At 34.7% G+C, this 144,179-nt stretch overlaps 2 protein-coding genes across 3 annotated transcripts; both read right to left on the bottom strand.

Moving 5' to 3' along the window:
* Positions 1 to 28,920: 28,920 nt before the first annotated feature.
* On the bottom strand, positions 28,921 to 94,238 carry CYLD (CYLD lysine 63 deubiquitinase). Its single transcript, XM_051979828.1, has 18 exons — positions 94,144 to 94,238; positions 93,180 to 93,258; positions 77,948 to 78,458; positions 76,169 to 76,471; positions 74,931 to 75,036; positions 68,656 to 68,754; positions 66,818 to 66,934; positions 64,628 to 65,007; positions 59,275 to 59,440; positions 58,033 to 58,174; positions 55,610 to 55,732; positions 52,126 to 52,217; positions 51,176 to 51,242; positions 45,831 to 45,963; positions 44,883 to 44,991; positions 44,587 to 44,705; positions 43,963 to 44,179; positions 28,921 to 33,892 (listed from the first exon to the last, which is right to left on the bottom strand). Exons 3-18 carry the CDS (start codon positions 78,449 to 78,451, stop codon positions 33,708 to 33,710), a joined length of 2,862 nt encoding a protein of 953 aa, XP_051835788.1. The 5' UTR covers positions 78,452 to 78,458; positions 93,180 to 93,258; positions 94,144 to 94,238; the 3' UTR covers positions 28,921 to 33,707.
* Positions 94,239 to 99,783: 5,545 nt separating this feature from the next.
* On the bottom strand, positions 99,784 to 142,248 carry NOD2 (nucleotide binding oligomerization domain containing 2). 2 transcript variants are annotated; one of them, XM_051979826.1, is made up of 12 exons: positions 142,195 to 142,248; positions 133,938 to 134,404; positions 130,770 to 130,875; positions 126,626 to 128,450; positions 123,942 to 124,025; positions 123,701 to 123,784; positions 121,463 to 121,546; positions 120,532 to 120,615; positions 120,306 to 120,389; positions 106,868 to 106,951; positions 104,148 to 104,231; positions 99,784 to 102,377 (listed from the first exon to the last, which is right to left on the bottom strand). In XM_051979826.1, the coding sequence occupies exons 2-12, from the start codon at positions 134,394 to 134,396 to the stop codon at positions 102,305 to 102,307; spliced, it is 3,051 nt and encodes a 1,016-aa protein (XP_051835786.1). In that variant the 5' UTR covers positions 134,397 to 134,404; positions 142,195 to 142,248; the 3' UTR covers positions 99,784 to 102,304. The 2 variants fall into 2 exon arrangements, with proteins under 2 accessions (XP_051835786.1, XP_051835787.1); XM_051979827.1 differs by lacking the exons at positions 133,938 to 134,404; positions 142,195 to 142,248 and having other exon boundaries at positions 126,626 to 128,436; positions 130,770 to 130,868.
* Positions 142,249 to 144,179: the final 1,931 nt, after the last annotated feature.

Genomic DNA, 144,179 nt, shown 5'->3' with positions numbered 1-144,179 from the left:
AGATGTCTAAATTTGTGCATTTCGCATTTCTTTTGAGCTATGGCAATTCTGCTTTGCTCATTAAATGTAGCATTTTTTTTTTTGATGCAAGCATGGCATGCTGAATAATCCTATGCCAGTGTCTCCCATGTCTCACAATTATTACCAAAGTTCTTTAACGAGAACTTTAGAGTATCCTTGTGTTCTTTTGACCTTCTTGGAAGTGTTTGCCTTATGGAAAATGGTCATTTAAGCAAATGTATGTTTGGCCTTCAAACAACATAGCCAAACCATCGGAGCAGTGCTTTCTGTGGTAGAATAAGAATGCTTAGCAGTTCAGCTTGAGAAGGACCTCAGCTTCTGTCTCCTAAGGTGATCCTAAAACAATTCAAATGGAAATGATTCAGTATATTTAGGAAACAATTCCTAACAATTAGAGCTTTCCAAAAGTGGAGTGAGGACCTTGGTTCTGCAGTCAGGAAGAAGTGCATTCATTGTCCTGCTTCTCATAATTACTAGCTGTGTTACTATGGGCTAGTATGTGTTACTATGGGCTTGATCTCTCTGAACCTTTTTCCTCATATGTACAATAAGGGGGTTGCTGGTATGGTACAGTAAAAATAAGAGTGGCTCTAGAGGTATTCTTAGGCAGAATCAGAGGATGTGAGTTCAAATCCCACTTTAACTACCTTGGGCTTCTATTTCTTGATGTGAAATAAGAGGTTTAGACAAGATGTATCAGAGTTAAGAGACCTTCCAATTCTATATTCATGATTTTATGACCTTAAAAAAATAGTGAATTCCCCGCCCCTTCTTCAATAATAATGAGAGAGATAGAAGATTTTTAAGCAGACATGACCATTGAGCCAAGACTGTTGGAGAAAATTTTGTTCAAGTATGGATTAGAGGTAATAACATTAATATTATTCAAATATGTCAACAGCATTATTATCTCCATTTTGCAAATGAGGAAACATTTAGAAAGACTATGACTTGCCCATGATCTCACAGAAAGTAAATGACTAAGAAAGGATTGGAATCCCAATCTTTTCTGGTTCAAGATTCAATATTCATCCTAGAAGATGAGATTACTTCCAGACAGTCTCTAAGGTCTCCAATTCTAAAACTTTGATTCTCCGGGTGTTCTGAAAAGTACTTTGGATATATTGGGAGGGAGAGCACCAAATTAAAAAATTAAAACATCGCCTTTGTGCAAAGCATTGAGATCAACAAGAGACAAAAAGCCTATAAAACAGATTCCTGCCTTCACAAAAATTTAGTAATGGGTCAAGATACAAAGAGATCATATCTAATACTTATAACAGTCCTCAAGGTTTGGCAGAGTAGTAAGGCATGGTAGATAGAGATCTGGCCTTAGAGTCAGGAAAACCTGATTAGGTTCGGTCTGTAATATATACTGCCTGTGTCAATCCAGGCAAATTATTCAATCTCTCAGCATCTGTAGTCACAAAGTAGAGTGAACTTTCAAAATTACAAGGAATTCTAGTCATCTTGAAATCAAGAATCTTGATCCAGAAAGAGGTTTGTATAATACATATAAATTATATATATATATATATATATATATATATATATATATATATATATATATTATATATATATATATAATATATAAGCTCAGAGGGGATATCAAAGTATTATGTTTGGTCTGAAAAGAAACTATAACCTTCATGACTTCATAACATTCATGATTTCATGAATGAAAAAATGTGAATTACACTTTAAAGAATAGTAAACATTCAAAAGGCTGAAAAGGAAGGAAAAACATTCAAGGCAAATGGAAGAGAGGCAGCTATAGTGGAGGGTAAGGGGAAAAGAATAGTCCAGTATGACTGGAACACAGAATATGAGGACAAGATTAATATGAGAAACCTCAAAAGGTAAGGTGGCACTAAGTTATCTCAATAACCAGATCTTGATACCAAGCAAAGATGGTTAAAATTTGGTAGGCATGAGAAGAACCTGGGGAGATGGTGGAGTGGGTCAAAAAATTCCAAGCTCTCCAAATCTCCCCAACAAGCAAGCCTTAAGGGTAAATGGAGAATAGTAAAAATAAACAAGAGTTGGGCAGAATAGTGGTCCTCCTGAGAGAAGATCTGAAAAAAACACCCCAGAATGGAGGTTTGGCCAGTGTGAATTATAAACCCCTCTAGGATAGTTCCTTTGAAACAGAAAGGAATGAGTCTTGGGTCTAGCTGATTTGGGACTCAGCCACAGGAACTTTCACCTCCAGGAGTTAGGCATCTAGGTAGGGGAAGATTGAGGCAACCTCTGCTAATAAGGGACTCCAGGACCAGATATGCTGCCCAGACACAAGCCTTGGCAAGGAGGAATCACCACATATCCCCCAAAAGTAGAAGTGGTGGGACAGGGGCACTGCTGGCTATGGGTACTTACAATAAAGCCTGGTAGTTCCAGGCCAAACAGGAGAACTAAAGGAGGACCGGGGCACCATTTCCCCCATCCCAGTATGAGAGGTGATTTGTACTATTAAGTTGTTATACAACCTAGCTGTACCAGATCTAAAATTATACTATAAAGCAGCAGTTACCAGAACCATCTGGTACTGGCTAAGAAATAACTAGTTGATCAATGGAATAGGTTAGGTTCAAAGGACCAAACAGCCAAAAACTTTAATAATCTAGTGTTTGACAAATCCAAAGACCCCAGTTTTGGGGATAAGAATCCATTATTTGACAAAAATTGCTGGGAAAATTGGAAATTAGTATGGCAGAAACTAGGCATTGACCCACACTTAACACCGTACACCAAGATACGGCCAAAATGGGTTCATGACCTAGGCATAAAGAATGAGATTATAAATAAATTGGAAGGGCATAGGATAGTTTGCCTCTCAGACCTGTGGAAGAGGAAGGAATTTATGACCAAAGAAGAACTAGAGATCATTATTAATTACAAAATAGAAAATTTTGATTATATCAAATTGAAAAATTTTTATACAAACAAAACTAATGCAGACAAGATTAGAAGGGAAACAATAAACTGGGAAAACATTTTTATAGTCAAAGGTTCTGATAAAGGCCTCATTTCCAAAATATATAGAGAATTGACTCTAATTTATAAGAAATCAAGCCATTCTCCAATTGATAAATGGTCAAAGGATATGAACAGACAATTCTCAGATGAAGAAATTGAAACTATTTATAGACATATGAAAATATGCTCCAAGTCATTATTAATCAGAGAAATGCAAATTAAGACAACTCTGAGATACCACTACACACCTGTCAGACTGGCTAGAATGACAAGGAAAGACAATGTGGAATGTTGGAGGAGATGTGGGAAAACAGGGACACTGATACATTGTTGGTGGAATTGTGAATACATCCAGCCATTCTGGAGAGCAATTTGGAACTATGCTCAAAAAGTTATCAAACTGTGCATACCCTTTGATCCAGCAGTATTTCTACTGGGCTTATACCCCAAAGAGATCTTAAAGAAGGGAAAGGGACCTGTATGTGCCAAAATGTTTGTGGCAGCCCTGTTTGTAGTGGCCAGAAACTGGAAAATGAATGGATGCCCATCAATTGGAGAATGGTTGGGTAAATTGTAGTATATGAATGTTATGGAATATTATTGTTCTGTAAGGAATGATCAGCAGGATGAATACAGAGAGGACTGGCGAGACTTACATGAACTGATGCTAAGTGAAATGAGCAGAACCAGGAGATCATTATATACCTCAACAATGATACTGTTTGAGGATGTATTCGGATGGAAGTGGATCTCTTCAACAAAGAGATCTAACTCAGTTTCAATTGATCAAGGATGACAGAAGCAGCTACACCCAAAGAAAGAACACTGGGAAATGAATGTAAACTGTTTGCATTTTTGTTTTTCTTCCCAGGTTATTTTTTATCTTCTGAATCCAATTCTTCCTTTGCAACAAGAGAACTTTGGTTCTGCATACATATATTGTATCTAGGACATACAGTGACATATTCAACATGTATAGGACTGCTTACTATCTGAGGAAGGGGGTGAAGGGAGGAAGGGGAAAAGTCGGAATAGAAGTGAGTGCAAAGGGTAATGTTGTAAAAAAAAAATTACCCAGGCATGGGTTCTGTCAATAAAAAGTTATAATAAAAAAAAGTTATTCTACAAAAAAATATGAGCAGGAAAAGAAGTTAACCATAGAAAGTTACTATGGAAAAGAGAAGATTAGAGTTAAAGAAGCAAAAAAAAAACAAAAAAAAAAAACCTCTTCTTCTACCCCAAAGAGTAACATCAAATGGTCACTTGGCCAAAAAGAATTCATAGAACTCAAAAAAGACTTCCAAAATCAAATGAAAGATATTGAGGGAAAAAATGTTCTTAAAAACTTAGAACAATCCAAGAAGATTATAAAAAGAAAATCAATCAACCAGACAAGGAGATCTGGAATCTTAAGGAAGAAAATTATTCCTTGAAAATTAGAACTGGGCAAGGGGAAGTCAGCAAAATTATAAGAGACCAAGAAATAATAAAAACCAAATATAAATAATGACAAAATAGAAGAGAATGTGAAACATCTCATAATAAAAATAACTAATCTGGAGAATAATTCAAGAGGAAGAAACAAAAGAATAATCAAACTACCTGAAAGCTATGATGAAAAAAATCTTAATACAAGAAATAATTAAATAAAATTGTTCTGAAGTGATAGAATACAAGGGAAAAGTAGAAATAGAAAAAAAAAATTCACCAATCAACCATCTGAAAGAGATCCTATGAGGAAAACCTATGGAACATCATAGTCAAATTCCAAAACCTCCAGATCGAGAAGAAAATATTATAAGCAACAAGAAATAAATGATTTAAATCGACAGAGCTATAATTGGAATCACACAAGACCTACCAGTGACTACACTAAAAGACTGCAGGTCTTGGAATACTATATATCAAAGAGCAAAAGAACTGGACTTGCAGCCAAAAGTATCTTACCAAGCAAAGTTAAAAATAATACTAAATAAAGAACAATGGATATTCAATGAATTTCCAGAATACCAGGATTTTGTTGCAAAAAGGCCTGAACTTAATAGAAAATTTGATATATGAGATTCAAAAGAAATGGAAGGAAAACATCAATATTAATTACAAGGGATTTAGTAAAGAGAAACTTTCATGCATGGAAATGTGAACCATTTATCTAAGACTGTCAATAATTGAGTAGCTTGAAAGAAAGATTGGGATAGAGCTCAGTATGATGTGATTCTTAAAAACAAAACTATGGAAAAAAGGCAAAAAGAATATTATTATACAAATGAAGTTTGAGAGGAAGAAGTGACAGAGGAATTGGGTGGGGGAAGAGAGCAGGTAATTCTAGAACCCAACTCTCTTTGCAAATGGGTTAAAGAGGGAATAAAATATACATACATACATACATACACACATATACATATATATGTATAAAGTCTTCTAAATTCAAAAAGAATAAGAGGGCAAGGGATTAGGGAAGGGGAGAAGAGCATAAGGGCTCTCATTTTTTTTAGAGGGATTTTTTAGATTTTTAGAGGGAATCCTACTCATATTGGATATGGTTAAAAAGAGAACAACATATATATTTGGAAAGGAATAAAAGTCTAAAAGTCTTTTAAACTTATAAAGAAATAAGGTAATGAGGTAATAGGATGGGAATGATATAAAAAGAATGCGGGGAGGATAAGGGAAGGATTCTTAGAAGGGAGTAGATTAATAGGAGGGTAGGTGAGCCAATAGAAGTAAAGTAGAGAAGACCGGAGGGACAGGAAATAAGAGATATATATACACGACCATAAAATAAAGATCAGAAGAATTTATTTTGTAAAAAAAAAAAAAAAAAAGGCAAGGTAGTAATTATGACCTCAGAGTTAAAGCTGAAATAATAGTTTTAATCAAAAGAGAAAAATAGCGAAACTATACTATATGTCAGCCATATTAATCAATATTGTTTTTAGACTATTTAAAATAACTAGACAGTATAAGATGGGGATATTAATGTGGTGTAGGAAATCATGAGCTGGTGAAGTTAGAAAAAATATGGAAAGACTTGAACTTATGAAGGAAGATAGCTACCTTCAGAGAAACAGAGAACTAACAAGCACAGTACAGTCTTATATAAATGCAAATGAATGTATATGTATATACATGTGTGATTATAAATACCTATGTATATGTATGTGCATACATGTTTGTGTGCACATGTGTGTGTATATATGCTATGTGTGTGTTCAAACTTAATTGTAGTTTTTTTGGATAATGGGGAGGAAGGGATGGGGGGAAAGAACAAATTAAAAAGTTCACAGCAGAGAACAAAAGAAAGCTTACGAGGTAACAAAGAAAATATGAACAGCAATAAATACAATGTATATTTATTATGTAGTCTTTCCTAAAATGGAAATAAATTGCTTTTTATTTTAAATCCTCTTTTATGTTCTGTTATACACATGGCAATGTTTTCATATTTTCTATTTAAGTTTGAATAAAATAAGTTTGTTTGTTGTTTGTTTTTTTTTAATAACTTTTTATTGATAGAACTCATGCCAGGGTAATTTTTTACAACATTATCCCTTGCATTCACTTCTGTTCCGATTTTTCCCCTCCCTCTCTCCACCCCCTCCCCCAGATGGCAAGCAATCCTTTACATGTTGAATAAGTTACAGCATATCCTGGATACAACATACGTGTGCAGAACCGAACAGTTTTCTTGTTGCACAGGGAGAATTGAATTCAGAAGGTATAAATGATCCGGGAAGAAAAACAAAAATGCAAACAGTTTATATTCATCTCCCAGTGTTCTTTCTTTGGGTGGAGCTGCTTCTGCCCATCTTTGATCAATTGAAACTGAATTAACTCTCTTTATCGAAGAGATCCACTTCCATAAGAATACATCCTCATACAGTATCGTTGTTGAGGTATATAATGATCTCCTGGTTCTGTTCATTTCACTTAGCATCAGTTCATGTAAGTCTCCAAGCCTCTCTGTATTCATCCTGCTGGTCATTCCTTACAGAACAATAACATTCCATAACGTTCATATGACACAATTTACTCAACCATTCTCCAATTGATGGGCATCCATTCATTTTCCAGCTTCTGGCCACTACAAAAAGGGCTGCCACAAACATTTTGGCACATACAGGTCCCTTTCCCTTCTTTAGTATCTCTTTGGGGTATAAGCCCAGTAGAAACACTACTGGATCAAAGGGTATGCACAGTTTGATAACTTTTTGAGCATAGTTCCAAATTGCTCTCCAGAATGGCTGGATGTGTTCACAATTCCACCAACAATGTATCAGTGTCCCTGTTTTCCCATATCTCCTCCAACATTCCACATTATCTTTCCCTGTCACTCTAGCCAATCTAACAGGTGTGTAGTGGTATCTCAGAGTTGTCTTAATTTGCATTTCTCTGATTAATAATGATTTGGAGCATATTTTCATATGTCTATAAATAGTTTCAATTTCTTCATCTGAGAATTGTCTGTTCATATCCTTTGACCATTTATCAATTGGAGAATGGCTTGATTTCTTATAAATTAGAGTCAATTCTCTATATATTTTGGAAATGAGGCCTTTATCAGAACCTTTGACTATAAAAATGTTTTCCCAGTTTATTGTTTCCCTTCTAATCTTGTCTGCATTAGTTTTGTTTGTATAAAAACTTTTCAATTTGATATAATCAAAATTTTCTATTTTGTGGTCAATAGTGATCTCTAGTTCTTCTTTGGTCATAAATTCCTTCCTCTTCCACAGGTCTGAGAGGTAAGCTATCCTATGCTCTTCCAATTTATTTATAATCTCATTCTTTATGCCTAGGTCATGAATCTATTTTGACCTTATCTTGGTATACGGTGTTAAGTGTGGGTCAATGCCTAGTTTCTGCCATACTAATTTCCAATTTTCCCAGCAATTTTTGTCAAATAGTGCATTCTTATCCCAGAAACTGGGGTCTTTGGGTTTGTCAAACACTATATTATTAAAGTTATTGGCTGTTTTGTCCTTTGAACCTAACCTATTCCATTGATCAACTAGTCTATTTCTTAGCCAATACCAGATGGTTTTAGTAACCGCTGCTTTATAATATAATTTTAGATCTGGTACAGCTAGGCCTCCTTCATTTAATTTTTTTTTCATTAATTCCCTTGAAATTCTTGACCTTTTGTTTTTCCATATGAACTTTGTTGTTATTTTTTCTAGTTCATCAAAGTAGTTTTTTGGGAGTCTGATTGGTATAGCACTAAATAAATATATTAATTTAGGTAGTATTGTCATCTTTATTATATTTGCTCGCCCAATCCAAGAGCATTTAATATTTTTCCAGTTGGTTAGATCAGACTTAATTTGTGTGGAAAGTGTTTTGTAGTTTTGCTCATAAAGTTTCTGATTTTCTCTTGGCAGATAGATTCCTAAATATTTTATACAATCAGTAGTTACTTTAAATGGAATTTCTTTTTGTAACTCTAACTGTTGTGTTTTGTTAGTGATATATAAGAATGCTGATGACTTATGTGGGTTTATTTTATACCCTGCAACTTTGCTGAAGATGTGGATTGTTTCTAATAACTTTTTAGTAGAGTCTCTGGTGTTCTCTAAGTATACCATCATATCATCAGCAAAGAGTGATAATTTGGTTTCCTCATTGCCTATTCTTATTCCTTTAATCTCTTTCTCAACTCTTATTGCCAAAGCTAGCATTTCAAATACAATATTAAATAGTAACGGTGATAGTGGGCAGCCTTGTTTCACTCCTGATCTTATTGGGAATGGTTGTAGTTTGTCCCCGTTACATATGATGCTTACTGCTGGTTTTAAATAGATGCTACTGATTATTTTATGGAAAAGTCCATTTATTCCTATACTCTCAAGAGTTTTTAATAAAATAAGTTTGAAAAAAATTAGTAGGTTTTAAGAAACCAGTGAAATTTTTGAGCAAAGGAAAAGATGATCAAAACTATTTTTGTTGTTTTTGTTGTTCATATCATTCAGTAATGTCTGATTCTTTATGACCCGCATCATCACACCTCATGTTCATTGATATGACACTATCTGTCTCATTTTTAGCTGTCCTCTTCTTTTGCCTCCAAACTTTGCCAACAAAAGAGTCTTTTTCAATGAATTCTGTAGTTTAAATATGTGGCCAACGTGTTAAGTAGGGTTTATGTTTCCATATATGAAACAGTTTGTCCCTGTTGAGTCCCTTGAAATTAATCTTTGATGATGGCTTTTATATGTTAAATTTTCTATTGAGTTCAGGTATAGTTGAGGCAAAATCCTGAAAATCTACAAGTTTGTTGAATATCCATGTGTTTTCATACAATATTATGCTTAGTTTTGCTGGATATGATATTTTTGGCCACAAGCCTAGTTCTTTTTATTGTCAATATACAATATTGTAATACCTGAGGTCTTTTATTATAGCTCCTCATAAATCCTATACAATTCTAATCATAGCTCTAGCATATTTGAATTGTTCTTTGTTTCTTACAGTTTTCTCTTTGATCTGAGGATTTAAAATTTTAGCAATCACCTTCCTATGTGTTTTCCGAAGAAGGATCTCTTTGAGGTGATGATCAATGGATTTTTTTTTCTATTGCTATTTTTCCTTCATCTTCTATCACGTCCATACAATTTTTTTTCATAGCTTTCAGGTAGTTCTTATGTTTTCTCTTCTTGATCTGTTGTTTTTCTTATGTTTCATATTTCTCTCTATGCTTTCACTCTATGTTTTGTTTTATTTCTTGATCTCATAGTCTCATTGACTTCCTCTTGCCCAATTCCAATTTTCAAAAAATTATTTTCTTCTTTAAGAATCAGGAGCTCCTTTTCTAATTGATTGGCTTATTTTCATAATCTTGTTTTTTTGTGAATTTTTTTTTAGTCTTTCCTCAATCTCTTCCATTTAGTTTTTAAAGGTTTTTTGTTTGTTTGTTTGTTTGTTTTTTGGAGTTCTCCTATAAATTCTTCCTGGGCACATAGTCTTCCTCTAAATATGAATCCCAAGTCTTCCCTATTCTTATAGTAAAATATACTATATGTTTCTGTGGTTGGGTTCTTTCTCCTTTTCTGCTTTTTTAAAAAATGAAAACTTATTAGTGTAAATACCTCTAAACCTGGGGGGAGGGGAGGAATGGTCCTCTAACTTCATTTCATCTCTTCTCCCTGACCTGGAACCCCAAACCAAGACCTGCATCCTTTTACACCTGCCCACAGCCAGCAGCATCCTTATGCCACTACTCTGCACTCACAAGTGGGCTGGTTCTTGCCCAGCCAAGTTTCTGCAACACAGCTGGTGTTGGCATTCTTTCTCAGGAAAAGTTCCCTCAGTCTTCCTGGAGCTAGACCTTTGACACCCCAAGATATCTAGAAGGTGAAAGTTCCTGTAGTTTGGGCTAAGGTTACCTCTAAACCCAGGTAGCCCCAGGGCTCTCTACTTGCTGTTTCTGTAGAGCTAATCTAGATGCATTTGTATTTCACTATGGTTAAAACTCTTTCCTGGGATCTTCTTGAGTTGTCCCAGGAGGATTCCTGTTTTGTCCCAAGTCTTGTTTTTACTAGACTATGTTCTTCCCTAAGGGAAATCTGGAAAGCTTGGAATTTTCTGACCTTCTCTGCCATCTTGCCAAAATCTTCTGGGTTTTGATTTTTTTCTTTTAAGTTTTACTCAAGCCAACTTTTACATTCTCCTTTTATTTTCTCCCACTCTTTTTTTCACCCTCAATAAAAGGCTCCCTTATTATTCTTCCCTTTTTGCCATCAGAATGTTATTGCCTGCATATCTGAGATATTTGATATTTCTCCCAGCAACCTTAATTCTGACTTTTGATTCATCTAGCCAGAAATTTCAAATGAGGGTGCTGTACTCTACATATAAATTGAATACAGCCTTGTAATTCTCCTTTCCCAATCTTAAACCATTTAGTTATCCCAGGATTTGTTCTATTATTTTTTTACCTACATATAGGTTCCTCAAGAGACAAGTGAGATGATCTCATACTTCCATCTCTTTGAAGATTCTCCACATTTTGCTGTGATCTACACAATCACAGTCGTCCTCAAATTTTTGTTCTCAATATCTTTATCCTATTAAAAATGATTGAGGATCTGTCCAACGAGTTTTTGTTGATGTGGTTTATAGTTATAGATATTGATCACATTAAAAATAACAACTAATTATGAATTTGTAGACTTTCTGAAAGAATTTCAGAGATTCCCAGGATGCTCTGGATCAGACTTTGAGAACCACTAGATTCGAGGATCTTAGTGTAGCCAATGAGAAGTAGATGGCTTTTTTTTTTTTCTAGAATTCCCTTGCTTTCCAGAAATGTTGGCAATTTGGTCTCCAGTTCTCCCTACTTTTCAAAAACCAATCTGCTCTTCTGGTAATTCTTTGTTTACATATGTTGAAACCTAATTTGCAGAGTCTTAAGCATAACCTTGCTTGTATGTAAAATGATTGCAGTTGTTCAGCAATTTGAACATTCTTTGGCATTGTCCTTGTTTAGGATTGGAATATAAACTGATCTTTTACAACTCAGTGACCTTTGTGCATTCCAAATTTGCTGGTTTATTGGGTGCAGCACTTTAACAGCATCAGCTTTTAGGGTTTTAAATAGCTCAATTGGAGAATGAAATCAGTGGGCCTTAGAAGGCATTGCTAATAATAACACTAATGGAGGTGACAGAATTCCAACAAACCATATTTAAGGAAGATTATTCTGGCTGTAATGAAAAGATGGGACTAGAAAGCAGCCAAAGTGGAAGGTGTTAAAAGGCTATTGCAATAATACAAATAGGTAGTAATGAGAGCAGTATCACTTTTTTGCTACTTAAGGACTTTACATTGCTGATCTATAAGAAATGTTTAGACATGAACCCAATACTGTAGCTTCTCCAACAAACTTGATCAAAATATGCAGCAACTGAAGTGCAACTAGGACCATTTCTAAACAAAACCCTTTTTCATATTTGCTGAGATAATTGCCCAAAGTAATGCACAAAAACAGAAAAAAGAAATCTCTATGCAGGACATCCCTTAAAGTATCGAGTTGCTTCTAAAATCAATACAAAACAAAATAAACTCAAAAATGGTGGACCAGTGTCTTCATGATACAGAACAAGGCTTTGAAAATTATTCATTTGACTGCCTTCAGCAATATATCTCTCATTCAGAGCTTCAGAAAACAGGCAAAATGAAAAAATAAGATAAAGTAAAAAAAATATATACCATTTACTACAAGGCTTGGCACTTCTTTTTTTCCCAAAGGTTCTCCTCTTTTAAGGCCTCAGCATAATTTGAAAATTATTTTGGAAAAGATAAATTTTACTAATATATGATACTATAAGGAATTTACTATGTAAAATAGTGAAATATTCATGAATTTTTGGAATGTAGCTCAGTCAAAATGTAAGACAAAACTTTAAAATATCTGTTTAAAAGCCTCAAAGTTGAATGTAAATAATAAATAGTACATTGCCCCATTTTATTTTTCCCCTTTTCTCTTTTTTCCCTTTTAAATAATAGCTTTTCATTTTCAAAATACATACAAATACAGCTTTCAACACTTAAGCCTACAAAACCCTATACTCCAAATTCTTCTCCCTCCCTTCCTTCACCTCCTTCTCCAGACAACAAGAAATGCAATACATGCCAAACACATACAACTTCTTTACACATACCTCCATATATATCATGTTGCACAAGAAAAACAAAAGGGGAAAAAAATGAGAAAAAAAACCAAGCAAGCAAACAACAAAAAAAGGCAAAAAACATGTGATTCACACTTATTCCTCACAGTCCTTCTCTTGAATGCAGATGGCTCTCTCCACTACAAGTCCACCAGAACTGGCCTGCATCACCTCATTGTTGAGAAGAACCATGTCCATCAGAATTGAATCATCATATAATCTTGTTGTTGCTATGTGCAATGATCTCTTGGTTCTACTCACTTCATTTAACATCAGTAAGTCTTTCCAGACCTTTCTGAAATCATCGTTTCTTATAGAATAATATAACATTTATATATCACAACTTATTCAGCTATTCTCCAGTTGATGGGCATCCATTCAGTTTCCAGTTTCTGGCCACTACAAAGAGGGCTGTCACAAATATTCTTGCATATAGAGGTCCCTTACCCTTCTTTAAAATCTCTTTGGGATATAAGCCCAGTAGAAGGATATGCACACTTTGATAACTTTTTGAGCATTGTTCCAAATCATTCTCCAGAATGGCTGGATGTATTCACAGTTCCACCAACAATTATCAGTGTGCCAGTTTTCCTACATCCCCTCCAACATTCCACATTATCTTTCCCTGTCATTTTAGCCAATCTGATAGGTGTGTAGTAGTATCTCAGAATTGTCTTAATTTGCATTTCTCTGATTAATAATGACTTGTAGCATCTTTTCATATGGCTAGAAATAGTTTCAATTCATCTGAGAATTGTCTGTTCATATCCTTTGACCATTTATCAATTGGAGAATGGCTTGATTTCTTATAGATTCAGTTCTCTATATATTTTGGAAATGAGGCCTTTATCAGACCCTTTGACTGTAAAAATGTTTTCTCAGTGTATTGCTTCCCTTCTAATCTTGTCTGCATTAGTTTTGTTTGTACAAAAACTTTTCAATTTGATATAATCAAAATTTTCTATTTTGTGGTCAATAGTGATCTCTAGTTCCTCTTTGATCATAAATTCCTTTTTTTTTAAATTTTTATTTAATAATTACTTTATATTGACACTCGTTTCTGTTCCGATTTTTTTTCCCCTCCCTCCCTCCACCCCCTCCCCTAGATGGCAAGCAGTCCTTTATATGTTGGATATGTTGCAGTATATCCTAGATACAATATATGTTTGCAGAACCGAACAGTTCTCTTGTTGCATAGGGAGAATTGGATTCAGAAGGTATAAATAACCCGGGAAGAAAAACAAAAATGCAGATAGTTCACATTCATTTCCCAGTGTTCTTTCTTTGGGTGTAGCTGCTTTTGTCCGTCATTTATCAATTGAAACTCAGGTCTCTTTGTCAAAGAAATCCCCTTCCATCAAAATATGTCCTCATACAATATCGTTGTCGAAGTGTATAATGATCTCCTGGTTCTGCTCATTTCACTTAGCATCAGTTCATGTAAGTCTCGCCAGTCCTCTCTGTATTCATCCTGCTGGTCATTTCTTACAGAACAATAATATTCCATAACATTCATATACCATAATTTACCCAGCCATTCTCCAATGGATGGGCATCCATTCATTTTCCAGTTTCTAGCCACTACAAACAGGGCTGCTACAAACATTTTGGCACATACAGGTCCCTTTCCCTTCTTTAGTATTTCTTTGGGATATAAGCCCAACAGAAACACTGCTGGATCAAAGGATATGCACAATTTGATAATTTTTTGGGCATAATTCCAGATTGCTCTCCAGAATGGTTGGATTCATTCACAACTCCACCAACAATGCAATAGTGTCCCAGTTTTCCCGCATCCCCTCCAACATTCATCATTATTTTTTCCTGTCATCTTAGCCAATCTGACAGGTGTGTAGTGGTATCTCAGAGTTGTCTTAATTTGCATTTCTCTGATCAATAATGATTTGGAACACTCTTTCATATGAGTGGTAATAGTTTCAATTTCATCCTCTGAAAATTGTCTGTTCATATCCTTTGACCATTTATCAATTGGAGAATGGCTTGATTTCTTATAAATTTGAGTCAGTTCTCTATATATTTTGGAAATGAGGCCTTTATCAGAACCTTTAACTGTGAAGATGTTTTCCCAGTTTGTTGCTTCCCTTCTAATCTTGTTTGCATTAGTTTTATTTGTACAAAGGCTTTTTAATTTGATGTAATCGAAATTTTCTATTTTGTGATCAGTAATGGTCTCTAGTTCATCTTTGGTCACAAATTTCTTTCTCCTCCACAAGTCTGAGAGATAAACTATTCTATGTTCCTCTAATTTATTTATAATCTCGTTCTTTATGCCTAGGTCATAGACCCATTTTGATCTTATCTTGGTATATGGTGTTAAGTGTGGGTCCATGCCTAATTTCTGCCATACTAATTTCCAATTATCCCAGCAGTTTTTATCAAATAATGAATTCTTTTCCAGAAGTTAGGGGCTTTGGGTTTGTCAAACACTAGATTGCTATAATTGACTATTCTATCTTGTGAACCTAGCCTTTTCCACTGATCCACTAATCTATTTCTTAGCCAATACCAAATGGTTTTGGTGACTGCTGCTTTATAATATAATTTTAGATCAGGTACAGCTAGGCCACCTTCATTTGATTTTTTTTTTCATTAATTCCCTTGAGATTCTCGACTTTTTATTGTTCCATATGAATTTTATTGTTATTTTTTCTAGATCAATAAAATATTTTCTTGGAAGTCTGATTGGTATAGCACTAAATAAATAGATTAGTTTAGAGAGTATTGTCATCTTTATTATGTTCGCTCGGCCGATCCAAGAGCACTTAATATTTTTCCAATTATTTAAGTCTGACTTTATTTGTGTGGAGACTTTTTTATAATTTTGCTCATATAATTCCTGACTTTCCTTTGGTAGATAGATTCCCAAATATTTTATGGTATCAACAGTTATTCTGAATGGAATTTCTCTTTGTATCTCTTGCTGTTGGGTTTTGTTGGTGATGTATAAAAATGCTGAGGATTTATGGGGATTTATTTTGTAGCCAGCTACTTTGCTAAAATTATGAATTATTTTCAATAGCTTTTTAGTAGAATCTCTGGGGTTCTCTAGGTATATCATCATATCATCTGCAAAGAGTGATAGTTTGGTTTCCTCATTGCCTACTCTAATTCCTTTAATTTCTTTCTCGACTCTTATTGCCGAGGCTAGTGTTTCTAATACGATATTAAATAATAATGGTGATAGTGGGCAACCTTGCTTCACTCCAGATCTTATTGGGAAAGGTTCCAGTTTTTCCCCATTGCATATGATGCTTACTGATGGTTTTAAATATATGCTCCTGACTATTTTAAGGAAAAGTCCATTTATTCCTATGCTCTCAAGTGTTTTTATTAGGAATGGATGTTGGATTTTATCAAATGCTTTTTCTGCATCTATTGAGATGATCATATGGTTTTTGTTTGTTTGGTTATTGATATAGTCAATTATGCTAATAGTTTTCCTAATATTGAACCAGCCCTGCATTCCTGGTATAAATCCTACTTGATCATAATGTATTATCCTGGGGATGATTTTCTGTAATCTTTTTGCTAATATTTTATTTAAGATTTTAGCATCAATATTCATTAGGGAAATTGGTCTATAATTTTCTTTCTCTGTTTTCAGCCTACCTGGTTTAGGTATCAGTACCATGTCTGTGTCATAAAAGGAGTTTGGTAGGACTCCTTCAATCCCTATTTTTTCAAATAGTTTATATAACATTGGAGTTAATTGTTCTTTAAATGTTTGGTAGAATTCACATGTAAATCCATCTGGTCCTGGGGATTTTTTCTTAGGGAGTTGATTGATAGTTTGTTCTATTTCTTTTTCTGAGATGGGACTGTTTAGGATATTTACTTCTTCCTCTGTTAGTTTGGGCAAGCTATATTTTTGGAGGTATTTTTCTATTTCATTTAAGTTGTCGAATTTATTGGCATAAAGTTGGGCAAAGTAACTCCTAATTATTGCTCTAATTTCCTCTTCGTTAGTGGCGAGTTCTCCCTTTTCATTTTTAAGACTAACAATTTGATTTTCCTCTTTCCTTTTTTTAATCAGATTTACTAAGGGTTTGTCTATTTTGTTGGTTTTTTCATAGAACCAACTCTTAGTTTTATTAATCAATTCAATAGTTTTTTTACTTTCAATTTTATTGATCTCACCTTTTATTTTTAGAATTTCAAGTTTAGTGTTTGACTGGGGGTTTTTAATTTGTTCCTTTTCTAGCATTTTTAATTGCAAACCCAATTCATTGATCTTCTCTTTCTCTATTTTATACAAATAGCCTCTAGAGATATGAAATTTCCCCTTATTACCGCTTTGGCTGCATCCCATACATTTTGGTATGATGTCTCATTATTATCGTTTTCTTGGGTGAAGTTATTAATTATGTCTATGATTTGCTGTTTCACCCAATCATTCTTTAGTATGAGATTATTTAGTTTCCAATTATTTTTTGGTCTACTTCCCCCTGGTTTTTTGTTGAATGTAATTTTCATTGCATCGTGGTCTGAAAAGGATGCATTTACTATTTCTGCCTTACTGCATTTGAGTTTGAGGTTTTTATGTCCTAATATATGGTCAATTTTTGTATAGGTTCCATGAACTGCTGAAAAGAAAGTGTATTCCTTTCTGTCTCCATTACATTTTCTCCAGAGATCTATCATATCTAACTTTTCTAGTATTCTATTTACCTCTTTGACTTCTTTCTTATTTATTTTGTGGTTTGATTTATCTAATTCTGAGGGTGCAAGGTTGAGATCTCCCACTATTATAGTTTTACTGTCTATTTCTTCTTGCAGCTCTCTTAGTTTCTCTTTTAAGAATTTAGATGCTACCCCACTTGGTGCACATATGTTTAATATAGATAGTGCTTCATTATCCATGCTACCCTTTAGCAAGATATAGTGTCCTTCCTTATCTCTTTTAATTAGGTCAATTTTTGCTTTAGTTTGATCTGAGATCAGGATGGCTACCCCTGCTTTTTTGACTTCACCTGAAGCATAGTAGATTTTGCTCCAACCTTTTACCTTTAACCTGCATGTATCTCCCCGCTTCAGGTGTGTTTCCTGTAAACAACATATTGTAGGATTCTGGCTTTTAATCCATTCTGCTAACCGCTTCCTCTTTATGGGGGAGTTTACCCCATTCACATTTATAGTTAGAATGACCAATTCTGTATTACTTGCCATCTTGTTAACCCCGGTTTATGCTTTTCTCCCTTCTTTCCCCTTCCCCCCCTTCCCAGTATTAAGCTTGTGAGCACCACTTGCTTCTCACAGCCCTCCCTTTTTAGTATCCCTCCCCCCGCCTTAGAGTTCCTCCCCCTATCTTACCCCTTTCCCTCCCAGTTCCCGTATTCCCTTCCGCTTAGCTTATTCCTTCCCTTTTCACTTTTCCCTTCTCACTTTTCAATGAGGTGGGAGAAGTTTCACCATAGATTGAATATGTCTTAAGATTTTTCACTTAAAGCCAATTCTGAAGGTAGTAAGATACCCACTATATTCATCCCCCTCCATTCTTTCTCTCAGATATAATAGGTTTCCTATGCCTCTTCATGAGATGTACTACCCCCACTTTACCCTTTTTCTGATACAATGTCCTTTCCACATCAATTTCTAGAACAAGGTATACATGTATTCTTTATACATCTATATAGTCAAAATATAGTTCCCAAGATTAATCTTTACCTTTTTAGATTTCTCTTGAGTTCTATATTTGTAGATCAAACTTTTTGTTAAGTTCTGGTTTTTTCATCAGAAATAGATGAAATTCGCTTACTTCGTTGAATGTCCATCTTCTTCCCTGGAAAAAGATGCTCATTCTCGCTGGGTAAGTTATTTTTGGTTGCATACCAAGTTCCTTAGCTTTTCGGAATATCATATTCCAGGCCCTTCGATCTTTTAATGTGGATGTTGCCAGATCCTGGGTGATCCTTATTGTGGCTCCTTGATACTTGAATTGGGTTTTTCTGGCTGCTTGCAATATTTTTTCCTTCATCTGAGGGTTCTGGCATTTGGCCACTATATTCCTTGGTGTTTTGATTTTAGGATCCCTTTCAGTGGGTGATCGATGAATCCTTTCAATGTTTATTTTTTCCTCTGTTCCTATGACTTCTGGGCAGTTCTCTTTGATAATTTCCTGGAAAATAGTGTCCAGGCTCTTTTTTTCATCATGTTTTTCTGGAAGTCCAATGATTCTCAGATTGTCTCTCCTGGATCTGTTTTCCAGGTCTGTTGTCTTCCCCAGAAGGTATTTCACATTTTTCTCCATTGTTTGATTTTTTTGGATTTGCTTGACTGATTCTTCTTGTCTCCTCGAGTCATTCAATTCCACTTGTTCAAGTCTGATTTTCAGTGAAGTATTCTCTTCACTCACTTTTTTAAAATCTTTTTCTAATTGTCCAATTGAGTTCTTTTGTTCTGTGGAATTTTTTTCCATTTCGCCAATTTTGTTTTCCAGTTCACCAATCCTGTTTTTCAAGGATTTTACTTCTTTATCCACTCTCTCTTAAACTTTCTCCAGGCTCTTTTGCCAAGCCTCCCTCTCCTTTTCCCAAGCTTCCCTCTCCTTTTGCCAAGCCTCACTCTGCTTTCCCCATTTTTCTTCTAGCTCCCTTGTGAGAGCCTTTTTAATCACTTCTATGAGGTTCATCTGTGCTGAGGAACAGATGATCTCCTCCTTTGGGGATTCACCTGGAGACAGTCTGTTTTTAGTCTCCTCAGGATTTAGAGTCTGCTCTCTATCTGTGTAGAAGCTGTCAAGGGTTAAAGTCCTCTTCAGCTTCTTGCTCATTCTGTCTATTAATCAGAGACAAACTACCAAAGAAAAACAGAAAAAACTGGAGTCTTTCTTTGGGGGAGGGGTTGGGTATGTTATCGAGCTTCCTCTACAGACTGCAGGGGGCAGCAGTGAGGCACTAGCAGGACTGTGTGCGCCTGAGCCCAGAGCGTGCTGAGTCACTGTGGGGGAGGAAGGGGGAGACGGCCAGGTCCCGAGAGACTCCAGCTGTTTGGGGTTGTATTCTTCAGCCCCGGTGTTTTTAGCTTCTCTGCTGGGCTGCTGACTTGCTGCTGGAGCAAAGTATCCAAACCTGTAGCGAAGCTCTCCCCGCAGAGACAGCTGCGATCACTCCCCACCCCCTCTCCAGTCTGCTCCCGTGCTCTCTCTGCCGCTGCCCTCAGCCTGCGACCGATCTAAAACCGCCCCAGCCCTCCAGTAAAGACAGACCTTTCTTGGCGAATCTCAAGGATGGCTTCTCTTGGTAACTCTTTGTGGGTTTTTTTCAGTCAAGCATTGATTCAGAGGCTTGTAATGAAGTGGATAGTGAGAGAAAGCGCGGAGCTTATGCAGCTGTGAGCCTCCTCTCCACCATCTTAACCGGAAGTCCATCATAAATTCCTTCCTCTTCCATAGGTCTGAGAGACAGACTATCCTATGTTCTTCTATTTATAATCTCATTCTTTATGCCTAGGTCATGAACCCATTTTGACCTTATCTTGGTATATGATGTTAAGTGTGAGTCAATGCCTAGTTTCTGCCATATTAATTTCCAATTTTCCCAGCAATTTCTGTCAGTAAGTTCTTATCCCAAAAGCTGGGGTCTTTGGGTTTGTCGAACACTAAATTATTAAAGTTATTGACTGTTTTGTCCTTTGAATCTAATCTATCCCACCGATCAACTACTCTATTTCTTAGCCAATACCAAATAGTTTGGGTAACCACTATTTTATAATATAATTTTAGATCTGGTACAGCTAGGCCACCTTCGTTTGATCTTTTTTCATTAATTCCCTTGAGATTCTTGACCTTTTGTTTTTCCATATGAACTTTGTTATTTTTTCTAGATCATTAAAATATTGGTCTGATTGGCATAGCGCTAAATAAATAGATTAGTTTAAGTAGTATTGTCATCTTTATTATATTTGCTCGCCCTATCCATGAGCATTTAATATTTTTCCAATTGATTAGATCTGACTTTATTTGTGTGGAAAGTGTTTTGCAGTTTTGCTCATATTGTTGCTGATTTTCCCTTGGCAGATAGATTCCTAAATATTTTATACTATTGGTATTTACTTTAAATGGAATTTCTCTTTGTAACTGTTGGATTTTGTTAGTGATATATAAGAATGCTAATAATTTATGTGGGTTTATTTTGTATCTTGCAACTTTGCTAAAGGGGTTGATTATTTATATAGCTTTTTAGTAGAATCTCTGGGGTTCTCTAAGTATACCATCATGTCATCAGCAAAGAGTAATAATTTGGTTTTCTCATTACCTACTCTAATTTCTTTAATCTCTTTCTCAATTCTTATTGCCAAAGCTAGCATTTCTAATACAATATTGAATAGTAACAGTGATAGTGGGCAACCTTATTTCACTCCTGATCTTATTGGTAATGGTTGCAGTTTATCCCCATTACATATGATGCTTACTAATGGTTTTAAATAGATGCTACTAATTATTTTAAGGAAAAGTCCATTTATTCCTATATTCTCAAGTGTTTTTAATAGGAATGGATGTTGGATTTTATCAAATGCTTTTTCTGCATCTATTGAGATGATCATATGCTTTTTGTTAATTTGGTTATTAATATGGCCAATTATACTAATAGTTTTCCTAATATTGAACCATCCCTGCAATCCTACTTGATCATAGTGTATTATCCTGGGGATGATTTTCTGTAGTCTTTTTGCTAATATCTTATTTAAGATTTTAGCATTGATATTTATTAGGGAGATTGGTCTATAATTTTCTTTTTCTGTTTTCAACCTACTTGGTTTAGGTGTCAGTACCATGTCTGTGTCATAAAAGGAATTTGGTAGGCCTCCTTCATTCCCTATTTTTTTCAAATAGATTATATAGCAGTGGGGCTAATTGTTCTTTAAATGTTTGATAGAATTCACATGTAAATTCATCTGGTCCTGGAGATTTTTTTCTTAGGGAGTCAATTAATAGCTTGTTTAATTTCTTTTTCTGAAATGGGACTATTTAAGCAATTTACTTTCTCCTCTGTTAATCTGGGAAGCCTATATTTTTGGAGATAGTCATGCATTTCATTTAGGTTACCAAATTTATTGGCATAAAGTTGAGCAAATTAACTCCTTATTATTGTTCTAATTTGTTCTTCATTGGTGGAAAATTCTCCCTTTTCATTTTTAAGACTAACAATTTGATTTTCCTCTTTCCTTTTTGTAATCAGATTTACCAAAGGTTTATCTATTTTATTGGTTTTTTCATAAAACCAACTCTGTTTTATTAATTCAATAGATTTTTTTTTACTTTCAATATTATTAATTTCTCCTTTTAATTTTAGAATTTCAAGTTTAGTAATTGATTGGGGGGGGGGGTTATTTAGTCTTTTTCTAGCTTTTTATGTTGCAAGCCCAATTCATTGATCTTCTCTTTCTCGATTTTATTCAAGTAAGCCTCTAAAGATATAAAATTTCCCCTTATTACTGCTTTGGCTGCATCCCAAAAATTTTGGTATGATGTCTCATCGTTGTCATTATCGTGAGTGAAATTATTGTGTCTATAATTTGCTGTTTCACCCAATCATTCTTTAAGATGAGATTATTTAATTTCCAATTATTTTTTTGGTCTATTTACCCCTAACTTTTTGTTGAATGTAGTTTTTATTGCATCATGATCTGAAAAGAAAGCAGTTACTATTTCTGCCTTCCTGAATTTAATTTTGAGGTTTTTATGTACTAATACATGGTCAATTTTTGTATAGGTTCCATGAACTGCTGAGAACAAAGTATACTCCTTTCTGTCACCATTCAGTTTTCTCCAAAGATCTATCATACTTAATTTTTCTAATATTCTATTTACCTCCTTAATTTCTTATTTGTTTTGTGATTTGATTTATCTAATTCTGAGAGTGCAAGGTTGAGATCTCCCACTATTATAGTTTTGCTGTCTATTTCTTATTGCAACTCTTAACTTCTCCTTAAGAAAGCTAGATGCTATATCACTTGGTGCATATATGTTTAGTATTGATATTGCTTCATTGTCTATACTACCCTTTAGCAAGATATGCTTTCCTTCCTTATATTTTTTAATTAGATCAATTTTTTCTTTTTTTTTTGATCTGAGATAAGATTGGCTACCCCTGCTTTTTTGACTTCACCTGAAGCATAATAGATTCTGCTCAAGCCTTTTTCCTTTACTCTGTATGTATTTCCCTGCTTTAAATGTGTTTCCTGTAGACAACTTTTGATCCAGTCTCCTATCTACCTCCGCTTTATGGGAGAGTTTATCCCATTCACATTTATGGTTAAAATTACTAATTCTGTATTTCCTGCCATCTTATTATCCCCAGATTATGCTTTTTCTTTTCTTCTTACCCCCCTCCCCAGTATTAAATTTATGGGTCCTACTTGCATTGTGCAGCTCTCCCTCTTTGGGATCCCTTTCTCCTCCCTTTGAAACCTTTCCCCTTTCTTGTACCCTTCCCTTATTATTCTTTTCCATTTCCCTTTTCCTCTCCCACTTTTTAATGGCGTGAGAGAAGTTTCTCTGTAAAACAAATACGTCAATTATTTTATCTTTGAGCCAACTCTGTTGAGAGTAAGAATCACACAATGTTCCTCCCCTTCTCTAAGTTCCCTCAGATATGATAGGTTTTCTTTGCCTCTTCATGGGATGTAGTTTCCCTCTTTTTATCTCCCCTGTTTCCTTTTTTTGACACTATCCCCTTTCCATTTCTACTTCCCTTTTTTATGTTATATCAGTAAAATCAAATTATACATGTATTCTTTGTGTATACCCACAAAAGAAATACAGTTCTCAAGAGTTCTTTTTACCTTTTTCTGCTTCACTTGAATCCTATGGATGAAGGTCAAATTTTTTGTTTAGATCTGGTTTTTTCTAAGAAACAAATGGAATTCATCTATTTCATTAAATGTCCATCTTCTTCCATGGAAAAAAATGCTCAGCTTAGCTGGATAGTTTATTCATGGCTGCATTCCAAGCTCTTTTGCCTTTCGGAATATCAAATTCCAAGGTCTTTCAATTCTTTAATGTGGAAGCAGCCAAATCTTTAGTCATCCTTAAAGTGGCACCTTGGTATTTGAATTGTTTTTTTTTTTTGTTTGGTTGGTTTTTTTTGTTTGTTTTTTTCTGGCTATTTGTAATATTTCTTCCTTAGTTTGATAGTTCTGAAATTTTGCCACAATATTCCTTGGAGTTTTTATTTTAGAATCTTTTTCAGAAGGTGTTCAATGAATTCTTTCAGTGACTATTTTACCTTCTGATTCTATTATGTCTGGCAGTTCTCTTTGATGATTTCCTATAAAGTAGTATCTAGGCTCTTTTTTTCATCATAATTTTCGGGGAGTCCAATGATCCTCATATTATCTCTCCTAGATCTATTTTCCAGGTCTGTTGTTTTTCCAAGTTGATATTTAACATTTTTTCCTAGTTTTTCATTTTTTTGGTTTTGCTTGACTGATTCTTAATGTCTCAAGGAATCATTCATTTCTATTTGTTCAGTTCTGATTTTTAATGAGTTATTTTCTTCATTAGCTTTTTTTTACTTCTTTTTGTATATGTCCAATTGAGTATTTAAATGAGTTGTTTTGCTTTGTGGAGTTTTTTCCATTTCACTATTTTTTTTTAAACCAAGTTATTTTCTTTTTCCAATTCACAAATCCTACTCTCTTGGGAGTTCTTTATCTTTTCCAATTCATAAATTCTACTTTCTTGGGAATTCTTTATCTTTTCCAATTCATAAATCCTACTTTCCTGGGATTTCTTTACCTTTTCCAATTCACAAATTCTGTTTCCCTGCCCTTCCTGGGAATTCTTTACCTTTTCTAATTCACATTTCAGGAAGTTGTTGCTCTCTTGCACAGCTTCTCTTTCCTTTTCCCATTTTTCTTCTAGATCTCTTTTAAGATTTTTTTATAGTTTCTATTACCACTCATATGAGTGTTCCAAATCATTATTGATTAGAGAAATGCAAATTAAGACAACTCTGAGATACCACTACACACCTGTCAGATTGGCTAAGATGACAGGAAAAAATAAGGATGAATGTTAGAGGGGATGCGGGAAAACTGGGACACTAATGCATTGTTGGTGGAGTTGTGAACGAATCCAACCATTCTGGAGAGCAATCTGGAATTATGCCCCAAAAATTATCAAATTGTGCATACCCTTTGATCCAGCAGTGTTTCTATTGGGCTTATATCCCAAAGAAATACTAAAGAAGGGAAAGGGACCTGTATGTGCCAAAATGTTTGTAGCAGCCCTATTTGTAGTGGCTAGAAACTGGAAAATGAATGGATGCCCATCAATTGGAGAATGGCTGGGTAAATTGTGGTATATGAATGTTATGGAATATTATTGTTCTGTAAGAAATGACCAGCAGGATAAATACAGAGAGGACTGGCGAGACTTACATGAACTGATGCTAAGTGAAATGAGCAGAACCAGGAGATCATTATACACTTTGACAACGATATTGTATGAGGACATATTTTGATGGAAGTGGATTTCTTTGACAGAGACCTGAGTTTCAATTGATAAATGATGGACAAAAGCAGCTACACCCAAAGAAAGAACACTGGGAAACGAATGTGAACTATCTGCATTTTTGTTTTTCTTCCCGGGTTATTTATACCTTCTGAATCCAATTCTCCCTATGCAACAAGAGAACTGTTCGGTTCTGCAAACATATATTGTATCTAGGATATACTGCAACATATCCAACATATAAAGGACTGCTTGCCATCTAGGGGAGGGAGGGGAAAAAAATTGGAACAGAAACGAGTGCAAAGGATAATGTTGTAAAAAAAAAAAAAAAATTACCCTGGCATGGATTCTGTCAATATAAAGTAATTATTAAATAAAAATTAAAAAAAAAATTTTAAAAAGATTTTTTTATAGTTTCTTCTAGGAGAACTTTTTAGGTTGGGGACCAGGTTACATCCCCATTTGGGGTATTGCCTGGAGACTGTCTGCTATTAGTCTTCTCCCAGTTGAAAACCTGTTCTCTTTCTATATAGAAGCTATCAATAGTCCTTTAGATTTTTTTTTACTTATTTTTTAAAAAGTCTTTAGGGTCTGCTTTCATGGCAAGGAGGTTATCAGCTTCCTCTGCAGAGCAGGGAATAGGTATATGGACAGTAGCTGTCCTGCAAACAGGCTACAAAGAGCGGCACAATTGCGGGGATGCTCTGAGAAGAGTTCCACACCAGAAGTGAGAGGGCTGGGTATCACGGCAGAGGTGTGGAAGTTCCCAGCAAGGAGCTCCACTGTGGGATTAGCGACGGCCCTGGGGCTAGAGGCTGAGGAGAAAAGTATCACTGCCCCCCACAAAAGTCCGCTTTGAATATTAGCAGTTGCCCTATCCCTCACAGTACCAGAAGTGTTTCTGCCTGGGGAGCACAGTCATCTGCATAAATTCTATTGCCCCAGGCTGAATCCCTCACTATGCAAATTAGAGGCTGCCTTGGGCAAAAGTCCTGGGCTGCAGAATCCTGCTGCAGAACAGTGTTATGGTCTATGCTGAATCACTTCCTGTCCTGGGTGGGCACAGCTAGATCCTGGTAGGTTCTAGTGCCCTTCACAGTACCCTCTACCCTAAGCTCTAATTTCTCTGCTGGTCTACTACTCCACAACCAAAGCAAAGCAGTTAGCCTAGGGCACAAAGCTCTCTGTAAACCTTCTAACCATGGAGGCCACTGCTGGTTTCTATCCCTGCCTGTGCTGGTCTGTTCCCGCCCCTCAGGACAAATTTTTTCTAGCGTTCTTCCAGATTATCTTCGGCTGGCAAGTTATACTTCCAGTCTTTGTGATTTTTACCAGTCAAGCGCTATTTTTGAGGCTGCTTTTAAAAATTGGAAATGAGGGTATGAGAAGAGCTTAGAAAATCATGTGTGCCTTCTCTGCCATCTTCACATTTTTTTCTTTTTACATTTATAAGTATTCTTCTTAAATCACTGCCTCCGGATCTGGGAAAACTGGGACACTGATGCATTGTTGGTGGAGTTGTGAACGAATCCAACTGTTCTGGAGAGCAATCGGGAATTATGCCCAAAAAGTTATCAAACTGTGCATACTCTTTGATCCAACAGTGCTACTACTGGGCTTATACCCCAAAGAGATACGAAAGAAGGGAAAGAGATTTGTATGTGCTAAAATGTTTGTAGTGACCAGAAACTGGAAAATGAATGGATGCCCATCAATTGGAGAATGGTTGGGTAAATTGTGGTATATGAATGTTATGGAATATTATTGTTCTGTAAGAAATGACCAGCAGGATGAATACAGAGAGGCTTGGAGAGACTTACATGAACTAATGCTAAGTGAAATGAGCAGAACCAGGAGATCATTATACACTTCAACAACAATACTGTATGAGGATGTATTCTGATGGAAGTGGATTTCTTCAACAAAGAGATCTTAACTCAAGTTTCAATTGATGGACAGAAGCAGTTACACCCAAAGAAAAAACACTGGGAAATGAATATAAACTGTTTGCATTTTTGTTTTTCTTCTCAGGTTATTTTTACCTTCTGAATCCAATTCTTCCTGTGCAACAACAGAACTGTTCAGTTCTGCACACATATATTGTATCTAGGATATACTGTGACATATTTAACATGTAAAAAAAAAATCACTGCCTCCAACATAAACTAAAAAGCATTTTGTTCTATGCAACATGTAAATTGCTGGAATTAATGGAGAAGTGAAAATATACACAGTTGATCATTAGCAATCCACAGGTTCTCCAATATGGAGAAAAAATTTCAGAATTCCAGTTATCACCCAGAGTAATTCTATTACATAATGCATAGGTTAGGCCTTTGCACTCCCTCTTGCTATATAGGACATACTAACAAGTGTTTATAGAAATCTGTTTTTACACAATATTCTCAGTGTTTCTGAGTCAATCTATCTCTTCCCCAGGTTGAGATTCAAAAGTTTTTATCATATCCTTTATATAGCTTGAATATTGAGGGTGAAAGTAATGGTGAGATTCAAGCCCAATTAATTATATTTTATTGAACATATTTGGTGTTCGGCTCTTTGAAGAGAAAATATACAACTGGGCAAAACAATGATTTTTAACTGTAATTTTAAAATTACAAAACATTATGCCACTTATTGAACACAAAGATACATTTAAAGGATAATAGATATAAGGGATGACAGTATACATAGATATCAAAGAACTTCTCAAACTCTTCATTTTTTAAGCCAGACCTGTGTATGGTCTATAACATTTAAGAACTAGAGTATTTTTAAATACTGGGGTAAAAAGGAAAAGCTTTTTTGATACTCTCCATTACTCCAAAGAATGGAAATTATTCCTCCCCCAAGTTGCTTGCACTTGTTAGTATTGGAAAAGAAAATTCATAAAGGATATCCACAAAGTAATATGAATAACCACTATGTGGTACTTAAATGTCTAATAATGTCTACTGATTCTTCATTCTAGTGAATAATTTCCTACATCTATTGGACTTGGAATTCAAAAAACCTAGGTTCAAATCCTGCCTCAAATTTTTAATAGTTGTATGATCCTATGCAAACTGCTTAATTATTCCCAGATTCAGTTTCACTATTTATAAAATGGAGTGAGGATCAAATGAGATCACATATATAAAATACTGTGCAAAGTTTTAAATGGTACATAACATATCAATAATTATTTCCCCTGGGTAAATCACAGTTTAGGGGATCTAGTTAATATTGAACAATGCAACTCATCTTTACACAGATTAATTTTACTCACTTATCCAGGATAAGTATAAAGACAGGCAAGATAACCTCCTGCCATCCCAACCACATCTAATGATTCAGAAGCATGGGAGAGACCTTTTAAATATTGTACTTAATTAGGCTAAGAACCTAGAATGAAATGGTATTTTCTGTAAAAGCTGAATAGAGAGTTTTAAGTATATGGAGATGTAAATAGTATTTATAATAACCATGGAATCTGTGACAAGATTGTAGTTTGACAAGTAGTTTAACACGAATGCCGTTTTCCTCAGATATATTCAAATTTTACAAAGGGACTAGCTTAATTAATTTCAAAAAGAGGAATGTGGATGATATTGTGGCTAAACCTGAAATATTTACATTCACATTCTGTAAAATCAAATAATTATAATTGAGAACAACCATTGAACATAATTCTCTTCTAGTATCACAGCAACAGCATACGAAGGAATTAGACCAGTTAATATAAATTTCTATTACCCATAATACCCCAAGAACCATCCCCAAAGAAATGAAATATAAGGGAACCATAAAAATTTAATTTTAATGATACAGAAATAGTATATAGTACATTCCTTTCCACAGCAGCACTTCATTCATCTCTAAAAAATTTAACAAAATTAAGGCTAAATCAGAGCAACCTGATAATAATGGGATATCCAATGATTTTTTTTAAAAGAATGTTTTCATAAATAAACCATATTCTTCAAGAAAAAAACAACAATAATATATCAAGAATGGAAAGTACACAATAAAGCATGTTTCTTTACACCAAATTAACAATAAACAAACCCCAAACAATTTGAAAATTACAAATGGAACTAAATCCTCCAACATCACAATGTAAAGGCTTTCAGGACTTGGAATTATACAGTATTAGGCCATTTTGTATAACAAAGCCAAATGTCACCAGCGACACCTATGTCTTCATGATAATCCTTTAGGAATTAAAAAAAAAGTGCTTTAAAGACATGTATGTATGCATATATCTATATCTATATGTATCTATATATGAAAATATGTGTGTATGAATATATATAGATACTTATAGATATAGATATATATCAAATTCAAGTTAACTATTTAAATTAGTGGATATTTGTTTTCTGAAACTCTGGTTACTGAAGTTTAGATCTCCAGCACTAATCTTCTTTTCCTTACCTTATCCAGGCAAAAAGAAAGAATTTATGCCTCAAGTACTGCAAAGGAAAAGGTGTCTCCCTGCTAGATACAGGAAAACAAGAAATAAAATCCTTTCTCCTCCTCTCAAAGTAATATATGGTTTCTGTTCATTTTCCATTTAAAAATATTTGCACTCTGGATCAAGTTTATTTTCTAATCTTTTAATCTTGTTTAAAGCCACAAAAATAGGCCTTTAACAAATCTACCAAATCTTTCCCTTTGTTCACCTGACAGGTGACAATTTTGGAAAGTCTTCACTTGTTCCTATAAAATTTTCCCCCTTCTTTTCCTCAGAATAATATTCATATTTTTTTAAGTATAAAAGAAAATACTGTTAATTTTCAGTAGCATGATTTGCTTTCTGAAATCCTTTGCTCTGAATAGATAAGAGCAATATCTATCTATGACTAATATGAGCCCTTGTTTACATTTAGTACCTCTTAGGTTTTCAAGAGTTTGTCCGCTATTTTATTAGCAAATGTTGGTTTCCATTTTGTATTTTTTGTCTCAGTTTTGGGAATTTCATCATTTTTTTCATCAACAGAAAAATATAGCTGTTTTGTCAATGTTACCATTCCCTAGAAAAACATATCCTATTTCACCTGACAAAAAACATTCAACTATTTATTATCTCAGTTTCCAAGCATGATTATACATTTTCATCTAGCAAGTAGCTGATAGCGTTATCTCCAACTCTATGATGACTTATCTCCTTATTTCTTTGGTCTTTAGAAGCTATATTTTTCTAGAGAGTTCAAATAATGAGGGAGAAGTCCAGATAACACAATAAAAACTCATCTTAAAATATGGGAAGAATAGTTTGCATTTGGAACGACACAGCCATAGTACCTTTTTTCTCCAATGACCATAACTATCTGAGGGAAAGCCAGTTAAAATAGATGAAATTTTTACTTGATGTAGCCTTGCATTCAAATCACATATTTGATACTATAGTTAAATCTTACTTATTCACATTAATACCAGGGACCATTAACAAAATAATATAAGATAACCCAATGTCACAATTATGGTGTAAGTTTCCTAAGAATAGGAATTATATTATACTTCTCCTGAATTCTCTACAGAGCTTAATAGCACAGTTAAGCAAATAATAATGGGTACTTAAAACTTATTTGATGATAACCACTAAGACTCAGCTAATGTCTGCTGTTTCATATTAGTGAATACTTAGAACAACTTTTCCCACAACTATCTAAAAGCACAGAATCATATAGCTAAGCAGTGAATGCCAATATAAAGATGAGTAGACAATAATGCCTGTATATAAACTATATTCATTTAAATAATAAGATAATATAACTCAATATAGAAAATGTTTCATGTCCAAACAATTATTATGGGATGAACATAACCTGGGGGGAGGGAAAAGGTGAAGCAGGTCAAAAAAATTTGGAATAGAAAGGAACTAGAGAATCTGCCAATTAAATAATTAATAATTTGGGAGAAAAGATCTTATATGCCTGTTGTATTAATTGTTTAATAGCTATCATTTAGTGGACCTAAAATAAAACATTTTTTAATCCACATCTGTGTGTAATGCAATGATTATGCCACAACAGGATTTTCCTCTATTATCTTTTCTCTTGATTATAGATAAAACAGTCAGGGAAGAAAGCATTTCCAAGCATTTGAAAAACTTTTTAAAGGTTGAAGAATTGAATTTGACATTTAAAGAAAAGAGGGACAAGGGAAGTACAGAGGATGCAACACCATCTAAGTAAGACTACATCACCACTGTCTTCTCTCTCCCTATCTTATCCATTTGACAGTTCAGACACATTGGGTGGGGGGAAAAAAAAAGGGAAAAGAGAAAAATGAAAACCAAAAAAGAAAAGAGGGAAACAAGATAGGTACTTCTGGTCTATTTAAAATTTTAAGCCATCAAAAAAGAACCATAGTACTGTGCTCTTTCATTCCCTCTAGGACTATTTTTATTTTCAGTGTTGTTGACAAAGGAAAACAGTAAATTAAAATCCCAATATAACAAAAATAAATAAGTTATGACTAAGGAACTTTGTAGAGAAAAAATGTACCACATTTCAATAGGAAAGCATTAAATCATCAGTTCTTTAACAACTAAAAATCTTTCCTCACAGACAGGTTTTTCTCAAGTTAGATATTTAAAAAAAAAAGAAAAGAATTATCTACTAATTTCTTATCATCACATGTCCAACTGATGTTAAATATCAAGTTATGTCAAAAGATAGAAACTAAAAGACAATGCAGATAAAAGATCAATTTGAATCCTGACCTGTCCTCGAGAATAATATATTTTAAAATTACATTAATGACTTTAGTTGAAAAAGTATTATATAAATTAAGGAATATGAAATCTGGAAAGGACTTTACAGGTCACCTTACTCCACTCCCTAATATTGCAGATTAAGAAACTGAGGCCATAAGAAATTAGTGACTTATCTAGGCCCAAATAAATGGTTAAAAAAAGAAAATCCAGGACTAGAAGAGAGATCTCCCAAGTCCTAGTACAGTGAGCTTTTTGTGGCACTTCCCCAAGATATTACTGAACAAATCTTAGCTCATGAATTCCAACAATTTAAGAGAATAATTTTTTGTACACTGTTGTAGTTTTTAAATTAATAAATGTTTTTAAAGGAATGATGCAACTAAAGAAAATGTTAAACTTTTTAAAAAAGCTTTTAATTTATAAAGATTTTAGCCATTTGGGCATTTTTATAATACTAAACACTTATACAGTCATATGCTATAAGCACATGACTCAATCTTGTCTTTCTGCATGGTTAAGAAGTTAGCTCAGAGACACCAAAAGTATAAAATAATTTGAGATTACACATTCCACAACAATGAAATTCGTATCTATAAATAGAATCTACAACATCCAATTGCGGTATATACACGCAACAGATATTAACTAAGAAAACATCAGGCTTTTTTTCATAGTTTCCATAGAAGTCAGGATGAAACCAGTTGACAGTATGTTTTCACAGAATACAAAAAGATTCATAAGAAGCATTATCTCAGATGAAATTAATCTGAACTTTGATTCCTAGCTATGATCCTGTATGTTAAATGTTTTAGTCCTAGGCATTTAGATTTAAATCTACTAAAAGGTTATGGGACTTAATATCTTTTTTTAAAAAAAATTACCATATGACTTCCCATACCAAAAATTTAAATTTTTTGGACTACACTTATGTAGGACTGGCTACTAAAAGCTAGTATTTGGTTCAACTTAACATCTGAACACTTTTAGAAATTTACTGTTCTCCATTCCACAAAAAAAGTTTATAAAGAAGTCTGAAAAAATAGATCAGTCAGCTGATATCTACTACTATATATGAATAGCTTTTTTTGTCAAATATTACTGACCCAATCCCCCAAGACCATTACATCACAAAAAAACATTTTGTCTTTTGTTTGGGTTTTTTTTGTTTGTTTGTTTGTTATTTAGAAAATAGTTCCACGCATCTATCGGGGGAAAAAAGGCAGAACAAACAGAAATCAACAATACTGGAGAGAAAGGGTAGGCATTTTCTGACAACAACCGTAGAAACAAATTCAGGATTCCTGACATGCAAAAACTTGAACTAGATAGGAAAGAGTTAAAACAAATTCAGCAAAACAACTCTATTAACTGTGTTGAAATCAAACCTCTTAATAAAACCAAATTATTTCTTCCTCAAGGCAACCATTAGCTACAAAGGAAAAATTATTTGGTATCCTTGGTCCACTGTAATTCTCCAAGCACAGGGTTATGTGCTTTTCCAAGAATTTGACATTCTCAATGGACTAAGGAGGTTTTTAAAACTGTTACAAATCAATTTCTATGCCTCCAAAAATATTATATGATCAATGCACTTAACTTAAAGCTTCAGGTTTTAATAACTTCATTAGATTTCTTAAAAAACCAACACAAACATACTTTCTAGAGTGCAAAATGCTTCTTATTTAAATATTCAATAACATAAATGCAATTTGTTTTTCAATACATTAATCCTTTTCTTAAGGATCATCACTCAGAGGCATCCAATGCCGGCAATGGATGCTAATCAGGACAGCCAACTCAAATAAAATGCAACAATAAAAATTTTCATACAGTTTCTTCTCCTTTTCCAGTTGATCATCATTATTTACTTATACAAACTCATTGTTGGACTCTGATACATGCACATATATGCATCACAAAGAAGTCTTCGTGCACAGCCTTGGATTCTCCTGGAGTCCAGGGAATGCAGTTCTTCTAGAGACATTTTCAAGTACTCCCCAACTTCTGGACATGGGGTAACTTGAGGAATGTTAAAGCCATTCTGACCACCTATGAAAAATAGAAATATTTCTTTTCAGAGCTCATCCAGCAAAAGTAAAAATCTTCAATTCTAACTGCTGCCGTGTCAAACAAATCCAACTTGAGAGTTAAGATTAAAAGAACCTTTTTTGATTTTTTAATTCTAATTTTAGGAGTCTCATTTTGAAATCTAAGTAAAATTTTACTATGTAGAAAACAGAATGATGAAAGCTCAGATAAATACTCTATTGTGAATTAAATTCCTAAATTAAAAAATATTTTAAAATAACAGTTACCCTTGATGATATCAGAAAAATCTGGGAAGAATTATATGAACTGATACAAAGTGAAAAAAACAGAATCAGGAGAACAACTTACATAGCAACAGCAATACTGATAATTATTTATGAAAGACTCAGTAACTCTGATCAACACAATGTACCCCCACAATTTCCAACGATTCATGATGATACTCTCTACCTTCAGATAGACAACTGATGGATTTAGATGGTAGCTGAAGTATATATGTATTTTTCCCTTTCATTTTTCTTACTTTTTTTAAAAGAACATCGCTAATGCAGAGCTATGTTTAAAATGACTTCACAGGTATAACAGATATTCCATTTTTTTTCCTTCTCTAATTTTAGGGAACTCACAAAAATAAACTCTTCTGATTGTCTGACTGAAAATGAAGCTGCAAACAAGGTTTGTCCTCCTTCTGCTCCTATACTAATTCTTAATTCTCAAATAGGCATTTTACAATCCCATGGTTTGGTAAAAATTTACTATAAAGAGTTTTGAAAGCTTATGATTTAACTTTTGACAACTCTATCAAGCAAGTGAAACTTGTTGCTACTTTAAAAATGCTCTACTTACTTAGTTTCCAAAAACATCTTTTGGCCTAATAGTGAAACTGAAACGGGAGGGGAAGGAACAAAGTAACAGAAAATCCTTGATTTTCTTCAAGATTAAGTGTAAGCACCCACCTCTTTCTATGAAGCTTTTCCTGAACCTCTCAGTTACTAGTATATTCTTTCCTCAAACTACCTTGTGAATAATTTTATATATATTATACAAATACTTAAAAGAGATATACATGTGCAGTCCCGCTATTAAAATGAAAACTCTTCTAGGAGTTACAAAAGGAACTTTCTCACTTTTGTCTTTGTATCCCTGATGTATATAGCAAAATGCCCTCAAAAGAGAAGAGCTTGATAAATGCTTGGTAATTGATCATCAGATTCCACAAGGGGAAACAAAAAGATTTTATCTATAGTGCATATTTCCATAGCATACTCCTAAATCACTCTAAAGAGTGCCAGATTAGAACATACTAAGTAATGTGAATATATTTCTGCTAAATATAAAGATTTTTTGCTTGTTTTATGTGCCACTTAGGCAGAATTGATCTTAAATGTGTCTATATAGAGTAGGAGGATACCCATGAAGCATGATTTGAAGGGCTATGAGAAAAAGCCCTTTAATCCCTAAATACTCTTCTCTCCCTCACTGGCTTTGCTAATGTGTATAAAATCCCCACACTGCCTATGAGTTGACACTTAAATGCAATTATATCTGGAAAAAAATAATATCATTATCATCTTCTTTAACTCCTATTATTATCATTAGTTATGGAGAATAACGTGTGCTGATGAAAATCAACTTGAGACTTGCAAATTTTGATGCTGTGGGAAAGAAAGAGGACTGTTCTCAGTAGGAAAAATACAATAGCAAATCCTGGGGAACTAGAAGGTAGCATAAGGAACAACGAGGGACTCCCCTAATTATGGAACTCTATTCAAAAAGTTTTGCCACTCTTCTCCCCATTAACTCTCATGGGGTTAACCTAGAATTTAATGAGGTAGAGAGGGGCACATAAGGAACTGGCCTCCGAATCAGTAAGAGCTAGCTCCAAGTCTCCTCTAATATAAATATAGGTTAGCTATTTCACTATGGACAATTCATTCAACCTCTTAGTGCCCTAAACCAGAAATGTCAAATATATGGTCTGCACAATACTCTCCAATACAGCCTGAACCAGATTAAAATAAAGTTCCTATCTGATTTTAAAGCATTAATGAATTAATAAAAAAGAAATATATAACCATGTGGTTTTCTAAGTCAATAAGGTTCCTTATGTATGGTTTAATGGTCTCTGTTTCTATTTGAGCTTGACACCAATATTCTAGGCAACCCTCTAAGATGACAATTATAGAGAAGATGCGAATCTGCACAAGTAGAAATATTCTTACCTAGAAGTTCCTATGCCAATAAAATCACAGTTCCAATCTATCCCTAGTATTTAGTAAGGGCTCATTTTTTAAGGCTTAATAGCACTTTATTTTACTTTTGGTAGTTGCGAAGTTGAATGTATTAAGGGAACAGTAGAAGATGGAGACAGGAATAGAATCTGGAGATAGAATAGAAAAGGACAGCAGTAGAAGATGGAGATATAAAGAATGTCAAAAGGGAGAAATGAAGTAAAGAAAAGGAGAGATAAGACTAATGAATACAAAAGTGAAATACTTCACTTTATCCTAGATCTGTTTGTTCCTGATCTTACAATCTTATATATCTTATATTCTGGAAGGTGGTATAGAAGCAAGTAGAAAAAAATTATTTTACATAAGGGATGGGAAATTTTATAGTTTGGGGGGCTTTTTAATGCTATTTTTAAATCTATATATTGAAGAATGAGATGGGAGGTAGAAGAAACAAGTGATAGAACCAATAGTCACAAGTGTTTAGGATTGTATCTACTTAATAATACATGAACATCTTAAATTGTCAAATATCACTGCCCCAATTCCCAAGACCAATATCACAGGACTACAAATCCAGAGGACTTCAAACAAGTAAAAAACCTCTAACATATGGATTTCTAATCTATTAGAAATAAACGTCTTATTTCTAGTCTATAGGTTAGAGGTTACCTAATTTTGAAATAGACACATGATAAAATTTCACACATAAAATTACTGATTTTAATATATTAGATTACTAATGTATTTCAAGATTCAGTCATGTCCCTAAAATGATGACATATCTATTGTGTATAGCATTGTCTAAAACAGGGGTCCTCAAACTTTTTAAATAGGGGGCCTGTTCACGGTTCCTCAGACTGTTGGAGGGCTGGACTATAGTAAAAACAAAAACTTTATTTTGTGGACCTTTAAAAAAAGAAAATTCATAGCCCTGGGTGAGGGGGATAAACGTCCTCAGCTGCTGCATCTAGCCTGCGGCCGTAGTTTGAGGACCCCTGGCTCTAAAAGGATCTCTTTATTCCAGTTCTTAACTTTAGAGTTCATTAACTTGTTGGAGTTTTTATAATCAATATAATATAATATAATATAATTTATAATTCAATATAATCGATTTCTTTTATAACTTTACATATTTCACTTGCTGCATTTGAAAAACATTCTGAGAAGGGGCCCAGAGGCTGATTCAGACTGGCAAAGGGTTACATAACAAATAAAAAAGATTACAAATCTATTCTCTCTCAATGATCTTATTATTTCCCAATGGTTTTATCCCTTGTAGTGTCTCCCTCTGATTAGGTTAATTCTTCTCATAGCCTCGAACTTAAGAATATCCAGGCTAAAACCATGCATTCATTCCTCTCTGGGCCATATTTTTGACTCTCCAAAGGAATTTTTCCTACCATGCCATCAAATTTCTTTACCCCAGAAGTTTATTCTACTGCTGAAGACTCCTTCTCATATGGTCTCTCCCTAACCTCATGGCCATTCTCTCTATTTGGGCAGTTCCTCCTAGAACTTCTAGTCTAAGAAGGATGGCCCAGATCAACTGTGCCTTCAGTCCTCTGCAGACTAGACTCTGAACTCCACAGACAGTGTCTATCATCCCCTGATGCCAGATCCTTTCATGTCTTCCCTTTTGTGTGTTGTCATTCCCCCAATAGAATGTAAACTCCTTGAGGTGCAAGGATTATCTGTTTCCTTCTATTTTATATTTCTAGCACTTAGCTTCTCAAAGTGCCTCCCACATACTTGTTGACTTGATTTGACTTCAACTATCTCTACAAAGATAACTCCTAAATCTACTTCTATTGCAGTCGCTCAGATTACACAATCTCAGAGCCATCTTTGATGACAACTTTTCTCCCAGAAAAAATTTTTCATATCCAACCTGTTCTCTCCACTCACATGGTCATCATTCTTCTGAAATAGTCTCTTAATAAATCTCCTTATTTCTTCTGTCTCTTCTCTGATCCATGTCCACAGAACTACCAAAATAACTTGTGTATAAAATTTGACTCTGTAGCTCTAACAATTCAAGAATCTTCAACACTTTCCTATTGCTTCTAGGATAAAATACAAACTCCTCAGTTTGGCTCCTTTCTACCTTTCTAATGCCCAACACAAAATACATGCTTAGTAAAAACTGAGTTTTCCAGATTTATTTCACATAATTCCCTCCATTTACCCTATATTCCAGGTAAATTAAACTATTTTTAAAATTTGTTTAATATTCTATTGTGTCAACATAGGATTCCATCCCCTACTTTCATCAATTTATCAATAAGCATTCTGTGTGTTACAAAGCATGCAAGATCTTAGAGATACAAAGACAAAAAGAGCCAATTTTTGCCTTCAAAGAAATGCCATTCTAATGGCAGATATGGGTATATAAAAAATAAATATAAGCAGATGTAAAACGGCAGACTAAAGGCAGCAACTCATCCAAACTTTCCCAACATTCTCCTCCAAATAATAATAATGTGTCAAATTAAATTTGGGACGAGCATACACAATAAAAGGTTGGAGTGAAATATTTTTCCAATCTTAATTAAACAACTTAGGATGTTGGCAGAAGAGGTCTATGACTTGAAATGCATACGGTGACAACACCATTATTGGGCTTTGGAGGTGGCTACAGCAATAGATGCAACTTTAGGAGTTCTCAGTCCAGACCCTGGATTGACATTGAGAGCAGGACCAGCAACTATTTGGCAACTTCATTACCCATGTATAGTTTTAAATCACAGTTCTATGGCAGAGAGGAACATTTGGAGTCAGTCACAAGGGAAGAGAAGCACTAACACTTGTGGCTACAAGGGAGTAAAAACCAAAGCACAAACCAGAAGTGCAGTGACTATATCTCTCCTAGGATAATACAACTTTAAAAGCACCAAAAACTTGCTGACTTTTAGAACTAGCTCTGAAAAAAGCAGAGCAAAAAGGCCTGAAGCAAGGAATAGTGCTTTCCAACTTTTAACATAAAGTTCAAAGTAAAAAAAAAAAAATAGGTTGGAAAAAAAGCTAACATATGGCAGATAAAATCAAGACATAAACTCAGAAGAAAATAATAAAGTGATAAGAGTTACAAGCAAAACCTCAAAGAAAAAATGTAAACTGAACAAAACCCCAACATGAATTTCTAGAAGCCTTAAAAAAAAAAAAAGGTAAGTGACAGAAGAAATTTGGAAAAGAAATGAGTGATGCAAGAAAATTATAAATTAACACATTGACAAAAGAGGTGCAAAAAACCTCCCAAAAAACATCCTAAAAAATGAATTATCTGAATAGTAAGGAGGCATAAAGATTTACTATATAATAAAACAACTCTTTAAAAAGCAAAAAAAAAAAAAAAAAGGTCATATAGGAAAGGATTACCAAAAGCTTGCTGAAGAAAATAATTTTTTAAAAATTAGAATTATGCAAGTAGAAGCTAAGTCAAAAATTTTTTTAAAATGTGAAATGTCTTACTGGAAAAATAACTGCCTAGGAAACAGATCAAAAAAAGATGATTTAAGAATTACTAGAGTATCTGAAAGCCATGATCAAAAAAAGGCACAGGAGAGATTTAGAATCTTATTTGAAGAAATTATAAAAGCAAACTGCTCCAATATTAATATAGTATGATCCAGAGAATAAAAAACAAATTTAAAGAATGTACTAAACATTTTCTGAAAGAGATACTCAAATTCATTGAACACCTTCTAAAAGAGATCTCAAAATAAAAACTCCCAAGAATAGTATAGTCAAACACCAGAGTTCCCAGGTCAAGGACAAAATATTGAAAGCAAAAAAAAAAAAAGAAATCATTCAAATATTGTAAAGTCACAATCAGGATCATATAAGATTTAGCAGTTTCCACATTAAAGGATCAGAGGGCTTGAAGTATGATATTCTGGAAGACAAAGAAGCTACAATCTCAACCAAGAATAACCTACACAGCAAAACTGAATATAATCTTTCAGAGGAAGAAGGGGGAAGAAATAGGGAGCGGGGAATGGATATGCAATGAAATAGAGGGCTTTCAAGCATTTCTGATGAAAAGACCAGAGCTAAATAGAAAATATGACATTCAAACAAAAGAATCAAAAGATGCGTAAAACAATAAACAAGAAAGATAATTCATAAGGGACTTAAGATTAAACTACTGACATTCCTTTATGGGAAGATGATAACATGTAACTTCTCAGAACTTTATCATTATTAGAGTAGTAAGAAGAAGTCTATATAGACAAAGGGCATGGGTATGAATCAATAAAAAAAATGAAGGGGTGAGAAAGAAGGATATACTGGGAGAAAGGAGAAGGGAGAGGAAGACTAGGAGAAGTTATCTTACACAAAAGAGACATACAAAGTATAGAAAGAAATTTATCTTATGTAACATGAAAGTAGTAGAAGAAGGGGAAAAGGAAAGGGGACAGGGGGGAGAAAAAGCTAGTGTTAAAAAGGGCAAGTGGATTAGGGAGGCAGTGGTCAGCAGCAAAACAGATGAGGAGAGATAGGATAAATAGAGAAAAAGATAAATAGAAGAAAATAGGAGGGAGAAAAATACAGAATTAGTAATCATAACTATGAATGTGAATGGAATGAACTCACTTGTAAAATGGAAGCAGAGAGCAGAATGGATTCGAAACCATAATCTAACAATACGCTGTTTACAGAGCACACACACACACAGAGTTAAAATAAGGGGCTAGAGAGAATCTATTATGCTTCAGTTGATGTAAAGTAAGTAGGGGTAGCAAGCATGATTTTGAGACAAAACAAAAGCAAAAACCAACCTAATTAAAAGAAATAACCAGAGAAATTATATTTTATTTAAAAGTACCATAAACAATGAATATCAAAAATTTTTATAGCAAGTTTCTTTAATAAAAGCTTTATTTCTCATATATAGAGAGAACCGAGTCAAAAATAAGAGTCCTTTCCCAGATGATAACAGAGGTTTTCAGAAAAAAAAAAATCAAAGCTATCCATAGCAATATGAAAAAATGCTCTAAATCAGTATTGATTAGAGAAATATAAATTAAAACAACTCTGAGGTATCAACTCACACCTAATCATATTGGCTCACATGATCAAAAAAAAAAAAAAGAAAGAAAAGAAAAGAAAAGACAAATGCCATATGGATATGGAAAAATTGGGACACTAATGCATTTGTAAGTGGGGCTGTGAACTACTCCAACCATTCTGGAGAACAATTTGAAACTGTGTCTAAAGGTCTATAAAACTGTCCATACTCTTTGACTTAGCAATACTACTACTAGGTCTGATATCCCAAAGATTTCAAAGAGAAAGGGAAAAGATCTATATATACAAAAATACTTATAGCAACTTTTTTTGTGTGTGTGTGCTGGCAAAGAATGGGAAATCATGAAGATGTTCATCTTGGGGAATGTTTGAACAAATTGTGGTATATTATTACAGAACACTATTGTGTTAAAAGAAACAAAGAGGGAAAATCTATATGAACTAATGCAGAAGGAAGTGAACATAACCAGTAGAACTATACACAGTAACAGTAAAATTACAGCAAGGATCAACTATGAAAGACTTAGTTTTTCTGATCAATGATCCAAGAAAATTCTGATGAAAATGCTATCTACATACAGAGACAGAATTGATGAATTCTGAGCGCAAAATGATGTATATTTTTTTACTTTCTTTTTCTTTGACATGATTAATATGGAAAATACATTTTTCTTGAGTTCATATGCATAATTTATATTATATTGCTTGCCTTCTCAATGAGTTGGGGAGGGGCTAGAAGGAAGCAGAGAATTCGGAACTCAATTTTTTTTTAATGTTAAAAATAAATAACAAATTTTAAAATAAATAAATGCAAGGGTACTTGAGGAATGACATAATACATAATAAAGCTGGAAAGGTAGTCTTGTGCCAGGTTGTAAAAAGCATAAATATAAAAGAGAAATATGTATATGTGATCCTAAAACTGTTATGTAGCACTAGTAAAATTTACTGAGTTGGAAGGTCCTATTGTAAGACATATATTTTAGGAAAATCACATTGGCAGCTATATATAGGATACAGTGGAGAAAAGAAAAATCTGAAGTAGGAACCAATGTAGAAGGCTACTTGTAATTACTGTAAAATGTAATAGTCTAATATGTAATTATTATAATAGCCTAGGAAAGAGATGATGAAAGTCTGAACTAGAGTGGCTGCCCTGTGAATACAAGTGAGAACAGATAAGAAAGAGGGTATGGAAGAAGAAATGTTAAGATTTGGTAATCGCATAATGTTAGGTATGTTTCTCCTTCTCTGAGAATTGCCATGTATGCCATGTCAGCTGGTAGAGCTGGCCCAGGAGATAAAAAGAGACTTAGCCTCTGAGGCAGGAGGTTGTGTCTTGTACATGTTAAAGGAACCGCTAATAGGTTCCTTGAGATGGCAGGCGGTGTGCCCTCTTGCTCTATCTCCATCTAGGATGCAGCACTAACTCCAGGTGTCTCCCTTCTGTAGATCCACCTATGCAGTGGGTTAGGTACAGGGTAATCCCAGAGGAGAGCAAATATAAATAATCAGCTTTGAGCCTATACAGGGAGATGCAGAGAGAGAAAGACACAGGCATACACACAAAAACTTGCTCTTGTACTCTCTTGCTCCTTTCCTGCAAATCCCAGCTGAGATTACCAATAAAGAAAGGCTATTTTGCACCTTAAGATCAGCTTATCTTCGTGTGTATCTGGGGGTATCCCGAAGACTGGCATGTATGGCCCTGGCAGTCTAAAATAATGTATACAGATGGTCTAGTACAGCGTAGATTGATAGGTAAGAAAGATTAAGGATTAAAATATAATACTGAGTTCCACTTGTGCAGTGATGAAGAGAGTCATCTTCATCCATGTGAACAGTGTGGAACACAATTTAGCATTCTCACTCTCTCTGTTGTTATTTGCTTACATTGAAGTTATTTGCTTCCTTTGCAGTTTTTCTTTTTCATCCTTCTTGATCTGATTTTTCTTGCGCAACAAAATAACAGTATAAATATGTATATATATATTGGATCTAATATATATTTCAATACATTTAACATGTATTGGACTACCTGCCAGCTAGGGGAGGGGGTGGGGGGAAGCAGGGGAAAATTTTTGCAACAAAAGGTTATGCAAAGGTCAATGTTGGGAAAAATTACCCATGCATATGCTTTGTAAATAAAAAAGCTTTAATAAAAATTTTTTAAAAAAGACTATAATACTGAGGTTGTGAAATGGATTATCTTAAGCTTTTTAACATAAATAAAAAAGTTGAAGAACAGGTTTGTAGGACAAAAATAATGAGTTGTTTACATGCTGAATTTGAGATAGTTACGGGACACCCAGTTAGAAATATCCAGAAGGTAATGTAAGTCTGGAGCTCAAAATGGAGACTAGAGCTAGGAGTCATCTGCATAAAGAGAATTAAACTCACAGAAAACTGATGAAGTCACCAAGTGAAATGGTGAAGAGAAAGAAGGCAGGCTAAAACTTTGCATAGGCTATTCCTCTGTGCATTAGTTCTACAATAAATCTTTCATGATTCCCACAGTAATTAGTGCTATTCTTGTATGCCAAAGAAGAACATAAGTTCTTAAAGGGCAGATTATTATTAATATTTTTTTTTTTTGCTGTTGGTGTTGTTTCCTTATAATACCTGTACACAGGAAGCACTGAGTGTTTACTGAATTAAACCTGAATTCATTAAAGGATTTTTAAGTATGAGCAATATATTGCCACAGAACAGAATTTTTCAAAAGAACTGTAATAATATGGTTTGCAAAATGAAAAATGAAACACTATTTTATTGCCTTAAACTTAGAAGAAAGTTGTTTTTAAATACCATCACGGTCCGCCATGCTGTCAAAGAAGAGCCAAGCAGAGTCATCTCGCCCATACTTTACAAATGCAACATAATGGCTTGTTTCAATGCAGAGAACAGCAAACAATTCCATCTTTTGACAAGGTATGCAGCCATGTCTCCAATCCCAGTCAGGTAAGTCTTTGGGAAGTGACACTGGGTTGTATTTATGATTTAACCTCTTGGGATGAAGGTGAACCTAAAATGAATCATTTAAGAGGAATGAGTGAATAACTTTGCTTTTTACTGTAATAGATACTCTCACATTGTTCATTATGAATCCCATTTACCATAATGCTAAATTCAGTATTTTAGGTCAATGTAGTTTATTAACCCTTAATTTTTAGTGGCCTTAAGTATTTCATAAAAGCTTAACAACATAGTATCTGGAAAATAGTATTTTTTTATAATGAAAATAAAATAAATTTTAAAATGAATATAAATTTTAAAAAATTATTGTTTGAAATATAGTCATTAAAACCTGAACTTTCCTTTTAATTAGAATATTTTTCCCCTTGTCAATGAAGAAATAAAATATAAAACATCATCATATAAGTACATTGTTATTTACTATATAAATTCTATATCAACTAAAGCCAAACTCACTTGTGTATTGCAGGTTTTACAAAATTGCTTGATTTTTCCAGCAGAAATGTCAGAATCATCATAACATTCTCTGCATTCATACATGGCAAGTCCTCCACATATACGGCACTGTCTAGGAGCTAAATTTTGGTAACAAATAATACATCCCTCCATTAGAAAGCAAAAATGTCACATTTTGAAAGAAACAATATTTATGTCATCCTTAAGAATTCCCATCCCCATATGTTTAATTTAGATCTTCTTAAATTTCTGTTATCATATGCAAAAAAAAAAAAAAAATCGATCTCTATACTTACTATCTTCAAGTAAATCTGTTATATTTAACTCCAATGAAGGAAAAATTTTTTTGAAGAGTTTGAAGTCTTTTCCAAATCGAGGCATCTGAATAATCAGACATGATGGTGCCTTAAAAATATATACATATATATTAAGATCAAAATCCCCAAAAAGAATTTTCTCTATAAAACTATAAATATTACTAGTGTGTAGGGCACATTTGATCAAAATATTTTCAAAGTATTTTATGATGATGTCCTTATTTAAATCATATAAGCAGTTTCAATAAGTACACAAGTTTAATCACGTGTTGACATGTTGTTCACAATGTTATATACCAAATATAAAGACTAAATGGTATTTATGGCCCACTGACCTTGGGCATAAAATACAGAATTCTTTTTTGCAAGAATGGTACAAAACAGCCATTCATTTCTTTATTTCAACAAATAAAAACACTTGTCAATGTTAAATATCCTTTCAAAAATCATTCTAATATTAAAAACCTTCTAATAGAAACTAATCAAGAGATTTTAAACTTTTACTCAACTTTTTTTTACTTTCACTGAAGAAAGGAGAAAAAGTAAAAATACTCCTCTGAGATATCTAAGTGGAAAAAATTTCTACTTGGAAAAAATGATAAATATTTTAGCCATGAAAACATATTATTGACTCTGTTTTAAAAGATACAAATGTCTTTTAATTACCTAGCTATTTTATTAACATAAATTAGTTTCATGTTTCCTCTTGTCTACAAAAAGTTAGAATGTTTAGTCTTAATATTTTTCATTTGTACCAGCAGATGTGATGCTTCACATTAAACATTATGCTTGATTAAAAAAAAAAAAAAACTCTTCCTCTATTTAATATATATAAAGGAAGATATTGACTTTACTAAAGGACCAGCAACCATAAGCATTAATATAATTACAAGTATTAATAAAATTCACTGAAGACTTGTCACTAACCTCTGCAAATTTTAGGTTACTATTGATAAAAGACCATTCTAGCAGCTGTTGAATTGTAGGAACACCAACTTTTTCATTTTTTTCCATAAAAATTTGATAGAAGTAACAATCTTGTACCTTTTGTCCTGCAGATCTAAAGGATAAAGAACACTGTTTTTAAAACAAATAAGCACTGCATTTTTGTTTTTCTTCCCAGGTTATTTTTACTTTTCTAAATCCAATTTTTCTTGTGCAACAAAAGAACTGTATAAATATGTACACATATATTGTATTTAAGATATACTTTAATGTTTAACATGTGTGAGACTGCCTGCCATCTAGGGAAGGGAGTGGAGAGAAGGAAGGGAAAAGTTGGAACAGAAGTGAGTGCAAGAGACAATGTTGTAAAAATTATCCATGCATATGTTCTGTCAATAAAAAGCTATAATAAAAAAAAATAAGCACTAAGGTGATATTGAAAGGCTAAGTCACAATGTAAGGATGTAAAATAGTAATTGAGAAGTAGAAACTTTTGTAATTTTAAGTACCTTCTTCAGATAGAACAATTTCAAAAAGAGGTAAAAAATAGTGACTAAATATATAACAACTACCTTTAAATATTAGAAGTTAAAATACTTTAAGTTAAAAGTTGGTTTGGATGAGTGACTAGGAGAGAAACAAAGAAATAATGTTAGAAGTAAAAGTCATTAGTGATCATAAGCAGAATGCAAAACTGACTAGGCAGGATATTTATTAGGAAGTAGCAAATGATGAACTATGCCATGCAGCATTACCTAAGATGAACAGGTCATATTGGAGAGTTCTGACAAAAGGTAATCCACTGGAGAAGGAAAAGGCAAACCACTCCAGTATCTTTATCAAGAAAATTCCATGGAGTAAGATGCTAAACAATATTACATCGAAAAATAAGCCCTTCTGTCATACACTTTTGTTGTCATTTAATCTTTCAGTGATGAAGAGTCAGACATCACTGAATGACTAAACAATATCAAAGTAAATGACACAATTTCTGGAAAAGAAAAAAATTGCCAATCCACAGACTCAAAGAATCTATGAGCTAGACAGGGCCTTAGAGATAATTTGTTTAACCTCATTTCATTTTATATATTTTGTTGTTATATAATTTGTTGTTTAAAAAGGTCACAAAAAAGAATCAAAAGTAGAGCAAAGGCTAGAAAACTCAGTTCTCCTTCCTCTCAGTCTATTTTTTTTTTTCTACTTCAGCATGCTACTTCAACTTTTCAACTAGGAATGTCTACCATTATTATAACAGCCATAACTAGGCTTCTCTTCAAAATGGAATCATTTTTAAGAACATTCCATTTTTGAGTCAGGAGTTATGCTTCAAAAAGATTAATCTTAAAATTCAGCAATAAATTTTAACAATATCTCTAATTTGTGTGTGTACACTGACTTGAAATATCTAAATTATTTACTATACCCATTCCTACAATATCAGCAACAACAAAAAATTGTATCTATGTTTTCATATGTATACATGTAAATATATGTGTATATATACATATGTATGCATGTACATATATATATATGCCATATATATAAACATACACACAATAAAACATATATACAATAAAACCTTGTTATTCAAGGTTATAAAAGAACATCAAATCTGGATACAACAAATAAAATATATAAGCTAAGGAGGGGCAGAATTTTATAATGGAAAGAGTATTGAAATCAGAGCTCAAATCTTTAGTGCCATTATTTGTTTACCAGTAAAGCACTTCCCTCTCTGGCACTGTATCCTCATCTGTTTGAGGAAAATGGACTAGATGCCCTAAGGTTCCAACTCCATCATTCTGTAAAATCAAAATACCCTCTTTGATGAGGAAGAAGATAGCCTTAGTCAATCAAAAACATAGCATAGAACTATTATTCAGTAGTAATAAAGGACTTCACTTCTACAGTAATACTTTCTTTCTGAAGTTAAAATCAACTCAGCTGATCAATTTTGACTTGTCTAAGTCAATTTTAGCCTTCAAAAGGCAAAGGAAGCAATGACAGAGGAATGGTTAAAACAGATCTGATTCTTACTAACACAAAAGAACTGATTGCTAAAATCAAAATAATGAGGACTACAGGTAGAAGTAATTATTCAATCTTAAAATATGTGGAAAAGATAAGCTAAGGACAAGTTTGACATATATCTTAGATTTTAAAAGAATAAATTTCAAAGAATTTAGAAAAAAGGACAAATAAGATCTCAAGTTCTCTAATTCTCAAGATCTCAGGCAAGTAAAAATAGCAAACTCTGAGAAATAAATTTTATAGACACAAAAATAACTCCAAGAGAACTGTCGAAAGAAACCAATGTGAATGCACAGGGAACTCATTGACCAACTTAGATTTTAAAAGATATACAGCCAGATATGATGTTACACACCTGTAATTTCTGCTGTTGGGTAAAGCTAAATCTAGTGTATTAAGAATCCACCTTTGAATTCAGGAGTTCTGAGAAGTAAGTAGGACTAAAGCTGGTCAAATATCTGCATTAAGTTGGTACTAATATGCAAAATTCTTCTCTCCCACAGGAAGTGGAGGGCCACCAGGCTGCATAAGGAGGGCAAATAGACCCAGGTTGGAAATGAAAACAATTAAAAGCTTTCAAATGGATTAACGTTGGAATCAGATTTATGAATAGCTGCTGCACTTTCCAATCTGAATTGAGATAGGAAGACCCAGTCTCAAAATTTGGGAAAAATAAAAAAGACATTAGGAAGATAAAAGCAAGGTAGAATAGAAGATGAGTACATCTATCTATCTATCTATATAAAGAGCAAAGGAGGAAAGAGATAGTGGATGACACACTACTATAACAAAAGTTTCAGGAACAACAAAAACTAGAAGCAGCTAGGTAGTACAATGGAGATATCAGGAAGATTCATCTTCCTGAGTTTAAATCTGGTCTCAGACACTTTCTAACTGACTCTAGGAAAATCATGTAACCTCATTTCATAAAATCAACTGGAGAAAGAAATGGCAAACCATTCCAGCATCTTTGTCAAGAAAACCCCAAATGAAGTCGCAAAGAGTCAGACACAACTGAAAACAACAACAAAAAGCCAGAATCACCTTAAGCTAAGAAAATCTATTTTAATTTTCACTGAGGAGAAAGGAAGTATCTAAAAAAGGGACAGGACTATTGATAGATCAGATAATGAAAATAGGAACAAAAAAAGTCTTCCATTTTCCAAAGACTATATTTGAGCTAGAAAGGAATGATAAGAAGGAAAATTACAAGACAGTATCTATTAGTTCTTGATTAGTTCAAGTCAGCACCCAGATTATAAACTAAATCCCAGATGAACTAAAAGAATTAGTTAACAACTGTCAAAAACAAAAAAGATTCTGTGAGACTGGAGAAAAGCAAATTTTGATTTGGTTTTCAAAAAAGTGAAGATAGTGGACACTACAAACTACAGGCCACTTAGTTTAATTTATATTCCTGGCAAAATCTAGGACATATTATCAAAGAGATTTAATTCATTCAACAAGATTTAACTTCAACAAAATTTAATTCATTCAACAAGAAATTATTAAGCACGTAAGAAGGCTCTCTGCTAACTGCTAGGGATGAAAAAACAAAATGAAGAACTGACCCCACCCTCAAGAGGTTTATTTATATTTTATACAAGCAAGTGACAAGCAAGTGAAAAATAATTTGAGAGAGAGAAGACATTGAATGGTGGCCAACCTCAAGCTAATGAGAAGCCTTAAAGCTCATGCCATATGACAATCAGTACGAATAAGGAAGACACTGGGGATATTTATCCTAGATAAGACTAGGGGTAATGATAATAGTATTCAAATATTTGAAGGCCAGTCATGAGAAAACAAGGAATGGCTTGTTTTGCCTGCTAGAGGGAAAATGAGCAAAATTTACAGAATGATAACGCTAAACATGGTTTGTCCCTTGAAAACTTTAAAATTGCTAATATGACTTATTGTGGCACTGTTTGTCAACTTCTACCTAAACAGATGCTAAGGAACCAGTTCTGTCTCCTAGACTTCAGAAAAATGCCTTCCCTTCCATGGAGATTTATGCAAAATAAGAGCAGGCTGAGAATTTTTACATATGCCAATGTTAAAGGCTCTTATGAAAAAAACGAAAAACTTTTGGAGATTGAAATATTTAATCATCCTAGAACTTTTAAAAATATTACAAATTCACTTATTATTTAGAAAATTAATATATCTTTTAAAAATTCTTATAAGGTAATGTGAGAACTAAGGAAAAAGTTTATGAAAAAGCTATTTTGCTACCAGTCTCCTTCACACCACATAAAAAACAAAAACATACAGTTAAAAACAAAAACAAAAACAAAATCAAAGTAGCTACAAGCTTTCAAGTAAGGCCACTGCTATTGAAGCAGAACTTATAGATGATGTTTTTAACTCTGTTGAAAAGTCAAAATATATAGCAGCAGTTTAAAAAAAAAAAGAGCTGGCAAGAGAAAAACAGAAGCTGCTTTAGCTCTTAAAAAGATATAAAAAAGGAAAAAATGCAACCATTTTATACTGATTAAGATTCATTCCACCTTTATGAGAATAGAAAAATAACTATAAAACAGTAACTGCAATTTTTTCACAAACAAGTTCCAAAATCAGTACTGGGTTGCAGAACTATTGAGTAGTATGGCCCTCTATATATTCATGGTTAGGGATATCCCAATAACCAAAGTTGAAAATCATGACACTGAATATTTGATAAAAATTTATGTTAGCATACTCTTGTTTCGAAAATCAAAAAATAGTATAATTAATTTTAGAAAACTTGCCATGAAAATAGTTTTAAATAGTTTTAAGAATTCTAGCACTTAAGGGGTAAATCTTCAGATATCTGGAAATATTCCCCAAAGATTCCAGACAGCCCAAGAACTAAATGTATCAAGTTCAACAAGTTTACTTTGGTGGAAAAAAAAGATTAATGAGTTAAGAACTGAAAACAATAAACCCAATTTAAAACTAAAAATTTAATTCTTTTAAGTCAGTGATGGATAGAAGGAAATAATGTTCTTACAGAATGTGATTATCTTATAATAGGATTCCCCTAAAAGGTTCATTAACTTATTCTATGAAAATATTTGTACACAATTTCATAAAAGAATGGTTTGCAATAATATTTGTTTATCAGATTAAAGTACAATTAAATTGCAATCATTTTCTAAGCTAAGCTTCTTTTCTGGGGAAACTACTGACTAAAATGAATTTAAGCCACTGCTACCTAGCAATGAATATTAGTGCTGTCACTTCTACTGAAGTGAAGATAGATTCAAAGGAAGAATCAATTTTCTTAAACCATCATGAAAGAATTAGAAATTTACCTTATCTTTAATAATGGTTCTACCCTCAAAATATGATGAAACAAGATGTTCAAGAACTCTTCAGGATCTAAATGAAAATGAAAGCAATTTAAGCAGAAACGATTTAACCAAATTTCTAAGTCATTTCAACCACATATTCAATTTCAAAATTAATATTGTTCTAATTATCAACAAAAATCTGTAATTTCCCTTGTTATCTAGAAATGAAAAAAATTTCATACAAAGATTAAAGCAGCACTGTTCTCCAATTTTCACTACAATCCTACTACAGTTTAATAGTAATACTAATTTAAATACAATGTGATAACTTGCCATTGCTTTCTCAGACATTTGGGAAAATGGATTAAGCCAATTTTCCCTATCATTTAAATAATGATTGTAATTTAATTTTTGATCAGTGTATTAAAAGTCAGCTAAAGCACACTGATGAGACCAAAGTCATAAGTTTTCATCTCTATGATAGAAAAACTTGACTATGATTCTTGGTTTAATCCCATCTAGCCATAACTTTTCTAAAAAATATATGAAAAACCACCAATAGCCCTAGGCTCCACCCCAAACCTTTAGTTTTAATAAATCTGATGATACTTATTGATGGCCTTCCAAAAAATAACCAAAATCTTAATGTGAACCCCACAGAAGTAATGAACAAAAAAAATGGGTCCACAGCATCATTAAATCACAAATAAAATGTGTTATCTTTTCTGCCTATTTATTATTTATTCTAAGTAGTCAATTTCTTAATAATTATCATTTATTACCACTTTGTTTTCAGAAGACAGAAAATACAATATGCTAAAGAAAAAAATTCCATAAAACAAATATTCCTTTCATCCTATGATAAAGTAAATCCCTAGTTATATACACATGCCTTTAGATTGCAATGTACTTAATATAATTTTACTTCAATCTATTTTTATTATATATACTTCCTATAAAGTCAATGTTACCTTTTTCCTCTGATGTAAAACCTGATGCAGCCTCAACTTTCTCAAGAATTTTCCTCAGTTTCATAATTTTTGTGGCACAAACATATCCATATCTATAACAGAAGATAAAATATCTGCTTATTAGTTTATAAAAGCATTTCAATTATAACTCAATAAACACTCAGAATTGTACAAGTTTTAACTTCAGGATTTCATACATTAACATAATATCCAATTATTCTGAAAAAGTACATTTGCATAATTCTTTTTGAGACTCTGAGCATTTAAACAGATTTCAAAGAACAAAAAATATCTACAAAGATGATTTATTTATTTATCTGTTTGTTTTGCTGAGGTAATTGTAGTTAAGTGACTTGTCCAGGGTCACACAGCTAGGAAGTGGTTAAGTGTCTGAGGCCACATTTGATCTCAGGTCCTCCTGACTTCAGGAGTGGTGCTCTATCTGCTGCACCACCTAGCTATCCCCAATAATTTAATTTCCTAAAACATGTGGTTTATTGTCAGAAAAAAAAAAAAAAAGATGCACATTCAAATTTGGTTTATGTGGAGAAAAAAAATTTGTTAGATATGGCAAATAGAAAAGGGAAAAAAATCTATTTTATACCTCTTAAAAATTAACAAATAGAGTTTTAAATATTGGCATAATAGTCACCACTTACAGTAAAGACATGGCAAATTTAAATTTCTATTTACATATAATATATAATTATTTTAATATGTGAAACATATCTATTTATAATACTATATGCACAGAGACAGTTTTTAAGTCAAAATTTGCATTTTTCATCAGATTTGGTATTTTTAGAATTATATGGATAAAGGCTTACTCTATACCATGAGGGGTGAGAATGAAAAGAAATATTCCAATAGTACTACAAAATATAATAAACAACTTCAAATTCCAACAGTGAGAAGTAAATGATTAAGAGGTATTATGTTGATTGGTGACCTAAAATTCATGACTACAAAATAGAAGTTAAAGAGAAATGTATTTGATATATTAGTTATAGTTGTTAGAAAATGTTTCAAAAAGGTTATACATTTCTATGAAAGTTGAGTTAGAAGAAAATAAGGGAGAACATGAGAGTGATCTAGTGAGAAACTGAGGAAATGTTTTAACTCCTGTATATCTATATCTTCATGCTGCTGGGTAATTACCAAATAATTATATGACATCATTTCTTATGGTATGAAGAAAAGAAGACTGGATATATAATTAGGTTGATTGATATGTAGTCAGAACAACTACTGTATTAAAAAACTATTGATTAATAGATACATAATACCATGAATGTCTCTAACTGGCTTGCTGAGGACTCTATACTTGGCACTATTCCTTATGTATGCCAATGTCTTAAACAAACATAAAAGGAATACTTATCTCATTTGCGAAAAAAAAAAATAGTAAAAATATTTAACGTGGTAAATAAAAGAATTAAAATAAAAAACAAAAACCAAACCCTATCACCACCACAATAGGTTTGAATTAGCCCTATTTAGGTTCAATCAATTAAGTGCACAAGTACAAAATGAAAACAATGTTATAAAAGAAATAAGTTTATGAGAAACCTGCAGGTTCTAGTTGACAAACATAGTCTGATACTAATTCAATATATCCAACTTCGAAAATCCACACTGCAACTCCACCATGCCTGCTCAATCCAGGCAACATTTGATGCATGTCTTCACACAAGTAAGCCAATGTATTGAAGATCTTCCTCATATTGCCTTGACTTTGTGAAAAATGCCAGTGCAAACACTCTGGCTGTTTATCAGTAATTCCTGACTCTTGCCATAAGACCATTGCTATTTTTTCAATCATACATTTCATTTTTAACTTTTTCTAAATCATTTCTCCTGCCATAATTCCTTGCTTACAATGTACTGCAAAAAGTTCACGCCTATAATGTGCCTCCCCATTTCCCTTAGAGTGTGTCCACAATTTCAATTCTTTGAGTTCATGACACAGTCATATAATACCACTGGAAGACTGCTGCTGTTAAAAAAAGATGAATCTTTAGTTCATGAAGACTCATGTATATATTATACATAAATGTATACATTATAAATATACATATGTGTGTGGTGTGTGTATATTGTATAATAAAATATATAATAAACTTATACTACACACATACACACTCACACACACAGAGAAGAGTTTTATAGATTGTCCACTTAAAGAGAGGCAATGGACTCCAGACTGAAACATAATTTTTTTGGATGTGGCCAATGCAAAAATTTTTTATGATTGTTTATACATGTTTGTAACAGAGTTTTGTTTTTCCTGCCTTTTCTATTGGAGAGAAGGGGAATAGAAGAGAGAAGAAAGAGAACTCTGTTTGAAAAAAATTTTAAGAAAACAAAAACTTTTAAAAATGTTTCATATTTAAGTTCAAAGTCCTAAGTTAAGATGTTCTTACATACCACCTATTTCCCCACTGACTGATCAAAAACTTTTATTGGGTATTCCTTTTACTTCTGCCAACTCAAACAATTTCTACAACGAAGGAAAAACACTTTCATGTACTAGGAAAAAGTTTCTTTACTATAAAACTTTTATATTATATTTTTTGCAAGAATCTTGTAATTTAAAAAATCATCTGTTTCTAATATGAGAGTTAACAGTTAGCTGCAATATACACAATACTTTGCCCACTGTGGCCCTAATCCTTTACATAAAGGATATCCCAAAAGTCTTAGTACAATTTAACGTTTCCATTAACTACATTAACACTTTTGGGAACATCCTATATAATTAAGTACAATATATTTAAATTCTATTTATCTAGTTCATTTATACACTACTCCTATTAACAAAATGTACACACATAATAATAATAAAGAAAATCCCAAGCCTCTTGGTTTTCCTTAACCCATCATAATCACTGAAGTCCAATATATTCCATTAAGGTTATTTAAACCATTTCATGATACACTACATAGTACTTCCTTGGAGTTAAGAAATCAGAATACTAAGATAAGTTACAGTGAGATGACTAAAGTATGTTGGGTTTTTTGGTAAGATTTGTATTAAGGCTGGGCACTATGGCACACTCCTGTAATCCCTGATTAGGAAGACTAATAAAGCTGATGGATCATGTGAGTTTGGGAGTTGTGAGCTACCATAACTAAAGTTGAACAGGTATCTGCACTAAGTTTGACAGCAGTATGGTGAGTTCCTGGGAGACAGAGTTAGCTTGCTGACTAAACTGGGATGGCAAACTGGTCCAAGTCAGAAATGGAACAGGTCAAAGTCTCTGTACTGATGAGTGTGATCAGGCTCTGGCTTGGTGAGAAAAGAAGACCTCCCCCCCCCCCCTCAAAAAGGTAAGCATTAGTTTTGGAATATACTGCAAAAATAGAATTTGGCTACTTTCCCTTCTATATTAAATAATATGATAGAATAGTTAATTATCATACAATAGTAACCAAATGCCTATCTCAAAGGTAGGACATTAAGCTATAATATTGTGATACTTACATTCTAAGAGGATTTACAATCTCTGTTCTCAGTAGTTCTTGAGTTTCGCTATAATATTCTACATCATTCTTTTCTTTTGGCCTAAGTAAGACAGTGTCCAGAACAGAACTAAAAGAAAATAAGCTGTAAAAAAAAAAAAGAAAAAGAAAAAAATTGCTTTGGGAGAAACTCTCAACACAAGAAAATATTAAATTAATACAAGAACTAACACATTAATTCTAAATGCAAAAATAAAAAAATAGAGGACCAGAATATAAAGTAGAGGGAAAAAGTAAAACATTATTAAACACTAATGTTTTCTAACATGGAAAACTGAAACTCCTACATTTGTCATTCAATTTACTTTAAATAATTTTATAGAGTATCCATTTTATGCAAAACACTGTGTTAGAAGGTAGAGATATGAATCTGAAAAATACAACTATCTGTGCCCTCAATTCAAATAATAATATAATAAAAATCTACCATGTAAAACCCACTACACCAGGCACAAGATATATAGAGACAAAAATTAATGTAATCCCAACTCTGTGAGAATGGCTTATGCTCTACTAAGGTTACTTATTCTCTATACATATATATAAATAAGTATAATAAAGGTAAATTAAGAAAGAAAAAAGATAAACTAACAACTGGATAGATTAGAGAACACTTCATAGAGGAAAAGGCACTGAAATAAACCTTGAAGGACAGCAATGATTCTTGATGTTGGAGATGTAGTTGAGATGTAATGGGAGTACCTTCTGGGTATGAGGAATGGCTTGTGGGAATGAACAGGAGGAGGACGATAAAATATGGAGGGAAGGTAGTAACCTAGTTCAGACTAAATAGATTTGGTCAAGGACAACAGTCCAAAATAAGGCTTAAAAGACAGGCAAGAAGCAGATTATTGAGTCTTTTAAATGCCAAACTGAATAGTTTGTATTTTATCCTACAGGCAACAAAGATCTTTAGACAGTTGAGTGTCATGGTCAAATTGTACCTCAGATAGAAGATTTTGGCAGCTGTGTGGAAAATGAATTAGAAAAGGGAGAGACTAGAAGCAGAGAAATCAATGAGGAGCTTTTGTAGTCCTCTAGGTAAGAACTATCTGGTAAGATCTGAAATAGAGTGGTAATTATGTAAGTGGAGAAGAGAAAAATGCAAGATACATTGTGAAGTTAAAACTAAGAAAGATTTAGCAACTAATTGGATAAGGAAGGTTTGAAAGAGGAGCTAGTCAAGGAAGACTAGGGGATTAAAAACTTAACTAAGAAGATGGGGTCCTCAACAGAAATAGGAAGGTACAGAAGATGGCCAAGATTATACAGAGGATTAAAACACATACCCAAATACAATATAATGAAAAAGGAAAGAAGTCAAAGAAAATGCTATAAAAAATCAATATATGAAGAGGTAGAAGAAATCTTTTTGCAGGTATAGGAAAACTACCTATGCAATACATTTAAGTAGAAAATTGCAGAACAAACTAAGGAACAGCTAGAAAAAATTCAAACTGCCTAGTAAAGAATGGAAAGGCAACAGAGCTAAATATGGCTGGCAAGGTAAACTATACTCAGATTGTAAAGATCTGAACAGATCTTGTTATCCCCCAGGAGGTCCCGCCAGAATGAAACAACTAAGAAATAGGAAAAAAGAAGAAATAAGATGAAAAATACTTTTTAGGATTAAATGGGAAGGAGAAGGCTTGACAATACTAAAGTTGCTTTTTGATTTGGGATTTCTGGTTTGTTTCTTTTCTTTTTTTTTTAATTGCCCTCAAGACAAGATAATTGACATAACAATTACAAGAGGAACGATAAGGAGAATGATTTCAAAAGGAACTGAAAATTTTTGAAAAAAAGTACAGATCTAGGCCAAAGACTGCAAATCCACAAACACTCTAGATATGTTCAAACCATAGCCCTGTCCTTTAATATTTTGAGCAAATCACTTAACTTCTCTGGGTTTCAGTTTCCTCTTCTGTAAAATGATCAGATTAGACTATAAGTACTCTAACATTCCTTTCAATTCTAAATCCCATGATAATTCTCTTTGAGAGAGAACCAATTAAAGGTGATTCTCATTGCATGCTAACAAAGAAGTAACTCAATTCATGGTAGAACAAGCTTCACATACAAATATCACAGTGGTTCTATTACATATCTTTTGAATGGTTGATTTCTGAATTTGACCTTACCCCCTAAAATATTTTGAGTGGTTTGTTTTGTTTTTAGATTTGACTCTACCCCATAAAAGAAACCAACTACATACCAACAAATGGACTGCTGCAAACCCCACTGTTTGATGCGTACAGAGATAGTACTTGTTTATTCTTTAGAAAGTTAAATGTTTAATGTGTATTGCCCTTAGTATAATATGTGTTGCTTCTAATATTATCATTAACCTATCAACTTTGTCACTTAATTATGTTTTAAACTTACCAGAATAAGGTAGAGTCTAAATAACAAGAATTATAATGGCCCTGGATTCCTTTCTTCTTTCCAATCATTACCTCTAAACCTTCTTTTTCCATTTTTGGTGGAGTATTCTCTTCTACCACTTCACTTAAGTAACCTCCAAATGCTGAAAAAATAAAATCAATGTGAAAGTATTTCTCAAAAAATAACTGGATTGTTTGTTTCTACCCACATTTTGATTTTACTTAACTACATTTTGATGTATTGCTACATGTCTACTGTGGAAACCAAATTTCCAAGGTTAAAAATGAGTTCAACTTGCACTATTTAGCTCAATTTACAAAACCTCTAATTGATTCCTGGCTTTTTTTACTCTCAACTCACCCCAGATCTTAATTAGTAACTAGTATATAATCTTTTAAAATCATATATAGCAACAGCAAAAGTTGGCCAAGTAAAACTTTTACAAATGTTTATTTTGTTGACTAAAGCAGAAAGAGCTGTTTCAACTGTTGCAATTAAAAGTACTTTTTGTCACTAAATCGTGTTTTTAATGATATAAAGAAGACAGCTGAGAAGGAAAAGAACATCCAGGACAATTCTGAAAGTAACATGTTAAATTTATTGGATGCTTTTAAAAAGTTTTCATAAAACATTTATTGGCAAAAAAAAAAAAAAAGTCAATATTTTGCTTGTACCTACTCAACTCTTAAAATGAAGTACTTTCCAGTATGTATGTCGTAACTTAAAATTTCTAGTTATTTGCTAAATTTAGGCAAGTGATAATTTCAGGAAACTGCAATATTTAACAAGAATAGACATACATTATGTTAATAAATCAAAAATAATTTTCTAGTATAAGACCAATTTATTTTAAAGCCTAGACTAACTTTGTAGTAATCAATTCATTTAGATAAAGAAGTGTTAAAAAAAAACATCTAATTTTTTATTTCATTCTTCTGAAATTATTGAAAATTAAATGACTAAAAATAACAGTAAAGTTAAAAAAATTTCTTGATTTTTAAAAGTTCTCAATGAGTATTATATATAGTTAAAATTTTGGTAAAATTAATTTCTCATCTAGAATATTTAAAATTATCACTATGAGCCAATAGGGATTTTGTTATTAATATTGATTTAAAAGGTATGTTAATGTTAACAAGAAATTGACCAGAATATTTTCATTTCGTTAACTACTGTACAAAATCATGAGACTGGAAATAGAATCTATTCCAAACTGGAAATAAATTAAAAGGTTGAAAATACCTAAAGAGTTGCACCGTTCAATCTGGTTGGAAACTGGCTGAAGTGAGGCAAACCTAGAATCAGGCCGGCAGCTCTTGAGTTTAACGAACAGCGCCTTCTTCAGGGCACAGGTGAAATAACGTGTACCCCTAAAAGTTCCGTCTGTACAGCCTGCACATTCATCTTCCTGAAATAAAATAAACTTAGAGGTGAATTATTCTGTACTTACAAAGGTAATGGTTAAAGAACTAGGTAGTGTAATTTGATATTTTATATTTATCCCACTCTTGATTCGTTGGAAATAATACTGAGATTTCCATTAGAATGATTATTTGAGAGTTTAAGATAATGAGGCTAAGAACTTTATTTTAAAAGTGATAAATATGGACCCATAATTTCCTTCATTTATTTTTAAAAGAAAGGCTTGAATTATCTCTGGGCTACTGAATCTCTTCTACTACTATTTCAAGTAAGGGGGAAAAAAAACTGAAGCCATTATTTTCTTTGAAAACACAATGGTAAATATTATTCACTGCAATGATTAATGAACTGAAAAGGAAAAAGGAAAGAAGAGTCCTTAAACGAGTCACATTTCACCGATTCTCCCCTTCTAAGACATGCAACAATAAAATAAAGGAAAACTCCTTTGGCATAGCTCTAGAATTATTCTCGGACATAGTAGACACTATACCATTATTGGAATGAGATGGGAACTTCATCATATTCCTAAGAGAATGGCCTCTCCATGAGTTTCCTCTCTTTTATCTCTAAAAACATATCAGCATCACCACTCATTTTCTCTTGTTTCCCTGACACACAAGAGGTCTTCCTAAAGTCAACTCTTTCCCTCTGCAGCCTTCTTACTGCTTCTCACTTCTTTTATGACCTTGTTTTGGCAGTTATTTCTATTGCTCTATCTCTTCTTCACTACTTCTTTCACATTTGCTTACAAATATGACCAGGTCTCCTCAATCCTTAAAAAAAAATCCACAACTTTCCCTTGACCCTTCTACTTTATCTGCCATGCCATCTCTCTCCTAACAGACATCTACCAACAGTATTTCCATTTCTTCATTCATTGCTTTATTTCAACTCTGAAAAATTATTCCTAATCTCCAAAACCCAATGTTTCTGTTCCTTCAGTTCTCTGCCACTTCTTACTCTGTTGACATATTCCCAACTTTACTAACCTCTTCCCTAAGCTCCAGAGGTACGATATGCTCCTGTTCTCCACCTACTTAACTATCTCCTTTCCAGTGACTTTCTTCCTGATCTCTTATATTTGGGTTATTCTAAAGCCTTCTTCTTTTCTCATCTTCTACACTTTGTCTCTTGTGAATCTTATTCTCACAGCTTCAGATACCACCTTTTTTGAAAAGATCTCATAAATCTCAACCTTTAACACTGACCTGTCTTATGTGTGTCTGATTTTTACTATTGACAAAGACTTTTCTCCCAAGATTTTATGTGGTACTTTAAGTCTCTAAAATACTTATAATATGGTACATTAAGATATGTTTTGTCTTATATCCAGTCATAATACAAACTGAGTGCAAGAAACATGCTTAATTCTTTATAGATATTTGATGACTCACAACTATTCAATGTCACTGGGAGAATGCAGATGGTTAACTCAGTGAATAAAAAGTGACTAAACAAATTTTGGTAAATGAATTATTTGGAATATTACATAGAAAAATAACAAATGTTGAGAATTCAAAGAGAAGACTTATACAAAGTGATGCAGAGTGAGGTAAGAAGAACCAAGAAAACAACATACACATTGATTACAAAAATAAAAATGGAAAGAACAAGAAAAAATGTAAAGTTATATGTAATTATGACAAAATTTGGTCCTAGAGAAGAATTGAGAAAATGTAATTCCCCAAGGATATGAAATATTTCCTATAATATCAGCTATTGATGATATATTGGTTAATTTAGTTAAACTGCTTTCCCTCCTTTTCAAAATTCTGTTTTACAAGGAATACTTCAATGAACTGAAAAGGAATATAAAATTTAAAAAGAAGAGATGTAAAAACAAAAAATGAAGATAAAATTAAAAGATAGGCTTTTGTTTCAAGAAGAAACCCAAGGTCATTAAAAGCAAAAGCTATCCAATCCAATATCCTTCTATTCAATTCTGTATCCAACTCACTGTTTAGTCACAAAATCTATACAAGGTATATCAACCTAAGGACCAGACAGATATGCTGTCAATCCAACTGCTGACTATCAGTTTGGACAACAGACATTCTTAACCCTCTAGGTTATTCCTCTGAAGATACTTAGACTGATCACTGTTTTCATTTAGAAAGCTCAGCAATGTTCCAAGACTTGATACTACCAGTATAAAACTGCCCCAAACAGAAGCATTTGGAATATCTCACCATCTATAAGGAATCTCTCTTCCATTTGCACTCTGCACTGGGGATCCTCCATGACTGTGGCAAACACCTTTAGCAAGCATCACTAGAGGATTGAATAAAGTTATCTTTGTTGATACATATTTCAAGGAATCTCACATTTTTTTTGATATATATATATGCATGTGAGATACCTTGTTGGACAAGACTCTTTAAAACATTTCTACTGAATATTCTGTTTTATTCATCAACAACAACAAGCAGTGGGAATTTCTATTCTGTTTACTCTTCAGCACATTCACAATGTAGTGGCTCTACAGTCACTAATAAGAAAAAAAGTTTGCTAAGAAATCTTGCCAGATCTTTTTTTCTATTTTCCTTCTCTTTGTTGAGCTTCTAGTTTCATCCTTAAATGCCCTCAGGATGACTTTAACTTAGATAAATGTCTCACCAAGTTTTCTTTAAACTTTTTTTTTGTTCACTGTTTTATGAGGCAATACTGTTCATAATCTTCCATCATCATCTTTAAGATACTATAACAAATTTATATTCTAATCTATTGTTGCTTTTCACTGACACACCTTTCTGTTTAGTAAATACTTGAAGTATTTGCATGTTGATTTGGTTTCCAAGCTGTTGGCCTCCTAATTGTGGAGACTGATTTACACTGGTTAAACTTCTTTAGAAAATGATAGTATATATAATTTGTCCTTTATCTATTTCTCATTTGTTGGTATCAAAAGTTTGTTTACATAAATCAAACTGGAGTTCACTCAACTATGTGACATAACTTGTAATTTTTATTCTTTACTCCAACAATTCAATGGGGATGGCTTACTTATGAATGACTCTCACCTCTAATCCAATAAGTAATAATGATTATTTTCCATGTCATTAAAGTATAAGTTCATTTTTGATATCTGATGTTTCTCATATCTAGTATTTCCTGACTCTATTCTCAAAAATACTATTTATAACATATAGATTGGGGACTTTTATATAATCTACATTTCTTATTTCTTACTCTTGAACCAAAAAAATAATTCTACCACTACCTACCCTTGCACTGAAGTCAACAAGTATTAAAGTATATGTTTATTTAATTAAGAGGATCATATAGAGTTTTTTATAGACTTTCTATCACCTTTAACAGATATTTTTATGATGATCTTTTTCATAAATGCTTCTCACAAGCACTTCAATATGAGATTTCCAGTATAAGAAACCAAGCTATCTCTTGCTGCCTTCAGATACAGAAAGAGTAAAACCAACTCTACCAAATCCTTGTCTTTCCTAAGAGAAACTGTGAACTATCCTTCCATTTATGTGTGACTTTTTTATCTTCTAGTTTCATTTATAGTAAAAGTGTCAAAATTGATATGATTATGTTTGGTTTCTTCACTGTTCACCAGACAAGGATCTAATATTAGGAATGCCAGGAGTTAATTTAATATTAATAGACAACATAAATACTATGTGATTCTCTCTCTCTCTCTTTTCTCCATTATGTTATGATCCCTACAGAGTACAGGGAAGCTACAAAGGAGTGACAACCATTTTATATTTTCTTTATTTTATGGGATGCATTGGCCAAATAATTCATCACCAAATGTCTAATCTATTGCTGATGACCCTCTCTGTACTTAGATAAACTGGTCCTCAGGAAGTAAATATAGTCTGTTATCAAGACTATAATCCAAGCATTTCTGGCAGGGTAGAATCTTCCATACATTGGGCTCTGCTGGCACAACTTCAGAAACCCAAGGATACTTCCATGCCATAATGAGGCATTGAAGTAGAATTCTATCAGAAGCAATAGCATTAATAATTGCCTATAGGGACAATTATCAACAAATAAGAAATTTCAGTGCACAAAGTAATATTGTAATAGCATGAAAGAGTTAATTTACTAAAATTAACAATTTATTCTTATCAAGGGAATTCATACAACCTATATATTAAAATTTATTTCACACTTATCTCACTCAAAATGCAAAGTTTAAAGTAGACTTCATGTATATAAGCAAACAAAGCAATTATATTCCTCTCTTTCAGAAATATCAAGAAAGCATTTTAAAATTATCCTGATCTTGTCTTTAATCTAAAAGAGAAATCTTATTAATCTTTCTATAACTATCAATTTAAAAAAAAAAAAAAAGGTCTTTTCTCCTCTGTTATTATACCAGGGAAGACTTATCCCTTGAGATACGTAGGATAGTGTCTGACCAAGGGTAACAGGCTCTTGACTTCCACATTACCAGAATTTAAGTAATATTTTTATTAAAGTAAATAAGTTTTTAAAAGTTAAGTTGATACTAACCGGATGGAATAGGGAAGCCTAAAAGAAATGGTCAAAAAAAGAACTAAATGAAGAGCTGTTAGGAAAATTATCCAAAGGGCATGCTGACAGGTAACTATTCTACTTGAAGAAGCAAACTGTAAGGGAACTTTTACTTTACTCTAAGTACTGTAACTATGTTTTATTACCCTATGAAAATGTCTTGTTCAAGAATCCTACAAATTGGAACTTATGTCTTATTAACTAATACCATTCTGCTGATCCAATTAAAAAAAATACATAATCCAAAGGGTTTTTGTTGCTGTTATTGTTTTACTTTTGGTATTAGAATGCATTAATAAGTTGATTTAGGTTGGAGCTTCATGGGAATGTGGTGGGGAAAAAGGTTTGTGAAAGCAAGTGAGGGAATGATGTAACATATTTACTTTCCTAATTATAATTGCCTAACCAATACTAAAATTAACAAAATAACAGAAAAATAATTAAATTTTAAATTTAATTTCTGGGTAGCAGAAACCAACATATGAATTAAAAATATTGCTTTAAATGACTATGCCCACACATATACATACATACCTACATACATACACACATACACATACATATTTTGATGATTAAAGGTAATATCTGTACATTTTAACAAATAAGAAATTCCGTATAGCCCTATGTAGAAAAGAATAAAGAAATTTTATGGGTCAAATCATATTACCAGTTCCAGTCCTGCTAATACTTCATTTAGTCCTGGTGGCTGACCAATCCAACGGATTACACCAAAGAAAGGAGGATTATCTTTAACTTCAGCCAACGATCCTACTTCAAGACCATGTGAATTGCTTGAGGGTACAGTCAAAGGTGGACTCTCCTGGACAGGAGAGTTGTTTAGATCTCCCATCACTGACTGAACAGACAGAGACAGAGGACTATGCCCAATACCTCCATTGGTATTTGGCATCTTTGTCAAGCTAAATGGTAAAGAGTGAAATCTGTTCTCATTGGTTGAAGAGTTCAAAGAAGGAGGTTGCAGAGGTGGTGAAGAATGGCCAAAATCTGGAGATATATCTGTCAGAGATTTTGCAGGGTCTTCAGCAACTATAAAAAAATAAATTACTCTTAATTAGAAAATCAATTCAGGAGTTATATACTTTTTCTTATATCTTTTTAAAAATATTATTTTATACCCTCTATAATTAAATCCACTATACAGAAAAATATGTTATATACACTCATATAGGAAACCAAAGTAATTTACTATGACCAAAATTCAAAGGACTCCTTTCTATTTAAAGACAAATTTAAGTTGGGTTTTTTTTGGCTTGACGTTTAATGTGTTATTTGTCTATATTGGTGTGTCTGTGTATAATCTCATATCTTCAACTTTATTCTCTTAAAAATAAAATTACCTTACATGAATTTAATTATATTTAACCAAATTCTAGCAGAAATAGTTTTGGGTAAGATAAAGTATTCTACCACAAAGTAGAGACTTATTGGCTCTAGTAGACAAACAAGTACTAAAGTGGAGAATTGTTACTTTTTTAGTCTAGATCCATGATAAAATCACAGAAATCACAAAAGAATATACCTTCTTTGAATTACTGGAACAAGCACTTAGCTTTATTAAATTTCTTGTACTTAGAAAAAGTCATTATATAAAAAAAATTAACAAATCTTACAAATGAGAGAGATGAGAAAATGAAATCAAAATCAAATTTATTTACATACACTGATACATAATAATGTACTTTTTACAAAAGTATTAAAAATGTAGTGCTGAAAAGTAAAATGTAGCAAAATTAGAATAGGTAAGATCGATTTATAAAATATCTTACAGTACAGTTTTGGTTCCTAATAAGTGGATATGCAGAATGATCTTCCAAAAGAAAAGAAATCTCTGCTGATTTAAACTTTCAATAAAATTACACAGGGACATATATTTCAAAGTTTTCTTCAAATACTCCTTAAGATAACCATAAATTATTTCCACCTGGTTCCTTACTGCTGAAATGTAGCTACATTTAAAAATTGAGGTAAGCCATTTAGATGAGTCATGAATAAACTCATTTTATGATAGCATAGTAGCTATATCCAAAATCAAAAAGAAAAAAAAAACCCTACAAATAGCTATACTTTCCCAACAAAGAGACTTTCTGTCCATGAAATCAGCCTAAAGAAGAGAAGAGCAGTGATCTTGGATCTACTGATTCAAATGCAACAGGAGAAGGGGAAGGAGGCAGTAGGCATGAAATTTAATGCCTACACAGAAGGGTGGGGTTGACTTCTCTGAAGTATTGAGATAGATCCCCTAATATTGCAGAAGAATAAATGAGACCAGAAATTAAATTATTTCAGGAATAATAAGATCAAAATAATAGAGTTTGCTTATAGGATCAATGTTGCTTATAATTATTTAATATCAACTAAACACATTCATTTTATGGGCTAGGACCAAACATGAAATATCAGATTTGTACATAAAACCAACTTGGAAAGAGTGTGATTTAGCTTCAACAACGTTGCCATATTCTATTGTATTTTTTTGTTCTTATTTCAATAATCAAATATTATCTTCAGCTGAAATATGTATATATTTGTGCATTTCTTACTTATTTGGGAGATGTTCCTTTCCCAAATAAATAAGCCAAAAGATAAGGACAACAAAATTATTATTGAATACTTTAAAATATTGCCTTAAATTTTAAAAGTAATACAAATCTATGCCAATTTTTTCATTTTATAAATGCTAATATAATGTCACCGTGGCCCATTTTGTTTATGAAAAACTACACAAATTGAAAAAATTGAGGAGAAAAAAAAGGACACTCTATTTTCCACCTTAATGAGTTAAAAGATGGGTAGGATAACTAGAAGAAGAAAAAAAACTTTAAAAATTCCAAATTACCTTCATCAATGTACCATGTATTTTTTGATTTGGTTTGTGGTTGAGAATAAACAGAACCACCATTTAAGGTGTAAAATAATTCAGATCTGCTTCTATTTCCAGGGTCTGAGGTAGATCCTATGGATCAAGAGAAGTTCCTTTTTAAAACTCTAAGATTTGGTGAAAGGAAAGAAAGAAAAGAAAGCTACGTAGATCCACATGCATACAGAGTCAACAATCAATTACACAATCAATACATAAACAATATTTTGTTGTTTTCAGTTTTAAAATAATGCCAAAAAGATTTGTATGCTCAAGTGTCAATATGGGAGAAGAAAATTAAGAAAAACATGGTCACTATTATTTTATAATTAAACTGTTTTTTTTAATAAATTTGGCTTTTTTGCATAGTTTTTTAATAGAAAAGTCAGCCTTTCCTAAGACCATATGAAGAAACTGAGTTTAGTAGCATTTTATTTTTAAGAGTTTCATATTTATATAAAAACTATATGCCTATCATTTTTCTGTAACCTATTGGATCATTATGGGCATATTAAAACAAAAAGAAAATTACATAAATGATTTCATTTACTTTTTTTTTTAAATCAGCCTTTGAAACTTCAGGTTACAAATTTCCTTCCTTAGTTTCTTCATACATTGAACAAAAAGCAGCACAATATTATACAAGCAATGGTGAAAAGATTTCCTAGCATGATCCTGCTGATCCTTATCCTGCAGACCACACGTTTGAAGAGTCAAAAGTAGCAAAATCTCCAGGATCTATTCAAAATCTGATTTTTGATAAATCAGTCAATAACTATACATGGTAGTCAACAGGACAACACAATTAAACATAATAATTAATACAGTAATATATTAAGATGTGTGTACATATAGAGAATGGCTCCTGAGAGCAATGAATTATCTGACTCAGAATACAAATTTTATATTCTATTTGAGTTACAGATAAATCAATATTACATATGATCCAAGATCCAACCATTTTTGTAGTCTAAAATACCTTTACAATATATTTACCTCTAAAATTATTTAAGAAAGAATTAATTAGTTGATATAACTCATCCTAATCCATATTAAGGATCTCATGCAACTTTTCAATATTTAAAAAAAAATCTTAGCTGATATGTAGCTACCACCCAAATAATACCTACAATCCTTAATATTTTTAAATATTAAAAATATTTAATTTTTTTATTATATAAATATACACAGTATTTTTATACTCCACAAATATACAGTACATATACACATCTAAGCAGATTATAGTATGAAGAAGTTTCTATGGTTAGTAGCTAGATGTGTTTGGGAAGGAAAAGGCTCATATTTTGGAGGCCCAGAATTTTATCTGTCCTATTGGTAAGTTAATAAAGTTCATATGATTATCATTAAGATATTTACTCTTATGCAAAATAATGTATCTGTTAATACTAAATAATACATAAAGTATTATGTATGTACATAAAGCATTCTGTACAAGTATTATTTACAAATAATTTTTTAAACCACTGAATTTACAATTCCAAATTTTATTCACAATGTTTTAGATCAAAGGTACCCAAAATTAGTCAATTTTGATTGATATTCCTTAAAACTTGACCTAATTTATGATGTTCAAGCAATACCTGTATCCCTCACCATCCAAGCCCCAATGACCATTTTCTTCTGCTAAAAAGATTGAACACCCTAACTTTAAGTGACAAATTTCATACAAAATTTTCTTCCATTACCAGAAATGTTACCATATTTGCTTAAGAATAAGAAACTCAATCCTCATCTCTGTTAGTATGTAACATCAGAATTATATGTTAAGAGAAATAGTCATTCTATTTAAAGCATACCTGTAGCCTTTGGTTTACTATGACTGGATAAACTTTTATCCCCACCACCTCTTGGCATAAACGCAAGTTTGGGAGGCCTTCTTTCTTGTGTCACACTATCTGAAACATTAGATATGTTTTTCAAGTCTTCAATTTAAAGCAAAAACACTAAAAATCAAACAAAAAACCTACTTTTTGAGTAGTTAACTGAATATGGTCAATCTCACAAATTTATAATTTTGTGAGTGCCACCAAAGATATAAAAAGCATCTCCAGAGTCTATTACAAGTTATAGTCAGAAGAAATAATAGTTCATTCAGTCTAACCTTATTTTAAGAAAATTGAGGTCACAAAGAAGGGAAGTCACTTACTCAAGTTTATTCTATTAATAAAGGGGCAAAGTCAATACCTAAACTCAGTTCTTCTGATTCTAAATCTAGTGTTTTCTCCATTAAACCATGTTTTATCCTTAAAGTTGTAACTGCCTTTCTGACTAGAGGGTGGGGCCATGAATTTCAAACCCTCCATTTAAGGGAGGAAGCTCACCTCCAACATCTTACTTCTCACCTGGCTGAACTACTTTTGGACTTGGCTGACTTCTCCATCATGCCCTGGAAAGTTCATTGAGAACTTTCAAGTTCTCATCATCCTTAGTATTCTATCTGATCATTACTTCCTGTTCCCTCTCCTTTTTAGCTTCCTTTTGTATATACTGTCTTCCTCTTTAGATAATAACTTCTTTGAGAACAGGAACTATCTTTCTTTCTTTCTTTCTTTCTTTTTTTTTTTGTTTTGTTTTTTTGCTGAGGCAATTGGAATTAAGTGACTTGCCCAGGGTCACACAGCTAGAAAATATTAAGTGTCTGAGCCCAGATCTGTACTTAGGTTTTCTGACTTCAGGGCTGGTGTTCTATTCACTGAGCCATCTAGCTGCCCCGACTACCTTCCTTTTAGCTTAGCAAGTGCCTAATACATAGCTTAATAAATATTTAGAGAATGTAATTTCTATTCAAAAATTTTTTAAAAGCCAAAACTTATCTAATTTCATTATTATTATTCCATTTGCAAACATGATCAATTTGGTATTTAAGATTACAAATAAAAATTCATACAAATACTGATAAAATTCATATGAATACAAAAATACAAATTTAAAAAGTTTAGGATTTTAAAATCATTCAGAATTTAATTATATGTAATGAATATAGACATAAATACAATTATGTAAAAGAGGAATATGTGTACAAGTTAGCATCCAAAAACAATAATACTATTTTTATAGCAGATTCTCTAATGTATTTCTAAGAAATACCTACAAAGTTTTGCAAAGTCACATTTAGCTCCAAACCATAAATTCTAATTTTGAGTTAAAAATTCAATATATTAATTACCCTGGCATGCGTTCTATCAATAAAAAGTTATTTAAAAAAAAAATAAATAAAAATAAAAAAATTCAATATATTGAAAAGGTATCTGTTTAAAAGCCAATATGGAAATATAGTCCCTGAAAAAAAATTGACATAACATTCCATATATATATATATATATATATATATATATATGTATATATATGTATGTATATAAAAACACTTACAAATCATACCTGATAAAGCTGTAAATCAGCCCAAATCGTATCACCCAAGGTAGATTTTGGAAGATAGGGAAAAATGGGAAAAAATGTACATTTTAACAAAAGGAGAAGCCACTTTTGAAAAGGGATTAAAAGGAAATTATACTGTATTAATTAGTTTCAAGTAATGGTTGGTCATTTTTCTACTGAGGAAAAAAATACACATTTTTCTATAGTAATTAGCCTCAATTAGACGCTTGGGCTTTTAAATAAATTACAGAATAGAAGATTTCTTTTAATTTATAAATTAAAAACTAGCAAATTATTTTAAGTCTATGACAAATTAAAGAAAAATGTTAAATACAATATTAATCAAATAAAGCAAAAAAGACATTTCCTTGGATTCTGCCAATTCACTAAATGGCATAGTGCTTCATAGATGTTCAAGTGCAAAAAATATCAAAAAGTCACAAGCTTCACAATATAAGGGAAACTGGCTGAGAATAAAAGTTCTTATTATTAAAAACAACTAATGGTATAAAAGCCTCCAAAAGCCAATCAATCCTAAATACATTACATATAAAACACACACATTATATGTTGACATACACAAGTGGAAATAATAATAGTAAATTACCACAGTAACTGTTATTATATTTTTTCCCCTCTCCTTTCTCTTCGCTGTGCCTCTGGAAGCAATGATAGCCCCTGTCTCACAAGATGACAAATATAGGTGCAGCTCATATTTGTGACATTTGATTGCCAAAAAAAAAAAAAGCATGTATTCGACCTGACAATTATTCTTTATTCAAGGTCCACAAAAATAAATAATATAGTAAAAGACAAATGTATTGGTAAGGTATACAATAGGAATATAAATGGCAGATTTGGGGGAGGGATAGCAAAGAAATACAGTTAATTGCTACTAAGAAATCTTGGATGATTTACATTTCAAACCAAGTTGGAATATGGAAAACTATACTGAGAAAAATACAGATGATGCAGACTAGAAAATACTTCAAATTTTTCTTCTATACTTGGAGTGTTACAGGCTGAGGAAAACACTATTAATTATACATGAGCTAAACTTTACATTTGGGATATTTTTTTCTTCCTTAAAATAGAACCTAAAAATGGACAATTTTTTGAGATTACTAATAGGCTCAATATATATTCATTTTTAAACTTAAAAAAAAATCAAAGAAATTTAAACAAAGTAAGCTAAGTTAATAAAATCAGCTTTTTCCTTCTCTATAAAAATTCTCTATCCAAATGATATAGAAAAAAACTTTAACATGCTTCTGAATTGGTTCAGAAAGCTCACAATTTAATCATGTACTTCTAAAAGAATAATACTGGATAAGAGATTTATAACTGGAAAGAACCCTAGAGAGTTCATCTAATCTAGCCTTCACTTTACAGATAATGAAACTGAGGGAGTGACTTGCCTAAGGTCATGGGTAGTAATAGAAATGGGATGTGTACTCAGGTCCTCTAACTTCAAACTGGCACACTTACTTCTAGCTCATTCTGCTTTACTAATTCAATTTATCAATTACAATTAAAAACTTAATAAAACTAAGCATATGTATATACTTTTTAAGAAATACTACTTTAAAAGATGAACATAATGTCTTATTATTGGGATGATCTCAATATCCTGTAAGATCCCATCGTATCTCACCACTATTCTCCACTTTTCTGAGTTAGTGGCTGGAACATGAACTCCAAAACTTCAATTAAGAAGAAAAGAACTCAGCTCAGCCATCTCATTTTTCATCTGGTTATATTAGTTTGGGATTTCTCTAATTGACTTCCCCACCAAGTCCCAGAAAACTCTTTACTGAAATAATCTCATTATCTTGGAAGATCGCATCAGCCTTGGTATTCCATTTCTGGTTAATCTCCCAATTTCTTTTAGCTTCCTCTTTATGTTGTCTTCCACCATTAAATTATAAACTCCTTGACAGCAGGGACTGTCTTTTTTCTTATTTGTATCCCTGACATATTGTAGATGATTAATCAATGTTTACTGACTATTGTTTATTAACATAGTCAAATAGCAAAGTTCCTAGAACTTAAGAGAAAATTGTATTTACATTTAAAATGGCTCCCTTAAAAAAAAAAAAAAAAAAAAAAACTTTTGCACTAATGACTTGAAAATAAACATGACAATTCCTACCAAACCCAGTTTTATCAATAATTATTAAGAAATATCAACAAATTATTTATAAATTAGCATAAAGAATGTCTTTGATAGTACAGCACTGTTTTTACCATAATTTTTTTACTTCTCAATGTTGTCTTTATATGTGTGTGATTGTGTATGCTATTCTTTTGTCTTTGACAAAGTTATTTTTTTTTAAAGCCTACTTCTTTTATGTTTCTAATATCTACCTATGGATAGAGAAAAAAGTAACTAGCCACAGAAACTACTCCATAGTCCACTAGAAATTATCTCTGTGACCTGGGTCAGACTCACTTTTCCCATATGTATAAAATAGAGAAAACAAAAGCACCTACCTACACTAAGGCTCAAAATCAATGAAAGACTATATAAAAGTGCTTTGGAAAAGGCATTGTAAATTTTTAGTCATAATTAACATTCTCGTATGTTTTTCTAAGTGACAAATTAGAATAGGCTATGAAAATGCCCTCATTTATTTAGGAATAGATTCATTTGTACTAACTATAACAACCATCAAACTAATGATGCTACATCATGGATTTGACTTCTATGTGACTTTCTACTCCACTGCTATAAACTTGTAACCTAAATCTGGCCAGGTATCACAGAAATATATGCCATTTATCACAAGAAAGAGAGAATAAATGAGAGTGGATGGATCAGAAAAGTCCATCATTATTATCATAAAAACAAATCAAAGTTAGTATCTTACTAAGGAGGACTCTTTATATTCACCTTTTGAATGCATCATTTTCCCACTGATATTAATGGTAGGCTCCAAAATAGCATGAATATAATCACTCTGAAATTAAAGCCACAGATACTACTTATTGCTTTTTTTGTATTTTGCACACTTATTTTGAAGAAACCATGAAATATTCTTCTAGAATTTCTAAATGGAGTTTTACAAATAATTATATATTTTAAAATACTAAAGAAATGCCATATTTAAAACAGAATATTTTAATTTGACATTTTTAAGTTAGATAACTTTTAAACACAAGGATCATTAGTAAAAACAAAATGTATAAGAATGTTTTTGTCTAATGTAAAATTTTGTTCAAAAAGTACAAGGAAGGAATACCCATGATTCTAATTGTCAGAGTAAAAAATGATTCTGAAGAATTCAAATACATAAAAGTAATTCAAATTATAAAGTAAAAATAGAATATTGCAAACATTTATCTCATACTTCCTAGATTTAACACATTTCCCTTTGCAACTTAAAAAAACAGTGAGGGGCAGCTAGTGGTGCAATGGATTGAGTATCAGCTTTGAAGTCAGGAAGACCTGAGTTCAAATTTGACCTCAAACACTTAATATTTCCTAGCTGTGTGACCTTGGGCAAGTCACTTAACCCCAATTGCCTCAGCAAAAAAAAAATAAAAATAAAAATAAAAAAAGTTTTTTAAAAAGATTTTGCCCATCTTAAGCCTTCTTAAATATTACTTGTCAACCCAACAGAAGAATGATCAAATATTAGGAATTGATCAATCTGTCAAAATGTTAAAGCTGAAAAAAATTTAAGAATTACCTAATACAATTCCTGCATTTTATAAATGAAAAAACTGAGGTATAAAGGAAAAAGTGAGAAGTAATTTAAAAATTTTAGAGATACCAAAAATAGCATTAAGGCCACTGGCATAAAAATTGCTTCAGCTTGCTTACCTAATGATGCTATTAATCACAGAAGAACCAGAAACAAAATAACACTATAGAAACAGCTGCTTAGGAATATGGATTGGCACTGATTTTGAGACTTCATTGGTATAAGGAACTCAAGAAATAAATTCTCTCTACCATGGCAGGTCAGCATCTTCTCTTCAATTTAAAACTTTAAAGAGGCAATCAGGGCACTGAGACCTGCCCAGTGATCTGCCCAGGGTCACACAAATAATATCCTCAAAAGATGGGCATTAAAATCTTAGAAAAGTTCAAATGCAATAGGCATATTATTTTAGGCATAAATGTAGCTAAACAAGTAATTTGTGTAAACCTCAAATCTTTCCATGCCAAATACACTCATAGGCCCTTATTGGCTCAAACTGCTTAAGTAACTGCTTACAGGTTTTGTCATCTTTTACAATTCAACTATTTTTTATTACTGTACCACATGATATACATCTCAAGAAATACTGCCAACCTCTGGCTTTATGTTAACATTAAAGATAACATTTTATACAACAGAAACATAAAAAGCAAGATTTGGATTTAGTAAATAGTTTTATAATTAGGTTTTTATTTTTATTTATTTTAGGCTTTATGAAAACTATAAGTTTAAAATCTTTATAGAAATATGGAGACTTAAATATAATATAATTGTAATATCAGGAAAAATGAATGATAAAGATATGCATCCCACATAGCACTTCTAAAAAGTAAAAGCAGCATTTGTCATTTATTTTATGGTAAGACAGAAAAACTTTCTGTGCAATTATAATAAAAGTATGTGCTTATTGGAAAACTATAAAAAGTTTGGCGCTCCAAATAAACAGGCTGTTTTGTAAATAAATAAATAAATAAATAAATAGAACATACCTGGGAGGATATCATTGATATGCAACAGAAGTGTACTTTCAACACTTGCAAAACTACAAAGTTGTATTCCATTGAATCTTCCATCCCAATTTCCAATTGGATTATCCTAGAAATATAAAATAAAATCATATTAAAAACTCATTCCTATTTTTTAAAAAGTACTGAATAAAGAAATTTAGCATTTCCAACTTTATGTTACCACAGAAATTTTTCTTGAAATAATTTCATCTTTTGTACTTAAGAGGAAAATTGATGAAATATGAAAAGTTTTTATAGAGAACTATCATCATACTTTGGAAAACATAATCCAAGAACTATTATAGCAAAACCAGAGGGCAAGGTATCTAAATTTTTCTTCACATTTTACTGTACAACAGCTTGTTTATGCATAACCATGTTATCCTTCCATATTTAACAATATTAACATTAATCTGGATAAAAATTGTTTGCAAAATTACATTATTCCCCTCCCCTAGAAATAACTGATTAAAATTCTTCCCATTCTGATTACATCTTAATATCTCTTTAGTACTTTTAAATATTTACATTTAAACATGAAAAATGAATTTTAATATTCAATACACAACATAAATAATAGTACAGTATAAATTAAGAGTTTAAAATATGAACGAGCACAGATATGATAAGATCTGCACCACTGCAAAGAGTGATAAAATCATGAGTCCATCAAAGTAATTTTATGTCTTATTCTGCATTTGGGGGGTACAATTTTTTGGAAATAATTCTATCATTTCATATATTTCAGCTTTTTTCCCAGAAAAAGGAATGAACTCTTCCTAGGCAGAATGTTTATCTTATATATAATCCTATAATATCTATGGCAAAGCCTTGACTATAATAAATGCTTATTTATTATTATCTATAATATAGGATACTTGTAAAGTCATAGGACCACAAAGACTTGGAAAGCCCAAGATCTTTCCTTTGCTCATCAAAAAACTATACTTAAATTACCAAAGTTAGGTTTTCTAAAACTAAATATAAAAAAATGAAAATTCTACAACCTCTCATTAAGGGGTTTAATAATTCTAAATTCTTTCAAAATCCAAATTTCCCCAAGTTAGGTACACTTTAAAAACACTTTTAAATTCATACCCCATGGATGTTCCATCTTAAATATGCAATGGGTATTTTCCTTGTTGATTTAATAAACATGTTGGATAATCAACTAATATACATTCAACCCCTCAAAAAAATTATACCTTAGAGTTTCTTACCATGTCAACTCCAACAAAGTATCCTAAATTCTCTTTTCCTGGTAAGACATCACAGAATATAACTGTTCCAGATTCTATACCTTCTCCAACCTTCAAAGAAACTCTGGAATTTATTTCCAAAGGAGGAAGTTCAACCTGCATCATGTCACCCGGGCCTGCATAATCACTTTCCAGTGCATTGTCATCATCTTCTATAAGCTCTAATTTGTCCAAAGCCACAAAGACACCACAATCTTCATCACATCTGAAAAGCTGTTTTCCTTGGTAAACTCCATCAGTGAAACCTTGACCACGACCTTCTTCCTAGATTTAAAGAGAGAAAAAAATTACTACAGGTAATGTTAGAGATAATCTTAGAAAAGTCCAAATGCAAGTAGTTAAAATATGCAGCAGCTATCTAAAGCTAAGACAAAGTTACCTGACAGAGTAAAAAGTCTCTGTAGAAAGAAAATACATCAAAAATTATAATTCAATGCATTTATATATGAATGGATGAATTATTTCACAGTTTTAATATTATCAAAAGAATTAAATCAATATCTGTGAAGAAACGCTCTTTTTCTAATCATTTTTGTAAAAACTAACAAGTAAATATAAATAATTCTATGGACAAAACAGTAAAAATGCAAAGCTCATGCAACTGAAAACTGTAATTGGCATTTAGTTTTATAAGATATGATATCTTATAAAATAAATGTAATAGATATTTTCATAATTATTTAGAATATTTTAATACCACTAATATTTAGTAATGTAATGTAATCAACTTACATGTTTACATGTATATAAAATCATGATTTTTAAAGTGTTTTCATGTATATTACCTAGCATTACTTTTCAACTAGCACAAGAGAAGGATATTACTAAATTTATTTTACAGATGAAGAATCCAAAGATCAAGACATTAAAAGTTTTGCCCAAATTCATTCAACTCATTAAGAGGAGGGGTTTGGGATTAAATTCTAGTTTTTTTGTGTCATTCTAATACTCTTTCTACTGTATCATGCTGCTTTTCTACCTTTCTAGAAGAAATGATTTAAAGATGATTTTTCTGTCTAGTCCCAGATAGGACAACTATCAAGATACTACAGAGTTTTGCCAAGATAATCCATGCATGCCAGCTCATATATAATAATAGCAATAATAATATTAATAACAGTAACTAGTACTTATATAGCAAGCACTGTGCTCTTTTCAAACATTATTCATTTGATGCAACCCTGAGAAGTAGGTACTATTATAATCCCCATTTTACAGTTCAGGAAAGTAAGGCAAAAGACATTAAGTAATTTGCTCCAGATCACAAAACTATTAAAAGTTTCCTGACTTATATAAATTGTATATGATTTATACATAACTAGAGAGAACAATGCATTAATGATGCATCTTAACACATTTAGGAATTTACTTGATTAATTAGTTTGCAGTTCATCTGTAGTTTTACTAGAATTCTTTTTTTAATAGCATGTAGTAGAAATTTCAGGACGAAGATTTTAACTATTACTGTTTATGGTTAACTGCTTTCTCTAATGTAGTTTTAAAGTAAATCATTTTGGAATGTCCAAAATAAGAATATATTTTTGGTCCTAACAATCAGTCCCTAAAAGAGCTCAATATATCCCTGGGACAAAAAATAAAAACCTCAAGAGTGACAATCAAAACACAGAAATCTTATCAAAAATCTTTATGTTTAACTATATTCTTTTTCCCTTCAATACCCTGCCCCATCAAAAACAAAACAAATATACACCACATTCCAAAATTGCTTGTCACACTTACCACCAATTCTACTCCAAAGAATATTCCCGACACTGTCCTCTCTGTTAACAAGGGTCCTCTGAAGCGTACAAGTCCAGGAAATTTTTCTTCCCCAGATCTCAGCTGTACTTTCACAGGGCATCCCACATCTATCTGGAGGCCTTTACTTAGTCTGCTTCTGTTTTTAAATAGACTGTATCTTTCCTCACAATTGGTAATTGCCAAAAGCAATTCTGTGAATTTTTCATTTATTTCTACTACATCCTTCTCATCCACAAAAAGGACTGCATGTGGCTGCTCCAAAATTTTTAATCCAATATGATTTTTCTTGCCTTTAGAAAGAGGAATTCTCGTATGCGCCAAAGAACGATCTTGAATATATTGTCCTATACTCCCCTTTGGTATTTTAAGAATCTTTTGTGTTTGTTTGTCTGAAACACTGCATTCTTGAAGAAGCAAGTAAAAAATCCGTTCTTCCAAATAGGGTGAAGTAACTTTTTCTTGGCTCCATAAGCCTGAACTCATTGTGATTCTAAGTTTGAAAGATTAATTCAAGAAAAAAGAATCACTAATATGCTTGCGATAAAATGTTACCCCCCACCAAAACAAAAACAAAAACACCTTCACTGGCAGTCCCACGCTTTGGTTTTAGCAAATTGATGTCCATTTTCTAAAAAACAAAACAAAACAAAACAAAACAAAACAAAACAAAAACCTCAAATCAAAAAGCCTAGAGGACAAGAAAAAAGAAATTTTTAACTTTTTTCAACATTAAACTATGATAAAATTTATTCACTTTTTATTATGATTATAAACATGTATATATAATTGATATTATCCTAGGAATAATTCAAATATATTCAAGAACAAAAAAATTCATTTGTATGTGTATTATAAACACATGTATATATTCCAATACATCATCACATATTCACATTTTATATGTAAGTATAATTTTGTAATTTTAAGTAAGTGGCATATCTTATTACAACATCAAGTGGGTTAAAAGCTGGCATGATAGTATTTACAAAACAAATTCAATTTTTAAAATTCAAAAATGAGGAGGAAAATTTCAAAATTTACATAGAAAATTTTAAAATTTTTATTAACAGTAAATTCTCTAAATTTTAAAATAAGAAAAGATTCAACTCTAATAAAGCTTATTAAAAATAAGCCAATTTATTTTAACATGAAACCTATAAATGGTTCATTACAACAAAAAAAGTCTATTATCTGTGCTCTATAAACTTCCTATGTATTTAAGTGATGGCTACTAATATTATATAGAGCAGTTCAAGATTCTGTAATTTTTATATGCATGCATATGTAGAAGGAGAGAGAAAGGGCACACACATTCATCTTAGACCAGAAAATTCATTTTTTAAAATCACAGAATCTGATATTATTTCCATTCAATTTAACTTCTATTCCATTCTCAATCCAGTTTTACATAGGAGGAAACTGAAGCCCAAAAGGTGATATGATTTACCAGAGATCACATGGCTCATTTCACATATCCTGAGCTAACCACAATTAATTTTTTTTGTATGTCATATTTTGGTCAATGGAAGATTTCACCTCTGAATCATTAGTATCATTTCTCTAATCTTAAAACACTTTTTATGCCTAAACTTTTTCTTCCATTTTCTCACAGGCATGGAACTAATTTATATAATAAAAGGTTTACTGGAAATTGTAAAAGTACATAGCCTCAATCCTATTTTATTAGGGGCTTAATCCCTAGAACATTTTTGATAGGTCAAATTTATAGGGTTTTGATGAGAAAAAGTGTCAATATACATCCTCTTTATAATAAAGTGGCTTTTAATTCCTGAATATTACTAATAAACTAATTTATTACTAACTTGATACATGCTACTAGCATAGCCTACATTGTGCCAGGGATTATTCTAAAACTCTTTACAAATATCTCATTTGAACCTTATGATGTTAGGGTCCTGATGACTCAGATTGAATATAAATACAATCATTTCTACTTTGGCCAGAAACCCTGAGGGTCTTCCCCTCCCAGATTCATTCACTGATTCATTTAGATTTTTTTTTAGATTAAGTGAAAGAAGAGATTGTTTGCCTCAATTGCTATCTAGCCTTAAACACTGAATGGATGCAGCCTCAGATAAACTGAGATCCATTAAAGATCTTAGCTTAAAAAGACCAATGTCTCCCACTGCATCCAGAACCATCCCCAGTTTTCCTAATCTATATCCTGCCTCTGGTCCCAGATGGCTGGAGGAGAAAGTGAGGTAGGTGAACTTGCACAGCCCTCCCTCACTTATTCACTTGCACTTTATGGCATCACCTTCCCTGATGTTATGGTCCTCTTCAGTATGAAGGACAAACAACAACAATTATTACTTTCATTTTATAGATGAAGAAATTGAGGAAAACAAAAAATAAGTGGCTTCTCCAAGTTCACACAGCTAGAAAACATCTTAAGTCACATTTGAATTCAGATCTTCCTGACTCTAGGCCCTGTTCTCTACTCACTGAACCACAAAGCTACACAGTATATTTATTACTGTATTTATTTTATTCTTTCTTTTGATACAAATGTCCACTTCTCTTTTATGCATAACTTACAATATTCCCATATTTCCAGATCTATTCAATTCTTGAGCAGATCTTATGAAATACAATAATCAAAATTTTAAGTTCAATCAAATTTAAAATGCATTAAGTACACCATTTGTAAAGCACTGTCAGTTATTTCTACAAATTAATTCTCCAGATAAGGAAGTTGAAACTCACAAATATTATTACACAATTCAATACCTTATTCAATAGAGTGGAAGGTATATGATGCCTGAGAGTCATCTTTGTGAATGAATTGTGATACTGTGTTATAACAAAGTAACCAATTCAGGGATCATTGGGGTGTATTGTCCATAGGTTGAATAGCTGCAGATTAATTTTATTTTAAGCATGGGATTTTGCTTTCTGCAACTCTCTCTTCCCTTTTGACATTTGACTGTCGCTTTTTCCAGCCTGCTTCTAGAAGCCAGCCGTCTCTCTTTTTAACTTGCAGCTTTAGTGCTACACAGAGAGAGGAAGCTACATAAGTAAGCTTTTAAGCCTTGTATGAAAAACAAAAATATAAATGCTCCGAGAGAAAGCCTAAAGAAGTTTTACATGAACCAAAATGCATGGACATTTTTAGTTCATGGAATATGCTTGGGGGATCTTTTTTCTCTCTCCTTTTCTCCTCAAGCTCCAGGATTCTCAGCTCCAGGCTTTAGAACTAAGTCTAAGGTTAAATCCTGATTGAGTGAAGTGTTACCATTTTTAAGTGTGTATTCACACACACACACACACACAGAGAGAGAGAGAGAGAGAGAGAGAGAGAGAGAGAGAGAGAGAGAGAAATGGTTTTATTTAAATACAGCTATTATAGCATGTCTGGTAGTATTTTTAAAAGAAATCATGCAAATCAAATTCAAATTTAATTATGAAAAATATATCATTTTCACTACTTTTCAATACTAAGAACCTGTGACTCTTTATGTAAAACAATCCTCATAAATCACAGTTCTTTACCCTAAACATTTCGATCATAATTTGAAACCATTTGCAACCACTAACACATTAGTAACATTAAGCCGAATTAAAACCTTCGGTTACTGAATTTACTATTGGGTCAGTTACTGTTCAGTCATTCAGTCATTTCTAATTCTTCATCACCTTGCAGACTATAGCATGCCAGTGCTATCCATAGAGTTCTCTTGGCAAAGATACTTAAGTGATTTGCTATTTCTTGCTCTAGTAGATTAAGGCAAACAAAGGTTTGTCCAGATTTGTCCAGAGTCACACAGGATATAAGTGTTTGAACTCAAATCTGAACTCAGGTCTTCCTAACTATAGGCCCAGCACTACAACCACTGAGCCACCTAGCTGACTCACTTTTTTATTAGGAAACCATATTAAAAATTAGTTGTATAATTATATTCTTTTATTAGAATATTTAATATTATTAAAATTATAATTTATATATTATATATAATACACAACATATATTATTCATTATATTATAATATAATTGGCCTTTTTAATTTGATTGAACTTAAATATATATAAATTATAATAATATATTTCTAATGAAATTAATTTATATAATTAATTTCATTAAATATTTAATATTCTACTAAATAGAATTGTGTGTTGGTGAGGGAAAAAAATTATTTGAAAAATCTTCAATCTGAAGAAAATGGGACTGATCTATAAAACATAAACAGTGTCCAGGTACTAAGTAAGAAAATATATTGAACAGGTAATGATAAACATTGCTTTTCCTTTGCCTCTTACAACAATATAAGAGAGAATAAGTTCATGTTAGAACAAATGTTGGTAAATGTGTACGTTTATGTATATATGTATAATGCATTATCAAGAAAGGCTAAGTTCTCATTTTTATTTTTAAGTATTTTTTAATATTGTAAGTAAAATTTAAATGTTATTTTAAGCAAATTTTAAAATTAAATTACTATTTTAATTTAAACTTAATTTTTACTTAATTAAAATCAATTTTTAAATTAAAATTAATTTTTAAAAATGTCTAAGTAAAATTTAGATTTGTTAACTATAACACCTGCCTTTTTCTAAACATATGAAATGGTGGGGGGTGTGGGAGGGTGGGGAGGACATGATGGCTCTAAGAATTCAGAAATCCAATAACTTTGGCAAAACTTTAAAACTATAGTATGACAGAGTAATATATTAATTGCATGTTACAAATAATATATTTATTAATTTCATGCTTTCTTTTCAAGAAACATCATGGAAACAAGCAGAATACCAAGCAACAGAGAAAGCGCTATAAACTAAGATATTTACAGGAGTTGAAGTGATAGTTGCTACTAATATTTCAGAATCATTCAAAGCAATGCTGATGAAAATTGCATTGAAGTCAGGTTTGTATTTGAGAGAAAACTATTCACTGAATATCACATGCATATAGCAACTGCCTTTGTTTAAAGCTAACTAGACAGTCACATTTAATACTGAGAAAACTGATAATAATAATAATAATAACAATATGCCTTTTTCAAAGTTTCAAATCAGTTAAAGATCTCATTCAGTAGAAGAGTTTCCTCACTAATAAAATCATAAGTCTGTACAAAAGATAAACTAACAAAATCCCTAAGGTCTTTTACCTGATTTGACTATTGTAGTTGATTTTTTTCCTTTAAGCTATCCCAAAATTGATCATGCTTTATCTGAATTTGTAAATATAGTTTAACCATGTGAAATATAGTAAATTCCTATTTCTCCAGCATTGGAAATTGGAAATATTCCGATTCAATATTTTAACATGTATGCTGAAAATGAGGAATAGAGATTGGACTTGTGATTTCACTGGAACAGGGAACTGCAGAATAGGGAAATTCCCTCTAAAAATGTCAATTTGCTCCTTCTCTGAAATTTATAGTCTTAAGAGTGTCCTAGAACACTGAAAAGTGAAGTGACTCTGAAGGGTCACAAAGTTCTAAGGCTCACTCCATCCATCTATTTGTCAACAAGTACAGATCTCTGTTGCTGTATTCTACTGTTCAACATGTCACTTTCCCTCCTTTCTCAACCAGGTCAAATTCTTCCAACTCCTAATTTTAACCTTGTGGACTTTGATTTACACATTGATGTTCTCTCAATACCTTGACCTTCTAATTCAACAACCTCATTGACTCTTATGACCTATATCTTCCTTTTATCTGAGGCATTCATTGTTCTTTAGTCATGTCCAACTCTTTGTAGCCCCATGGACCATATAGCACACCAGCCCTTTCTATCCTCTACTGTCTCCTGAAGTCTGTCCAAGTTCATGTTCACTGACTCCATGACATTATCAATTCCATCCTCTGCCATCCTTTTGCCTTCAATGTTTCCCAACAACATAGTCTTTTCCAGTAAGTTTTATGTTCTCATTACATACCCAAAGTACTTAAGATTCAGCTTCAGTATTTGAATGTCTGGTAAACAGCCCGAATATTGACTGATTTGAATTCCTTGCTGTCAAGGGTCGTCTCCAGCACCATAATTTGAAAGTACTGATTCTCTGGCACTCACATTTCCTTAGGATCTAACTCTCACAGAGATACATTGCCACTAGAAAAATCAAAGCTTTAATTATACAGAACTTAGTCGGAAAGTTGATGCCTCTGCTTTTTAATATGCTGTCCAATTTGGGCATAGTTTTTCTATTAAGTAGCAAGCAGCTTTTAATTTCATGACTTCAATTGCCATTTAAGCAATCTTTTGAGCCCAGGAATATAAAATCTGACACTGCTTCCATTTTTTCTCCTTTTATTTGCTAAAAAGTGATAGGACCAGTTGTCAAGATCTTTGTTTGTTTGTTTGTTTGTTTTATGTTAAGCTTCAAATCAGCTTTTACACTTTTCTCTTTCATCCTCATCAAGAGGCTTCTTACTCTCTTCACTTTCTGATCAGAATAGTATCATCTGCATATTTGAGATTATTGATATTTCTCCCAGTAACTGTATTTCTGGCATTTCACAAGATGTATTTTGCATAGAAATTAAATAAAGTCACAACATACCATCATATACCTTTCTCAGTCTTAAACTAGTCAGTTATAACATAGTAAGTTCTGTTATTTCATGCCCCGATGTGGATTCCTCAGGAAACAAGTAATATGATTTAGTACTCCCATCTGAGGATTTGCCACTTTTTGTTGTGATGCACACAGAGACTTTAGTACAGTCAATGAAACAAAAGTAGATTTTTTTCCCAAAATTGCCCTGCTTTCCCCATGATCCAATGAATGTTGGCAATTTGGTCTCTAGTTCCTCTGCCTTTTCAAAAATAAGCTTGCTTTTCTGGTATATTGCTGAAGCCTACTTTATAGAATCTTAAGAACAACCTTGCTGATCTGTGAAATGAGCATAACTGTTTGTTAACTTGAACATTCTTTGCCATTGCTCTTCTTTAGGCTCAAAATGTAAATTTATCTTTTCCAATTCAGTGGCTCCTGTTGAGTTTTTGCTGGTATATTGAGTGCAGCACTTTTAACAGTATCATCTTTAGGATTTTAAATAGTTCAGCAGGAATTCTATTCACCTCTACTAGTCTTAGCAATCATTCCACTTCCCTAAGGCATACTCCTAAGGAATATTTATTACCTATAACTATACTCCTTTCATGATCCTGAACTCTGAAATATTCCTCTCTAATCATAACTTATTCTTCTAGTTCTTCCTCTACCTTATTCCTCCTAAATAATCTCTCTACACCCTCTTCCTCTTTTCCTAATCTATTAGCCCTACTCATTTCTCATTTTCTATCCCTCACTATTTTGCTAAGAGTGACTATCTTTTCCTCTTGAATTCCTTGCTCCCTTGTTCTAGGACCATTCAGGCCCTGCTAATCCTCAGAAGTAGGTCAGCCCCACAGCCTTCTATTCTCCTGCTTTTAATACTGATGAGCTCAATAGGAGGAAGTCAAGCAAGTTTCCTAGCTAGAATCACTCTAACCAGTCCATGATCTCAATTGAGCATTTACTGCTACTTAGCAATCCACAATCTATAGCTTTTGATACTATTAACCACGGCTTTCCTCATATTCTCTCCCTCTTCCTCTCCTTCTTCCCCTGTCTTTGCTGTCTTGTCTCCCTTCCTCCTTCCCCCCCGCCATTTTATCCATTTCCATGGGTGCAATGATCACCAATATACACATGAATTATAAATCTATATATCTAGCCCTAATCTCTCGCCTAAATCTCAGAAACTCACATGTATAATTGGCAGCTGACAAATAATCACTTAAATGTTCTGTCACAATACCTTCAAAATGGAATTAACTCCCCCATTCCCCTACCCCAAGATCCTCTTCTCCTAATTTCCTTTCACTGAGAGCATCATCATTCTTCTAGTCACCCTGATTTATAAATCTTTTGTCATCCTTTGTTCTTCTTAACCTAACCAATCAATTAGCAACTTTTGGAGAGGTTACATCACTGTCTCTTGTATCTATCCCCTTTTCTTCATTCATACTAGTCTTATGGTCTCCCTGCTTCTAGAGCCTTTCTTTCTAATCAGTCCTTCAAAAAGTAGCCAAAATAGTATTTTTCCTAAGGTAAGAGCTAACCATGTCATTCTTCGATTATAAAATTCAGCAGCTCATTATTTATTCCAGAATAATTTTTTTCCTCTGCTTAACAATTCACACCCTCTACAACCTAATTCTCATCTATCTTTTCAAACATTTGATATTATATATAATATGTATATGTATAGATAGATGGATGGAAGGATGAATGTGCCATGCAAATTGTATTATTAGTTCTTCCTGAACTGGCATTCTGTCTCTTAATTCCATACTTTCATATGGTCTGTCTTTACCAAACCCCACCCTGACCCAAATGCTTCAAAAACAGATTGTTACTTTTAGTCAAAGCTCAATTAAAGTGCCACCTTACCCAAAGCCTTCCAAGATCATCCCAGTTAAGTATTTCCTAGCTTCTCATATCTCTGATTATGATGTATTCATCCTAAAAAAAATGTAAGTTCCCTGTAACATGGGACATTTTTGCTTTTGTTTTTAAGGATTAAGGATCTTAATGTTTAGCAAGTTAAGTTGAAGCATCAATTATCATTGGAAAAGACCTATGAAAGCACTAGTTATTTGAGTTTGTAGATTTTAACTAAATAAGAGATGTACTTAATATGTGGGTGAATAATAACACGTAAGTTTAGACAACACAAATATTTACCTTACCTCATAATGACCTGGGGAATACAATACAATCAAAAAATATTTTTATACTAAAATTTTTTTTTAAATCCAGCAAGTTCAACCACAGCAGACAGCAAAATTAACAGCATCAAATAGCTAAATCACTCTATATAAACATTATTAAAGTTTCAATATCTACCTTATCTAACAGATACAATGTCATTTTGATTCTCAGGTATCAGCATATACTATTCATAAGAATATCACTGAGGAAACAAAGCCAGTTTTGAAATTCAAGAACTTTGTGCTTCTTCTGAGGTATAATAGTTTTTAAAAGCACTGGCAGTTATCCATTCCTTATCGGATTTCAGAATCAATACATATTCTACTAAATAACTATTCCTGATTATAATTATCAAACAGAAAGGAAATCCAATGAGATGTCTTTCAAACTCTTCTGAATAGTACAGAATGACTAACCATCACTTTAAGAAAAAAATCTCCTCTAAAAGGAAAAACTTCCATATTCTTAAGCAAGCTAAAATTTGACTTAGAAAGAGAAAAGTTTTTACATTTCATGACAGTGGAGAAAATCCTCATGCAGTTTAAAATTTCTCTCCAACATGTGGAAATATCAAAAGAGAAATGTTATAAGTAAATATGTGAAAAGCTATAGTTAAATTAAGTTATGGAATTTTTGCTTTTTACAAAATAAACAAAAAAGTTTTATATAAATAGCAAACTCTCCCAACACAATTAAAATAGAATTTGGTTTACATGTAACTTTACAGGTAGGTTTATATCGCAAAAAGCAAAATGTACCTATAATATGACCCTTTAAATCATCTTTATTTTATTTTCTCCTAAGTAGTTCCCTTTGTCCTTAAACATCCTCTCCTGTTTCTTCCTACAAAGGATATAAATTGTTGCTAACCTTTTAATTCTATAAGAGCAATGTGATCAGCATGGTCCATCTAAACTCTACATATAAACACATTAACAAATATCCAGCCAAGCCCTTTCCATTCCCATCTCTATACTCTTTCCCAACAAAAATGTAAAGGATATTAGGAGTTAAACTTGTTTCCAGACCACAGAAGAAGGCTAAATCCTAGACACTATCACTAGCAGGGCTTCCTTTTTCTCCAATGCTAGGACTGAAAGTAAATATTGGTTTGTTGCCAAAATACTTTGGTGGATGATAATAGATTTTATATATATATATATATAGTTAATGGGATTTAATTTTTCCAAATTCATAAAAATCCTTAGATTGTTATTCACGCTCAATTTTTACCTCAAGTGTAATGTCATACCTTTTACTATCTCACAAATGATAAGAGAAAGAGAATATAGGATTCCATTGCACTTATTTATTAACTATTAAAAAACATTTGATTCAGAAGAACATTGTCTTTCAAGCCCTTTTAAAAGGTGTTTCCCACTTATATGCCAAAATCATTTCTCGGAATGTGACAGGTTTTCTGGAAAATGACAGAAATAACCCAGTTCAATGACCTTCTGAAAAATAAATTACAGGTGAGGTATTAAAAAAGGAAAAATGTGCTCACCAAAAATATTCATCACTGTGATGAAGGAGATCCAGTGAAAGAATCCAAGAATATGAAGTCCTCAGATAAAGATGGCATTATGTTAATTACCTCAAATATCAAGACAGTGAAAAATCTCCAAGAAGAAATCTGCAATCACTCAAGGGAATTTGGCCTAACTACAGAAAAAACCAAATGGAAAAAGTGCCTTGGCTTCATCATACACCTACTAAATAAGCACTAACCACCTACAGCAAAGACTAAATGGATAAACCCTGTCCATTTCTTGGCTTCACAATGCACCCTATTTGGTTTAGATATACTACTAAAAAAGCACCTTAGAAAGCTTGTCCAATAATATATATATCTAGGGGAAAAAGTACACAGGTAATCAATGAGCTGTTCCTAAACTTGAAAAGAACAGAATAGGCACGATTGCCAGCAAAACCCAATTTTTCAATACATGTAATCACTGTGTCTATACAGTATAATGAGATTCGTGTTGAAGAAAAAATGATTAGTACTGTATGTTGGGTTTGGGACAAATCTATCACGAATAATTTTTTTCTTAATTTTACATTAACCTAGTATCCAAATCATTTCTGGCAGAGAGACAGAGAGAGACAGACAAGACAGTCAGATAGATAAATTGGGTTGGTTTTCCATAGCCTTCTGACAGGACTTTCACCCAAGATGACTTGAGACAACATTTATATAGCAATCTTGAACAAGAAAAAAATCATATGTAAAAATAGTACTGTGTTAGCATTCCAAAATAATAATAAAATTACTATTAATTTACTTAGTTTATCACTCCCCTCACTGCCTAAACAAAGAGATTTCATTCAGTGCTTCCATTTCTTTTCTTTTTTTTTTTTACTTTTTTTTTTTTAACTTTCTGCAGTCCAGCTTCTGACTTCATCATTCAATGAAAGCTGTTCTCTTTGAAGTTACCAAATATCTCTTAATGCCAAATCTAAAATGCCTTTTCTCGATTTTCATACTTCTTACCCTCTCTGTAATTTCTGACACTGTCCAAAATCCTGTTGATGACACTGCTCTATAGGTTTTTCTGACACTGTTCTCTTCTGGTTCTCCTATCTTTCTGACCACTCTTCAGTCTCCTATGCAGAATCTTTACCTAGCTCATGTCCCTAACTATGGCTATACCCCAGCATTCTGTCTTGGGCCTTCTTCTCTAATTCATTGTTTTGATAAGATCATCAGTTCCCAAAAATTCAATTATATTCTCTCTCCATTTCTGTCTCTGTCTCTACTCCTCTCTTTCCACAGAGAAACATACACATTTATTTATATACACATGTATATTAATTCTTAGATCTATTTATTTATCCCTACCTCCCTCTCAACTCCTAGCCTCCTATCTCCTGGGATATCCAACAGGTATCTTAAATTCTACAAGCCCAACTCTTTCCCCTAACACTTTATCAACTCTTCCTAATTTCCTTATTATTGCTGAAGGTACCATCATCCTCTTAATCACCCAGCCTCATACACAACTCCTCACTCTTTTCCCTTCCACATCAATCTGTTAGCAAGTATTACTAATTCTACTTGTGCAACATCTTTCTTGTGTATGTCCTATTCTCTCTAAAATGCCACAACCCTGACGGCCAACTGGCATCACTTCAAGCCTAGAGTTCTTTCATTTATTTGTTGATTACAAGTCTCACTCCACACCAGGCCATCCTCCATTCAGCCTATCAAAGAGATCTTCCCAAAGCCTAGATCTGACTCTACCACATTCCTATTCAATCAACCTCAGTGATTCCTTACTACCTTAGTATCAAATATAAAATTTTTCTGTTTGGCTTTTAAAGCCCATTATAATTTGACTCCCTGTTATTTTTCCAAGTTTCTTGTGCTTTATTCTCTATCACCCCCAAATCCCTAGGGCATGGGCATATGTGCACATACACACATGAACATGCACACACACATGTACGCACATAGACACACACAATGATTCAGTGTCACTGGTCTCCTATTTCTCACATTAAACACTCCAACTCTGGGCATTTTCAGTGACTGTCATCCATGCCTACAATTGATTACCTTCTCATGTATGCTTCCTAGCTTCACTGGCTTCTTCCAGTCTCAGGTAAAGTCCACCTTCTGCAAGAGGCTTTTTTCAAATAGTGTTTACCCTCTGTTGATTATTTCCAATTGATTCTTAATATAACTTGCGCTCCTTGAGAGCAGGTACTGTTTTTCCTTTTCTTTGTTTCTCCAATACTTATCAAAGTGCCTAGCAAATAATAGGTAGTTATTAAATGCTCACTCAACTAATTTTTTCTCAAAGGAGAAACACAGGGCAAAGAAATTCCTTCAAGGAAGGGCAAAGACTATACTGCCTTTAGAGAGATCTTTCAGGTGGGTGGGAAGGCGATGATCGAATTTGAAAGATTCTGTATTCAATTATTTAACTACCACTACACTGAGAGCTTATTGTCCATGCATCTGGCCCATCTCTATTCAGAGAAGTCTGGAAAGGGTTTTTAGATCAGAGAAATTCTATTTCTCAATATTTCTAGAGAATACTATAAAACATTTAATTATTCTTCAAAACTTGGAATATCACTGCCTCCCAAGAACTAAAAATGAGCATTACGTTAGAAAGCAACAAAAAAGCCTGTGACGGGCATAAGCACGTTGTAATATATAAGCAAAGAACTCTGAAGAAGAATATGAGTAAAGGATATCATCAAAGAATTGTATTACAGAAAGAAAAGATGGGCTGGTCATGTCTCAAGAACACATGATCCACTGGTGCTCTAATAATATTGAGAAAATGTCTACAGCATTTGCCAGTCCTCTTGTAGTGAACTTTTAAGAGAACAAAGATGAGAGTCACAGAGGATAGATTGGCATAGAATTGATTTTAAGCTATATTATTAAAGGGATCTTTTGGAATCATGTCAGAGATTCAATTAAATATAATATCTAATGATTTCAGTGATCTTCTACACCACAATGAGTTATATTTGATATCAATAATAATGTGATGAATGAGTGAAATCATTACTCTAATCATTGTTCTACTAATATTACACATTTATTACTGTGTTAGGAAGAAGCAATGCTATTTTACTTATCATATTAGAAGTATATTAGAAATATATTTTTGAAAATTATAATTTTGACATCCAATTTTGACTGATTTTTCTGGATAATACCCCAAATTGTGTGATATCAAAAACCCAAACTTGACTCAGAATATAACATAAATGGGGGGGGAAAAATAGTGATATTAAGCAAGTGGTAAACAGAATAACTTCATTCTCCCTTCTTCACTCTCATTTTTTTTGTCATCAAATTTCTGTCCAGTTTTGACATACCAAAGCACATTATAATTTTTTTTAAAAGAAAGCATGACATACATGTTTTCAGCCTTTTAAAATGCATTTAACAATTGTGTTCATTTTTTTCTCTCTAAAAATTATACTATGATTTTGAATATGATATGGTGCTCTGGGAGAGGAAGTGAGAGGAATACCTAATATAACAACTAATATAACAAACAGAAGATTTCAATAAAAAATTACTTTTATTAAAGCATGAGCCTTGGCCTTATAAAATCTTATAAAAACTACTACTAAGGAGAATGTGCTATTTGCAGGAATTTTCATGATTTTGTAACAGAATATAAATGTTTTGGACTTCAATAAGTTCAAGATCTTTTTCTCCTGATAATATACTACTATAAATCCACCTACTATCCACTGAAGAACAGCAGCAGATTAATAGTTAGAGCCATTACCTTTACCTAGGGTGTGAGGGCCTGCAGAAAAGTAACACTTGAACAAATTTCATCTCAGCTCTTGAAACATATTTAGTACTTCTCATTTTTCCCAAGGAAACTATAACTAGAAAATTAATAATCATGTCACATACAGACTTTTTCAATCAAAAAGCAAGATAATGAGTTATTTTTTGCTCAACTTGGGGTTAAGGGAACTAGGATAAGCACAATCAATTGTCTTAAAAATGAAAAAGCAATAGAGTTGTACACAAGTACACAGATCATGTCATTATATACTAGACATTCATGAGTAGCAGTCTTTGGAATACAAATTCAACAATTCTTATTTCCTTCATCCATATCACAGCCACATTAATAGTCCTAAAGGTCAGGTCTGACTATGTCACTGTTCTAATCAAGACACTTCAGTGATTCCCTACTACTGAATAGGATAAAATACAATACAAATAAAATACAAACTTTTATTTTGTAATAAAGTTACCTTTAAGATAAAATGCAAACTCCTTTGTTTACCATTTAAAGCCCCTTACAATTTGGCTCCTTTCTATTTTTCCAAACTAATAATATCAGAACCCTTTTATTCATTCTACATTCTAGCAAAACAGACTTAAGATTCCCTCTCCTGCCTCTATGCCTTTACACATGCTATTCTCCATGCCTGAAAAACTTCTCTCCTCTGCTTCTCGGAACCTGCTAAATCCTTTAGTTCATTTCTCCCCAGGTTGCAATCTGGACTCCAACATTCTTCCAAGCCAGATAACGTCCTTTGCACCACCCCATCTCTTTCAGCTTTTTTGTATATACTGTCTTTACCCATTAAGTTGTATTTTTTTAAAATTCCACCCCTAGAGAGAAGGGTCTGTATTTCTTTTTGCATGTATTTCTACTCGGAGCACTTAGTACACTGACACATGGTAAGCATTTTATAAATGCTTATTGACTGATTCCTTTTAGTATCACTTCCTTCAAGAAATATTTCCCTCATTCTTCCCCCCACTTCATTTTAGATATATCCTATACTTACTTATCTGCACACATGCTGAATCCCCCTAGTAGAACGCCCTCCTTGAGAGATGAGACTCTCACTTATTGAGAGAGTGTTTGCATCCCCAGTACCTAGAATATATAGTAGGTGTATAATAAATTGCACTGATTGATTTGGATCTACGTATGTTAATCATCAGATCATTTTACTATTAAAGAAAAAGAGAGATACCTTCTGTCCACAGAGAATTTTTCAACTAAAGAACTCCAAGTAGTTGTGTAACAGCATCTTTACCCAAAGGATGGAGAAACTGAAAGAAAAATAAGAATAAATTAGTAAGAGACAGTAGTATGTATTCCTTTATTTCCCTGGGTCTCAACTACCTCATTTGTAAAATGATAATGACCAAGAACTTTCTTAATATTTTTATCATGGACAGGGCAGTCTGGTGAACTCTATACAGATTCCTTATCAGAATAAGATTTTGTTGTCTACTTTCATAATTAGAGGAAGTGCTAAATTTCAGTTAGAAATTAGTGAAACAAAATATGTATTATTTTTTCATCATTCAAGTTCACAGATGCCCTGAAATCTATCCTCATTCCTCTTAAGAATTCGTGAAACCCCAAGTTTTGGAACCTTGAATCAGACTACCTGAGGTCACTTCCAGCCCTAAATCCTATGACCCACCAATCCTCGTTGCTCTTACTACCAGCCTTACCTTCCATCATCCTACCGGAGGAAGCAGAGCTCTAGTTTGAGCCCATCTATAAATCTTTGGGTCCAAAGGTGGACGCTAGCTTCCTGGCAGACTACCAACCAGCCCGGTGACTCAGTTTACCTCCCCTTCCCCTAAGGAGGAAGAGTTTATGATTTATGACATTCCCTTTCCCCACCCCCACCCCCACCCCAAACCCCAGAGATAGAAGGGACTGTCCCAGGGCACCGGACGAGCAGCGGCCGTTAGTTCGAGATTGGGATCGCTCCCTAGAGAAGGCCATGGCCGGCAGGCCTCTTTGGGAACAACGTGACGTCTACGAGGCTGGCAAGGCCCAGATAACTTGCCGGGACAGGGAGCACAGACGAGGCAGGCGGCGGTGCCGGGGGCGTCGGAGGAGTGAGGGGAAGGCGCCCGAGGATTCTCGCCTTCATAACCCCGGCCTGGAGGCTCCAGCGCCGCCCGTCATTTGCTCACCTGAAGGCAACAGGTCTGACCAGGCTGAAACCTGGTTCCCAATTCTGCGGCCCCTGGTTCCAGAGGCCAAAAGTCGTCGTCGCCGCCACCACCACCGACTATTTACCTCGGGTAGACGCGCGGCCCTGCGCAACCGAACCTGATACCTGGGCCCGCCCCCGCCTGCCCCGCCTCCAAGACGGAGAGAAGGAAAGGAGGGAGTGGTAGTGGGTGGGGAGAAATGGCATGAGGACCAATAGTGACCCGAACGACTTCCAGCGCGCGCCAGGATTGGTCTTCCTCGTGACAGCCTCTCCGCCAATGGCGGCTGAACCAGCTCGATACTAAGGGACTTTCCGCTCCGTCAAGCTCGGTCGAGCCCAAGTGGGGGTGGGGAAGACTAAGAGAGGAAGAAGCAAAAGAGGGCGGGGACGGGGAAAAGTGGCGTAACGCTCTTTGGTTGGCTGTCTGGCAGCAAGTCTCGAACCACCATTGGCTATGTGGTGGGAGGGGGTGGAGCACTACCGGTCCCAGACTCTCTGGGCCTCAGCTGTCAAAATGCTTTACAGAATTGGGAAGGGCAGGGTCCTTAGTCCTTGAGTAATAAGATTGTGAAGCCAGAGTTCACACCCCTGCTTGAAAGTCAGGACTCCTGGGTACAGATTTGTCCCGGGGTCCCGAATAGCCCTTAATCACTGAGTTTCCCAGTACCTCTCAGCCCAATGCCTCAGTTTCCCTTTCTGAATGAGGTTGAAGGGAAGTTTGGCTCCTATCCCAGAAACCACATATTTAGGTCACAGAGGAGGAGAAGGTATCGCCACACATTTAATTCATCCTTCCTGGCCAACAGCCAGATTTACGTTTTAGTTAAGGATCTTTCAATTAGAAGTGAGGTTTTTGATTCCCAGGTGAGCTCAAAAATATTTAAGGAAATGATTTTTTAACTCAGTAGTGAAGGCTCTCAGTGTACTGATTCTTGTTAATTAATTCTTTCTCTGACAATTAAGCACCAATTATGAAAGAGGATGAATAATAATACTCATAGGAGGGATGTGGGAGGAGAAGGGTCTTGTGGAAAATGAGTTGTTCCTAAAGGTCTGTGGGATTTCTCCTGAGAGGTAACAGCCTAAAGGGGGATGTCCTTGTTTCTATAGTTAATTACATGTAGAGTGACTTTCATTTACTACTGTCCTCCCCAGTTCTTCATACAAGGGCAGAAGTGATGCTAAAGTTAAGCTCATACTGTAAGGTTTTCTAATTTCATGTTACTGCTGGCACTTGTGCTTCCCTTTTTTTTAATCATAGACTTTCAAAAGCTGGTATCACTGACCATCAGAATCCTTTAGGATCAAGACCCATCTTCAAACGGCCTTCCCTGACTATTCTATTCCCCAAAGTGCTCTCCCCTCTCTGGTATTCTTCTCCAATTATTTTACAGATAATATCATTTCCCAAACAAGATCAGCCCTTCTACAGCAAGAGGCTGAATTTTCTGTTTATTTGTTCTTTTCTCAGTACCTAGCACAAAATTAGGTATATGGTAGATAGTGTAACCTTCTGTTTTCATGAAATATGCTTCATAACTACTCATGTTAGTGTGTATCACTATCCAAATTCCCATTGCTATCCCTAGGAACTCAAGAATATTTAGCAACTCCATTTAATCTCAAAAAAGAATAACAGAAAATTGCAGGCATTTCTCTGAGAAGACATTGTTAAATGTATGATTCCAAATGTTTTGTTTATTCTCAATCCCCCAAAGAGATATGACCCCTGTAGTTTTTTTTTCCTGTTCAGAATCTACTGAATTTAGGAGAATAATACCTATGATAATTTTACTGAGAATCTTCATTTTCATTCAGAAAAGGCAAGAGGTTTTTTTCTGGAATGAGAAACCATGTCATTTTCATTTAACATTTGACTGCCAGGGTTTTGTGAATGAGAAAGAATATAATGTGAGCTATTTCCCAATTACCTTTACCTTGAGGTAAGAACTCATAAATATCATTAGAAACATATTTCAACTGTGCAAACTTCTCATTTCTCACCTGGCTGCACTGATTTTGCACCTCTTTGACTTATCTATCATGTTCCCAATAAACTCACTGAGAAATTTCATCATCTGACCAGAGTCCCAGGGAAAATCAGCCTTGTATCCATACCTCATCAGTACCCTTTGCCTCTCTGTTGGGAAGACAGGAGAAAAATCTTCTAACATCCTATTTCCTATTCACATTTACTCATTTTGGACTTCTTTGATTTTTCTTTTGGATTTGACTTCTCTACCATCCCCAAGCCAGGTATCTTAATCCCCATTCAGTGTAGTCTCCCCTATTAAACTGCAAGCTCCTTGAGGGAAGGAAGTATCTTTTTCTTCATTATATGCCCAACATTAATAGTTATTGATTGACTATGGTATCCAAATGCCTATTCACCCCTAGGAGAATTCCTGGTCCTATTCTTTCTTTGGAAGTCTTTAAAAGCAGTAATCACAGAGAGATTAATCTGACCAATCTTACACATATGGTTTAGGATGTATTGATGCTATCCTTACTGGGATTTGAAACTTGTTTTTCAACTACAACCTCCCTATGGTGAATAATTTCAAATCAAGCTATGTAGGAAGATTAATCTCATCTATGAGTAATTAACGATTACTATGAAAAGTTTCCCCCCAAAAGTCAGCTAACTTTAGTTTATAGTTTACAATCTAATATGGATTCTTCTCCAAAGAAAACAAGGCCACAGAACAAAAAGCAAAAGCTTGTAACTAAAATCTTACAGTTTGGCGTCAAGATGGCAAAGTTAAAGGAAATGGTTTCGCTACTTCCTCTAGTACACCTCCTCCACAACAATCTAGAAGAGGACCAGACTGAATTCCAGCCCAGAAAGCCATTAAAAAATCTCAGTGAATCATTTTTCCAGCCTCAGACTGCTTAGGAAGACAGAAGTTCTAAAGGCCAGGGCTGACCAAGAGTGGATGCTGGCCAGAAGCTGATCAGTGGAACAGAGTAGGCATACAATATACAGAAGCAAATGAACACAGTAATCTGGTGTTGGACAAACCCCAAGATTGCTACAATTGAACTCACTACTCAATAAAAACTATTAGAAAAACTGGAAAGTAAATTGACAGAAACTAGGCCTAGATCAACCTCTCATACCACGTCAAGATAAACTGAAAATGGGTACAAGAGAGAATTGTGGGAAGATGGTGGAGTGGGTCATTAAATTTCAAGCTCTCCAGCTTTATCCCCCAAACAGAACAAGTTTGTACCTCAAGGCAGAAATAGACTAGAGAAACACAAAGAAGGCTTGGGTGTGGATCACAGGATAATATTTTCATTTTTTTTGTTCTTGTTTGCTTGCTTTTTGTTTTATCTCTCTTTTTTTGTTTTTAATCCAATTTTTCTTGTGCAGCAATTATGCAAAAAACAAGGAAAAAATTCAAATGTATTGAAGCTATGATTAGAATTGTATAGGATTTATCAAAAGCCACAATAAAAGACCGAAAGTCCTGGAATTAAATATAGTGGCAATCAAAAGAACTGGGCCTAAGGCTAAAAATATCATATCCAGCAAAATCATCCCTAATATTGAATGAAAAAAAGTTATTCAATGAAATTTCAGATTTTCATGACTTTCAACTAAATCTGAAAACAATGGAAAATTTAACATAAAAGAGCTAATACAAAAGATCAATTTCAAGGAACTTAATATGAACAAATTGTTTATGTTTTTCACATGGATATTATACTATGTGTTTAAGAATGACATCAGCAATTGAGTATTTCAAAAAGAAGCAGTGTAGAATATGATCTGACTTTTTAAAAAAATCAAAACTGTCTAGGAAATATAAAAATAGTGATTATTTTATACAACTGAGGTAGAGAGGAAGAATAGACATGGAGGCATTACAGGAGGGAGGAGGGCTCATAATTTTGAAAACCTACTCACATCAGGAATAGGCTAAATAGGTAATTCTACATCTATAACATGAAGGATATAGAAGCCTCCAAAATCTCTTTTAAAAATTAATGGGGGACGGATGGAGAAGGAACAGGATAAGGTGATGTATAGAAGGACATGTAGATTTATGGCAATGGGACAAGGTATATAGATTAATGAGCAAAGAATAAAGAAGGGGCAAAGGATATAAGGTATGTAGATTAATGAGAATAGGATAAAAAAGAAAAAAAGGGGTGGGGACAAGGGAGGGATCCATGAGTAGAGGAAGGTTAACCAATAACAAGGAAAGTTAAGGAGTAGAATTAAGTAGAAGAGTTAGCAGAGATGAGAAATAAGTAATATACAGAAACACTACATCAAGAATCAGGAGTAGAATTTACTATTAAAAAATAAGCTAGTAATCATTGATTTTAGACAAAGTCAAACTTAAAGATTCAATCAAAAGACAAATCTACATTATATGTCCATCATATTGTTTTAGATGCATGTTTACATATAGTAAATGCATATATATGTGTCAAAATATGCATATAGATATATGCATGTGGATATATATGCATGTAGGTCTATGTATGTGTGTATATGTGGATCTGTGGATGGGTGAGAATATGTGTGTGCATGCATCTCTCTCTCTCCATATATGTGTGTGTGTATATATATATATATATATAAATGTGTGTGTGTGTATTCAGCATATATATATGCTGAATTGGAACCTGCTTGGGGCAGGGAATGAAAGCAGAAAAAAAAAAGAAAAAAGTTCTCAGCAGAGAACAAAAGAATAACCTACAAAAGCAAAGAAAAGATGGACACTAATGAATATGATTTATTATATACATGCTTTCTTGAAATGGAAATTTATTGTTATATATTTTGAATCCTCTGCTGGATATATGACAATGTTTTGTTTTATTTTGTTTTAATTTTTCTTTTCTGTCTTCTAGTTTGTTTTTTTTTCTTATTTTGTATTTAGTTCAATAAATTTAAAAAAGAAACAAAAATGGGTAAATAATTTAGAAATAAAGAGTGACATGATAAACAAATTAGTGGATCCTGGGACAAATTACCTCTCAGATCTATGGATAAGGTGATGCTTTGGTTATATTCATGACTAAAATTGAGATAGAAGGGACAAAATAAAAAAAATAATAAAAATTTTGTTAAAGTAGCAAAATAGATCACTTTTATTATGTAAAATTTTAAATGTTTTCCCGAAACCAATTCAACTAAAATTAGAAGGAAAGTTGCAGCAAGTTTTTCTAATGAAGGTTTCATTTCTAAAATGTAGAGGGTCAAATTAAGAAGATGATAGACATTCCCAAATTTATAAGTGCTCAAAGGACATTAACAGGTAGTTTTCAGAGGAAGAAATCCATGATATCAGTAGCCATATGAAAAAAAAAAAATGCTCTAAAAGACTAATAGGAAAATGCACATTAAACTTAGAGGTATTTCCTCATACCTATTGGATTGGCTAAGATGACAAAAACAGAAAATAACATGCTTGAGGGGATATAGGAAAAACAGGTACACTCATGCACTATTGGAAGAGCTAGGAACTACTCCAACCATTTTGGGAAAGCAATTTGAGACTGTATCCAAAAAAGCTACTAAACTATGCATGCCCTTTGACCCTACAATACCACCACTAGATCTATGCTACAAAAAAGTTAAAGAAAAAAGAAAAGGACCTAGAAATACAAAGATATTTATTGCAGTATTTTTTGTGGTGGCAAACATTTGGAAACTAAGAAGATACCCATCAATTGAGGAATGCCTGAACAAGTTATGAATGCAATGAAATATTATTTGTAAAAAAAAAAAATTAAATTACTAGGAAGACTTGTAAAACTGGTACAAAGTGAACTAAGCAGAACCAGAAGAAAATTTATACAGCAACAGCAATATTGTAAAGATAATCAACTGTGAATAACATAGTAACTGACTAACACAATGACCCACCACAATTCAAAAGAATTCATAATAAAGCATACTACCTATCTTCAGATAGAGAGCTAATGAACTTACTTGTAGTGCAGGCTAAAGCAAATTTTCTTCCCTTTTTTCTTTTTTTTTTTGGACAAAAATGATATGGAAATTTGCTTTGTATAATAATATATATTTGCTATGTGTTTTATTTTTCTTGCCTTCTCAGTAGATAAGGATATGAAAGGGAAGGGAAAGAATTAAGAACTGATGATTGAACTTAAAAAAAAAATCACAAAGTATTTCTTTCATTTCTTCCCATCATCCTCCAAAATATATCTCTCTCAGAATCCCAGAGAAATCATTATCTTCAGTCTCTCTAAAAGTTTTCTAATGTTTGTGATACCTTCCTTAAACAGAATAACAAAGCCCAAAGTATTTTATTCCAGCTGTTGACAAAGGAGCCTTGGCTCCCTCAATACTGAAAGTAATTGTTTCTGTGGGGGCAGTAGCAAGAGGTTATTTCAATTAAGTACCTCCAAAAAAGAAACAGACTAAAACTTTCCACATTTTATTCCTGTCAAAAGTGTCTTCAGCCACTTTTTTCCACTTAGTGAGATGCAGAGGCTCTATCTAATTTGCCTGCAATTTTACTTTCAGCCTATGCTTAGCAAAATTCTCCTCACATAGCTCGTTGGGAATTTGTGCTGCATTTGATTTTCTTAGCTAAAAGATAAATGTGTTTTGCTTGCCAGGGGTATGTCTAAGCATTCTTTCTTAAATAAAATATTTCACATGTATTTATAAAAGTCTTATTTATGAAAAAGGCAACTTTACTGACAAAATATTTTAATATCATATATACTTATAGCTTAATAATTATGTAAAAGTCCACAATCACATTTTTTATAAAAATACAAATTTTGAGAAAATAAGAAGTGCTTTAAAAATATGAACAGCCTATTCTCCCCCAGAATCAGTGCTTTCTCCAGGTTGTAGTTCCAGAAAAATAAAGAGTTATGACAGTAGTTTTTAATAGTCAGGGCCTTATTTTGCACCTGATAGATCACAAGCTCCTTGAGCAGGGCCCATTCATTTTTGTCTTTGCATCCTCAATACCTTGCACACTATTTACAACACAGCACACATAAGATAATTTATTTGTGGGTTGACCTGTAAGCTCTCCATACAGTCAGCCTGGCATAGTGAATAGAGTACTGGATTTGAAGTCCTGGGTTCAGATGTCACCCTTGACATCTCTTAGCTTTTTGGAACAAGTCATTTTACCTTTGTGTCTCAGGTGGTGACTAAGGCATAGACTGTGTTAATGGATAGAGTTCTCACACCAGGAACTCTCCATGCTGAAAGAAATCACAGAACCTTCCAGGAAGTTTTTTATATACAATTATACAAACATAAATATTCTACTACTAGCAAGCCCAGAACAAAAAAAAAAAAAAAAAAAAAAAACAATTGCCAGAGATCTGCTTCAGAATTCATATCCAAAAAAAAAAAAAAAAAACTCAGCAGAGTTCATTTCACATACAAAAATCCAAAGGCGTCAAATTAGAAAACCATCTGACACCTCTCAAAATTAGTCCTTGAGTGACTTTAAAATGCTGCAATTTGATGAGTCTGTTTCCAAAGATTCCATCTATTTATGGACATTTTTTATGATTTAAAAGAAATTTTAGTGTAGTTCAGTTCACATAGTTTTGCCCCTCACATATGAACTGTAGCCAGTTTATTCCAGGATGACCTCCAAATTACTAACTTTGTTGTAATTTTAGAACTGAATAGGGAAATTAACCCTTCCTTCAGCTTCATCACCATCTCCCAACTCTTGCATTTAATGAAAAACAGATAGTATTTTCTTGTGTAATACAGTATCATGTGCAATATCAAACACTCAATTAAAACTAACAGAATTTATAACCCCCTGCCTCGAAAAGGTGAAGCATAAGATCATATATTATCCACTTAAGAGATGCCCACCAACCTCCAGAGGGATTCATTGGATTATGTCATTCAAATGTCAGTTTACAATCACTGTGTTCCAGCAACAGAATATGGGAAAGGTTTGATGGAAATAAGCTTTGGAGAATGATCTTCAGATGTCAAATACTGCTCCAATCTCAAAGTATAAAAATATCTAACTACATCCAAGAACTAACAGGAACGGGGGAGAATAGAGTTCAATCTGAATGTCATGATTCTGCATCAAACCAAATTTCCTGGTATATAAGATCTAAACTCAAAACTCTCCAAACAAATTAACTCTTGATGATCAAAGCAAAAGTCTGGCATCCATGAGGCTGAGCTGCTCAATTTCTTCTGGAGTGAAAATGTTCCCTCTGAGCCTAAAATCATGAAAGGATAAAGAAAGCTTTGGTTAAAAAACAAACAAACAAAAAACCTATTGCAATGTTTTATAATGCACTTTATTACTTTCAGAAAACTGGAGTTCATTTACATCCTCAGATACGTTGTATGATCTTGGAAAATTGACTTAATTTCTCTGTCTTAATTTTTTTCTCTTTGAAATGGGGATAATAATATTGCTTATTTTACAGACTTGCTATAAGGATCAAAACTTGCAATCTAATTTTAAAAACCTAAAGTGCACTAAATAAATGAGTTATTTATTAGGAAAGGAAATGAGAAATCATCTAGTAATACAAAATTATAGAAACTAGAACTAGAATGGTCCTTTGAGATCATCTAGTCTAGCTCCTTTAGTTTTTAGAGAAGAAAATGAGATCCATAGAGAGGTGGCTTGATCAAGATCACTCAGATAATAAAGCTGAAGTGTAACCCAGGGCTTCTGACACCAAATACAGAGCTCTTTCCACTAGACTGGTTTTAATTCCCTTATGCCCATATGACAGCAGAGACAGAATATTTGTATTGAGCCTTCCATAGAATTATGGTCATGAAAAAATTCCTGTGATCCCTCTCTACTCCCAACTCACTAATTTATATCCATTTCCTGTCTCTATGATATTTAATTAGACATCGAAGATCTGGGGGAAAATAGCAAGAAATATGAACCAAGGAACTCACAGGAGATAAATCAAGAAGTGAAAACTACCCCATTCTGACTTGATAACAATCTAGAGATGGAGCTGCTTGATCTTTGTTGACATGTTCTGGGTAACAATTCACCCGATTGATTTATTTTTTTAAGTGAAGGACTGAAACCAGCTCTGGTCTTTGTGATTACAAGGAAGAAAAAAAAAGAAAGAGAAGGTCCAGAGAGAAATAATAAAAATAATTAAAAGCATGGAAAATAGAGCTCAAAAAGAGATATTGTAACTAAGATCTTACAGTTGGACTGAAGGAAACATTTCACTTGTTAATGTGAATGAGTCACTTACTAGAAGGTAGCTAGGTGATATAGAGGATAGAATCCTATACCTGAAGTCAGGAAGATTCATCTTCCTGAATTTGAATCTGGCCTCAGACACTTACTAGTTGTATAAGTGTTATTTAACCTTATTTACCTCAGTTCCTCATCTATAAAATGAACTGAGGAAATAAATGGAAAATCACCTCAGTACCTTTGCCAAGAAAATCCAACATACGGGCACAAAAAGTTGAGCACAACTGAAGGAACTCAACAAAAACCTACTGAAAACATTGGTAAAAACACTGTTTTGGCAAATATGCCTCTGATATTAAGACTCAATGCTGGTTTTATAATGGTAAAACACTATAATATGATTTTTTTTCAAAAACTTGGATACTACAGAGTCATAGAATCATATAGCTGGAAGGAACTTCAGAGATTATTTATGCAAAATCTGACCTAGTACACAAATGTGGCACCTCTCTCTGACATCCTAAGAATATTTGACAACCATATATTCCTAAAAGTACGGCAGTTGCATCTGACGAAAAAAAAAAAAGAAACACATTAAAAAGTTTTACAAAGCCACATATGGTAATATATTTTGACCATTAAATCTGGATTGAGGGCAGAAGCTATGATTTCTCCTTTCTTTTACATTTTTAATACACCCCAAGTCCCTAGCACAGGGTTAGGCTAGTAGAAAGTCCTCTCAAATACTGGTTGCTAGAACTGATTGAAAAATTGGGAAATTGGGACTGCTTAAAAAAAAAAGACTTACCAGACTGATTTGATAGTGGCATTACCTTCCAGAACCTGAAGGAGGGCAGAAACACCTTGAAGAGTAATGCTGTTGTTGGAAAGCCTGAGAATAAAGAGGAGAAAAATATTGAAAACTTGTGAGACACTGCTATATATTATTATTATTATTATTTCCCCATTTTGCAAAAAAAAAAAAAAATGGTATCCAGAGAGTTTACATGACTTATCCATAGTTATACATCTAGTCAGTTTTAAGGGAACCAAAACAAATTCAGGTTTCCTGACTCCAATGAAGTACTAGAAAACAACCTTCCTTTTAATCATTTCTGTTAGAGAGTGGGTTAGTGATGGGGACCAGCTTTAAGTATAGGAAAAATAGTAAGTAATTTTGCATGGAGTATCCAAAAGTCTGCCCACACCAATCATCATCCCCACCTGTCTTTAGTCACTAAAGAGATCAAGGAATGAATTCTAATTGTGGTAACAACTCTTTATTTATATATTACTTCTCTTTCCTTAGAGCAATACAATGGGATAGATAGCACAAGAATTATTTTCATTTCTTAGAAGAAGATGAATAATTCTGAGAGGTCAAATAACCTGCCACATGATAAATGCTTAATAAATGTTTGTTGTGGACTGGCTTGTGGATTAAATGATTAAGGTTGGATGGTTTTCTGAGATGTCTCAAAGATTTGTTTTCCCAAAATGATCCTACCCTCTCTCTCCTTATCCCACTTACTCTAGCTATAGTAACCACTTTAAGAATCAATCAATCAATCAATAAGTATTTATTAAGTCTTATAGGTACTGTCCTAGATACTAGGGATACAAAAACAAATTAATTGAATGCTGTCTCTACTCTTGACTTTTAGTAGTACATGAAGCCCAAGTATAATATTGTGGTGATAGCTAGCCCCAGATAAAGAAAATTAACCTTTCAATTAAAAAAGATGAATATTTCTAACATATTGGGCAAACATTTGTGGGAAAGGGCTCAACTACAGTGATATACCATATCCTAATAATATTGGACTTTTATTTTACATATGAGTTTCTGTGAATAATTTGCTATGTTGGGAGGAACAAGGTTTGGAAAAGCTGTGGTATATCTAAATTTGGACAATAATGGGCCACATTATTAACCCCACTTCCCCTAGGCCCAAATTTGTAAAATCAGTATTGAGTCCTAACTTTACTAGCACTTCTGCCAAAGTCTGATTTTTGGAAATATCTCCCACTGGAGTAACAAGTGGAAAGGCTTCCCTTAAACAATTGGCATCTTCACAGTCCCTCAAAAGCAACACAAACAAGCAGAGCTAAAGTGGATATTTGTCTGTCAGGAAGCAGACGGTTTTTAACAGAGGCAGCTGTCTGCTTGTCACTAGACAAGCATTTTCCTGGGGACATATTTGCCAGGGCAGATGCAACTTTGCTCTAGCATCAGGCAGCATGTAATGCATCTCTTACGCTCTTTCAAAATGAGGCCTTTTGGCTCAGGACAAGGTTTGGAACACTGCCTTTCTACTATTGCCAAATGCAAACACAGCACAGTCCCTTAATTGCCACCTGCTTGATGGTTTATTTTGCATTTATCCCCATTTGCTCTTCTTGTAGGTCTACTGGCAGCTAGGTGGTACAGTGGATAAAGACTAGAGAGCTAGGCCTGGAGTCAGGAAGACCTGAATTTAAAGCTGGCCTCAGACACTCTCTAACTGTCATCAGTTCTCTCAGATGTAAAATGGAAATCATCACAGCATTTACTTCATAAGATTGTTGTGAGGATCAAGTGAAGTGATACTTGTAAAGGCCCTTAGCACATTGCCTGGCACATGGCAGACACTTCATAAATGCTTGTTTCTTTTTCCTTCCCTTTCTCCTTCCCCTCTTGATTTGGAGGCAGGAAGATCTGAGTTCAAATTGTATCTCACATACTTCCCAATTGTATAATACTGGCAAAGTTGCTTAATCTTTCTCATTATCAGTTTCCTCATCTCCAAAAAAACAAGGTAATAATAGCATCTACTTCACAGTGCTGTTATGAAGATCAAATTCCTATTCTTTGCTCACAAGGTTTTACTTTAAAAAAAAAGGCACTTTAAAGACTCCCCAACAATTTGCAAATATATTATCTCATTTGATGCTCACAACAGCTCCATTAAACAAGTGCTATTACTATATCCTTTTACAATTGCAGAAATTGAAGTTGAAAAGACTAAATGATTGGCTTAAGGTCAGGCAGCTAGTAACTTACTGTCCAAGGAAAGATTCAAACTCAGGTCTTCCTAACTTTCAAATTCAGTATTGACTGTTCCATCTGTTCCATTTTACATACGTAAAATAGTAAGAACAACAACATGAAGTCCACAGTTATAGAACCATAAAATCTTGGTGATCACCTAGTCCATGCCCACCTCATTTAACAGAATAGGAATATTATCAGGTTCAGAAAAAAGAAGTTTGCCCAAGGACTCACAACTAGTCAGTGACAGAACCAGATGTACAATCCAATCTTGCATTATTACATTTCATGATGCTTCCTCTCTGAGACAAAAGGATTTGTACTATATCAGAACCCATTTCTTCCTCTAGATTGGACAGTATGGAGACCTCTATTAGCCTTGTGACGATATAGTATATATGATGCAAATTATGATTTAGTACCATGACCCCTCCCCTGTTTACAGGCAATGAGAGAGCTTGCAAAATTGTTTTCACCAAAGTCACCAGGTTCCTTACTTAAGGATTTTCAAACTTGAATTTTTCTTAAGTCCACACACCAGGGCACACATGTCTTCATCTTGGAGATGGTTCTCTTCAAGGCTGGCAAGAATACCAAAAAAAAAAATCTGGTTATGACTATGGGAAGACTTGACTTTAAGAAAAAAAGCCTACATCTAACTTTCCAGTCTTACATTTTGGAGTGGCTGACATTGACATAATTTCTTTGTATTTACAAAGAATTGAGCTTGGGGCTCCTTTAAGTACTAAACCCACCTAATACACTTTAAATGTATTATTTCCACTTTAAATTGTATAAAGTATAATTCCACTTTAAATGGAATTTGATTTGCAAACAATTTTTTTTTACAATTAAGTCTCTTCTGTAGAGTAGTTATACTTTCAAGTAGGAGAATCAAGATGATTTATAACATACAAAACTTATGCAGAAATAATTTGCTCTGCCAATGAAGTCATGTCATATGCTTTCTTTGATGACCTCAAATAGGATCTCACTGTCTGCCTCCTCCATGCTTCAAAACTCAAAACTTAGAAATTCACCTTTAAATCTGCAACTACATTTTTCTATAACCCTATTCTTCAAGTGAAAAAAAAGGTATATTTAAATACAAGGGATAATAATAAATAATTCTGAGTAGAAGAGTTTTTTAAAGAGAAAAAAGGAAAAAAGGGCTACAACAAGAAAATATTAATAGCATTTACACAGTACTTTAAGATTTGCAAAGTACTTCATAAATATGAGCATCATTTTACAGATGAGGGAATTGAGGCAGAAAGCCAAATGATTTGTTCAAGTCAAATGACACAGCTAGCTAGTGCCTATGACTAAATCTGACCCCAAGCCCAGCCTCCAAGTTTATTCACTATATTACTTAGCGGTCTGAAAGCAAAACAAAGAAGAAAAGTGTCAGAAGGGATAACAGATTTATGGCAAAAGGAAGAAGAGAAAGATAAGGGAAAGGAAAAAAAGGAAAAAAGAAGTCCCCTTGAACATTTGGAGCTAAGTACTTGAGATTCTTCTCAAAGAGGAAAGAACTGGACCCTTCTGAGGATCAAAGGATCAGAGAGGTAAAATTGCAACAGAGCTCAAAGGAAGCAGCTGCTTAAGATCTATAGCTATGATCAGGTGAAAAATCATCCAGTAAAAGTCAAATAAAAACGAGAGTAGGGGTTGATGGCTGGTAGCACCCTGTTGGAGGCTGCTATTTTTCAACCTAATAATAACAATAAAAAGGTCTAATGACTTTTTAGGGTATGTGGCAAGGAAGCTTTGAAGTTTTATCATCAGACCCAATAGGCATAAATGATATTAATACATCTGTCTATCCCTAGAGCTTAATATAGTTCTTGGATCATAGCAAGTGCTTAATAATGCTTGTTAATTGTCTGTTAGAAAGAAACTAGAAAGCATTCTTAAGAATTATGAAGCTTTGGGCAAGAAACTGAAAGTAGATCATTTGAGGATAGGTCATAGCTTCATCAACTCAATGGAAGGGCTTCAATTTTTTTAAGTAGCATTTTATTTTTCCAACTACATGTAAAGAAAGTTTTCGACATTCATTTTTGTAAGATTGTGAGTCTTCTCCCCCTTACCTCTCCTCTCCCCAATACAACAAACAATCTGATATAAGTTATACATGTACAATCGTTTTAAACATATTTCCATATTATTCACATTGGGAAAGAAAAAATCAGAACAAAAGGGAAAAAACACAAAAAAACAGAAAATAAACAAACAAAAATGGTGAAAATAGTACACTTTGATCCACATCCAATCTCTATAGTTCTTTTGGATGTGGATGGCAAGGTTTTACTGAAATCAGCCTACTCATCATTTCTTATAGTACAATAATATTCTATTACATTCATATTCTATAACTTATTCAGCCATTGTCCAGATGATGAGCATCCATTCAATTTCTAATTACTTGTCACCACAAAAAAAGAGCTACTACAAATATTTTTGCATATGCAGGTCCTTTTTTTATGATCTCTTTTATGATCTCTTTGGAATACAGAACCAGTAGTGACACTCCTAGATCAAAGACTATGCACAATTTTATATTTCATAATTGGAATTGTTTCAATCCAAATTGTTTCAAATTGCTCTCCAGAATGACTACATCAGCTCACAACTCTACCAACAATGTATTAATATCTCATTTTTCTCACATCTCCTTCAACATTTATCACTATCTTTTCCCTGTCATCTTAACCAATCTGATTGATAGTACCTCAGTTGTTTTAATTTGCATTTCTTTAACCAATAGTGATTTAGAGTATTTTTTTTTGGTATGACTATAGATGGCTTTAATTTCTTCATCCAAAAATTATCTGTTCATAAATTTGACTAAGTTTTCTATATATAGTTTTAGAAACGAGTTCTTTATCAGAAACACTGGCTGTGAGAATTGTTTCCCAGTTTTATGCTTCTCTTCTAATCTTGGCTGCATTGCTTTTGTTAATTAATTTAATGTACAAAATTAATTTAATGTAATCAAAATTATCCATTTTGCATTTTATAATGTTCTCTATTTTTTTTGGTCATAAATTTCTCCCTTCTCCAAAGATCTATTAGGAAAACTATCCCTTGCTCTCTTAATGTACTTTTAGTATCAACCTTTATTTCTAAATTATGAGCCCATTTAAACCTTATCTTGAGATATTGGTCCTTGTCTAGTTTCTTCCATATTATTTTCCAGTTTTCCAAGTAATTTTTATCAAATAGTGAGTTCTTATCCCAGAAACTATAGTCTATGGGTTTATCAAACAGTAGATTACTATAATCATTGACTATGTCTTATGTACCTAATCTATTCCACTAATCTACCACTCTATTTCTTAGCCAGAACCAAATAGTTTTAATGCCTGAAAGGAAAGGAAAGGAGTCTAGAAGAAAAAAAGCTTATTTGAGAAACGCTGGAAGAGATGATATATGAAAATAAGATTTGCATTCTGTACTAGGATTTAAAATATAGAAATTATGGTCTTTGGTGCAGGATGGAGTATACATAATAAGGACTGAAAATAAAGAAGAGAAAAAAATTTGTCAGAAAGCTAGATATCATTAAGAATACCAACAAAGCAGATAAAAGAAAAATAGTAAAAAATTTTCAGAAATTCACAATAGGCAAAATTCAAGGAAGAAGCCAGCAATAAAATTCATGGCTTCAGATATCTATTCATAATACATAACATTTAGCTAAATGTAAGGTGAACAGGAGATGTTGATTTTACCCCAAAGTTATCATTAGCTTGGCGTGGGATAGAACACTTGACTAGAAAATGATTCTGGAAAAGCCATTCAAATTTCAAAATTAACAAGATAATCCCAAAGAAAGAACCTTGCATGTAACAAAATATTCTTACCAGAACTTTTGTACTGTACAAAACATTAGAAAACAATAGAGACCTCCAAATGGTAGGGGTTAAACTGAAAAAACAACCACATTTAATAACTATAATAACAGGAAAAACAAACAAAATCCAAACTGAACAATGTGAGATTATAATAACCAAATTTGATCCTGGCATAAGAAAATATAGCTCCTTCCCTTCTTGGCTGATGGGAATGGAAAGGAGAGAAATATTGAAAATACTGCCAGATAGCTTGATGTGTTGGTAGGTTTTACTGAAATACTTCTCTCTATCTCTCTCCCTTTTAAAAATCCTATGTTACCAAGGATCCTGGTTATGGAAAAAGGGAAGAATATTTGGAAATGAAGGTGATGCAAAAAAAATCAATAAAAGTAAGAAAAAATTAACAAAATAAGAAGGGGAAAAAGAACAAGTAGCATTATAGAATGATGATGATGGTGGTGGTGGTGGTGATAATGATGATGGAAAATAGAATAGCTAATAGCTTTAAAGTTTGCAAAAATATTTACTTTCTCTCACTTGACCATAACAACTCTGTAAAGTAGGTACTATAATTATCTCCATTTTACAGAGTGGGGAACAGAGACAGGGAAATTAAATAAATAGTAAGTAAATAAATAAAATAATAATAATAATAATAAATAGTAATTAATCTGAGCTTACATTAACAGTAAATGTCTGAGGCAGGGCTCAAAGTCTTGGCTACAAGCCCAAAACTACATTTACTATATAACAATGCTTTTCTAGACTATGTAGCCATGATTGTATGTTTCTCCTAATTTTCATAATTAAAAAGTCATCTATACTCTTTACATTTCACGTGGAGTTGTGAAGTAGCCTCCTAATTTGTCTCCTTACTTCTAGTCTCTCCTTCCTCCAATCAATCCTTGAGCTGCTAATAAAGCACTATATTCCTAAAGGCTGGATCTAACCATATCTCTCCCCCACCCAAGAATTTTTAGGGGATCTGGGATAAAATACACATTCCTCTATTTGGTATTTAAAGACCTTCAAAATGGCCAAGATTTCATTATGTATGCACTATGTTTAATTATATAATACATATGTACATACATTAATGTATAGTTCTCTAAACATCACACTTCATCTTCTAGTTCTGTGCTTTTGCTCAGACTGTCTCTCATGTTTGGAACACTCTACCTCCTCATCACTGCCTCTTGCTATCTCAAAGGCTGCTTACTACAAGAGGGCTTTTTCAATTCCCTCAATTTTTAGTGTTTTCCCTAACCCTGAGTACTTTTTGTCACTATATGTATATGTATTTATATACATATAAATATATATATATATATATTTCATCCTTATTTATCTGTATTAAGCCCCTCTAGTTGGGAACATTATGTTTGTAACCCCAGTACCTAACAGAGAGTAGGTGTATATTAAATTCTTGCTGAATTTAATTGACTTAGAAAGGAATATGCAAAAATCCAGGGTCTAGAGCTTATGGATAAAGATCAACATGAAGCAGAAACAAAACCAATATTAATAATAATAGATTAATTATAATAATTATAATAATAGAACAGCAGAGTATGATAAAAACAAATTATAATACAGGAATAGAATGTTACTGTATCATAAGAAATAATAGATATAAAAAAAGGGAAAGATTTATGAAAAGACTTACTTTAACTGATGAAAAGTGAAAAAAGCAGGAACATGAAAATAATGAGATAATGTCTTCAATGAAAAGAACAACAACTATATCAGCATTAAGCAAAATGAACTCTGTATAATTATTAGAATCATGTTTGGCCTCAAAAAGAGAGGAGAAGATGTACCTCCTTCCCATCTTTATAGTGGAAAGGGAGCACAGGTATAGAACACTGCATATACTATCAGACTTGGTTAATGTATTAATTTTACCAAACTTTCTTTCTCTTTTTAAAAATTCTTTATTACATGGCCCATTCATTAGAAGAGGGAGATATTTCTTTGTAAATGTTAGTAAAGTAAAAGCATTTTAAAAAATTGAAAAAAAAAATTTATGCTATGACCACCTTAAAAAAATAGGAAATAAATGAGATGGAAACAGATCCCAAGTCAGGCATCTTAATAGTGATTGGGGATTTTAAATTATCGAAACATTTATTAGTGTTCTCTCTGCCAATGTCAAAACTGCTACTAATATGAAATCTATTACGATAATTTTACCATTCAGTTAAAAAAAGAAAAAAACTGAAAAGGGGAAACCTGAATTCAGGTTCTAGTTCTAATCAATAAATAGGAACTAATTGCAGAGATGAAAATCATAGGAACTTTAGGAAGTCACCATTCCATCTTAGCAATTATTATAAAGAATTATTAAAGTGGTCACAGTCTGACATATATCCTAGGTTTAGAGGAAAACATTTCAAAGAATTCAGAGAAAAGCTAGGCAAAATTCAATTTCCCCTGGATCTTCTTAGGCAAAATGCTCCCCAAATCCTTCCTAGCCATCTCCATTATCTTTAGTTTCTATCTACTGGTTCATATCTAGTTGCCTATGAACAGCCCAGGATATTTTTCATGCTTTAAAAAAAACAACATTTAATCCTACCATCGCCTCAAGTTATCAAATAATTTTTCTCCACCCTTTCATAGCAGAACTACTAGGCAAAAAGTCTATTTGTGCCTTTATTTTCTGTCATTCCCCCTTACTTCTGAGCTTCCAGATTTCTGGCTTCTGACTTCATCAATCAACTTGAAACTACTCTTTCTAAAATTACTAATGATCTCTTTAAAACTGGAAATTGAGTGAATGCCCTTCATTTGGAGAATGGCTGAATAAGTTATGGTATATGAATGTTATAGAATATTATTGTTCTATAAGAAACGATCAGCAGGATGATTTCAGAGAGGCCTGGAGTCAGAGGGCAGAAAGGCCTACAGTTCAGGCAATGTTATGGAGATAAAATGCTATGTATAAGAATCAGTAAGAAGGTCAGTTTGGGGGAGAAGGGGGGAGAGAGAAAAAGAGAAGGGGGGAGAAAAAAAAGGGGGGGGAGGTATAATATTGAATTAGCCTGGAAAAGGTTGGAGATAGATTATGAAGGATCTTAAGTGTCCAACAGAGGAGTTTATATTTTATCCCAGAGGTAACAGAAAACTACTATAATTTATCGAGTAGGGGAATACCATATCCATGCTTGTGCTTTTGGAAGGTCAGCAGCAGCTGTGTGAAGGACAGATTGGAGAAAGGAAAGAACTGTGGAAAGAAAACCAATTTTATCTTCATAACATTGCCTGAACTGTAGGCTCTCCTACAACAGATACGTTTTACATCTTATATTACATTTTCCTCCTGATTTGTTAAGTACCCCCTCTCAAAAAAAAGCACTTAATTTTCAGATACTTTTATACATACATATCATCTCCCCTAATCAAAAGCCTTGGAAGGTAGTGAATTCCTATACCTAGAAGCCTTTAAATAACAATTTGAGGGTACATTGCTGCAGGAATTCTGGTTTAAATCCAGGTTGGACTAGAAATACTGAGTGATTCCTTACAACTCTGAGATTCTGGGACCCTATGATCAGGAATCATATGTATGAAAATTATTTACGGCTCAGTTTTCATTCTAGATTAACTTCCCTCTCACAACATGGTGCTATAAGGTCTTCAAAAGCCCAGTTTCCAATCAATCAATTCCAATCACTGTAGTAGATACTGGGGACATAAAGTCAAAAAGGAAACCTCTCTAATTCTCAGAGAGCTCATATTCTTTCAGGAACAATATATGAAGATATAAATATATACCAAATATGGATGAAGTATTTTGGGAGGATATAGTAACTATTGCATAGGGAGAAATAAAATGCAAAATTTTTAATGTAGCCCAGAGTCTTTTCTACAACGAATTCAAGAATACTCAGAATACTCAGGACCATAAAGTCACTGTAACATTCATTCACAATACAACAACATCCGAAGAAAGAAAAATGCTGCCTAAGCATCAGTGATCTAAAGGAATTATAGATGCTAGCTCAAATTCCTATAATTTTAACCTATGCCCCCAACCTTGCCTGATTGCTGCCTGACTTTTAGGAAAATGGATGAAATCATGGATGGACATGCATGTTTTCTAAAGTATCTGGGACCTACTCAGATCCCATCACTTCTATTTATATAGCACTTTACAGTTCAAAAAACACTTACCAAAGAAGCTCCCAGAAACAGAGGGTAAGTGCCTAGTTCATGTTCAAGTTCACATGACTCATCAGTCATAGACTTTGAACATGAGCTCAATTCTCCCAACTCAAAGTCAAGGGTGTTTTCCAATATGTCATAGTATTCCTCCTGTGATAAAACTAAAACCTATACAAGAGACAGACCTGCTAGGAAACTTTTGTCTTTGAAAAGCATGAAAGACAAAAAAGAGAAAACTATATCTAACTTCTCAAGCCTACTCCCACCCCCCATAATCAGCAAAGAATATAAGAGAAAAACAAGAAGATAGGATTGATGAAGACATCAGTAAGACTCCTCCTATTGGACCACAACTCTGGGGTTTACATGATCAATAATAAGTCATTCAGTGTTGTCTTATCTTCCACTTCCTTTAAGTAAAACTTCCTCCTCTAAAAAGTAATAATAAGTCAATGATACTCTAACCCTCTCATTCTGCTTTTTGTCTAACAGCATAGGAAGCACTCTAAGGCCTACTTCTTAATGAAGAAGAATGAGGACAGGGATAGAGACAAGATAGCAGAATTGCAGAAGAAGTTCAGCAAGCTCCCTCACCTCTCCCCCAAGACTCCTCCAAACAGATCTAGAAAATGTAGGTAACCCAATTTTTGTGGAGAAATCCAAGAAAAAGTCACCACAACTTGTCAAGTCAGGTTCAACAAAGGGAGAGAGTTCTATGGACTTAGGGATGAGGTCTGGCCAGATGTTCACCCTCAGAGCATTCCAGCTGCCAGTTTGTCACTCACTATCCAGTTACAGGTCACAGAACCATAGTGGACAGCAATGGGAATCAATGGTATATCATGGGAAATCATGTCCACAGGCTTTGGATAGTGTACTGAACAAGAAGCAAACTGAGAAACAAGCAGGAGCTGGATGGCTTGAAGCCCCAAGAACATAGCAGATCTTAGTTCTAGTTTACTAGCTCACTCTTGTAATGTTCTCTGGTTTGGTTTTCTTGGAGTCTCTGGAGCAGCCTTTTTTTCAGTTCAGTAATCACCACAAGGACAGCCAAGTGTTAAAGTCCAAGTCTTTATTGTCTCCTTGCCTGATGCTGGGCAGCTTTCTAGAGAGCCTTGCAGACCAGCCTTGGTCTCAGTGGGGGAAGTCAGAATGCCAGGCCAGCCACTAGGAGCCTGACTGAAGGTGAAATGAATTTGTCTCCTTGGCTCCAAGAGCTTCTAGGGTGCTTGTCTTCTCTAGCTCTGTCTCTATCTCTCTCTCGCCTTCACTCCAAGAGCTTAAGCTCCTGCCTCCAGTTCTCGCCTTCTCTGCCTCTCAATCTGGCTGAGTGTGTGCGAGTTTATATGCTCTCTTATCATAGGTGTGAATCTTGTAGGACTATATTAAGTACTAAGTACGAGTACTGAACTAGAGAATTATTAGTCGCCATGCTAAACTAGATAACCATGGTTATTGTTAGACAGCACCTTGTAAAAACCCTTGTTTCAAATTCAGAGTTCTGGCCCATAACACACTCTGAAGCATAACAGAGGAATGACCAGAGAAGGAATCCAAACCAAAAGGAAGTCTACAATTCTATTCCTCTGAACTAACAGCTTTCCAACTAGCTGGCAGTTGCAGAGTCTAGCAGCAATCTATTAATTCTAAAATGCAAATCCAAGTCAGGAATTTAAAAAAATTCAGATCAGAAGAACAGTGATCAGACTTAGCCCTGGGTCACTCCACTTTGAAAGCTTTTGGGTCCCTCCACCTAAATTGTCATTGAGATCTGAGAATAACAAAACACTCAATACTCCAAGAAAACAGCAATAGGATTAGCCCAGATCTTCCCTCCATTAGTGCTCAGAATCTAGTCCTACTATAGAAATCTAAAGTAAGAAAGTAAACTGGTGAAATGAGCTAACAAAAATGGTGGGGGGAGTCTGGGGTCTCACCATAAAAAAATTTTATAATAGAGACACTCAAGATATAAACACAGAAGATAATGACTCCAAAACATCTACAAGCAAAATATCAAAGAAAAATATAGTTTGGACCAAATGCAAATAGAATTTCTAGAATAAATATTTTTTTTTAAATTAGAGGTTTTCTTTTTTTTTTTTTAATAAATGAAGAAAGAGAGCTAAAGGGAGAAAATGAGAGTTAAAGAAAAAAAGAATCGGAAAAGTAATTCATAATCAGACTATACACTTGGTATAAAATTTTGCTCAAACAATAAATTCCTGAAAAAATAGAATAGAATTTTCAGGATTTTATCTCAACCAAACCTGAATTCAATAGAAAATTTAACACGTAAAATCCAACATCAAAAAGAGACCAAACAAGGATTAACTGGTTTTTTTTTTTATATGTGGAAATATAAACTATGTAACCATGAGTAATAGGGTAGTCCAAAAGAAAGCTGAGTATGATTTGACTCTAAAAAGCAAAACTACCTAGGAAAAAGTAAAAATAGTAATTATGTTACAAATGAGGCACAGAGGAAGAACCAACACCAAGTACTAGATAGGGGAGGAGGCTGATAGTTCTGAAAACCTACTTACATTGGGAATGAATTAAATAGGGAACAATACTTATATATACCATGAAGGGTATAACACCTTCCAAAATCTATAATGAAATAAGGGAGGAGGGAATAGGATAAGGTGGTATAGGAGAGTGTATAGATTAGGGGGAATAGGATAAGGTGTGTAGATAAATGGAATGGGATCAAGAGGGAGGGAAAAGTTGGGGGGAGAAGATTTGGGAGGGATCCATGGATGGTGGGAGATTAAGTAATAAGGCAACTTAAGGAGTAGAACTAAAGTTAGCAAGGTTAGGAAATTAGAGCTATACAAACACAATAACAAGGATCAGGAGTAAAATTTATTAGAAAAAAAAAGTAAGGCTAGTAATAACTGATCTTAGACAAAATCGAACTTAAAAGATTCAATCAAGAGAGAAATCTACATTACATGTCAGCCATATTATATTGTTTTAGATGCATGTCTATGTATGTGTAAATATATATGTATATATGTGTGTGTGCATGTAAGTATATATTATGTATATAAATATATGTATGCCTGTGAGTGTGTGGATGTGAATGTATTATGTATGTACATATGTATGTATAAATATATCCACGTTTGCTTAGGAGAGATGGGGAGATGAAAAAGGAAAAAAAAAGAATAAAGAAAAAGTACACAGCAGAGAACAAAAGAATTACTTACAAGGAAGCAAAGAAAAAATGAATAGCCATGAATATAATGTCTCCACTTATTATATATGCTTTCTTGAAATGGAAATTTATTGGTACATATTTCAAATCCTCATTGATGTTCTGCTGGGCACATGACAATTTTTTCTTCTTTTTTTCTATTTTGTTTTTTCTTATTTTTTTATTTAGCTTTAAATAAATTTTTTAAAAAGAAAATTAGAATAGAACAAAGAGAAACCAAGAATTCCATGAGACAACAATAAACATAAAAACCAAGTCCAAAGGCTGAAAAAAAAAAAAAACAGAAAATTATGTAAGGCATCTCATAGCAAAAACAACAGACATAGAAAGAAGATGGAGAAAAAATTAAAAATCTTGGAATTATGTGAAAGCCATGACAAAAAAATAAAGAACTTAGACATTTGATTTCAAAAAATCTTAAAACTAACCAGATTTCTTAGAAAAAAAGAGTAAAGTATAAATAGAAAGAATCCATCAATTATCTACTAAAAAGAAACTGAAAAATGAAAGCTCCTAGGAACATTACAATCCAAATTCAGATATTCCAGGTCAAAAAAAAAAAAAATTCAAGCACTGAGAAATCATAGTTAAAATCACACAATTTAACAGCCACCACTAGAAAGGAGTAGAGAACTTGGAATACATAGTATTTCAGAATGCAAAGGATATTACATGCTTTCAGCCAAGAATAAGTTACCCAGAAAAATTAAATATAATCCTACAGAAGAAAAATGAGCCTTTAATGAAACAGAGGATTTTCCAAGCATTCTTGACCAAAAAACAAACAAACAAACAAAAAAAAAAAAAAAAAAACAGAGTTACATAGAAACTTTGAAGTTCTAATATAGGAATTAAGAGAGGAAAAAAAGATTAAGCATGAATGAAAAATGATAAGGATTTAAACAAGGATAAACAACTTACACTCTGATGTGGGGAAATGATACATGGGTCCTTTCTGAACTTTATCAACATCAAGGGTTTTAGAAGAAATCTAATTAGATAGAAGGCCTAGCAATGATTCTGTTATGTTTTGATGATCTTAAAAGAAGAACGGAAATAGAGGAGGGAAAAGAAAAACACTGAAGGGGTGAAGGGAAGGAAGGAAATGGAAAGGGAAAGGGTAAGAAAAGTTGGGGGAAATTATATTAGGTATTTCAGGTTGAAATCATTATATAAACAAAGGGGAAAGGATGGGAGAAAGATCACACTTGAAACTTCATTGCTATCTGAATCAAGCAACGGAATAACAAATACCCACATAATTAGATATATAAATACATTTCACTCAGAGAGAAATAGGAGAAGTAGGCAAAGGTAGAACTACAGGGAAGGTAAATTAAAGAAAGAATTTGTCATAAGCAAAACAAATACTAAGTAAAGATATAGAAAAATATTTATAGTTTCTTTTGAGATAGCAAAGAATTGGAATCTGAGGGAATCTTTGGGAAAAAGCAAGATGAGTTATAGTTTATAAATGTAATGAAATACAATTGTGCTATAAGAAATAATGAATGAAATGATTACAGAGAAACCTGGGAAGACATATAAATTGATGCAGAGTGAAATGAAAAGAACCAGAGAAATTTATTCAATGACAAAAAAACCCATTAACTCTTTGAAGCTCTGATCAGCATGAGGATCAATCACAATTCCAAAGGGCAATGATGAAATATATTGCTTACCTCCTGAGGAGAGGAGCAAAACCCAGAGTACAGAATGATGTATATACACTTGTCTCTCTCTCTATGTATGTGTGTATGTATATATATCATATATATGTATGTTATCTATATGTGGCATTTGTGTATATATATACACACACATACATAGAAATATATGTATAATGTATATACAACTATACATATGTGTATGTATATTTTTTTCTGTAAACGGTCAATGTGGAAATTTGTTGATTTGATTATACATGTTTAAAATAGGGACTTAGTTTTTCTCTTATTCTTAAGGAGAGAAAAGAAGGAAATGGAAGAGTTTCATTAATTAAAAAAATAAAATGTAATAATAATAAATTTTTATTGATTGAAAAGCAAATAAATGAGAGATTGAGAAAAGGGAATTGATATGATATAGAAAAGAAATTTCTTTCCATTTTTTGTGAAGGGATAACTATAGAAAAAACAAGTTTATATATTGTTGCTTGTAAATAGAATTGTACCTAGATTTTTTTTAAGAAAAGACTCCACCTGCAACAAATTCCATAAGGTTACCAAGAAAAATTAGAAGTATGTAAAAAAAAATTAAGAAGGAATTGTATTTGAAATGATGTAAATTTCTGCTCACTTCTTTGCTTCTCTATTTTTGATATACAGAGAAGTCTACAGATGGGACCTTTTAAGCAGCAAGCTCACTAAAAGTGGCCACCCTGGACTTGAAGCCTGCTTTTAATGGCAAATTGTTTTGTCTAATATTTGTATCATCTCATGCTCGCTTTAAATATTTCCTTCTGGAACCCCAGAATCAAATGGCTTCACAGCAAGACTGTAACATTCTAAAATTACCATAAATTAGGGATAGGTTATCTACTCTTTACCCAAAGAACTGCTCCCTTCCATAAGTGTAGCCAATCAGAAGTTGAGTATTACATAAAATAACCTGACCCTGAGCACTTTTTTCCCCACCAGGGAATCCCTTCCTGGCATAAGGATATAGTAAATATTTTATACCTACCAGAGTTCCTCCAGTGACACGTTCTTCTCCAGCATTAGAGCTAAGGCCTGGGCACCCAGACTGCCAATGTTGTTCCCCACCAGGCTGAATGAAGCACAAGAACAAGAGGGCAACAGTCACTGGATAGCCAACATGACACAAGTTTTCAATTGCCCCCTTTCCTCAGTCCCACTCAAATTGTCCCACCCCAAATTCTTCTCCAACAAGACTAAGATCCCAGTGTCACCTGAGCCATTTCAAGCTGGGGTGATCATGCAGGGCAGATGCGAGTGCCCTGGCTCCTTCGTCTCCCACTTTATTGCCCCAGAGCCTGAAATGTAAAACACCCAGGTAAGTTAGCATAATAATTTTACCTTATGATCTTGGATAAAGAAAAAAGTACCGTCTCAAATATTCACAAGGCTCCATTTGGCTTTTATCCCCTCCAGAGGCAGTATACAATATAATAATGTTAGATTTAAATTTCTTTCCAAACCAACATAGGTTGAGGATTCATAAAGAGGTAAAGTGGCTAGATCTAGGAAGATCTTGGTACATTTAGCATTAAGTGAATGACATGAAAATTTCATCCAGAATGTAAATTTTTATGACATTACTTTTTTCTAATTTTCCTCCCACCTCTCTGAACACTTTTTCTTGGTCTTTCACTGATTCTTCTCCTTTCATTGACTCCCTAAGTATCACAGAAAGCTCCTACTTCAACCTTTCTGTTCTTTCTGTCCTTTATTGATTTTATCTCTTCTCAGAGTTTCAACCATCACTTGAATGCAAATCTATGATTCCAGCCCTAAATTCTACCCCAAGCTACCCCACACTTCCATCTGCTAAGTGGGTAACTCCATCTAGATGTTTCTAGCCATTATCTCAAATTCAGTATGATTAAAATAGAACTCCTTTCCCCAGAACCTACTCTTCATCCTAATTTCTCAATTTCCATTTTTGTATTAATATCTTCCCAACTGTCCTGTCTCAAAATCTTGATATCTTTAATTCTTTAATATTCTAATAGGTATATATATTTATGTACACATGTATACATGCATGCATACATTCACATATACGTGCATATCTGTATGCATGAAACTTAAAACAACTGAAAACTGGCCAGTGGAGGCTCTGGCTGGCCTCCTCTTCCCTTTCCTAGTAGAATAACCTACCCCAAACACTGAAGAGAATCATTGCCTTTGAGGCCTTCGGCCAACACCTTGGCTCCTACTGCAGTAATGTGGTTGTTCCCCAACCTGGAATTTAAAAGTAATCTCAATTCACACACTGGAAATTGAAAGGCACACAGAAATACTTATAATCATCTTAACTCTGAACATTTCTACATTGCTTTAACATTCACAAAACACAGAAAATCTGGATATTGCTCCTGGTTTTTCCTTCAAGCCAAGGAGATCAGCAGGCTCATTTTATGGAGGCCAGATTAGATAGGAGAGGACAGAGATAAATTCCTGGATTAACTCTGGATTTAGTCATTGTTCTTTTGCAAGGAAAAAAATAGTCATTTCTTAACTTGACCATTCTGTCCTCTTTGAAAGTCTGATATAACTTAATTTTCTTCCATCGAGAGGAAAGAAAAAAAATTAGCAAAAAACATAAGCAAAGCATGCTGGGTATAATAAGGGTACAGGAAGGGTGGGAAGGTCAAAATAGGTGGTGGTTTCTTCCCAACCATAAGGGAGTGGCCAGACTAGAGAAGATGAGTCATGTTCCTCTTTGCTTCAGTCACTGACTCTGCGCCTGTACAAAGACAAGCTTCAATCACTTAGGATTCATTTTCCTCTTCTGGAAACTGACTGCAGGTAGCACTTACCTGTTACAAAATGTTCTGGAGAGGGATGAGAGACAGGGAAGGGAAGGAAAATGTGAATATCCACATAAAGAGCTGGTAGAATGAAGCGTGTTTATTATAAATTTCCTTAGCCAGCTACCCCTATTCCCCAGAGACTGATGCTGTGAATTTGGCAGCCACCCAGCCAAAGTAGAGGGGAAGGACTTAACCAGGAAAGCACTGAGGAGTCAGAAATCAGAAGTCACATCCAGAACCCCAAGAGGCCCCTTCAGGCAGGGTTTGATCCATCTAGCAAGCACAGAACATATGCTTTTGAGTTGCATTTCACATAACAGAGATGGGCTTGGGACCATTAGGATAGGATGGGTATATCTAGAATAAAACTCACAATCATCTGACGGTTCAACACTCTTATAGATGGGAATACCAAAGACTAGAGAGACACAACGATTTGCTTCAGTTGTAAAGCTGAAATTTGAACTTTGGTTCTCTTGTTCCAAAACCAGTGCTCTTTCCAAATTCTGTTGTTGCTGGGTTTGTTTTGTTTTGTTTTTTCAAATTATCCAAATAGGAGCTCAACCTATGTCAATGAATCCAATTTTTTTCTTTGCTGTTAATTTCACCACATAAGGACAGACTCTTCAACCTTGGCCTCCCATAGGAATATCTCAGCTAATTGGCCACAGAACAATAACAGGAAATAAGATTAGGTGAGCAAGTGAATAAGATCAAGCCCAACAAACAACAAGGGGAGGCAGATGATAATTTGCTTTACCAACTTTAATGATTCTTCAAACCTGAAAAGCAAGAGTAATACAGAGGAAAGAGGGCTGGATTTGAAGTGAGGCACTGGATTCACATTTTGCCTCTGCCACTTACTACTTGCTTGATCTTGGGCTATCCACTTAATTGCTCTGGGCCTCAGTTTCCCATACACAGGCAACCTTGGCCTTCCATCACTGTAAAATGACAAAGTTGGTCTCAATGATCTCTAAGATCCTCTACCAGCTCTAAATCTATGCTCCCATATAATCAGAAAGGCAAAATAACTGAAAATGGTGAACAAATCCTTAGGTGTCGAAGCACATAAATGAGATCAAGTGAGTTTCATGCTGGGAGAATTCAGACCAGAGATGCACAGATGGTTTAACGTTTGTGCTACCTAAGCTACTACTGAACAGATTTGCTATTTCTGTACAAAAAAAGACAGTAAGTCTGAGTAGATATGTACCTTCAACTGATTATATGATGGACCACAACATCCTTGCATCACAATTTGCAGTAAAATCCCAAAACAAGCTTGTAACTACCACTTATTTAGCACAGTACCAACGCCACACCCAGATTGCATAAGGCAGAGAATAAGGGGAAATGACCCAAGGACTCTTTATCCTGGGTAGGGCAAAGAACAGGTAGCCCAAAGAATGATAATTTACCCTGTATTCAGGCAGCTCATGAGCTCAGGAATCTTAAATCATAATCTGATAGCACAAGCCCTACTCCTTGATTCTTACTTAGCTTAACCAAGAAATCACTGTGGAAAAGTTGGGATGTAGGGCTGGGGGATTTCTCGGGGAAATAAATCTCCCTTCCTTACCTCAGTGACAAGAAGTTCTGCTTGTACTTGAGAAGGCTGGCCAAAGAGTGAGTACAGTCATCTGTCAGCTTGTTATTGAACAACCTGAAAGACACACAGCATGAAAGGAAGGCTGGCACAAGCAAGAACCTCAGGAACAAATCTGCACTTGCCTCTTAACCTATACTTATCCTATACCCAAAGTCAGAAATCCATACTCCAGGGAGCTAGGATCAAGCTCAGTGAAGGAAGCCCTACTTACGCGAGCTTCTGAAATTGTTCACACTGAAGAGCTTGGTCAACCAGCCTGCAGATTCCCAGGTCTGAAATGTTGTTATCTCTCAAGCTGAAAAAAAATTAAAAAGAAAAGAAAAGGAGATAAAGAGTTTTTATAGAATACTAATGCAAAAGAACTATCCACTCCATGATTGAGGAATAGTATTAGAATTTAACCTAAATGCATCTTAACCAATCAATAAAGCACTTACTAAATGCTAGGCATTATACCCTAAGGATATAAAAAGAGGCAAAAGGCATCCCTGTCCTCAAGGAATTTATAATCTAATGGAGGAGACAAAATGCAAATAAACACAGAAAAAGCAAGTAGTATACAGAATAAATAGGAAATGATGAACAGAATGAAGGCACTGGAATGAAGGAGTTGGAGAAGGCTTCCTGTAGAAGGTGGGAGGCCAGTTGGACTTAAATGGAGCCAAGGAGTCAGTAGCCAAAGCAGAAGAAGAGCATTTCAGGCATTAGGGACATGCAGAGAGAATGCCTGTATCTGAGAAAGATGGAATGTCTCATTTGTGGAACAGTCAGATTCGTGTCACTGGATCCAAGGAGTACAAATCAGGGATTAAAGTATAAGAAGACTGAAAAGGTAGTTTATAAAGAACTAAACAACATTTTGAATTTCCTCCTGGAGGAATAGGAGGAAATCACTGAAATTTATTGGAGAGATGGGGTGAGGGGTGGATTAGACCTGTACTTTATGAAAATCACTTTAGTGATTAAATGAAGGATGGATTGGAGGGGGAAGATGAGGCAGGCAGACATACCAATAGACAATTACAATAATTTGGCAATGAGATGATAAAGGCTTGCACTAGAGTGATGGTGGTGTCAGAGAAAAGAAGTGAGCTTATTGGAGAGATATTGCAAAGGTGGAATCAACAAGCCTTGGGACTTAGTTTTCATTTATCCCAAATGTCTGTGCTTCCTAGATGGGAGCTGAGCAAACAATAATCTCCAATGTTCTTTGGAGAGCTGATATCCTGTGAATTTCTCAATTTGTAAATCAGTATTAGGCACAATTTACTCCTTTAAGTAAATGACACTCTGCCAGGTTCAATTTGTAAAAGGCTGTTCTCTGTGTGAAAAGTCTCTTGAGACTTCATTAGGTCACCCTCATTCTGAACATCAAAACTGCCTGCTTCGTGTCCAGGGGTCCCAGCTATGTCACTACATCCAAAAGCAGGATGAGGGCAATTGAACCTGAAGGGTGTAAAAATGATCAATCCTTGGACAGAGAACCTGGGAAAACTAAAAGAAGGGCAAGGATTAGCAGGTGTTTTATTATATTTCCTTCCCATTTAATTAAAGATTACTCCCTAAACTAGTAAATCAAAACAACAATAATAAATTTACTACAAAATAAAACAAACAAAAAACACAGATAAAGATAATTTCTATAGTTTTTTTTTAAACTGGATTAAAAATAAAAATCCAAACAACTATGGGATCATCAACAGACAAATCTTTGCAGAAGTCTGAAACAGGAATTTGCTTTGCCAAGGAAGTTCTCTGCTTGGCAAGGCTGACTGCCAGGACTTTTGGCCACTGTGAAGATATTTTCTTCTCAGTGTTAACCTTAATTATTTCCCTGACAGGATCTTTTGCCACTAAGAAGTCTGACTTCCTAGCAAAGCTGGCTTCTCAGTGCCAAATTCCTAATGAGGAGTTCACTGAGAAAGCTTCTTCTTAGTGAATAATAAACTTCCCTTTTCTGCTACTCAGATTTCTGGTTTTTGAATTCTTTCTCATTGGACCTGCACAACCCAGGGTGGGATTCCCCACCCCTATTCTCACATATCTTCATTACCACTAGCTTCATCATTTGCACCTCATCAGAACAACCTCTAAGCTTTCGTCAAATTCTAGCTTTAAGATCCTATGATTAGAGTTTTTAAACTGGGGTACATGAATCTATTTTTTTAAATAGAGTAACTATTGAAATATAATTGGTTTCTTTTGTAGCTTTATATATCTTATTTTATTTATTTAAACCATCATTCTGAGGAAGGAATCCATAGGCTTCACCAGATTACCAAAGGGATCCATGATTTTAAAAAAATAATAATAACCCCTGACTTGGAGGTACTTGAGAGGTTATTATTTCTCTTTTGTATTTAATAACTTATTACTGAATTAGGACCAAGATTCCCCCCCCCCTTTTTTTACTTCCTCATCCAGAAATCAAATAGTATGAGAAGTCTTGAGACAAACAGTGTGAGAGAAACTTGCCCCAGACTGGTGAACTCCTGTTCATTTTTTGGTCAGACAGTTCTGGGGTACAAGTAGATTACCTCTTTGGTATGTATATTGGTAAATCTCTTTGACCAAGCCTTGGGAGAGCCAAGTCCCAAACTCTCTTTAGAATGAGCCCATACCTCATACAAATCCTTTCTCATTATTTGCTAACCAATTGGATTTGATGGGCACCCTCAGAAGCACCCGCTTTTCCAAGAGCATCTGAGTTGTGAGACTGCCACCGTGAAGGTATTTGGCATGCAAGAGTGCCATTGACCACTTTTATTTTTTTTAAGTTGGTATCATTAATAAAACGAATGCTTGACAGCCCACAACCTCTGGGGTCTCAGACCTCACGCTTCTCCGAGCGCCGGCTCCCAAAGGCCGCTCCGAGGAGCCGAGCGAAGCACTTACTAGAGCGCGTGGCACACGGGCAGGCACGGCAGGAGCTGCTCCACCCCGACGTCTCCCACTGCGTTGTAGTCCAGCTGCAAGGCCACGGGCTGCTGGAGATTCTTCAGCACGAAGGCCAGGGCGGCGCACTCGGCCGGACCGATGTTGCAGTAGGTCACCTTCAGGTGCCCGACGCCCAGCTTGCTCACGGCTTCCCGCGCCAGGCGCTCGTCCTGCATCTCGTAGAGGCTCCTGATCAGCCAGACAAACTCGGGCATGGCGTGCATGCTCTTGCCCTCCCCAGGCACTGCTGGTGGGATAGACTGGAAGTGCCTCCTGAGGGCGAGGGCCAGGCACCTCCGGACCAGGGTCTGTTTCTGCGGAAGAGGGCTGGAGGCCCCCTGGCACTGTGTTACGAGGCCACGGTGCTCCCGGGACAGCAGGCCCGCCAGGAAGGCGGCAGTGATCTGCACGTTGTGGGGCTCGGCTTTCTGCAGGAGGCCTGAGACACTCGCCTCCTCCGCCTCCTCGGGCTCAGGGGCCTGGAGACAGGACACGGGAAAACGCCGAGCCAGGGATCGGCTGGGCTTCTTGTGGTGGTGGAACAAGCGCCTGAGCGCCGAGGCGCTGACGTCCGCGCCCAGCAGCAGATAGAAAGCAGCAAAAAAGCACTGCAGAGTGATGTGCAGGAACTCCAGGGAAGCCGAGCTCTCCTGAGAGAAGCTCTTGGACCGCACCAGGAAGCCCAGGGAGAGGTCCTCCTCCTCCACCCCGGATGCCCAGAGTTGCTTTGCAGAGAACACGTAGCTACAAGTCCCCAGGCCCCACAGGGCCAATCTGCCCAGGCGAAGGATGGTGGGGAGCCAGGGCCGAAGGAAGGGAATCCCCGGGCCCCAGGCCGCGGCCCCGGGGGAGGCGTGCATCACAAAGTGCCGCAGGATCAGAAGGTACATGTCTGTGGTGGTCTTCAGGGAGCCGCAGCCACGCTGGAGGAGCTCCTTGTGACACCTGGACACGATCCAGGAGAAGACGGGCACGTGGCACAGGCCGTGCAGCGCCGAGGTGGCCTTCAGCAGCCGCACGATCCGGTCCGCCAGTCCCGGCTCGCTGTGGTGCCTCCTCATGAACAGCTCTATCCCCTCCTGGGAGAAGCCCTTCAGGCCCAGCTCCTTGCGGACGTACTTCCGGAGGAAAGGGGTGATGGCGTGGGGCCGGCTGGTCAGCACCTTCTTGGCATTCTTCATGAGATTGCCGCGAAGGAGGTTGAAGAGCAGATTCTGGACAGAGGTAGGGTCAGTGGGGGAACAGTGTGTCTCCCTGTCTGTAAACTTGAACTTGAACTCATCAAACCCATCAAAAGTGATCAAGACCCGGTCGGGATGATCGAGAAGATACTGGAAGACCTCCTGCTGGCCCTCATCTGGCCAGCAACACTGCTCAAAGAGCAAGGTCTTCACGGAGACCGGCTTGTCCACGTACTGCAACTGCCGGCAACTGAATGGGAAAACAAAGAGGAAGCGATGGAAGAGGCGGCCCGTGGCCCACAGGCGATGAAGCTGCTGCAGAAGCGTGCTCTTCCCGCTGCCGGCCTCCCCAACCAGCAGCACGGTGTCAGCGTGCTCATTGACGCAGCCGCTGTCCGAGAAGATGTCCGGCAGCTCCACGGTGTCACAGCCCTTCTGGCCGGGCGCGCCGCCGCCGCCGCCGCCCTTCCGAACCTCCAAGATGTTCTCCGTGTATATGTCTTCCAGATAGAGGTTCTCAGTGCCGTCGTAGGTGCTGAGGAAACGAGACTGGGCCGACACCGTGGCCTTCAGCTTGGCCCTGTACTTCTGACAGGCAGTAGCTATTAGAAAGGGAAACTGATAAAAACAGAATCCTGCGTAGGCTAGAGCCGAGTTCCCTCGGAAACACAGGGTTATTTATAACATAAATGGTTCTTACCCATACTGCCTTTCTCCAGGCCGAAGAATACCTAGTATATCCCCCAACTAAAAGGAAGTGCAGGACTGCAGCTACAGGGAACCTCTTTCTCAGAGAAGTCCCCTGAATTACTGAATCACATCCCTGCCATCAGCAAACCCTTTAGTCCCCACGCAATCCCCAGGTCCCAGAAACATGCTATTGTGGGCCTCCAGCACTCACAAAGAAGATATAAAAAGTAATGCAAGTGCGGGGAGGGAATTAGAAAAAGAAGAAAAGAGAAAGTGTTTGGACAGGGTGAGCCAAAGATTAGGGCTGGAAGGGAAGCTCACCATGCCTCTGGCCTTTCATATAGCCCCTGCTTTATGCCTTGGCATAGAGGGATGGCTTGGATTTCTACATTTTCAGGTCATTTTATCATGAAACACTATTAAATAAGCAATGTCACGGGTAGGGAGTGTTCAGGAAGCTGTTCGTGGCAAGATTTATTAACTCAGAAGTTTAAATAAATAACCTAGAATGTCTTAACATAGTTCCCCTTTCTAGAAATATGAATTGCTCAAAATTCTGGTGGGGAGGGCAAGAAATTGAAAAGATTTAGCTCACACTGACGTAACTCTTCGTTCACATACTCATTTGTTCCATCTTTATTGCTTACTGTATAAAGAACACTTGGAGCTGCTAGATGGAACAGTACATAGAAGTACTGGGCCACGAGTTAGGAAGATTTATCTTCCTATGTTCAAATCTGGCCTCAGACAATTAATAGCTGTGTGACTCTGCTCAAGTCACTTAATCCTGTTTATCTCAGTTTCCTCATCTGTAAAATGAGCTGTAGAAGCAAATAACAGATCAAGAAAATCCCAAATGGGATCATGAAAAGTTGGACATGACTGAACAACAAAAATATCTTAGATGCTGGGAAACATCCAAAATTCAGGTAAGCCCTTACCTACCCTTATGGAACTTTCAGTCTAGTAGAGATAATCACAACACAAATAATCATGCCATACAATGTCACGTGACATATGCGTTATATGCGAAACAAAGTGCTGTGTGCACTCAGGGAATGATTTCAAATTTTTTTTGCTACTAATCAAGTATTAAATTAGTAGACTGTCAAATTGCCACTCTTCTCAACCTAATAGCTTACTTAAAGGATTGCTCATGCTCTACAGGCAATTAGCACAGCAGCATCTTGAGCCAAAGTGATGGACTTTGTGGGTGTTTGCACTTGTTCCCAAGACAAGTTGTTATTATAGCAGCCTTTGAATATGCCAAAATGCATCACAAAATTTTCAAAGAAAGTTAACTCTGCTTTTAGCAATCATTGGATCATGATCTAAGATCAAAAGGGAGCTCACAGCTACTAAGTATAACCCTCAAATTTTACAGATGAGGAAACCAAACACCAGTGAGTTAATTAAGTATATGACAGAGGCAAAATTTGAACCCAAGTCCTCTGTATCTTTCCATTGGAACACATTAGAAACATGTATATAGGGCTCTGGATTGAGTAATAATCATGATGATGATGATGGCTAACATAATACTATCTTGAGGAAACAGGCAAAAAGAGCTTAAGTGACTTTCCCAGGATCATACAGCTAGTGAGTGTCTGGGGCTGGATTGAGTTCAGGTCTTCCTGACTTCAGGCCCAGCATTCCATCTCCCACACCCATCTAGTTACCCCCGCGGATCTCCACGCTCTATGTTTTCCTGCCCATTAGTGTATTGCCACACTAGCCTTTCTATGAATTTCTGTAACTATAGCATCAGTCTCTCTAAGCCCATAAGCTAGAAGGCAGCCAGGTGGCACAGCAGATGGATATTCCCAGAGTCAGGAACACCTGAATTGAAGTTATGTGACCCTGGGCCTAATATATCCCTCAACTTCCATTTTCTCCTCACCTATAAAAATGGAAATAATAATAATACCTCCCAAAGTTGTTTTGAGAGCAACACACATAAAATGCTTTATAAACTTTAAAGTGTGACATAAATGGTAGTTATTATTAAACTCCCAGGAGTCAGGGAGCAGAGCTGTGTAGTACCTCATACACAAGTAAGTATATAATCAATGTTTTCAAGCATTCTCAGTGATATTGCTGGAGAGGCGAGGGTCACGTTGGCTGTTTTTTATTTTTTGTTTTTAAGTCACCAAGAGTTCCTTCTCTCAAGAACAGCCAATTCTGGGGAAAAGATCCTTACACTTCTGGGAAGGTGAGAAAGATATACATACCATCAGGGAATGGAGCTGGCAGAACAGGCAACTGGTGGACATGTTGGAGGAGAAACTGGGCCACTCCATTTTCTTTTACTTTTGCAAAATCAAGGAGCCTCCTTGCCTTTGAGAATCACAAAAAGCCCATTATATAGCCATACAAGTTTATTAAAAATGACTCAAGGGAAAGTAATTGACTGATTACTATGATTTCACTACCCTTCTCTTCCACAATAAAATATCAGGAAAAGACTAGGAGCTGTGAAAAAATTAAAATTATGACTAATGCCAAAAGCATCTGAGTTAAGACTGATAGTCCACTTCCAACCATATTAAGAGCTTGGTGAATCAGGCTGGTATTACAAAGCTCTTATTTCTTAATGGCCTGTTTATATCCAGTTACTCAATTAGTCACTCAGTGAGAAAAGCCTTAAGGGAACTTGCATTTCCTCACAGTAGTTTCTCTTCCTAGCATACACATCCTGCATCACTCCCTTGATGGTCAGTGCTCCTTGCACATGGTATGTCAATCAAGAGATATGGCTGGTTTTAGGAAAATGAAAGATTCCGTTTTGACAGATTTGTAATTTTTCCATTTGCATTTCCAGCAGCTTTCTCTGCTATCACCTCAATACATTCCAAAAACATTGCACAGACATTAATTCAGAAAAGAAACTAGAGATGGATATCTACAAAATAGGAACATTTGCTTTTGAAAAAACTAAGCCATATGTTGTTCACTCAAGTCCCTTTAAGAATCCTGACTCTGCTACCCATGTTACTGTCAGGAAAATCACTGAGAGGTTCTCTCTGGATTTAACCATCCTCATCAGGGTTTGGAAGAGATCATATCTATGTTCCTTTTCAGTCCTAAATCCTGGGATTTCACACTCCCAGCATCTGACCTTCTCCTTGTTGTTAAGTTGTTTCTAGTCATGTCTGACCCTTTGGAACCCCTTTTTATGGTTTTCTTGGCAAAGATACTCCAATAGTTTGCCATTGTCTTCTCCTGTTCATTTGATATATGAGGAAACTGAGGCAAACAGTTAAGTGACTTGCCCAGAGTCACACAGCTAGTAAGTGTCTGAGGCTGGATTTGAACTCAGGTTCCAGGCCCAGTGCTCTATCCACCGTACCACCTAGCTGCCCCTATCCTACCTCTCATCAAATTATATGATCTGGAATTAGAAAGGATAGCAGAGATCATTCATTCCTGTCTCTTCTATACACTGTACAGATTAGGAAACTGAGGCCCAAAGATGTGTGTTAATTTGGCCAAAGTCCCCTGTATCAAGCATGGTCCTTCTGCATGGCTGCTCCCTTCCATGCCACCCCAATGCTCTTTCTTCTGCAGAAATTTCTTCCCATCTTTTCTCTATCCAAACTCCTCCCAGCCTTCAAAGCGCCACTCGAGGTCCAGCCTCCTCTGTAATATTTTCTGAAACAACCCAAGCTTACACTGATCTCTGAATTCCCACAACTCTTAGACTCTGGGTTATACAAACCCATGTCTTTGTTCATATTCTCCTGCAACCCGGTCTCGCTGATTCATCAGGTTGCTAGAGCATCTTCCAGGCAAGGACCAAGGCATCTTGTATCCCCAAAGTGCTGGAGGGACAGTAGACATTCATCAAATACTGGTGGACTGGAGTTAGTATGGAATACATGACATTTACTGGGCAAAAATACACATAGCTCTAGCTGTGTAATTGATAGAGACTCAGATTCCACACCATAAAGACCCACTGGGTTCAAGTCCCACCTCAGACACATACTGGGCAAATCACTTAACTTCTCATTGTTCCAGGTACCTTTTTATTGCTCTAAGTTGCAAAGAAGGTACCAATTTGCATCAGTAAAGGAAATTTCTTCACCTAGTATTTTTTTCCTATACTAATGAAATCACCTAGGAATTCAATGCCTATTCTTCCACTCAAATATTTATCAGTTGGCAAAAAAGTCAATCCAATCTAATCCAATCCAATGCAGACATGGGTCTTTTTAAATCACTTTTTATCTGCAAGATTCTGTGCTTGGTCCTAGGGGCACAAAATCTAAATGAAAAAACAATAGTAGGATAAACAGTTGGAATGAACTTTCAAGGCTATCTAGTTCAACCTCTTCAAATGAGGAAACTAAGGCACAGAGAGGGAATAAGATTTGGTTCAAGTCACAAAGTGGCCAAAATTCACACCCAGGTTCTTCTGACTTCAAATCCAGGGCTGGTTTCCTCGCTTATCCTGGTGCCACTCTTGCCCAGGAGCTCAGAGGGGATGAAGGTTGTGCTTGTGAACAAGTGGCCTGAGCCTAGTGCACAAGTGAAAAAGCCCAGCTTCTCATAACAACTCTGCCATAAATACACCGGCCTGAGTCTAATTTCTCCAGCTATAAATGGAGATAATGCCAGCTTTTACAAATACAGCCAGTACAATTACAAGGTCATTAAAAAAAACATCCATTTTTTAAGATCCAAGATTAAGGTCTGGGAAGGTCATTCAGTAAATGGAAATAGAGACCAAGGGATTTTGAATGACTTGACCAACATAACATAGGTAATGATCACCAGTGGTGAGATTTGAACCCAAATCCTCTGAGCTTAGAGACGGTATTCTCTTTACTATGTTGTTCTTATTCAGTTGTCTTCAGTCATGTGAGATTCTTTGTGACTCTTTTTGGGTATCTCAGTAATTTGCTATTTCCTCCTCCAGCACATTTTACCGATGAGGACACTGAAGCAAACTGGTTAAGTGACTTAACCAGGGTCACACAGCTAGGAAATATCTGAGCCAGATTTGAATTCAGGAAGATGAATTTTCTTGACTCCTAGCTTGGCACTCTATGCGCTCACTATGCTACCTAGCTATACCATGCTGAAAAAAGTACTTTGGGGGAAAATTGCACAATGTACCAATAAATGCATATAAATGTATAACAATGATGTTGTAAGTTGTGGTTCAATGATGTCATGTAGTTATTATTTTTTCATCTATAAAATGAGGGAGACTAGTCCCACCCAGCTCTAAACCTATGGGCCTGCAATACTCCTTTTATATTATATTAATATTTTACTAGATACTTTCATTCAGGTCCTGTGACCCTCATTGATTTGCCAGGGTGATTCCAGGTACTATGCTCTTGATAACTAAACATTCATCTCATGACTTTTTTTCTCATCCAAATTCTTACCCGCTGAGATGACGTAAATATTGGCAGTCTGATTTCATCGCATTCATACTTGGTGATGAAACCACGTTCAAGTAAGAGGTCTAAAATGCCTTCTACATGGCCATAGATTTTCCTGACAATCACCGGCCTATGTCTCTGCAGGTCCTGGGCTGGAGAGGCCACATCCTGACTCCACAGCCTGGGTGGTTCTGTTTGCTCCTCTGTCTCCTCTGCCTTCTTCACTGCAGCAAAGAGCAACTCACAACTTTGCCCACTCTTATTCCAAATGATATCCAAGAGGCGTCGAGCCAAAGTAGAGAGGGGCTGCCCAGGGAGGCTTACACTTTCATAATCCTCCCAAGTAAGCACTTCCCAAGACAGCAGATAGTCCAGGATACTTTCAAAGTTCTCCAAAGACCTTAAGGCCAGCTGCCCCACCAACTGGCTCCGCTGAGCCTGGAAAAATTCTTGTGTGCACATTTCTCATCCTAGGAAGGAAACAGAAATAAATACTGAGCTTCTCTGAAAAAGTCAGGCTGACAACAGTCAAACAAACCTAGAGTTCTGGAGACAAAATATTCCTTCATGAAAAACTAGAGGATTATAAAATCACAGAACATTAGAATTGAGATTCCTCCTGGTTCACTGTGCTCATTTCGTGGATGAGGCTACAGATTCAGAAAGGGGAAATAATTAAATCAAAAGCTACACAGCCAATTAGTGGAAGAATCAAGACTCCAAATAAATGATCTAATCCTGGTTTCCTGAGCCTTATTAGTAAATATTTCACCATTATACTGATAATTTTTCCCTCCAATCAATATCTCTGGTCAATCCTATACTAGATGGAAGGAAGTGATTTCCTCCCAACTGGTTGGGTATAAACTTAAAGGGCCAGGCTACTGGGGAATGTTTCCAGTGATTTTCCATCTTCTCCTGAAAAGGTATAAACTGCCTTTTCTTTTTGGAGAGACCTAAATCCTGGAGATTCTCATTTGTTAAGCTATGTGCTTAATATGTGCTATTGCCATTGTCCCAATTGTTGGACACAGAAAGTTAAAAATGAAAACTATCTCTGCCCTTGAGAATCTTACATTTACACACTAAAGTAAAACCCATCAATTTCAATCTTGTGGGTACCTGATGATGAGCACCAGTACAAGATGCAGGTCCTCTTTACATAGTTTCATCTCTTCCCTTCTTTATTCTCCACCCTTCCCTGACATATTTTCTTTCTTTTTCTGTCTTTCTCTCTCTCTCTCTCTCTCTCTCTCTTCTCTCTCTCTCTCTCTCTCTCTCTCTCTCTCTCTCTCTCTCTCTCTCTCTCTCTCTCTCTCTCTCTCCTTATCTGTCTCTTTCTATCTCTCCCTGTCCCTTCTTCTCTTTCTTCCTCCTTCCCTCCTTCCCCCACACCATCTCTTTATGTTCTGCCATTGAGGGCCAATCTGAGCATAAGTAAGGCCTGGATATTAAAATTCTGTTTCCAACATATATTAACTATAGGACTGTGAGCAAATTTCATACCACAAGTCCCCAGGAAATCACGAATCCAGAGGGAGGGAAAAGTCAGCTTTAAGGCTGTACCTGACAAAATCACAAAGTATCTCAGATCTAGTGTCTATTTCATTCTGGCTATTTATTAGGTCTTGGAATGAAAAGGGGGAGTAGGGGGAGTGCTATTTTAGAGAAAAAATTAAAGTCTTATTCTCAGGCTAGCAAAGGAAATTTCATAAAATGATATAAGAGGTTTATTACTCATACTCAAGAATTCAAACAAAGAATTGCTTTTGTTGCCAACTCTAACAGTGAAAATATTCTTAGGCCAGAGATGAAACAAAAAACAGATCAGAAGTTTTGTGAAGGTAGGGGATATGTTTTGTTCACCTTTGCAGCCTTCATTGAATCAGCACAGAAGCTCACGCTTGATGTTTGTACAACACATGAACAAATGAATCCCCAATTCAAATCAGGGTAAGGAAAATTTTCTTGCTTCTTTCTTTGGAGCAATTAGGAGAAACAGAAATGTTGATTTTGGCTTTCTGCCCTGTGAGGAGGGGCAGTTGACTTGGAACACTCTGGGTACTTGTACATACAAGGACAAGCAAAACCAAAAGTAGAAACCCCCTCAAAAATTTTTCTCAATCCTAGAAGATTAAACCAAATTTTCCAGAAATAAACAGAAAGTTAAAGATTGGAATTCTCTTTTTTTCTAAACAAATTAGAAGAATATCATAGGATTTAAAGTTGGAAGGAACCTGACCATTAAGTCCAATCCCCTCATTTTGCAGATGAGTAAACCTTACCCAGACAGATAAATAAGATGCCCCTGGTCACACAGACAATGAGTAGCAGAGATTTCTTTTAACTCTACACTAGTCCAGCTGTTATAGGCACAGACCCTCTTGGAACAGGGCATGCTGGCTCTGACCTTGTTTCACCATCTATCCTGCCTTCCCTCAGGATACTTTTTTCTCTGAGATCTCTGCTGCCCATTCTCTTGAGATACCATTTAGCCCTTATCTGAGCTGTAATGGGACAACATAGAAGAGATATTCCTGAGGGAGACCTACTATGAGACATGTTCTCTTGGGAAGCAGCCTTGGCTCCCCTGATGCATAACAGGGGCAAGGTCCAGAAGCAGATGGAGGAGCAATTCTGTCCCCATTCTATGATTAGAAAAAACAGAAATCTCTTGCATAAAATCCTCCCAGAATAATTCTACACAGTTTTCTATGTTTACACCTTTATTCTAAAACCCTCCAGGTACCCCACCACTATCATCTTCGTGCCTCCACGTGTTGTCTTTTCCTGGTAACTCCTCACCACTTGCAGGCTGTGGTCACTCAGTGCAGGGAACTGACTTGAACTCCTAGGCTTCTTCTTTAAGACTGAGAATGAGGGGCAACTAGACGGCACAGTGGATACAGAGCCAACCCTGCAGTCCGGAGGATCTGTGTGGTCCTGGGCAAGTCACTTAATCCCAATTGCCTCCCATCCACCAAAAAAAAAGATTGAGAGTGAACGTGGTGAGTGTCCTGGGTACAGCCATTTTCAGACCCAATTCCAATGCCATGCACAGGACAGGTAAAATGAGGAAGGCAATAAGCAGAGGAGGTTGAAGTAAGAGGCACACCCTTCCCTAAAGCGCACACACACACACACACACACACACACACACACACACACACACACCCCTATATGTAGAAGGAGTGGGGGCAGGACGATGGAGATGAGATGGAACCCAGACCAGAAAGGGAATAGAAACATAAGAGTAAATATGAGGCTTTGTCTCAACACAAAGAGTTTAAACTGGACCAACTATAAACCATCATTTACAAGTCTCTCCCTACTCTCCAGCTTGTCATCTCCCTCCCTGAATTATAGTATCTTCCTTTAGAAAAAAACATTTAGGTTTGAACTTCTTTTAAAATTATAATAGAATATATATTAAAAAAATACTTAGGGTAGGGGCAACTAGTTGGTGCGGTGAATAGAGCACCAGCCCTTAAGTCAGAAGGACCTGAGTCCAAATCTGGCCTCAAACACTTAACACATCTTAGCTATGTGACCCTGGGCAAGTCACTTAACCCCAATTGCCTCAGCCAAAAGAAAAAAACAAAAAAAAACAAAAAAAAAAAAAACAAAAAAAAAAAAAAAAAAACCCTACTTAGGATAGCACTTTTTGTGGGTAGCAAAAAAAAAAAAAAAAAAAAAATTTTAAAGGTGGAAATTTAGAGAAAATCTAAATAAATTGTGGTAGAGGAATGTGAACATAAAGAATTCAGAGAACCAAAATTTATATAAACCAATGCAGAGTGCACATTCCAAGAAAACACATATACAATGTCTATAATAATTGATGTTTGTACAACACATGAACAAATGAATCCCCAATTCAAATCAGGGTAAGGAAAATTTTCTTGCTTCTTTCTTTGGAGCAATTAGGAGAAACAGCAATGTTTCACACAAAACCAAGAAAACATATATATAATGTCTATAATAATATAAATGGGAAAAATCCCTAAACTCTGTAATTATAATGATAAAGAAAGGCCCTAGAGAAGAGGTCAGAAAATACATCTCTCTCCTACTTTTGCAGAAATGGGAGACTATGAAGTTATACTATGGGGATGAGTTGGTTGGATTTTTTATTACTATTGCTGTTTCAAGGGATGCTTTATGGAAAGAATATACACATTCTGAACATATTCAGAAGTAAATATATATTTTAATAAAAACAAAAATGCTAATAAAATACAAAATGAAATAACTCTCATCATGGCGGCATAAAAATGTATGAGAATCACATAATCTCTTTCTGATCTCTCTTTTAAAAAAAAATCATAGACCTTTTTTAGAGGAAGTTTTAATTCAAAAAGGGAGGACATAAGACCCAAAATAAATACCTAGTAATGGACAGGCACAAATAAGGATAAAACTAGAAGACCAAAGGGCATCAGTGATATAATTCAAGTACATGTGGTGGGTTTTCTCACTCTCATCTCTTATAATTAGTACTGCCTTCTTCCCCTGGAAACTTCGTCCTCCAGCACTAATGCCCTAGAATCCATACCAGATAAAACATGTCAGGATAAGCAGCAAGCACGTTAGGTAGACAGGTGGGTAAATCACTGAAAAGTATTCTAGAGTGATTTACAGCCACAAAGGAGTGACATGAAATTAAAAAAAAAAAAAAGAACAACAAAGAACTAAAATATTTTTCTTCTCTCTACAGTATCATCACAAATTCTAATTTAACTCAGGGAAATAGACTAGGAAAGAATCAGCATACTCTCACAGGCCCATCCCTAGGCCTTGGCATCTAAGACAAAAGGAATTAAAACAGAAAATTCTAGGCCATTTTCATCCATACTCTGAGTTATCTCTTGCCCAGGATCCCAAACACAGCAGATATACAAAGGCAAATAGGTACAAACTTGTGACAAGCATACCAAGATGCAGAGACATACTATGAAATAGACTCAGGAGAGAGAGACTCACAAGAAACCTACCAGAAGACATAGGAAATGTCTTTTCTCAGTGAAAAGAGATCTAGGGATAAGCATTATTCCATTTCTCAGGATGGGAGAGGATGGGAGAGCCCCTTAAGATCATACCCTCCAGTATGGGATCGGAGCTCTCTACACTCAGTCACAAGCCAACCACGGTTCCACTTTAGAAGCAGACAGGCTGGTTTCGTGAGACATGAACCCTGCCTTCTAGCAGTGGGGAAGTCCCTCTGCTCCCCTGACATCCGTCTAAGAATTCCACTTCTGAAACAAACATCTAGGGATGAGCTCATCCAGCCTCCCACCTTCCAACAAATATGGATCTAACCTATTTTAAAATCTGACTTGTTCCATTCCCAGGTTACACTATCAATAAGTTAAAAGTGCTGAAGTGGTGTCAGAAAGATCTAAGTTCAAAGACTGCCTCAAATACTTAAAAACTGTGACTCCTGGGAAACTTAATGTTTCTATATCTCAGTTTCCACAAAGGGTTGGATTCATTTATCATCTAAAATCCCTTTTAGCTCTAAATCTATGATCTAAGATTATTTTGTTGAACTTCATTTTCTTCTGCTGCAGTTAAAGTTTATTCCTTCATGATGTAAACAAATATACATGGTCATTCAAATTTATTGTAAAAACTTTTCACAAAATTGAAGACATTGCCCCTATTATCCTCTTCTTACCCACTTGCCATCAATACTACCTTAACCTTCTTCTGACTAGATTCTTTATTTTTATCTTTTTTTAATTAGCTTATTTTTCTATCCCTTTAAATCACAGGAGAATGAACATGCCCCAGAGATAAAAAATGAAATGAAATTTGGGTGGAAGAGTCATAAGGAATCATTTCCTTTAAGACATCATGCATGACATCAGTTTCAGTGACATCCAGGTGTGACTGATTTTTTTCCCTATTGTGTAGGCCTAGTGATTTGCATTTCTGGTTCTGCCTAATTTGAGTATGTTTCCTTTAGCACACATGCTACAAAAGACTAAATCTCAAACTAGATCTCTCACTCTCATCATGTCTGCACCTAATTTCTTAACCAGAAACTCCTAAGGGAAAGAGAGAGGAAAAACTAACCTGCTAAGAAGTCCAAATGGCATGACCCAAACCCCAACAGTATTCCAATCAAGCCCTAGGCAATTCCAATTACACCTCAAATCTGTGGCTATGTGGTCCTTAAGGTCTGCAGGACGAATCACAAGAAAGTTAGTCTAATATTTATCTCCACTCTATTCTGAAGTCTACCCAGAATAGATACCACCCAATCTTATTAATGAAATGTCTTAAACCAGATTCTATAAAGAATTATTCAAATTAAGACTCCCACCTTTTCCCTCTAAGATATAACTTTCCCTCAGAAGACTTCAATCCAAATTATCCTAGGGCATCTTGTCACAAGTAGACCAACTGTAGTCTTCACTCACCTCTCCCTCTGCCTGGAGCCTACCTCTCAGACTGGAGGATCAAGGTTGAAGGCAGAAACCAGAGGGCAAATTCTAAACTCCTAGCAATCCAGGCAGCTGAAAATTGCCCTCACTTCTACACAACTGTCCCAACACAAGGTCTATACCCTTATCCATAAATACCACTAACAATCACTTTCCTTCTCTGATTATTTTTCTCCTTAAAATGGCAGGTTTGAACTAGAGGATCTCTAAGAACTCTACTATTGTTATTTCCTCTGAATTCTCAAACCACCAATCTCTGAAGACTAGAAAAGAAAGGCAATTGATATCATCTTCAGTTGCCTTATTATAAACACAGTATCTAGAACAATCAAACAAGCATTTATTAAGCTCCAGCTCTTTGCTTGGCATTGTGATATGTTCTAGAATAGAAATACAAAATTTTAAGACAATTCCTGCCTTGATGTCAAACCAATAAGTGTTTATTAAATGATTACTATGTGACAGGCCCTATGACCAAAAAAACACCAGAAACATAAAAGACAAGAAAAGTCATTCTCAATCTACTCATATCCCAATGAAAAGAATGCTATAGAAACAACTATGCACAGGCACGACATTTCAGAGCCACACTTTAGGAATATCACTTTGGCCATGGTGTGGAGAATGGATGGGAGAAGAGAGAAACTAGAGGCGATAGAGGCCCTACCCTACAGGGGTTGCATTATGAGAAAGGGGTGTTTTTTAGAGATGCTAAGGAAGACAAACTCTAACTTATTGTGTCCAATTTGTATAAAATTTGGAAAATTTGAACATATCCCCAGAAAAATGACCAAGATGATAAAAGAACATGAAATTTTGTCATAAAAGAATGAAACGGGGCTATTTAGCCTACCATGGAGGATATTTTTTTTTGATTTGTATATCTATTAATATACCTATATACCTAAAAACTTCTTGGGTGAAAAGGGCCCTGAGAGGAAAAAGTTTAAGAAGCCCTTTCCTAGACAACCTACAATTTCCTGACAGCTCCATCAGTTTTGTGTTCTTCTCAGGATGGAGGGTCAGTCATTCTTTGGTGCCATCCTGGTGGAAGGGAAAGGGGTTCCCTGGAAAAGATGAGATAAACCCTGGGGTCCCAACTCCCCCAGGGCTAGGTGGCACAACTGATATGGTGCTGGCCTGAAGTCAGAAGGAGCTGAATTCAAATTCAGACACTTCCCAGCTGTGTGCGACTCTGGGCAAGTCACTTAACCCTATCTGCCTCGGTTTCCCCATCTGTAAAATAGGCTGGAGAAGGAAATGGCAAACCGTTTTAGGATCTTTGCCGAGAAAACCACGAATGGGATCAAGAAAAGAAAACGATGAAATAACATCTTTCACATTGGAGCACTTCTGGATGAGGAGCAAAGGGGCTCCTTAACCTGATTTCCCTACGAAAATCCCCCCACCCCAGAAATGTCCCTTTGGTTTTTATAAGAGTGGGAATTGTTTCATTCTTTGAATCAGCATTCCCAGGGCCTCTCTCGGGGTCCGGCACACCGTGGGCACTTAATAAGTCCTTGCTGATTAATCCAATCACTTTTCACACCTCCCCCGTGCTTAACCTTCCTGCAGAGGTACAGTGCAACCTGGGGTTTTCGGAAGCTGGGGTTCTCTCAATGCTGCTCACGTTCCCTAGCGGAAAGGGCCACTTCATAGGCAAACGCAATCTCCCGTGCGGCGGGGGCGTCCGGTCCCCAGGACGGCTAGTGCTCTTCCCAGCCTGCGCGGCGCAGAGAAAACGGGGACCCGAAATGACTGGGGACGGGGGCTGACACCCCCAGAGCCCTCCCCCCACCGCGCGCACACACCTGCGAGAGCGCCAGGTTGACTCCGCCCGCTCCGTCCGCCTCCCGCTGCCTGGGCTCCGACAGCTGAGCTCGGGCCGCGGCAGCTCCGCCCTATCCTGGCTCCCCCGCCACTCCCCGCCCCCTTCACTCCCACCCCCATCCCCCGCGCCCCGCTCGGCCGGGAACTTCCCCGCCTTGCGGCTTCCTGTCTGGGGTGAGACACCCGTGCCTGACGTTTGGACCCACCACTTCTTAGAATGGTCCCTAGTACGTGGTGGGGGTCAGGAACGACGATACGTTTTATGCTTTATATGTTTTCCAACTAGATTTTCAGGGTCCGTAGAAAACGTCAGTATCCCTTCCCCGGGGAAACTCAGGTCGGAATGATGTGTGGGTCCCAGACCTCCCAAATCAGCGTGGCCCCCTTACTCTGAATTCCCCCCAGAGAGAGCCGAGGAGGATCTTCTCCTCTGGAGAGAATCCGAGAGAGAGATCCCGTTCCCAGCCCGGTTTGGGACATTAGGTGAGTCACCGAAACTCTCCTGAGATCGTGGGCACGCAGATTGAAAAATTGGAAACGTAGGTCATCTAAAGTAGACCACCCCTCTCGTTTTACCACTGAAGGCACTGAAGGCCGGAAAAGTTAATTTGCCCATCGATGAGACAGATTGCAACCTTGTGGTTGGAAAACCGCTTCGTTTCTGCTGCTATGGTCTTCTGCACTGTTCGGGTCTGGTGGGCTTATCTGCGTGATATGCGTACTTGTAACAGTTGCTCCGGATCATCTCTGAGTTTCCTTCTAATTCTAAATGTTCACCTGAGATTTTATTCAGCTCAGACTTTATTGCACTGAAAGAACATCGCGTCTTTGGAGGGTGTAGGAGTGTGGTAGTTGCGTTTCTTTTCATAGTAACAAAATTGGCAAAAGCGCATCAAAATTGAGAACAATGGAAACGGATCACCCCGTGTTTGATTGGCTTTCCAAAGGTTGAAAAATTTTTTGGAAGAGATCAGTTTTGAATTTTATAATTTAGTTTTAAGCACGTACCCCCATAGAGTTGATTAAAACGGCTCGACAAGCTATTTTGTTCAGATAATTACAGAATAACTATTGCTCCAAATGGCTTACAGTTATTTGTCCAGTTGAATGTTGGTGGCGTGAATGAAGGAATCTTTATCATCACTGAAACCTGGGTTTCTGCTCACAAAAATTCCTTTTGCCAGTTCATACATTATGGTATTTATCTCTCAATTAGATTAAGAGTTTCATTCAACAAATGTGTGAGAATTGTTACATGCTAGCTGCCTGAAAATGGCTTTGTATTTTTAAAATCCTGGCCCAAAATAAATAAATCTACAATGGGTTTAATGAGGCTGTGCTAAATAGAAAAAGTGTCTTTCGTGGGACCAAGTTATTATGGTCCATCTCTACCATTCACTACTTATTATTTAGCAAATTAATCAACATCTCCCTTTGGACCTCAGTTTCCTCTCCTATATATATAAAGAGGGAGTTGAAGGAAATAACTGCTAAGGATCCCTTCTCTGTTCTCAGATGCAACAGCTAAGGACGATTATCCCCCTCACCCAGGCCTATGAAGTTTCCTTATTTAAAGGCCCACAAAACAAAGTTTTTGTTTTTACTATAGTCCGGCCCTCCAACAGTCTGAGGGACAGTGAACTGGCCCCCTATTTAAAAAGTTTAAGGACCCCTTTATCTAGATAATATACCTAGCAAGGAGTTAGCTATAGGAAGTTGGGGAAGGAAGATATAATGTCACTGTTATCTTTGAGTTAAAACTGTCTCTCAAAGGGGAGGAGGGTAAGTCTTGTACCTATGAGACAAGAAAAGAATAAATACAGGAAGGTAAACCAAAGTTGAAACTTCAGAGGCAGGGAGACCTCGAGGAAAGGGTAGGAGACTTACACTCAAGAGAGCTGGGATTTTACTTTCTAACCATCACACTTTGAGGAAATTAATTTTATTTCTTTGGAGTTATGCTCTT

The sequence above is a fragment of the Antechinus flavipes genome, chromosome 2 (genome assembly GCF_016432865.1).
Source record: "Antechinus flavipes isolate AdamAnt ecotype Samford, QLD, Australia chromosome 2, AdamAnt_v2, whole genome shotgun sequence".
In the NCBI taxonomy this organism is placed as follows: Eukaryota; Metazoa; Chordata; class Mammalia; order Dasyuromorphia; family Dasyuridae; genus Antechinus; species Antechinus flavipes.
This window is presented reverse-complemented; position numbering and strand designations above follow the sequence as displayed.

Excerpts from the sequence above, each read along its gene's own strand:
- CYLD (XM_051979828.1), bottom strand. The coding sequence starts at position 78,451 with ATGAGTTCAGGCTTATGGAGCCAAGAAAAAGTTACTTCACCCTATTTG. Across the intron at positions 58,175-59,274 it reads TGAACGGTGCAACTCTTTAG|CATTTGGAGGTTACTTAAGT; the intron begins GTATTTTCAACC and ends TTATTTTTTCAG. Across the intron at positions 44,706-44,882 it reads AACAGATTTACTTGAAGATA|CTCCTAGACAGTGCCGTATA; the intron begins GTAAGTATAGAG and ends ACCAAAATTTAG.
- NOD2 (XM_051979826.1), bottom strand. The coding sequence starts at position 134,396 with ATGTGCACACAAGAATTTTTCCAGGCTCAGCGGAGCCAGTTGGTGGGG. Across the intron at positions 130,876-133,937 it reads TATTTACGTCATCTCAGCGG|GCAAGGAGGCTCCTTGATTT; the intron begins GTAAGAATTTGG and ends TGATTCTCAAAG. Across the intron at positions 124,026-126,625 it reads CCCGTGTGCCACGCGCTCTA|CTTGAGAGATAACAACATTT; the intron begins GTAAGTGCTTCG and ends ATTTTTTTTCAG.